The 126246-nt window shown below is 38.3% G+C and overlaps 3 protein-coding genes and 1 long non-coding RNA gene across 8 annotated transcripts in view; 2 read left to right on the plus strand and 2 right to left on the minus strand.

The window, feature by feature from the left end:
- Positions 1–1785: 1785 nt before the first annotated feature.
- Positions 1786–33647, plus strand: mylk4a (myosin light chain kinase family, member 4a). Of its 5 annotated transcripts, none has more exons than XM_062022551.1 (15): positions 1786–2147; positions 13405–13542; positions 13727–13823; positions 21158–21533; positions 21598–21896; positions 26480–26585; positions 27017–27110; positions 27405–27514; positions 29083–29224; positions 29294–29364; positions 29446–29574; positions 31006–31158; positions 31225–31303; positions 31421–31484; positions 31584–33647. In XM_062022551.1, the coding sequence occupies exons 1-14, from the start codon at positions 1989–1991 to the stop codon at positions 31472–31474; spliced, it is 2007 nt and encodes a 668-aa protein (XP_061878535.1). In that variant the 5' UTR covers positions 1786–1988; the 3' UTR covers positions 31475–31484; positions 31584–33647. The 5 variants fall into 5 exon arrangements, with proteins under 5 accessions (XP_061878535.1, XP_061878536.1, XP_061878531.1 ...); XM_062022547.1 differs by lacking the exon at positions 1786–2147 and adding an exon at positions 9381–10129; XM_062022550.1 differs by lacking the exon at positions 1786–2147 and adding an exon at positions 9381–10129 and having other exon boundaries at positions 21428–21533.
- A 20753-nt stretch (positions 33648–54400) lies between these two features.
- Positions 54401–108756, plus strand: tnn (tenascin N). The gene is made up of 18 exons (XM_062022546.1): positions 54401–54536; positions 66263–66442; positions 66521–66712; positions 66781–67155; positions 73586–73719; positions 74278–74407; positions 81304–81486; positions 81558–81647; positions 93530–93793; positions 95721–95984; positions 101061–101324; positions 104341–104471; positions 104909–105047; positions 105124–105275; positions 105349–105445; positions 105668–105832; positions 107405–107568; positions 108217–108756. Exons 2-18 carry the CDS (start codon positions 66265–66267, stop codon positions 108367–108369), a joined length of 3075 nt encoding a protein of 1024 aa, XP_061878530.1. The 5' UTR covers positions 54401–54536; positions 66263–66264; the 3' UTR covers positions 108370–108756.
- LOC133630814 (uncharacterized) lies at positions 103623–121380 on the minus strand. The gene is made up of 4 exons (XR_009821347.1): positions 121314–121380; positions 108202–108283; positions 104944–104997; positions 103623–104443 (listed from the first exon to the last, which is right to left on the minus strand). It is a non-coding gene; the product is annotated as an uncharacterized LOC133630814 (long non-coding RNA).
- A 4821-nt stretch (positions 121381–126201) lies between these two features.
- The window catches only part of LOC133631325 (uncharacterized protein KIAA0040), a 9543-nt gene continuing 9498 nt past the window's right edge, over positions 126202–126246 (minus strand). The window contains exon 2 of the mRNA XM_062023506.1: positions 126202–126246. This exon is cut by the window's right edge and continues 750 nt beyond it. The gene's annotated coding sequence lies outside the window, so the exon portion shown is untranslated.

Here is a 126246-nt window from a genome sequence, read left to right on the forward strand (position 1 = left end):
AAAGGGGCCAACGATCTACAAGCCCATATCGACACTACGAAGCACAAAACAGCTGTGCAGGGCGAGAGCTCGTCTGCTGTTTTTTGTTTAAATTTAATTAACTTGTTTTGAGGCATTATTTATGTTTAGATTATATACAAGAGGTTAGTTAGAATATTTCTACCTCTGCATTTTTTGTCCAAAACTGTGAATGTTACAGAATATAAGTGTGACTTATTTTGTTACTGTCAAGCAGTGTTGGCATTAATGCACTTTTTGTGTCTTTTTAACGCATTGAAATCAGAAAGGACGCAGATTTTAAAAATTTTTTTTTTACCATTTGCGGCCGACAGCTAATGTTTTATAGGCCCACAGCACATTGTAAAAATACTATTAAAATAAATAAAAATATAACAAAAGTGAAATAAAAAAGCTTACAGGTGAAATGTAATTTAGAAAAAGTTGCAATGTTGACTAATAAAACAAAGCTGTTTTTTTTCCTTTCAAACAGTCATTGCTCAAAATCAATGTTATTATGAATTATTGACCTATCAAAGGTTCCGATTACTTTACATCAAATATTCCACTTTGAAAAATATTTTTGGTGGCAGATTTTGCATATTTTGTGTGTTTGCCATAAAAAACATAGTTGTTTGACAAAAAAGGGCGGAAAACAAACAAACAAAAAAACAAACAAACAAAAAAACAACATAAAAAAACTAAAACATTTTGAAATGAGGAATAGATCTGAAGTTGATGTAGACCCCAGAGATTTAAGCGTTAAATATAAAATGTATGTATGCCCAGGCACACCATTGTCATCATTTCATGACCGAAGCAAAACACTATTTACACTTTTATATTGAAATAAATACACCTACAACTTATTAAATAAAAACATAGAAAAAACTACCAGCAGCAGTAAATTTTAGATCCATGAAGGAAAGAAGAAAGTGAATGAATGTTTATAACTGAATACATTTACATATGCATACACATTTGTTTTCTTTTGTATTATTTTTTTAATGAATTAAGTAACGTTTATAACAAACCTTTTCCAAAACACAATATAGAATTAGAGCTATAACAGGATAATGCATACATTTGTCATTTGTTTTCAAGACGCGTACAAAAAAGTGGGACCGGACCCCAAAAATTTACTGTGGGACCCCATTTTTATGACGGGTCCCTGGGACCCCATTTTGAAAATTCCTAGCGCCAACACTGCTGTCAACAGAGGAGAAAAAATGCTTTATTTAAATAAATATATTATTTATAAAGCAAGTTCGAGTATCATTGGCAAATTTTCACCTAGTCCCGGACTTGGCGTGCTGCTCGAGGCACACATATGTGTCCTCTTCTTGGGATTTCAGAATATGGTCAGTCTAATTGTACAGAATATGTACTGCACTGTGTAAACTGTACTATTTCATATAATATATTCTCTTCCTTTGCAATTTACTAATAAAAGTTTCAATCAATCAATCAATCAAAAAGGTGTATGGCTGGGGAATTAGAGAAAAATAAGTAAATTTAGCAAAGAAAGTTAGCACTTTATTGTTAGCATGCTTACGTTTGCATGCTAACAGTATAGCAATTAATCCGAACAGCTGGAGTATACCGCGAAGTCACGTAACCCGGAAATGCCACTTTACGTCAACGCGTTGCGTCACAACCTACGTCATCACGCCCGTCGCTAATACAGAGCGCTTTCTAGTGACGATAAGACGGGTAAGATTATCTTGTCACACACCCTTCGCCGGCACCTGTCACTCTTTTGTCACAGGGACAAACCAGCCGTCATTTGGCTCTAAGTGCTGATAGGAGTGGCTAAATTAACAGGCGGGCTGCCTTGTACGATAGCGGAGCATGAATAAATCGGCCGTCCCATCCCATGCATAAGAGGCTTGCTGTCATCGCCACAACAGCGTCACCTTAAAAACTCCACCCCCCGCAGCATCCTAAAGACAGGCCCTTTGTAGTTTGCAGCAAAGCTAGGTGGTTAAGAGATGAGGGGGGTAGTCAGAGACCTGGGGAACCATAGCAGCATTTGGGACATTTGGCTGGTCAACAGCATGTGTTTGTTTGCATCACACATCTGGCAACGGCTTTGGGATTTACTCTGTTTCTGGAAGAGCCGCAAAGCATCACCTGCACAAGCCTCTCAGGTACACACTTGGAGGATACTTGGGCATTTAGTGTAGTCAATAGCACACAAGTTACGCTATTCATGATTCAAGTGTTTTTCATTTATTTTTTATTTATTTATTTTTTACCCATCTAATTTTATCTGGCAACCATATTTGGCAATGGAGTTAGGCAGTAGCACAGTTTGTCAGCAATAATGAAACATGTAAAATGAAATAGGCTATATTGTAACACAGTTCAATTGTTATTATTTTAAAACAAAGCAATTGAGGGGTAACATTTTGAGTTAAGTACAGGTGTTTTAATAAGTACCTTAAGGTTACTGATTTCCACAAAATATGGTGGGCTTTTTTTAAATTTGCAGTTTGGTAGTTTTTATTTTTTTTAAAATTATTAATCAGTCCAACAACATAATACACAATAATACAATTCCAATTCCAAAACCAAACCAAGCAACATTCAGAATAGCAATTGACAGAGCAATTGAGAGGACACACAAACAATCCACAAGTAGTTGAACAAAAACAAATAATAATATAAACAACATTATTAATATTATTAATAAAAATTCCAACATAGCAGTAATTAGAAATCCCTCATTTACATTATCATCACAGCCAGTTTGGTAGTTTTGAACCACTCTGCATGTGAATTACTGCCATCTACAGGGCTGGAGTGCAACCGCAATTTGACGACTTTTCAATTTAGAATTATTGCAGGTTTGTTTTTATTAAACAATTTTAAACAGCTAAACAATTATACAAATAGAATATGCTTGGTTGTTTCCAACTCTTTGTGTCTTACTAGAGTTTAATAAAGCGGCTATTTTTGTAACAAATGTATAATTGATTTATTATTAAATATAATTATTATTATATTATTATTATTTATTTATTTAATGCTCTTTTTATGCATTTGGATGCTACATTTTGATTCAAATGAATTAACTCCAGTGGGTAGTCCTTTACCTATTATGTGGATGTGATTGTCTCTACTAGCGTCAAAGTTAGTGTATTATACATAGTAACAGGAAGAATAGAACAAAACAGGGCTCGTATACCTGCAGGTGTTTAAGAGTAAGTGTAGTGTTTAAATGATTTTACACTACAGAGCATGCTTTTATTGTCATCTATTGACTCACGTTGCCAGTGCATTGCGGCGTCTAACTCATGATACCTTCTATTAAATTTTGTCTTACGCATAGAACGAGGTGCAACATACTTCGAATGTCATGCATTCGCCGAACATGGTTAATTAAATACACACATTCCGAAGTACTCATTAAGGCCGTCATTAAAGTGCGCCCACCTCAGAGATAAGCCGACGTCCTTCTTGCTCTCTTGTTTCCATTCCTCTTTTGACATTTAGAAGATCCACACTGACATTTACCACAGCAGATCCACCACTATGTAACTAAGCTCTTCCCATGCAACCTTCTGCATTCTGTCATTGACCTCAAATGTCCCCTTGTAGCATCCTCGCTAGTGTATGGATACCATACGATATAATAATAGTGCCGCACGGACGTGTCTTTCAAAGAATCGCTTAACATACACAATGAAAGAGTTGAGTCAAAGTTGAACAGAGGAGTTTAACATTTGCAAAATATAATAATTTGTGTAAAAGCTTTATGGTCGTCTGATGTTATTGCACAATGCCCTTTCTTTGTATGTCCCCAACCAGTCTTTTGTCATCGTGCTTTGCTGATGCTTTTTATGGCTATCGCATGCAACTGTTTGTTCTTACGTAACTTCTACGGTTTCTCTTTTACATATCCAGTGTTGTTGTACAGTAGTTCTGTTTTGTTATTGCCCCTCGTTCTTTTTCTTGGTCCCCTATCAGGTCAATGACTTTTGGATGTTGCTGTTGCTTTTTACTCTCTTTTTGGGCCCGTGCTATTTCCTTTGTGTCTTTTAAGCAAAGTAGAAAGAAGGCCGACACATTTTGTTACTGTCGCCCTTTGTGATTACTATTTGTGATTACTGTCCCCTCTTAAACAACGTACTGGCCAATAGCATTCCAAAATAATTCCATCACAAACTGCAAGAGGAGTCGGGTGACTGTGGAATCAGTTTGATGAGGAAATCAAACAAGGGAAAAACATCATTTAATTAAGAAAATGTTTTTAATAGGTAAAAATAGGAGGAAAATATCTTAAGTGTGTGGTGTATTTATACAAACTAATTTGGATTAAATGATGAATGGAATTATTATTGTGAATATTCATGGATATTAGAGCTACACAAACCCCCAAATAATTTTTCTAATTTGGGAAAAATGCACTTAAAAGGAGCCATATGTAATAATCTTGCCAAAAATGGTACTGCAATCATGGTCAAAATTATGTAGTACCTTCCCCCTCTCCCTGACTGAGGTTGCCAAATAGGCAACCAAATCCAGCTCGATCGACTGGGCTTCTCCAAGGAACTTCAAATGGCAAGCGACGAGTCCTACGCTGTAGGACTGACATATGGTTATTGTCAGTACTATCAGAAAACAAAGACTAAAACGAACTACAACCAACGCTAGCAATGGTTATACTGGTGAAAATAAGTAAAGCATGCCTAATGCACGCCCAAAACTAAAGAGGAGACATTTTATCCAGATATGCCTATAGGTTACTGTTTCAAACGTGGCGTTATTATTGTAAATATATATGGAAATTAGAGCTGCACGATTAATCGACATTGAACCAACATTGAGGTTTTAATTAGTGCGATAACGCTTTTCTCAACATTTGAGTGGCAGACATGTACGGCAATCAGAATTGTTGAGCCCTTGCGTCTTTTACCTCCTGGCCAATCAAAAGTGTTTACATAACAGCAAGTTTGTGTGCGCTGCAGTGGAGGCAGCCAGTACGCTAATAACAAACACCACTTGCACTTTGGAAAAAGTTTTGATGGTGACTAGGCCTAGGCCGATTGACTTATTGACTAACGATAAATGGAATGATAAATGAAAAGGAAGTCGAAATATTTTGCAGACATCGATAAATTGCTATGTCCATGTGTGTGTTTGTTTCTTTATTTATTGCCTCAAACAGGTAGAAAGAGGTCTGAGTCTGTGCATCGCTCTCAGCACCTGATCGCGTTAATTTAACTGTAGAATTAAATGAACGCAGTGAGCCCTCTTTACGGTCATCCACAGTCTTTATCTTGCTGGGCAAAGAGCGGCTCGGCTCGTTTACACACACAGGAAGCACGGACAGAGAGCCTCGGTACTCACTAGTAAGAAGTTTGGCACAGTCACAAAAATTAGTAGGAACAAATTTGATTATTATTATTATTTTATCTTCAACCTGGATGAGCAATATGAGACCATCAACACGGACGAAGCCAGAATTCTGTGATCACGTGATGGCAACAAAAAAAGACAACCCAAACTAATTTTTACCAGTTGGGAAAAATGCACTTAAAAGCAGCCATTTGTAATAATCTCGCTAGAAATGGTACTGCAATCACAGTCAAAATTCTGTAGTCCCTGACTGAGGTTTCCAGATACGCAGACGAATCCAGCTCGATCAACTGGGCTACTCCAAGGAACTTCAAATGGCAAGCGACGAGTCCTACGCTGTCGGACTGACATTGGGATTGTCAGTACAATCAGAAAACAAAGACTAAAACTACAACCAACGCTAGCAATGGTTATACTGGTGAAAATAAGCGCATGCTTAGCAGCCTAATTTACGTACAAAACTAAAGAGGAGATATTTAACCAAAGTATGCCTATAGGCTACTGTTTCAAACGTTTCAGATTGCCATACAACTTGGTACATGTAGTCCACAATATGCAAACACGAATGAGGAATTATTTTACCATGTGATTTGGCTGTCTCCATACGTTTCACATTGCCATGACAGCCGTGCTAATGTTGGAACCATTTCCTCAACGTATCAGCTTTTGAGCGCTTTGAGTATCTAATAATAATAGAAAAGCGCGATATAAAATCTAATCCATTATTATTATTATTGAGAACGAAATAGGCACTGACTACCCATATCCACATAGGTCAAAATATATTTTCGACAAATAAAACCTGTCAGTTCGATTACACATCGACATACAGGCTAACGGGCATATATTTCCCCCGTTAGCCTGTATGTCGATGTGTCATTGACCGGGCTCGCATGCTAAGCATTCGTTGCTAGAACATACTAGCTTTGTTAGACAAGATCATAGACTGTATTGGACAATATAGTTTACATACGAAATGTCCATTTTATAGTTTACATACAAAATGTCCATTTCCATTTATTACAAGTAAGAACAAACGTGAATTTCTTACTTACAAGTATTACGAAAATGTAAATGCCTTACTTCCCTATCTAGGAGGAAATTAGCAAGTTTGGTGTCAGATGAAAAAATCTTGTCCGCCTTCAATCGTCTCCATCTTTCAAAAGGCTTCCCCGATACAAATCCTTGTTTTGTTCTTGGCTTTGTCATGAATAAGTTGAGAATCATAACGATGCCTTTCTTTAGGATAATTAAAGGTTAATTTACCTGCTAATTACAGTACAATGGTAAACCTACAGTAATGAGAAATATGTTTACATCCTTTTAAATGGTTACTTGGATTATTATATATTATGATTACATCACATAAGATCACTAGTTTTTATTGGTTATTTCTTTAGTTTAAGACATGATGTAGACAAAAGTCTGCAATATTTTTGAAAGTAGATAATTGAATATTGTTCTAATGTTTGGCAGGTACCTTGAGACAACAATATGTTGATTGACAGTCTAAAAGTAACTTATCACTTATGTTCGCAGTTATCCATCCATCTATATTCCACCGCTTGTCCCTTTCGGGGTCGCGGGGGGTGCTGGAGCCTATCTCAACAGTTATATGCATCAAAATATAAAAATTGCAAATCAAATAGCAATTTTGGAGAGAAATCTCCAACATTTTCTCAAAATCGTGCAGCCCTAATAAATGTAATTATATATAATTTGTATTCTGTAATTATATACCAAGTATTTTTAAAAAAATATATTATCATTATGTATTGTATTGTTGATAAATAATCTGATTATTATTATTGTTATATCTGAGTGATGGGCAGGGAACTGTAGGCTTTTGCTTCTTAATGCTCCTATTAATATTACTATTGTTTTTTCAGATGACTATATTGTATTGGAGATACTTTATTTGTTTTTTGTGTTTAAAATAAATAAATGAAACATTTGTTTATTCATAAATATTTCCAAAAGGTTTTGAGGCATGATTGGGAGTAAATCTAACAAATTAAATGTCAATTTAGCTGCTTTCATATGCAAAAATGTCAAATATGTTTGCAAGCTGTGCCAACACACAAGATGACGACATAAGAACACTAGGGATTTCGGAGACATCAGCACGGGGAGTTAAGTTTCACAGCTGGCGCACATGCATTTTAAGTGCACAAGTTTCCGAGAGAAAGTACAGCCAGTGCTGGCAGGCACATCGACGTCCGCAAGGCGCACTGGACAGTAGCCATGCAGCTCAGTGTCTCTCTGCCTCTGGGGACATTGTGTACCTTGACAGGGAGGCCACGCTCCATTTTTAATAGCTCACCTTGACCCCTTGCCAAATAGTCTAACACAACTGGAGGTCAAACAGGTCACACTTATGAAAGCAATGGAGCAATGGATGCCCTTGCAAGGTTAATAGGGATGCAAGGACTTTGGAGTAAATATGTAGTTTAGGTAGTCTTTAGGTTGCAGCTCAAAGCACTCTCCACAACACAACTAAACTGCCAGGAATTGTCCTCATCAATAAGGACACACTACAAGATTTATACAAAGGACCTTGTTAGAAACATTTTGGCCATTTTGCAGCCACATAAGATAAAATACATGCACCACCAGACAGGCCGTGGATGCACAGACTTGGCAAGGCAGAGGAAGTGAAAGGCAATGCAATTGTCAGTGAACTTTTACTTTGTTTGGCATTCGTTTTACTGCAAAGTGAGAAACACGGACTCTATATTTGGGCTGTCCTTGTCCAAAGTCTCAACACCCTCAGTGCGCTCTGAAAGCGTACCTAATGTTGCAACACGTACTGGTATACGATTCCATACGTGAAATGGACTGGATTGTTCCATGCACTTGCGACACAAGAAACTTCCATGCCTCTCAATTTGACATACATGCTGCAAATGACTTATGCCGTCTGTCATCTGTTGGCATCCGAGGACAGGTGTGAGCGTCACTACTGTCCCTTTCCAGCGTGATCGATGGCCGCTTTCACTCCCATCTGTTTCCGTCCCTTTTTTGCCAGTCATCTTACATGAGTGCGGCCGGGAAGTGTAAATCAAATGTAAAATCGGTAATGTCCGAAGGGGATACATTTGCTCTTAATTTAATAAGAATAAAGTGTAACTGTATGCTGACTTGAGCTTCTGAACTCAGTCTGCCAAGCCCTGAGCTCAGATTTTGGCTACAACCACTACAGTGTTGCAAGGTTACTCTGGCTCAGTTTGCAGTCTGCGACTCGGGCATTGTCAAGTGTCATCACAGCGCCTCTGGCTGCTCCTGAGCCCCGTTGGAGTTTCAGATCATTTTAATCATTTCGACTATGGCATCTGCGTGTCCTTCTGTGAGGTTTTCCTGATGAAGTCAATATGTGTTTTTTCCCTATGAAGACATGTCAAGTTAGGATACACCGCCATACATTGAGTTTGGATTTATGTCCATATTGCAAGTGCACAGTTAAAATTAGCTCTTTCATGGTGGTTATCAGTGGTCGTGTTTTTTTAGTGAGCTGGCTTATGATAAATCATTCGTGTCAACCATCTCTTCTTTCAACAGACAAGCCAAACCTCTTACTGTACCGTGTGCCTCTCAAAGATGGATGGGGGGGCCCCTTTTATATTCTACCCTGGTACTGTCTGTTTTGCAACATAGACTTCTTTTTATGTTTGGAATATTAAGAAAAAGTAGCGCGCTATTACTAAATACTGTTTGTATTTAGTGGTTGTAAACAGTGCTATCCTGGCCTTCCACTGATATTTACTGCATGTGTTTGCTCTTTCATTAGCAAAATAGCTTTATCACATTCCTGTGCCTATCTAGTAGTGTGTACAGTGACCATTTTGACACAGAGCAGGCGAGTGATGCTGCTGGGCTTAGCACTTGAAGGCTCTCAAATGTCCCATAGCCCAAGCAGTGCCAAGCCCCCTCCCCAAACACTTGACCCTTGCTGACGCAGTCTGTCCATTTGCATTTAGGTCCACTGGCCTGCTGCACTTCCAATAGTGTGGAGAGGGACAGGCACTAGGATTACTGAATAAAGTAGAAGGACTGTAGGTATTGTTTTGGTTCTTTAGGAATCTATTGCCGCCCTGATGGTGTCTGATGATTTTTAATCCTTGAGTGCTTCCACTGGAGTGTTACTCTACTCTGCACAACTGACGGGAGCACTGAAGGGTTGAGCTGGCTCCGATTGTTTTGAAAGTCTTTCCGTCTGTTTCACGGACGTTATTGATCCTGTTCTCGTCTCAAGTCGGTACCTTGACGTGACTTTTCACCCAGAACCATGAGTTACTTGATGAAGACAGCAATGCAAGGCCAGCGAGTTGACAATGCAGGTTTTGACCTCATTCAAAATCGGATCGAGTCATTGAGCGGCAAGATGGACACGCTCATCAACCTTCAAGAAAAGGTCCTCAGTCGGCTGGATGCTGAACCTGTAGGCACTGCAAAGGAGGAGAATCCTAAAGTTAGCAATGAAGAGATCCTTGTCCCACGTGGAGAAGTGGGACAAGAAGTTAAGGAAATATACCAGGAAATGAGCACCATTATGTCAGCGGTCAACCAGCGGTCTGAGATGCAGGCTCTGAAGCTAGAAGGCATGGAGAAACTGGTGCTCAGCATGCAGCAGGTGATCAGCTTCATCGGGGAGACGGTTAAGAGCTCCAGAGTGATGGAGCTCATGTTCAAAGGGCCTGCCACCAGAAAGGGTAACAAAGGAAAGCAAGTTCTGAAGATGAAATCATCAGACACCAAAAAAACTGAGAAGGTGAGAAATAATAAATAATGATAAATGGGTTATACTTGTATAGCGCTTTTCTACCTTCAAGGTACTCAAAGCGCTTTGACAGTATTTCCACATTCACCCATTCACACACACATTCACACACTGATGGCGAATACTGAAAAAACTGAGTACATTTGGTCATTCCAACAATTTGCAAGAGTTGTGTGTCATATGTTGGTCCACTGATGACTGTTGACATCTTTGGGATGATTTTAGTGGTATTGTCCTGTCTTGCAAGAGGATGTGAAATAGATAATTACAGCAGAGCTCTTGCATTGCAAATGTGACTTGGTGTGAATTGAGTTTAATGTGCTGGGGCTTGTATGCATGCTGCACACTTGCTTGGCGCAAGCCAGCGGGACTCCAAGAATGGCACGAGTAAAAACTTTGGGGCGGGGGGCAAGGAGGAAATGGAAGCGGCCCTCTCTAGAAATGCTGTTTTTGGATCTGGGGCACAGTATTTGTGGTCTATAAGGACACATTGGGAATCCGGTGTCAAAAGGATTGTAATGAGTCAACATCTTCTTGCCTTCTCTTGTTCGCTGTCCAGACGCTCCGGCATGCTTAAAGATTATTTAGGTCTCTGCGTTTCCTCGACTTCAGTACTTGGAAAAGCTGTTCAATACTAGCACTTATGTTGATAATTACAGACATTTGCCCCAAAACTGCAATGAAATTTCATAATTTAAGAGCTCCACCAATATTAAACAAAAAAAAAATTGCATTAGAAATCAATGATTTATGTTCACGGATTTCCAATCTGTATCTCCGAACATATTCGATTTGTGCATTATTCCCTGTGAAATTAGAGAAAAAGGAGTGACCTATAACAATCTCAAATTATCTTACAATAATGCTTAAGTTTGTTTCTAGTTTCTCCCAATTATCATGAAAAGGTCATTAAGTGTTTTTTTTGGCATCAAGAAAGGCATTCACTGATACCCTATAATACGATATCTTATCAGTGCTCACTCATCATGGCTTATGTAACCAGAGTCAACAAGAAACAAGCAAGTTGTCACCTACTTGAAAGCATTATGTCACATTTCCTAAAAAGGTCAGTCAATGAATAATGATCATAATAAACAACAACTGAGTGCAATATAGGTCCAACATGACAAACCACCTACTCTATGGTCCAGTGGGACTCACGTTTCAGGGAATTTCTTTTTCCCTTAAGAGCCTCCATCCCCTACCACTACCACGGGTGTGACATTCCAAAATTGATGTAGAGTAATTTCCATTACTGGTGGCAACCCCTGGTCTCCCAATCAGAGATTTGATCTGCAGCAAGTGTCGCTGTTGCCAGGCACACAGAGGACCGGAAATATCCTCTGTGCTGTACCTCACAGCAGCAAATGTGAGAAGCCTGCAGGTTCAAGAAGACTTTTTTCCATGTGAACCTGAGCACACAGTGTTTAGTGAGTTTCCTCAGTCGAGACATTTGGACTGGGGCCTCCGGTCACTTGTAATATTTTCCGCTGAAGGTCAGACCTTGGCGTTGCATTCCGTGGTTGAGTGCAGCAAGTGATAAGCTATAAATTCACTGCCCTGCTGCCTTCTGTCCATCTGCCACAAATAATCAAAGGCATGTCGTGGCACACATCGGAGCGTGCATGAGTGAAGTGCCTGACTGAAACTCGAAAACAATGGAGTTGTTGCCTATTTTTGTGTCATTTTCATGATGAATTGCTTTTCTCTGTCTAATTTCATCTTGTCTATGTGTTATTTTGTGACTCCTGAGTCACGCATACTATTGTCTGTAATAAATAATTGTCCAAGTCAAGGCTAAAAACACTGTATAAGGGTGATGGCAAAAATACCGTATTTTCCGCACTATAAAGGCACACTTAAAATCCTTTTTTTTTCTCAAAACTTGATAGTGTGCCTTATAACCCAGTGTGCCTAATGTAAGGAATCATTTTGGTTGAGCATACCCACCTCCAAGCTATTTTGTTTGGTACATGGTGTAATGATAAGTGTGACCTGTAGATTGGTACATGGTGTATGATAAGTGTGACCTGTAGATGGCAGTCAAACATAAGATACTGTAGACTGCATTATGATGGGTTTCAAGTAAACAACACCAACATTTTAAATGTTTCATTGAAAATATAGAATATTACACATGGCGCTCAAAAATCTATCAATGTTTTACTACGTCTTTGGTAAGGTATGAAGCCGCACCGCTTGATGGATTGTACTGTGCTTCAACATACAAGTATTATTATGGTGTGTGTATAAGGTAGGGCATTATCTGGTGTTTAGTTTCACAATATTATGCTAAAGCAACTTTTCTTACCTTCTGGTACCTGCTGATGTTTATTTGGGATCTGCGTAAATCCTGAAAAATTGCACACGTCCGCCTTTGTAGACCGTGCCGACACCGTAGTCGATAATATTCTTTTTCTCTATCTTCTTGTTATGAGACATTCATCCTCCGCTGTTGCTATTTCTAATAAAAAGTAGTGTAAAGTTCTTACTTATATCTGTCAGTAAACTCGCCATAAAAGCACTAAAACATACTGGTGTAGTGAGTTTACATTGTTCACCCAAGGAACTTTAGTTATTAGAGTTTCGGTCGGACTTTTTTTCATGGGACACATTTCCGGTATGGTTGCTTCCAGATGAGGAGATGCTGCTCCGTTATTGATTTACGTAAAGTCTGAATGTCATTAAAACAGTTCGCTCCATCTTTTGACACTTCTTCCACTCCCGTCCTTGCACGCTACACCGCTACATCAAAGATGACGGGGAGAAGACGCTGCCGAAGGTGAGCCACTTAAATAAGACCGCCCACAAAACGGCGCGTCCGGAAGAGACTGTCAGAAAGCGGCTTGAAGATGATCTGTAAAACATAATCTATGCAACATTTTGACCAAATAACCACCATTACATGTTATGTAGACCACAAGGAAGTGTTTTACATTTAGAAAAAAAAAAGATAATATGACTCCTTTAATGTGCCTTATAATCCGGTGCGCCTAATATATGAAAAAAGATCAAAAATAGACCATTCATCGGCAGTGCGCCTGAAATCCGGTGCACCCTATGGTACGGAAAATACAGTAATATATAAGGTTCATTTTGGATTGACCCAATGACTTATTGATTGGATAATTTTTTACTTTTTGAATGTCAAAAGTGAGATCTCACCAATGAAATATAAATGTCCTGTTTTAAAAAAATGTTTTTTACGTGACTCATCTCATGTTGTCGTAACCCTACTAACCGCTTACATCTTGTCTTTTTACTAGAAAACTACCTCTAACAAAGCCAGTAAAGGAAATCAAGAGATAACTTCTGTTTGTGAGCCTGCTCCTTCACAGCCGTCTCACAGGACAAAGCTCCACGGACCAAAGCATTTCCTGGCTGCTCGCAAATCCGCAACCTTTGTAGGTTAACTCGTGCTCATCCAGCTTTGCTTCTGTGTTTATACAATACAATTAACACTCCTTATTTTCTCACTGTACTTTCTGTTATAAAATCAGTTGTATTATGTTAATGCAGTCAAATAAAATGCATTACAGTATATTGCAATTATGTCTGTGATACTATTTTCAATTGTATGTCTCACAGCTGAAAGATCACAAAGGCAAGGACGGCGCAGAGAAGCCCAGTTTGATTCCCAAAGGTCTGAAAGGCCAAATGAAGATGAAACCTCCGGACACATCAGGTACATAAATCAACATAATATTACTTGTACTATGTATTGGTAAATATTTAGCAAACATATTGTTATATGCAGCACAGTGATGGAAACCAGTCGTCAAATGTTAAGTGAAATTATCATAGCTTTTGTTGTGTTTTTTTTTCTTCTATACTGGTTTACTGTCTTCTGTGTTAAAAAAGAAGACATATTTATGATATTTGTGGCCTTTCACATTTGAATCGATACTGTACCAATTCTTGGTACCTGGGAATCGATACTAGTACTCAACTGTACCAATTTGTTGTACTTTTGTATGTGTTTACATGACGGTTTCCCCTTAATTGATCGTGGCGACCCGCCATGGAAAAATAAAAGCCGCCACACCTTACATTTTTTTATTCCTTTGTTTACATAAAAACAAATTAAAGAATATAATGTATTGTAGCGTCCAGAAGAAGTCACAAAGTCCGACACTCTTTTTAGATTTTATTGCCAATTTTCCTGCTTCACTCCCAGACACACAACACTTCCTCATTTTTCTTAATCCCCTTTCACGCATGGTGTGTTCATAATCATGGGAACTCAACATCAATAACACATGAACATCAATAACACATGAACATAAACATTCATAAACAGTATGAATGATGGCCTATTATTTGCACAGTATTGACGAGTGATGCACAGAAAATTCAGCCGCCCAAAATAGACTTTGAAAAACGAAACAGCACAACCAACACCGTATGTTTTGATTACTTATGCAACACACAAGATTGTCTGGAGCGGAGGCAGCATGTCTGATGTGGACGTACTTTAATATATACAAGATATACCCACGGACAGCGATTTACAAAATGTGCAATGTGCAAATATTAAAAGGACCGTGGCTCTCTTTTAAGGAGAGAGTGCAGTTGGAGCAGCAGAGCAGCTCTCACTGTTCGTCGTGGACATCAAGTGACAGTAATAAAGAGTCTCTAAACACGAGTACAATCTCACCGGAAAAAGATGCTAGATGTGTTGCTATTCGTTAATAATAACAAAAATGTCTCTAAAAAGATTGGAGACGTCTCTAGAAACGACAATATTCTCAACAATGTACATTGTACAATAAGCAGCAACAATTGAAACATTGAGAAAAATGTTACAATAAATAATGAATACTAATACTAAATAATCACACATTTGTTTTTAAATGTGTGTTTTAGATTTTTTTAACCTTTTAAAAAAATATACATCATCATTGCAGATTAGACAATTTTAGGATGATGTCGTGTTGACCACGCCTATAGGCACACCCCCACAGGTGTATCGCAATCTGGGGGAAACCATGCATGTGTTAAATCAGTGGTCCCCAACCACCGGTCCGTGACGCATTTTCTACCAGGACGCACAGAAACATTAAGTAACTCATAACCTAACGCATTTTCTCAGACTTAACGTTCACCTTTTGCACTAAACACACGGATAGCTTGTTAAGAGATGTATATCACAACTCCTGATAGGAAGTCACCATTTGTTATATAGTACATGGGATAATGCACATTAATGAACATATAAAATGTTAATGTACCAGATTATAGCCAAAAGGTAATTTCCATCTGCAGTTCCCAGCTGGGTCATAGTATATTGCAGGGGTTCTTAACCTTTTTGACCTTGGTGCCCAACCTGTGCGCTACGGAGGGGCCCAGGGACCACTCCAATATTAACACTGAATGAGTAACCTTACTCTTGATTTTGATGCTTTCTCCAAAAATTATATCTAACCTACTTACAGTTTACTTATATAAAAGCATGTGTAAAACACAAAGATTACTATTGATTTAACAAATAAACTTTAGGCTCAGTTCAGATTGATTAGAAGAAGTACTAATCAAATAAACCAGTGGTTCTTAACCTTTTTTCAGTGATGTACCCCCTGTGAATTTGTTTTTAATTCAAGTACCCCCTATTCAGAGCAAAGCATTTTTGGTCGAAAAAAGAGAAAGTAAAATACAGCACTATGTCATCAGTTTCTGATTAATTAAATTATAACAGTGCAAAATATTGCTAATTTGTAGTGGTCTTTCTTGAACTATTTGGAAAAAAAGATAGGTTTTTATTTATATTTATAAAGGATTTTTGAATTGTTGCTATTTTTAGAATATTAAAAAAAAATCTCACATACCCCTTGGCATACCTTCAAGTACCCCCAGGGGTACGCGTACCCCCATTTGAGAACCACTGAAATAAACAATACATTTACATACAATAAGTATTATGTTGTGCTAAAATAAACTAAATTAATAATAAATATGTTTCTTAACTTAACTGTCAATAAAATTAAAGTGCAAATTAAAAAAAAGCTTCACCACTTTAGTCATAATGTTTGCACTTAAGACATTTCTCTATGACATTAGCGCCAGACTTTTTCTGTTTGTTTTATATTGTCATTACTGCCACAAGTGGTGGAAAAGTGTATTACAACTAAGTACCGCTGCGGCCTATATGGACCACAGCTGAAAAACAGATATATTACAATTTAAAAGGGGCGCTCACGGGCCAACACTGGTATGGTTAAGAACCACTGGTATATAGTATATGCCATCAACAAAGAAACACGCCCAGGGCTCCCACGACTTAAGCGTTATAGTGAGTTGATTTTTCATGCTTATTTTTTTGCTGTCACATGTGGAAAGCCGGCCTGTGAAAATAATGCATACATCTAACCGATCCCTGGTGGAAAAAAGGTTGGGGACCTCATATTATGGTTATTTCTTTCTACATTTTAAACACTCTCTTGTGGTCTAAATAACATGTGACGGTGGTCAAAATCTTGCATAGACTATGTTTTACAGACCATCTTTAAAACACTTTCTGACTGTCTCTTAAAGATGCACCGTTTTGTGGGTGGTCTTATTTACGTGCCTCCACTTCGACTGCGTCTTCTCCTCGTCAGCCATGTTGTAGTTTTTAGCGCTTCCATATCGATATTATATTACTGAGAGATATAAATTCGAAATATACACTACTTTGTATTAGAAATGGCAACAGTGGACGATGCATGTGCGAGCCAGTCTGCTCCACAACAAGGGGATAGAGAAAAATAAGGAACTTGTTGACTATAACATCGAACTACAATGGCGGACTCACGCAAAGCGCTCTGGATAAAACTTTACCATATTTGGAGACATCCGTTAATGTAACCAATTGGAAAAAGTTGGGCAAATTCCAGCTCGTTTGGAGGAAGTACTAAGGAAGGCAATATTGTTTTACAAATATCTCCGCCATGCTTCTATGATTTGATTTAAACATTTTGGGATTTTTGCAGATCCCAAATACACAAACAGGTACCAATAGATAAGAAAAGTTGGTTTCGTAGGTTCCCATTATTAAATGTTCATTGTGTATATATTTAAAAAAAATCTAACATTCAATACTGAGCTATGCTGTCCAGTTGTCATCTTGTTTTATTGCTTCTGCACTGTAAAGTACTGTACTGTATCATATAGTAGGCTTTGCATGCAGTTGCGATACCAAGATGTTAGATGGCAGTAGAGTATAGATTACGGTGAGTTGCCTAAACCAGGAAGTAGTTTTTGCCATTAAGTTGAATGTGCCAGTCTTTTCTTTGGTTAATCCCAAAAAAATGTTTACACTGTAAGTATTATTGCACATCAGAGATTTGACTGTAATGTGTATCTTAGTTGTAATTTTGATTACCAAATTTGGAGGTGTTGTTCCCCATGTAAAATTGATTATGGTAATCAGTAATATGTCTTTGACAAATTCATGTAAATTAGCATCGAGCTAGTATATTTTGAAAAGTGGATTCTTATTGTACTTTTAATCGCCTTCTTTCTTTGTTGGCATGGAAAATTTGTTCTTGCAGTTTTTAAACCAGTGTGCAACTGGACGTGATGTCACGCGCAACAGATATATCGAAATATGGCACCGTTCAATTTTACGTGAATCGGTACAACCAACAGACTTTGGTTGGTACCTTTAAAAGTACCAAATTCGGCATCCATCCCTATTTGTGGAAATGGTGTTAAAACAGATGACATTTTTTTTATAATACACTCATCCTCAACACATTACCCAAATTCACACTTCAATTATAAGCTTTTTTTTTTAACTGTACGACTCTTAACATTTAAAAGGGGCTGTTTGCAACATTTACACAGATGCCTCGAGGGCGCCAACTTTTTAATGTATTTTACACAGTATATCCCGCCCTCTTACGGCTTCTCGTACGTAATGACGTAATTACGTACGTAACAAATGCACGCGCATTAGCTTAGGGTGTTGTTAGCTAATAGCAATTTGGATAGCTAGCGTTAGCTGTCATTGAATGTATATTCATAACAACAACATGACTGCAAGTTGTTCGTTGCTTCTCTTGGACTATTTTTGTATGTGTCCACGCACTCCCTGTGCGAGAGACCGGGTGATTGACCGCCGTAAACACCAATGGTTTTATTCGGGCCGGTAAAAATCTTTATTGCATACACTTTGTAATTGTGAAAAATATAGACAATTGTCAAACAAATGTGTTCTGTTAAACCACTAATTATAACATAAGCTAGCCGGTGGTGTTCTTGTTATATTTTTTGCTTTGAAAAATGTTACTTTGAGGAAGTTGCATGAGTGAAGTGCCTGACTGAAACTGAAATAATGGAATTGTCGCTTATTTTTTTGTAAATTTTCATGATGAATTGCTTTTCTCTGTCTAACTTCATCTGGTCTATTTGTTGTCATTTTGTGACTCCTGAGTCAAGCATACTATTGTCTGTAATAAATAGTTGTCCAAGTTAAGGCTAAAAACACTGTGTAAGGGTGATCAAATCCAATCAAATCAACTTTATTTATAAAGCACATTTAAAATTTACCACAGGGGTAGCCAAAGTGCTGTACAATGGGCAGGTTAAAAGATAATACGAGAACCGAGCAAACACAACACAACACAAACCGAACATGATCAAAAATAAATAAATACAATAAATAAAACATAAAAACAGGTTCACAGCAGGTGTATTATGGGGCGCCATTGCAGGATGGATATCACTCAGTGTTAAAAGCCATGGATTAAAAGTATGTTTTTAAGAGAGATTTAAAAACAGGAAGAGAGGAGGCTTGTCTAACACTAAGAAGTAGGTCGTTCCAGAGCTTGGGAGCAGCAGCGGCGAAAGCTCTGTCACCTCTAAGCTTCAGCCTTGTGTCTGGGACCGTCAGTAGCAGCTGATCGGCTGATCTTAGGGATGGGGGGGCAGTAAGGCTGAAGGAGGTCGGAGAGATGTTGGCGCGAGGTTGTTTAGACATTTAAAAACAAAAAAAAGGAATTTAAAATTGATTCGGTAACACACAGGGAGCCAGTGAAGGGACGCTAATATAGGGGTGATGTGCTCACGTCTGCGGGTCTGTGTTAGCAGACGAGCAGCAGAGTTCTGCACGAGCTGCAGGCGGGCGAGGGAGGCCTGGCTAATGCCTACATACAGGGCATTGCAGTAGTCAAGACGAGTCGAGATAAAGGCGTGGATTAATTTCTCGAGATCATATCCTGATAGAAGCGGTTTCACTTTCGCTATTTGGCGTAATTGATAAAAGCTTTTTTGAACGACGCTGCTGATTTGTTTTTCGAATTTAAAATCTGAGTCAAACTTTACCCCCAGGTTTGTGACACAGTCGCTGAGATACGGGGTCAGAGTGCCGAGGTCAACGTTGGGGGAGGGAGAGCGACTTGGACCGAACAACATAACTTCTGTTTTGTCTTCATTTAGGCTCAGGAAGTTAGCTGAAAGCCAGGCTTTGATGTCGTGCAGGCAGTCAATAAGACGTTGAACCGTGTTATTTTGTGCCATGGGAAAATAAATCTGGCAATCATCGGCATAAAAATGAAATGCAATATCGTAGGGGGAGAAGGTAAAGCGCAAATAAGATTGGGGCAAGGACTGAGCCCTGGGGAACCCCATGTGGTAAAGGAGCTGTGGAAGACATAAAACTGTCTATTTTTACACAAAAACTCCTGTCGGTTAGGTACGACCGGAACCAGTTGAGGGCGGCGCCCTTAATGCCCACACAGTTCTCAAGACGAGTGATTAAGGTGGCGTGGTCGACAGTGTCGAAAGCAGCAGACAGATCTAAAAGCACCAGGACAACATATTTACCAGAATCAGTTGACAGGAGGATATCGTTAAAAACTTTTAAAAGCGCTGACTCTGTGCTGTGGAGGGCTTTAAAACCGGACTGGAACAGCTCAGTGATACCATTATCCTCTAAGAAGGGCAACAACTGACTGTAGACAGTGATGGCAAAAATACCGTATTTTCCGGACTACAAGGTGCACTTAAAATCCTTTTTTTTCCTCAACTCGACAGTGCGCCTTATAACCCGGTGCGACTAATGTACGAAATCATTTTGGTTGAGCATACCCACCTCAAATCTATTTTATTTGGTACATGGTGTAATAAGTGTGACCAGTGATAGCAGTCACGCATAAGAGATGCGTTTAGACTGCACTATGTTGGGTCTCAAGTAAACACCAACATTTTAAATGTTCCATTGAAAATATAGAACATTACACACGGCGCTCAAATATCTATCAAAATGTTTTACTACGACTTTGGTAAGCTATGAAGTCGCACCGGTTGAAGGATTGTCGGCGCATTAAACACACAAGTATTATTATGGTGTGTGTATAAGGTAAGACATTATCTGGTGTTTTGTTTTGCAATATTATGTAAAAGCAACTTTTCTTACCTTCTGATACTTGCTGATCTGTATTTGGGATCTGCGTAAATCCTGAAAAATTGCACGTCCTCACCGACGCCGTACTCGATAATCTTCTTCTTTTTCTCTTGTTATGGGACATTCATTCTCCACTGTTGTCATTTCTAATATAAAGTAAAGTTCTTACTTATATCGGTCAGTAAACTCGCCATGAAAGCGCTAAAACATACCGGTGGTAGTGAGTTTACATTATTCACCCACGGAACTTTAGTTATTAGAGTTTCGGTCGGATGGTTTTTCACGGGACACATTTTTGGTGTTGTTTCCGGATGAGGAGATGCTGCTCCGTTATTGATTTAAGTAAAGTCTGAATGTCATTAAAACAGTTAGCTCCATCTTTTGACACTTCTTCCACTCCCGTACTTGCACGCTATGTTACTTTGAGGAAGTTGCAAACAGAACCTTTAAAGACCAATTCTTAGAAATAGAGCAACTGAAATAATGTAATTTAAAAAAAATATATTTTTGTGTAAGTGTATAAATTGAAAATATAACTGAAGGTAGGTTAGCAAATACAAATGTAAGCATTTTTGTATTTTTTATTCTTGAAGCTGGGACGCTCAACTAAATACTTATCTTTTAAAATGTCTTAGAGGTAGATGTCTCATTAAAGAAGCAGGCTTTGCTTCCGGAAGAGGTGCAGAAGCTTAACAGAGAGAATGCGGAGAAGTCAGCTCACCAGCTCACCAATGTATATTTGGATCTGGAAACTGGCGTCCCTGCTCAAGAGCAACAGGATCATGGCGTAGAGGACCTTGCAGTTGCATCCCAACAGGAGGCGGCTGGTGCAGAAGAGGATGCGGCTAAGATTTCTGACGGAGATGTTGCTGAAGAAGAGCTCACGTTTGATTTTCATGATGTAGAAGAAGAAGAAGTCCAGAAGATAGAAGCGGAGGAGGAGTCCACAACCGAGGATGCCTCCGAGGGCTCAGAGCTTCCTGAAAATCAGAAAGAACAAACAAATGCAAGGTATGACTCGTGATAAGGAAACAACAATAAAACTAAACAATATTTAAAAGTTTTTTTCTTCTAGTGGCGACTGCGACGTGGCCTCACCGTCTTCAGAAGATGACGTGGACCAGATAGTGGAGCTCAGCATCGCCGAGGAACTGGTAGTGGTAGACGAAACCCCAAAGCCAGACGAGGAGGAAGAGGATAATAAAGAGGCAAAGGAAGAGGATGAGCAGGAGCAGTCTGAGGACTGGGCCGTCTTCCGGGCGGATGGGGTGGAGTTCCAGTTCGACCTGAAGGAGAGGCTGGAGCGAGAGAAGGAAACCAGAGGCGAGAACGAGGGACAGAAGGAGAAGGAGCACGTACAGCAATACCATATTGGTGAGTTGTGGCTAATATTCATCGTGAATGGTACACTTCTCTCTACCACAGGGCAGCTCTGGCTACAAAGGTAGCTTACAACCATCAATGTGTGACTTTGGAGTGAATGAATATTGGCTTTCACTGTTAAGTGCTGAAAATTAGAATCCAAAAAGATGTATAACAACACTTCAGGATGGCCCAGTGCACAAATTATTAGTACCTGTGAATGGGTTTGTCTTAGCACATAAGTTGTAATCAATTCGCTAGCTAGCTATATGTTAGCACGCTAGTATCTAGGCCAGGGCTGTCAAACTCATTTTAGATCGGGGGCCACATGGAGAAAAATCTACTCCCAAGTGGGACGGACAGGTAAAATCATGGCGCGATAACTTAAAAATAAAGACAACTTCAGATTGTTTTCTGTGTTTGAAAATTATTGTGTTTATTTTTACACTTACATGTTGCGGTAAATAGTATTCTATCTTTATTTGTCATTTATACTTTCTGAATAAATGATGTGATAATGTTCATCAGTCAAATCATTGGTGTTAATTTTCGATCTATCAAGATGAAAAAAAAACATCAAAATGAAATTACAGGATGTTATTTATGTAGTTTGATCATTTTCCTCGACTGGTGCACTGACATGTGGTTTATTTTGTACATATATCATACTCACCATTGCGTATTATACTCAATGGTTAACTGGACATCTCTAAGTGCTCGACGCCTCAATCATTGGTATGTTTTCATCTACAAAACCATTCTGGGTATCACTCCATCTTTTCTGTCTTGTCTTTTAACAAAGAAACAAGGAAGTCACAATCTTCGTTCAATGAATGTTCTGCAATTTGTCGTACCCAAAGTAAGAACTGAACTGGGCAAGAAAGCATTTAGGTTTTCAGCAGCGAAGGCTTGGAATAACCTACAATCGAATATTAAACTTCAAACCCTTGTTACGTTGAATGAGTTTAAAGCCTCTGTGAAAGGACTGCAGTCTACCTTGTCTGTATGCACATGTGTTATGTGAGCAAGTTTTAATGTCGTAAATGTGATGTTTTATGTATTTGTTTACTGTTTTTAATGTAACCTTGCTGCTGCCCTCTTGGCCAGGTCTCCCTTGGAAAAGAGATCTTTGATCTCAATGGGATTTTACCTGGTTAAATAAAGGCTAATAAATAAATAAAATATGTAGCATCACCTACAAAGATACAAAGAATTGCTATTGCGACATCTAGTGGACACATTTAGGACAGCAGTTTCATTAAAACATTTTGGCTCATTTTTATACTTAGTAAACTAACCCCGCGAGTCGTATAAAACCTGTTCGCTGGCCTGATCCGGCCCTCGGGCCGTACGTTTGACACCCCTGCTCTAGGCTATATTTGCACATTGTCTACTTTGACACACCCATATTAAAATGGTTAAAGGCATTATTTGGAATTTCCAATTAATTGGGATACTCCCAAAGTTAAAGTTTAGGAGTTTTAAGAGTCCAAGCCCAACACTAAATGCAACATTGGTCATTTGCTTAGGTCAGACCTGGGCTCGGGCTCGCGACCACAAATAAAACAAATGAGAGTTAAGTCCAGCAGCGCTGATACACTATCCACTATCTATTAGCACACAGCCACACAAGTTGGCACAAGCCTGTCATTAATGCCGGTCTAAATGTGGTAAACTTTTGGTGGACTTCCTTTAGGTTTTTTCTTTCAAAGAAGTTTTAAACTCCTGTTTCTCCATGGAGAAAACAAATCGGGGCCGAATCAACAGCGCCTCTGCTGGTTGCAACAAAGTAGTGCCCTTCATTTTGCCTCAGTTTTTTCAAGACTCAATTAATAATCAAATAATGGAAAACTTAACTGGTGCAATGCAACAGCTTTTGAGAGTGGCATTAGGTCCGGTGGTCATAGTTCCTTTATAATACCGTCGTTGCTTGTTTATCGCAGTAATTTCCGCGAATTATAAAAAGTAATATTTTCATAGCTAGGGCATAAAAAATGTTTATGACCTTCTAAATACAATTTTTTACATTATGAGAACACTATAAGCAAGAAATAACAATTTAGTCACCTTTACATTATTTTAATCCAATATAACAGGGGTCTTCAACATTTTCCAGGCCCAGGACCCCTAAACTGGTGGAAATATGAAACGGGACCCCTGTTTATATATCCTGCATAAAATTGTGTTTGGATTTAAACTTGTTGTTGTGCAATACTAAGATATTCAAGTAGTACAGTATAGCGCTGCTACTCGCTAGCAAAAAGCTAGAATTGCTATTTGCTATCTATAAACTCGCGCCACTAATCGCTACTTGGAAAAGAGCACTGCTAATCGCAAGTTGGCAACTTGAGTGCTAATCGCTAGCTATCTGAAATGTTCACCAGAATATAATGAAATATATATGATCATTTATTTATAGTTTTATTGTAAACCTGCAAGGTACAGCAAGTAGGGTGGCCATGCCAATGCTGTTCATGAACTACACTACAGTGTGTTGGATCAATATTAATGTGTATTTTTATTTAACATTTAAATTTCTGGAAAAATTTCAGGACAATATGGAAATAAAAATGCCTAGTCAACCCAAAATTCACGACCCCCGAAGTACCCCCTAAGGCTCACAAGACCCCTTGTTGAAGACCACCGCAATGTAGTGATGGGGCTGAGCCAATCAGTGGCCACCATACTGAACACTGCGCTTTGAGTGGTTTGGTCTTCTCTAGTAACATGTAGTATTGGTACTTTTAGTTAATTTATACATGTTTATGCTGGAAAATGCTTAATCTAGGATGGAAACTGTAGCTGTCATTATTAAAGTTAAAGTACCGTATTTTTCGGACTATAAGTCGTAGTTTTTTTCATAGTTTGGCCGGGGGTGTGACTTATACTCAGGAGCGACTTATGTGTGAAATTATTAACACATTACCGTAAAATATCAAATAATATTATTTAGCTCATTCACGTAAGAGACTAGACGTATAAGATTTAATCGGATTTAGCGATTAGGAGTGACAGATTTTTTGGTAAACGTATAGCATGTTCTAGATGTTATAGTTATTTGAATGACTCTTACCATAATATGTTACGTTAGCATACCAGGCACGTTCTCAGTTGGTTATTTATGCGTCATATACGTACACTTATTCAGCCTGTTGTTCACTATTCTTTATTTATTTTAAATTGCCTTTCAAATGTCTATTCTTGGTGTTGGGTTTTATCAAATACATTTCCCCAAAAAATGCGACTTATACTCCAGTGCGACTTATATATGTTTTTTCCTTCTTTATAATGCATTTTCGGCCGGTGCGACTTATCCTCCGGAGCGACTTATACTCCGAAAAATACGGTACCCATGATTGGGATGTGCAGTGATGTTTTCAAATGACCGTAAGTCTTGAACTATACAAAGTATTTCAATGGTTGGAATCTGTGCTTTTGCATGATATACTAGTTACTATGGTAATCTAAGTCACAGCAGCTCAGACGAGGCACCAAGCAGTGTGGGTGGAGAGCGTTTCCACAGAGTGTTTCCATAGCGGCCAGCCTGAAATGCGGGTGTCAGGGACAGACGCGGAAGGAGATTTTTACAACAAAGTTCTAAAGCTTAGAAATATGTCAGATATATCAGATTGTAGGTGTTTTGTTTTTTTCCCCTTCGCGTTCATATTTTGCTGTTTGTTGCATTTTTGGTTGTAAAATATGTCGATCGAGGGGGGGTGTGACGTTCATATGTTGTCATAGTGTTTTATTGTTCATAGTGTTTTATTGTTCATAGTTAATATTGTAAATCCCACATTCTTTTTTTTCCATGTACATTCTGGGTGTCTCATTCAGTAAAAATATGTTAAATTCCATTCCGCTTTTTAAGGCGATCTGTCACGTTTTTAGCATTCAATCAGACATTATTGTGAGGTTTTATATTAGTGTTTCTAAAAATAGATATACCGGCCCCCAGACACATTTTTTTCTCAAAATTTGGCCCCAGAGTCAAAATAATTGCCCAGGCCTACTCTACATTCCTGGGTCTAAATTGGCCATCATAGTTGACCACTCGGATTATGTCCTCATCCTTCTTATATCAAAGTGAGAGGCATTATTTATGATCTACAATTAACTTTCACCAACTCTAAGGCAAGAAAGCCGCTCACCAGCCGATGATGTCAACTTAGCCACAGAAGCTAGTTAGCTCTCTGATCACAGTGCCGCGATAAATAGTTTGTCTGCGTTAGCACTTATAATAACAATATTACTAATAATTCCATTCTGTTTTTTAAGGCGGTCTGGTGTAACGTTTTTAGCATTCAATCAGACATTATTGTGAAGTTTTGTATTAGTGTTCCTAAAAATCAGATACCGCCCCCCCGAGACATTTTTTTCTCTAAAATTTGGTCCCCTTAATTGCCCAGGCCTGCTGTACGGTATCTAAATCACAACAGTATCAAAGCATCTTAGCATGCACTGATAACCTAATCAATTCAGTATTTCATGTTCTCCTTTACAAAGCTCCGTTGTCGCTGATAGACTCTAACAATCAATTACAATAGAATGTTCTAGCTTAATTTCTTAACACGGATTATGTCTTCATCCCACTTTAGATACAGCTCCTCCTCCGGCAGCGCCGTTTAGTCACCGCATCGTGTCGGCCAAGCCCAACCAGATCAGCAACTTCTACACCATCAACTGGCAGGAGGTTCTCGGCGGGTGAGAGATGTTTTTCAATCTAGTATGATTTTATTAAATGTTTTTAAATATGGTGAATTATGATGATTCGTTTATAAATCACAACTCTGTCGAGGTTCTAGAAGCCTTGTATAACCTCCCACCTCAGACCCTACGCTATCATCCGATGCGGTCTGCTTCATAGCTTTAAGCGTCTATTTTTATTGCCGGACTGAACGGTATGTGAAACTGTATCCCCGGTGCCAGCTGGTTGCTAATCACCAAGTGTTAATCCCCATCTTCAAAGCGGAGGCACAAGCGAGCTCCAATGTAATGAAATAACAGATTAGGTTAATGCGGAAGGAGATCATGTATTTGTATTAACGCATGAGAAACCGATAAACATCACTTGATTAGATCGTATATGTACGGGTATTTTATTATCTGATTTTTTTTTTTGCTTTTCCAAAAAGGGGTCGTTTTGGCCAAGTGCACAAATGTGTTGAAAACTCATCCGGTCTGACGCTGGCTGCCAAGGTCATCAAGGCCAGGGCCCAGAAAGAAAAGGTATAGGCACCTCGTGCACAACACCACCATGATAGATTAGTCCTGCTTGATACACACAGAGAGCTACACCTCGCGATATAAAAAGCAAAAGGCTCATTTACAGTTTTTAGCACACACTAGTATAACAGGAGACACTTGGCAACAGAAGCCATGAGGGGATCTTTACCGGGCGAGGTGAGAAATATTTGACCCAGACGAGATGATGCATTGTGTGGCATCATAGCCAAGTAACGCTGACCTTGTCTTGCTTTTTTGTCATGTTTGTTTTTCAACTTCTCTTGTGTGTTTTACTAGGAGGTGGTGAAGAACGAGATCCAAGTTATGAACAATCTTGACCACGCCAACCTGATCCAACTGTATGCAGCTTATGAGTCGAGGAACGACATCATCCTTGTGCTTGAATAGTACGATCCATCTTTTACATCTCAACATTACACATCTATTTCTCGGCACACCATGCGGTTTGTAAAATTGATGCATGGATTTCATGAACATTTTTAAAATAGAGCTGTAAAGGGGTTCTGATACATAGCAGCTACAATACATTTTCAACAGTCATCTTCACTCTATTTAAATCAATCACAATGTTTATAGGTACTAAATAATACTTACCGTATTTTCCGGACCATAGGGGGCACCGGATTATAAGGCGCACTGCCGATCAATGGTCTATTTTCAATCTTTTTTCATATATAAGGCGCACTGGATTATAAGGTGCATTAAAGGAGTCATAATATTATTATTTTTTTCCTAAATGTAAAACACTTCCTTGTGGTCTACATTACATGTAATGGTGGTTCTTTGGTCAAAGTGTTGCATAGATTATGTTTTACAGATAATCTTCAAGCCACATTCTGACAGTCGCATCAGGATGCGCAGTTTTGTGGGCGGTCTTATTGACGTGGCTCACCTTCGGCAGCGTCTTTTCTCCATCATCTTTGTTAAAGCGGTGTAGCGTGCAAGGACGGGAGTGGAAGAAGTGTCAAAAGATGGCGCTAACTGTTTTGATGACATTCAGACTTTACTTAAATCAATAACGGAGCAGCATCTCCTCATCCGTGGCTCACTAGTGCAATAATGCCGAAAATGTGTCCCGTGAAAAACCGTCCGATCGGAACTCTCTAATACCTAAAGTTCCTTGGGTGAATAATGTAAACTCACTACACCGGTATGTTTTAGCGCTTTCATGGCGAGTTTACTGACAGACATAAGTAAGAACTTTACACTACTTTATATTAGAAATGGCAACAGCAAAGGATGGATGTCCCATAACAAGAAGATAGAGAAAAAGAAGCTTATCGACTACGGCGTCGACACGGACTAGAAAGCCGGATGCGCTCAATTTTTCAGGACTTATGCAGATCCCAAATACAGATCAGCAGGTACCAGAAGGTAAGAAAAGTTGCTTTTGCATAATGCGAAACAAAATGCCGGATAATGTCTTAACTTATACACACACCATAATAATACTTGTATGTTGAAGCACAGTACAATCCATCAAGCGGTGCGGCTTCATAGCTTACCAAAGTCGTACTAAAACATTTTGATAGATTTTTGAGCGCCGTGTGTAATGTGCCATCTACTCGTCACATTTATCATTTCACCATGTAACAAATAAAATAGCTTTGAGGTCAGTAAGCAAAACCAGAATTATTCCGTAAATTAGGTGCACTGGGTTATAGTCCAGAAGATACAGTATTTTACATCTGTTACCTTTTTAAAATATACTTTATAAGAAATGAAACTACTATAGACAAACCTGACATTTAAAAAATGTCCCCCTTTACGTCCCAATAAAATCACGCTCAGGTATTTATCCAAATATTGAACATTTTACCTGTAAAGGTAAAACAATGTAATTTATTTAAAGCTTTAAATGGACAGTTCCCACTTATTTATTTTATTGGTTCCGCATGCACATTTTTTTTTTTTGCATTCTGTGCCCTGAGATCTTTTATTCTTTGTCATGCAGTGTTGGTGGAGGCGAGCTTTTTAACAGAATCATTGATGAAAACTACACTTTGATGGAGCTGGACGCTGTGGTTTTCATCAGGCAGATCTGCGAGGGCCTGCAGCACATGCACAAAATGTACATCCTACATTTGGACTTAAAGGTATTTTGAACAATGCACACACACGTTACAGTATTTTATAATCAATGGACATTTATTCTTAAATTGCAGCCGGAAAACATCCTGTGTGTAAGCAGAGTCACAAATAAAATCAAGATCATCGACTTTGGCCTTGCCAGGATGTGAGTGTTTACATCTGCACTGCAACGTTTGTTGACATTTAGATGCCGGTTCTAATCGTATATATTTATGCTCTCGACTAGATACAAACCAAGGGAGAAGCTGCGAGTAAATTTCGGGACACCGGAATTTCTGGCCCCGGAAGTGATCAACTACGACTTTGTTTCATTTAACACAGACATGTGGAGCCTCGGTGTCATCACCTACATGCTGTAAGTATGCATAATAACATTACAGGCGTTCTTGCCACATCGCATTGCAGATTAAAAAAAAAAAATAAATTACATACATATATATATATATATATATATATATATATATATACACATACACACACACACACACACACACGCATATGTATATATATATATATATATATATATATATATATATATATATATATATATATATATATATATATATATATATATATACACATATATACACTTATATATACACACACACAAACATATATATATATACATATATATATACACATATATATACAGATATATATATATATACACGTATATATATATATACATACATATATATACACACATATATACACACACATATATATATATATATATGTATATATATATATATATATACATATATATATATATATATATACATATATATATATATATATATATATGTATATATATACACATACATATATATATATACACACACATATGTATATATATACACATACATTCATACATACAGTCAAACACACACACATTAGTGTGTGTTTTTATAGAACATTTTAAAATTGTTGGTTCTAAATTAGCATAAAATGGCTAAAAGTGTGTTTGTATACAGTATTTTATAATTTTTAGTTCTAAATTAGCATAAAATGGCAAAAAAACCTAAAAATATCAATTCCACAGTAGTATTGGCCACGAGATGATACCAAAACTAATCAGAGTGCACTGTTCAGTATCGTGGCCACTGATTGGCTCAGCATCAGGCAGCATTTATAAGAGGTTACCCTCCAACAACATCTAAGTTACCTATTATAGACAAACCTGACATTTTAAAAATGTCCCCTTTACAAAAAAAAAACTATTGATCCCCAAGAGGTATTCATTCATGTGTCGAGGGCTCTTTTAATGGGTTAGAAGGTCGTAAACATTTTTTTTTTCGCTCGCAATAAAAATATTTGATATTGTTCCTAAAAATTTTAAAATAAAAAATCATTTTTTACAATTATTTTTATTCATGAATATTTTTTTTTAAATTTTGCAGAAAAATGTAAGAATGAAAGTCTTGCATTTTTCCACAAAATTTTAAAATTTAAAAATCATTTTAAAAGTAATTTAAAATCAAAACAAAGACAATCCCTGAATAAGACAAAAAACTCCCCAAAAAACAACAAAACCCTAAAGACTCTCCGTCCATTTTCTATTTCATTGAACAGAAGGGCACTCTAAGAGCCAGAAGGTGCCCAATAAATTGCATAGTTAGTGTGACTGGTACATGCATTAATATTTTTGTAAAAGCAAAAACAATAACAAAAGGTTGGATTTTATTTTGAGTAAAGTAGTTGTTCGACATTTAAATGCCAATTCAAAACAATAATAAACTACGCAAATAATGAGAAATAAATATGCATGCTTGTGTCTGACTGCTAGTCTCAGCGGCCTCTGTCCTTTCCTGGGCGACGACGACAACGAGACGCTCAACAACATCTTGGCCTGCCAGTGGAATTTGGAGGAGCAGGAGTTTGTGGACACATCTGAAGAGGCCAAAGACTTTATCTCCAGACTACTCGTCGTCAATAAAAGGTATCACCTTCTGCCCTCCGCTCAGCTGAGTCTGACATTCTAAGAACACTGTCCTTATCTCTCCAGTTGGAGGATGGGCGCATCAGAGGCCCTTAGACACCCTTGGCTGTCGGACCCGGTCCTTCATCACAAACTTAATACCAAGGTAGTGTGCACAGTGATATGATGGACTCCAAGCGTCACATGGTTTCTGCATTAAGAGAATGGATATGCAAAATATCCCAGACATTGCCATTATGTATGATAACTCTTTATTTGACAGAAAACCATGTGCCGATCTCGACGTTCATCATGTGTGCCCCCAACAGATAGTTGAGGTAGTGGAGGTATGTGTGCAAATTGTCCACAAGGGGGAGGCATGACTCAAACCTTGCACCTGTAGTTGAAGCCGCTTGTTTTTCTGACACTACTTTGTTCCTCATTAGGGCACCAATGTGGCCACTCGGACCAAGCCTCCTGTAGCTGTACACCCGTCCTGTCAAAACCAGTCGAATTCTGGCTGATGATGTCTTTGTATGAGCCAAAATGTACTAATTGATCGTAAAAAATATCCTAAGTCAGGGGTGTCAAACTCAATTTAGCTCAGGGGCCGCATGGAGGAAAATCTGTGCACACGCGGGCCGGCCTATTAAAATCATGGCATTAAAACTAAAAACTAAAACAACTTCAGATTGTTTTCTTTGTCTTACTTTGGCCCAATATTGAACAAACACATTCTGAAAATATTACAATAAAAATATAGAAAAAAATACCAGCAGCGGTAAAGTTTAGATCCATGAAGAAAAGAAGAAAGTGAATGAATGTTTATTTACATATGCAGAAAACATTTACATATGCATAACAATTAGTTTTCTTTTTTTATTTTATTTTTTTTTATGAATTAAGGGTGTGCCGCCTTCCGCCCGATTGTAGCTGGGATAGGCTCTAGCACCCCCCGCAACCCCGAAGGGAATAAGCGGTAGAAGATGGATGGATGGATGGAATTAAGTAATGTTTATGACAACATTTTTCCAAAACACAATACAGAATGTGAGATATAACAGGATAATGCATACTTTTATCATTTGTTTTCAAAACGCTTACAAAAAAGTGGGACCCCAAAAATGTACTGTGGGACCCCGTTTTTATGACTTGATGGGGACCCCATTTTGAAAATTCCAACACCAACTGTTAGTGCGGGCAAAACATCAGCAAGCAGCTGTGGCCTGTGGGCCGGTTCCAATAATCAAATATCATCCCGGGTGCCATAGATAATTATTTGCGGGCCAGATCCTTGACTTTGACATCCCTGTTTTAAGTCATACCACATGAGGCTGTCACGTGTCATCCTGACCTCTTAAGCCAGTTGCATTAATGCAGTGGTGTTCATTTTTTAAAAATTTTTTTTTAATAAAAGTACCACCTCAGAAAACACTTGGCTCTCCAGGTTCCACCATAGTAGGCCTAAGTATTTATTAAAAACAAGTATATTTAATATTTTTGGCCACTGTAACATTACACAGTTTGAACAGTAACGCTGTTTGAATATAGGCAAATAAAACACTGTCCTTTATTCAAGTACCACTAGCTAGAGCCAGCGTACCACAGTTTGAGAATCACTGCATTAATGTAAGTTTCCACTTTGGGTGGCAGCATTGCTTTGAATACAGAATGTGCATCGATCTTTCTGATCTTGTTCATTTTCAAACATGCATCCTCACTCTGCTGCCTTACATTAATTATACACATATATCTTCACATTGCATTTAGTTTCAGTGTCATTTTTGCCGTCAAATCAGATCAAATTTGTGTATGTAATTTAGTGTCTTCTAGTACGCGCACTTTATGATTGTATTTATTTAAAAGCTACTGTAGGTTCCACTGGCCTTGTGTGGCTGTTTTTTTTTTTGCCATTAAGTAATTTTTACAAAAAAAAAAATGTCTTATCATGTTTTCACTTTAAATCCGTGTCTGCACAAATATGAAGTTATTTTTTTTAAATATTTTTAAATCAATGTACTGTATGCATGAGCTGTCAACCTACACTGGTGCCACTTTTGCTGTGTTAGAGATGCCCCCCACATGATAGATGTCTATCACCTTCTGTGAAGGTTTACAATATAACTAAAAGGAACACACCACCTACCTACTGTTGTGTATGACACTCTTGTTAGCACCACCCTTTTTAATTTTATGATGTTTGTTCAAATGTTTGTCCAAGTTAAACTTGTTACTTTCACTGATTAAGCATGTATTATTTTTTGTCTACACACCCAATAAATTGTGTCTTAAACTCAGGTGGTTTGTTTCTTGACAGCACACATGTTTAATATTGTAGTTTCTTCAAAATAGCCACCCTTTGCTCTGATTACTGCTTTGCACACTCTTGGCATTCTCTCGATGAGCTTCAAGAGGTATCACCTGATATGGATTTCACGTCACAGGTGTCATAGTTTTGATGCCTTCAGTGACAATCTACAATGTAAATAGTCTTGAAAATAAAGTACGCTTTGAAATGAGAAGGTGTGTCCAAACTTGTTATGCATTCCTCTTGGTCCTAATTTGGCAAGTTGGCAGGTAGCGCTATAACATTTTCTAGGGCCAGGAGGCCCCAGAAACCCAAAATGGCCGAAATTGCCCTTTCTCAGCAGGGTCAGGTCTCCCTTTTGTTAGGTCCTTTCACAAAATTGTTTTTTTGTAGATTTTTTTGGCAAGAAACCTTCCAAATCTTTTTTGGGGACCCACAATAACACTTAAGAGGGGTTCTTAAAAGAGTTTTGTTAGACCTTGCTGCAGAGTGTCTTTCTGGATTAGCTCTTTAGGCCAAACTTGGAACATTTTCTAAGGGTTGTTTTTTTTGGACACTGTCATATGTTTACCATTTCCTTCTTTTTTTTAACAATACGGCAACCAATTTTTTGATATGTCTTGCCTCATGTTAGATGCCGCCTCATCTTCAATGTCGGCAAAATAGTATTCACTGAAAACTGCAAGGACTACTCATGTCTGTTTCAACACACTCTTGCAGAGAAAGATACTTCATAAAGATGGGTCATAAACGTGAAGTGTTTTGGTAATCACAGCAGAAGGTCTTCCGGGTCTAGTAAAGTGGGTTTCTCTTATGATCAGCCAAGGGCAGCAGTTACGTAAAACCAATTCAGACCCAACAGATTTATGCATTGCTGCTCTATTCATTGATGCAATTCATACACAATGATGGAGTTAAACTTGAGTCCATCTTATTTTACTATTTAGTGACTAATTGAACAACTGAGTTTAGTGGGTGATTTTTTTTTTTTTTTTAGAGGGGAAAAAAGTGAGTGGAAGGGTAACATCTGTGATTGAACTTACACTCGTAAGGACCACTGGCACTCTTGGTTGTGGGGTCCTCATGTTTGTCCCAAATATTTCCACAATGGCAGTTTTTCATTGTGTTTAAGGAAGGACAGTAGTGTACACTGTAACATGAAGGGTTAACCAGATTTTATCCATGCATCATTATCATAAGAGCATTGTACATTTCCTCTGTTACCAAACAGGAAGTTAGCTGGAACTATGGCTTTGCACAATTGACATGAGCTGTCCGGACCCTGACAATGGCAGGGGTGTATAGCACCACATCCTGGGCCCTCATACACAAGACTCCCAAAGGGCCACCCATCTCACCCCAAACCCAACTTTGCTGCCCCAAAAACACAATTTGAATGTTTACGCACTAAAAAAACTAATTGCATGATTTGGTTGAAACCAGCTCTCAAAAATATATGTACACCTTAATTATGTTTTTGACTTTTTAAAGATGGGATTAACATATCTCAAACCTAAGTAGATAAACTCCCTTAAATAACTTTTTTTTTTTGTCCAAAAATAATAACAGTTTTTTTTTCAAAGTGGCAACAAATTCAATGGCCAGAATATGGATTTAAATAAGTATATAAACCAGGGGTCCCCAAACTTTTTGACTCTGCGGCCGCATTGGGTTAAAAAACATTTGGCCGAGCTGTAATTGTGTGTGTATATATATATATATATATATATATATATATATATATATATATATATATATATATATATATATATATATATATATATATATATATATATATATATATATATATATATATATATATATATATATATATATATATATATATGTCAAGCACGATGATGTCACGTTATCCATGGGAAAAATTCATTTTTAGACAATAGGATTTGCCTAAGTGGCTAGGAGACACAGAGAGTAACAAGCGTCAGAAAATGGATGAGAAAGGACAAAAAAAAATAAAAAAATAAATATATATATATATCTATCTCTCTCTCTATATATATATTTTTAAATATTTTTTCTTACCTTGAGACTTCCCGCAGGCCGGATTTTGGACGCTGGCGGGCCGTAGTTTGGGGACCCCTGATATAAACTGTCATTTTTCACATAAATATGATTATAATTATAACGTTTATAAAGTTTTCCTTAGCTTTAGAGTGTAAAGTAGAGATTACCTGATAAAGGATCATCATCAGTGGGTATTTCAAATCATAATAATACATTGTGGTTGTTGATGAGAGGATTATTAGTGCATCTCCTGGGAGTTATTAAGTATTCCTTGTCTTTGAAGTGTAATAAAAAAATACATCCGTCATCTTGTCTTTCATAATGATTGTGAACGATAGACAACATTTATAAAAAAAAGTGCAGTTCTACTTTAAGTCTCCCCTGTCGTTAAAAACTAGTGACACCTTCTTTTCTAACTTTGAGGGTCTTGGAACGTTCTAGTATACAGTTATAGGCAATGAGATGCAAAAGTGAAACTTGCACATAACTTTCTCCTATGCTGCCACAAATATATTTAATGTTTGTGCTGTGTGTGAATGCTCAAAGGTAAGCTTTGATGATGTTTTGATGTCTGTGTTGAGTGAAGTGTTTGCCACTATTCAAGTGGAACAAACCATCCATCGAGCCATCCTTTTCATATTTTTGAAATGGGTAGTAGTTTTTGATTTAAGCTATTTTATTATTGAACATATATTAACTTTATGTTGTATTCATGACATTTTTTATAACTTATATATTTAAATGGCAGAAAACATACCTTCAAACTTTGCCCAAGGCCAAGGACCCCAGAACCACATTCCCACTTACCCCCTACTTCGATGCCTTTGACCATAACAAACATCGACTGTCTTAAATAAGACCATTATTTTTTTATTTAAAAAAAATAAATACAAATAAATACAAAAATAAGGCCATTATGTTAAACTTAGAACATGCAGTATCGATAACTACAGGTATATGACCAAGGATTTATTGACCCTCTCTGATTTACTTCTTCATTGTTGGAAAACTAAAAATACTAACAAATACTGTACTTTTAGAATTCATCTTCTACCGGCTTTGCTGAACTGTAACTGCAACCAAAGCCATTTTTCTTCCTGTGAGAAGACAAACGTAAACATGTGTAAATTGACGCATCGAGGGAACGGAGCTACAAGCTGGAGCTATTAATGCTGCACAAATAATGTTTTGAATTTCCTAAAAATAATTAGTTAGATCTTTGAAACGGTTACATTTGACTGCATTTTAAGATAAGAGAAATGTTTTCAAAAGTTTTGCATTTTGTTACTTTACTGTACCAAAAATGAACCAAACCGTTAATTTAAAAGCGATGTACCGTATTTCCTGGACTATAAGCCGCACCTAAAATCCTTTTTTTTTCTCAAAGTTTGACAGTGCGGTGTGCCTAATGTAAGGAATAAGTTTGGTTGAGCTAACCCACCTCAAAGCTATTTTATTTGGTACATGGTGTAATGATAAGTGTGACCAGTAGATGGCAGTCAAACATAGGAGATATGTGAAGACTGCAATATGACTCAAGTAAACAACACCAACATTTTATATGTTCCATTGAAAATATAGAACATTACACACGGCGCTCAAAAATCTATGAAAATGTTTTAGTACGACTTTGGTAAGCTATGAAGCCGCACCACTTGAAGGATTGTACTGTGCGTCAACATACAAGTATTGTTATGGTGTGTGTATAAGGTAAGACATTATCTGGCGTTTTGTTTCGCAATATTATGCAAAAGCAACTTTTCTTACCTTCTGGTACCTGCTGATCTGTATTTGGGATCTGCATAAATCCTGAAAAATTGCGTGCGTCCGCGCCGACGCCTTAGTTGTTAAGTTTCTTCTTTTTCTCTATCTTTTTGTTATGGGACATTCATCCTCCGCTGTTGCCATTTCTAATATAAAGTAGTGTAAAGTTCTTACTTATATCTGTCAGTAAACTCGCCATGAAAGCGATAAAACATACCGGTGTAGTGAGTTTACATTATTCACCCAAATAACTTTAGTTATTCGCGTTCCGGTCGGACGGTTTTTCACAGTACACATTTCCGGTGTTGTTGTTTCCAGATTAGGAGATGCTGCTCCGTTATTGATTGAAGTAAAGTCTGAATGTCATTAAAACAGTTAGCTCCATCTTTTCACACTTCTTCCACTCCCGTCCTTGCACGCTACACCGCTACAACAAAGATGACGGGGAGAAAACGCTGCCGAAGGTGAGCCACGTAAATAAGACCGCCCACAAAACAGCGCATCCGGAAGAGACTGTCAGAAAGCGGCTTGAAGATGATCTGTAAAACATAATCTATGCAACATTTTGACCAAAGAACCACCACTACATGTTATGTAGACCACAAGATAGTGTTTTCAATTTCGATTTTTTATTTTATTTTTTTAAAAGACTCATTTAATGCGCCTTATAATCCGGTGCGCCTAATATACGAACATCCATCTATCCATTTTCTACCGCTTATCCCTTTTGGGGTCGCGGGGTGTGCTGGAGCCTATCTCAGCTACAATCGGGCGGAAGGCGGGGTACACCCTGGACAAGTCGCCACCTCATCGCAGGGCCAACACAGATAGACAGACATGAACAAAGATACAAAATAGACCATTCATCGGCAGTGCGCCTTATAATCCGGTGTGCCCTTTGGTTCGGAAAATATAGTATGTACCGAACCGTGATTATAATGTACTGTTACACCTTTGTACAATTTAATATTTGTTTTTGCCTTAAAAAGGTATCATTATTTTTAATATATAAGAAATGTGAGCCCTAATTGTGTTCTATTAATTTGATACTGATGATTGACTGTGCGTTGATGGAAAGACAGCTGAGCACATAAAGGAAAATTCAGCAGAGCAGCCATATGGTCTTGTTTGTCTTTATCTACTCTCCGTCCTCTAATGTGATGGCACACACACTTAAAATGTTTATAAAAAAGCAGCCTTTGAGGCATTCAGCAAATGTAAACATGCAGGATCTTTGCATTTGTTTCCTTTAAATCTAATCAAGTTGTTTCCATGTAAACATGCTGGAAACATGTCAGCCCATTTCTTTCATGTTTACAAAGAATGGAAATAACTGTATATTATAATTATGGTACACAGGCATTTTTGATTTTACTTGAGTAATAACCTTGTCATGTGCTGAGTAGCTGGTGGCAATATTTAGATCATTTTATCATTCTGCTTCATGGCGCATAAACAGATGCCTTATACACAAGGAAGCCTGCAATCAGCCCCAGTAGAAGATGGCACATTTAACAATAGAGTAATTGTAGTGCAGTGTTGTAAATAGTTGAATACAAATGCTTTCTGTTTCTACAATAACTGACTTAAAAGGAATTGCCAATAATTCACAATCAACACGTTTTTCTTTCTTTAATGCATTTTAACTCGTAAATAAATGTAAATAAAAGTAATCTTAGAATGAAGTCAATGGGAGGTCCTCTACTGCGTCTATAATGCCCTCAACATAACCTTTCAAAACCGCCAACAATAAGACATTTACATTTCTTGACCTGAATATGAACCAAGTATAAGTGATATTGTTAATATAAGTGCTAACGTTAAGGACCTATTTTCAGCGGCACATTGTCACAGAGAGCTAACTTCCTTATGTTGCTATATTGATGTCATCAGCTTCCTTCAGAATCAGAATAGTTTTTATTGCCATTGTTTGAGAACGGGTTCACAAACTAGGATTTTTTCTTGGTGCAATCGTACAACATAAAACACATATAACACAGAATAATTCCTTGCCTCGGAGCTCGTAAAAAAGTTTATTCTACATTATAAACCATGCCTTTTACCTAAGTAAAAGTAAAAGGATGAAGACATAATCCAAGAAGTTGGTCAACTTTGACAGCCAATTTAGAACTGGAAATGTCAAAAAAATTACCTCCCAAAAAGCTTGGTTCCACCCCCCCCCCCCCCTCAGCCTTTTTTTGCGAGGATTATGAGTGTCATTCATCTAAACGGGAATACAGTAAATCAACATTCTAACAGTCGGCATACAAGTGAGAGCAGACACTGTACAGCAGCGGTGTCCAAAGTGCGGCCCGGGGGCCATTTGCGGCCCGCAGCTAATCGTTTACCGGCCCCCCACACATTCTGCAAAAATTGCAAAATTGATAGTATTGCAAAAATTAAAAAAAAACATTTAACAAAAGTGGAATGAGGTGAAATCTAATGAGAAAAATTTGCAATGTTGACACAAAAGCTGCCGTGCAGGCTGTTTTTTTTTTTTTTTTCTTTTTTTCTTTTTCTTTTTTTGCCATTTTTGAATAAGGCTGTAACATCACAAAATGTGGGAAAATTAAGCGTTGTGAATACTTTCCGGGTGCACTGTATGTAATCAAGGCAAGGCAAGACAACCTTATTTATGCAGCACGTTTACAACAACCTTCAAATTGGACCAAAGTCCTTTACAGGTTAAAAAGCATAGAGCAAAAAACAAAACAAAGAAAGAACATAAACAATGAATGAGCTAAACAAGATAGTGCAAAAGGGTTCGAATAAAAAGTAAAAATTGCAAAATAATAATACAATTTGTGACAAATTGGGAAAAAACAAACAAACAACTAAAGCGAAGGGGGTGGGGAGGACTAGAAATGGTGGCCTAGTGGGCGGACTTAGCTCAGGTCAAAAGCCAGCGAGAAGAGGTGGGTCTTTGCAGTCTATTCAATTGAATATAGGTTGAAAATATGCTTGTAGTAACAAACATATTCATAATAACGTAATATTTAGATATTTTTCTCATTTTAATCACACGGCGGCGCATCAATTTCACAAACTCATCGCGACATTCACTTTTTCCTTCCAACAGAACCATTTACTACTCACTGCTGACTTCATGAGAGACAACAAACATGATACATCACTTACTGTACAGCAGGGGTGTCCAAACTTTTTCCACTGAGCGCCGCACACGGAAAAATTTAAGCATGCGGGGGCCATTTTGATATTTTTCATTTTCAAACCTTAACAAAATATATGGATTTTTCTTTTTTTTTTAACCTTTAGGGCTCCCGGGGACCATAAAGGGTCTCAGTCTTTAAAATGTAAAAAATAAGTCAAATTATTATTATTTTGTATTTAACGCTTACCTTAAATCTCTATATCAACTTCAGGTTGATATAAAGTTAAAAAAAAAAGGTTTTATGCCTTTTCTGTCAAAGACAACTTTGTTTTTTATAGTAAAACTGAAATATGCAGTATTTAGTCATTAGAGCCCTAAAAGATCAATAATGCAGGACACCATTGATTTTAATTCTTTAATATTTTTGAGTAATCACAGTGAAATGTAAATAAAATCCTACTAAATATATTATGGATCCAAAAGGTCCCCCACTCATAAAGTGATACATTTGTATTAGGTTTTTTTTACTTTTAACACTTAAATTACGAGATCAACTTCAGATATATCTGTCGATTTTACGTTTGAACTATGATTTTGTTTGTATTATGCTCTTTTGTCAAATAAAACTTTGATGTTTTTTTTTATGGCAACCACACAATATATGCAATATTTTTTCCACATAAAACATTTTAAAGTGACATTTTTTAATAATAATTCATTGTAACAGAGATTTTTGTTTGTAGATTTTTGAAGACAAAAATTCAACTATTATAATAGTTGAATTTTTGTCTTCAAAAATCTACAGACAATACTCCATAAAGACAATGTGAAAAGTTGTGTGTTTTTTTTTAAATTGCAAATTTATCAAAAATAAAAAACTAAGAAATCACATACATGCATGCATGCATAAATGCATGCATACATGCATGTATTCACAGCCTTTGCTCAATACTTTGTTGATGAACCTTTGGCAGCAATTACAGACTCAAGTATTTTTGAATATGAAGCCACAAGCTTGACACACCTATCTTTGGGCAGTTTCGCCCATTCCTCTTTGCAACACCTCTCAAGCTCCATCAGGTTGGACGGGAAGTGTTGGTTTTCATCCAGGATGTCTCTGTAGATTGCTGCATTCCTCTTAGTCTAGTCAGGGAGGTGACCAAGGACCCGATGGTCACTCTATCAGAGCTACAGCATTCCTCTGTGGAGAGAGGAGAACCTTTCAGAAGGACAACCATCTCTGCAGCAATCCACCAATCAGGCCTGTACTGCATATGGTATAGTGGCCAGACGGTAAAAAGTTTGCCAAAATACATTTGACAAAGATTTAGATCATGATGAGCAAAATTCTCTGGTCTGATGGGACAAAGATTGGACTTATTGACACGAATGCCAGGCATCATGTTGGGAGGAAACCAGGCACCACTCATCACCAGGACAATACCATCCTTACAGTGAAGCATTGTGGTGGCAGCATCATGCTGTGGGGATGTTTTTTTTAGCAGCAGGAACTGGGAGACCAGTCAGGATAGAGGGAAAGGTGAATGCAGCGATGCACAGAGACATCATGGATGAAAACCAACGCTTCCCATCCAACCTGATGGAGCTCAAGAAATGCAAAGAGGAATGGGCAAAACTGCCCAAAGATAGGCGTGCCAAAAAACTTTTCCCATTCTCATTATGCGGTAATGTCTCTAGAATTTTGAGGACACACATTTTTGTTTTTTAGTTATGGAATAAGGCTGTAACGTAACAAAATGCTAAAAAAGTGAAGCGCAGTGAATACTGTCGGAATGCATTGTGTTTACCGTAAACTCTGGACCAGGGGTCACCAACCTTTTCGAAACCAAGAGCTACTTCTTGGGTACTGATTAATGCGAAGGGCTACCAGTTTGATACACAATTAAATAAATTGCCAGAAATAGCCAATTTGCTCAATTTACCTTTAACTCTGTTATTATTAATAAATAATGATATTTATCTTTGTGGAAACACTGATCATCTTAATGATTTCTCACAATAAATATATATAGAAACAGATACATATCAATATGCAACACTTTATTTTTATATTTTCTCTAAGTGCACATTTTTCAAATTGAACATTTTCAAATGATCACTTCTAAGACAGTCTTGTGAAATCACATTATCCCATTTTAACTAGCTAGCCACTAACATTTTTTAACAAATCATGAATTACTTTGCACCATGTTTGTACAAATAATAACTCATGTAAAATACAAAAGTCAACTCTCAAATTTTTAAATAAATCATGTCACACTTTGAACTGGACACCAAATCTGTTTCTTTGTCGGTTAGTGAAGACCAAGTCTTTAAAATATTTTCTTGGATTTTCAAATTCTATTTGATTTTTGTCTCTCTTGGAATTAAAAATGTCGAGCAAAGCGAGACCAGCTTGCTAGTAAATAAATACAATTTAAAAAATAGAGGCAGCTCACTAGTAAGTGCTGCTATTTGATCTATTTTCAGAACAGGCCAGCGGGCTACTCATCTGGGGCCGTACTTATCAAGCTTCTTAGAGTGCCATTTTACACTTAAGTCCTGAAAATTTGCGAAATTTAGTCCTACTCTCAAACTTAAGAATAAAAGCTTTTTATCAACGTTCTTAAGTCTAAGAATCACTCCTACTCTCCACGATATTTAAGAGACCTTCAGAGGTGTCTTAAGTGGTTAGGAGTTGCCAGCAGGGGATGGCACTGAGGCGAGAGACGTGCGCGAACGTTCATCTTTGTTTGATGACGAGCAGCTGATCAAACGGTATCGTTTAGACAGAGCAGGTATTATTTTTGTCAGATTTGATAATTTTCGATTCCTTGTTGATTTCTGTATGTGGCTGCAGTGGACTAGTATATATAGAGCCACCGACACCAGTTTCAAATTAGTTGCCTAATTAATGAATTGGAAAGAAAATGTTATGAGAGTAGCGTATGTGTGTGGTACACACATACGCTAGGTTACAGCATGTGAGGTGAGTGACGTCAGTGAGTGTGTGGGCGAGAGAAGAGAGGGAGCGGTATTGTGAGTGCGAGCCGGGACTAGTTTGTTTTGTGTTGGATTGGCTGTGTGCAAGCAATCAATAAAGCAAGATTTGCAACTAATCGCCGGACTCATCATTCACTCTAAAGTCGTCCGCTGTGGAGACCCACTGCCGGGTAAAGTGAAGGGTGTTGCCCCGAGCATACATCCTGGAGAAGTGTCTCCCCTGCCTCTTTGTTACGGTCTGGGAGCAGGAAGCAGGAAAGGTACAACAAAAAGGAAACATTTATTTTTGATTCATTGCCAATATTGTTTGTTTGTTTTGTATTATTTTGTAGTTTATTGTCAAAATATACACTCCAATTGTCCACTTAAATATTTCTAAGATGTTTCTTTATTCTTAGACAAGGGATTCCCTTCCGTGATTGGTCATTTCTATGGACACAGAAATGACGTCACCTAAAATTCCGTTTACGGCACATAGTAATGTCGTAATTCAGCTCTGAGTGTGACACTTAAGATTCAGTCCTACACTTCGCTGAAAGTGTGAGTAAGACGCTTGATAACTAACTTTTAAGTGCAGCTTTCAGCGAATAATTTATTTGCTCTTAAGTCAACTCTTAGCAGACTTCTTAGGAGTAATTCTAAGAAGCTTGATAAGTACGGCCCCTGGTCCTTACGGGCTACCTGGTGCCCGCGGGCACCGTGTTGGTGACCCCTGCTCTGGACTATAAGCCACTACTTTTTTTCCCTACCCTTTGAACCCTGCGGTTTACAAGACGATGCGGCTAATTTATGGATTTTTCTTCGCTAAAGCCATAAAAAATAGTAAAAAAAAAACGAAACAAAAAAACCTTGATGGAAGTGTTTTTAAGCGCTTTATAGGCAGAACAGAGTGACTCCCATAGGCTCCATTTTAAGCGGACTTTTGCTCACATTTATTTACGAGTTAAAATGCATAAAAAGACCAAAACACACGTGTGCTTGTCTTAAATAAGTAATGTGAATTATAGGCAAAATTCCCCTCTAAAGGACAATTTTGGTTGATTCTTCCTACTTTGTGCAAGAAGCATGTGCACAAAGCAATTGGACCATTTTCCATGCATGATAGCAGATGTTAGGACCAACGTTCCCTCTAAGGTGCGCGCCTGCGCAATTGGGCACTGCTCATGCGTCCTCTGCGCACAGCAAATTAATGCCGTGCAGAAAATCAAAAATCCCATCTGAACTTTAAACAAAATAAACACATTACAATTTATTCTGTATGATTTTGCAATGCAACTTTGTGAGTGACAGGTGACAATAAGAGTGGCCCCAATGAATAAAACAATCTTTGTCAACACAGTTCAATTATCGTCTGTCGAGACACTTTACGGACAGGAATTCCATCAATCACTTTGAGCAAAACCCCCCGCGACCCCGAAGGGAATAAGCGGTAGAAAATGGATGGATGGATGGATATTGTCACTAGATTTCATAAATGCCAATACAAAGATGTATTTTACAGACAGAAAGTTACAGGAACTAAATGTAATCTCTGAAAGGGGTAACATTTCTTTTAAAGGCAGGACCCACAGCCAGACATACAATACTAGCGCGTAGGTCATGAAAAACATGTTTTTTTGTTATTGTTATTGTAAGGGGGCAAAATCACTTATATCAGAAAATTATTTTAATAAAACATTTATAAATGATAAATGATAAATGGGTTATACTTGTATAGCGCTTTTCTACCTTCAAGGTACTCAAAGCGCTTTGACAGTATTTCCACATTCACCCATTCACGCACACATTCACACACTGATGGAGGGAGCTGCCATGCAAGGCGCTAACCAGCACCCATCAGAGGCAAAGGGTGAAGTGTCTTGCCCAAGGACACAACGGACGTGACTAGGAAGGTAGAAGGTGGGAATTTTTCACTCTACCAACTTCGCCACGCCGTCCCTTAAATTGTTATGATGTCAGGTTTGGAACAGGTGTGACGCCGGTGTGGCCACAGTGTGCACGTGTCTGATGTTGCTCACATGTGCTCCACTGAATGCTCAGGGAGTTTGTGCGTTTGCTCACACGGATGAAAAATTAGAGGGAACATTGGTTAGGACACCTTGCTGCACACTATAGAGATGCTCTGAGCAAACAAACAGCAATAAACAATGCAACTTTTGGCAGGAAAGCTGATTTGTCATGTTAATTATGGCGGAGCACACGGACGGATGCTGAAATTCATCGGGTATAGAGTAGCTGGGTGTTCTCACATATGGTTGTCATAACGAGGTTTATGTGAGGGGCAGCGGCCCCACTGGAGCGATTTACCTTGGCGCGTAGAAGACAAGGGGATGAAACCCAAAGCTTTCCAGCAGGTGTGAAGGCGTGCACGATGAATTACTTCCTCCACTGAGCAAGCACACCAACTCAAATAAAAAAGGGGGCTGAGTCTGACATTAATGTTCATAAATAAAATTACATTTGCATTGCATACCTTTTTTCTATTTCTATTGATCAGTGGAATTAAATGGGTGATAGGCAGAAGAATGCACTGCTAAATGCATTATTTTTAGAATGGCTTTGCCTACTGGATGGAAGGAGTGCAAACATGTATCATTTAGAAGATACGTCACCTTGCTGTGACATGTTCTCTAACAGAGACCAATATGTTTCCTGGAAAGTATCTGCTTGGGGATGAACTCTTTTTCATGAAGCATTCTTATTGTCATCATGCTTTCTGCAGTGGGAATCAACTTGCTCCATCTAAAGTCCTTCAGCCACCCAAACAAATACTAAATGGGGGGAAAAAAATTAAAATAAAATACTTCGAAAAGGATTCCAAATGCCTTTTAGTAATATATACAAGGAGGAAAACTTTAGGGAGCTAGTGTTATGTACAAAACCAGGGAAGTTGGCACGTTGTGTAAATCGTAAATAAAAACAGAATAAAATGATTTGCAAATCTTTTTCAACCTATATTCAATTGAATAGACCGCAAAGACAAGATATTTAACATTTGTTATTTTTTGCAAATACTAGCTCATTTGGAATTTGATGCCTGCAACATGTTTCAAAAAAGCTGGCACAAGTGGCAAAAAAGACTGAGAAAGTTGAGGAATACTCATCAAACACTTATTTGGAATATCCCACAGGTGAAGAGGCTAATTGGGAACAGGTGGGTGCCATGATTGGGTATAAAAGCAGCTTCCATGAAATGCTCAGTCATCCACAAGCAAGGATGGGGCGAGGGTCACCACTTTGTCAACAAATGCGTGAGCAAATTGTCGAACAGTTTAAGAACAACATTTCTCAACCAGCTATTGCAAGGAATTTAGGGATTTCATCATCTATAGTCCGTAATATCATCAAAAGGTTCAGAGAATCTGGAGAAGTCACTGCACGTAAGCGACAAGGCCTGTGACCTTCGATCCCTCGGGCGGTACTGCATCAAAAAGCGACATCAGTGTGTAAAGGATATCACCACATGGGCTCAGGAACACTTTGGAAAACCACTCTCAGTAACTACAGTTGGTCGCTACATCTGTAAGTGCAAGTTTAAACTCTACTATGCAAAGCGAATGCCATTTATCAACAACACCCAGAAAGGCCGCCGGCTTCGCTAGGCCCGAGCTCATCTAAGATAGAATGATCCAAAGTGGAAAAGTGTTCTGTGGTCTGACGAGTTCACATTTCAAATGTTTTTGGAAACTGTGGACGTCGTTTCCTCCAGATCAAAGAGGAAAAGAACCATCTTGATTGTTATAGGCACAAAGTTCAAAAGCCAGCATCTGTGATGGTATGGGGGTGTATTAGTGCCCAAGGCATGGGTAACTTACACATCTGTGAAGGCACCATTAATGCTGAAAAGGTACATACAGGTTTTGGAGCAACATACTGTATGTGCCATCCAAACAACTTCTTTTTCAGGGACGCCCCTGCTTATTTCAGCAAGACAATGCAAAGTCACATTCTGCACATGTTACAACAGCGTGGCTTCGTGGTAAAAGAGTGCGGGTACTAGACTGGCCTGCCTGTAGTCCAGACCTGTCTCCCATTAAAAATGTGTGGCCCATTATGAAGCGTAAAATACGACAATGGAGACCCCGGACTGTTGAACAACTTAAGCAAGCAAGAATGGGAAATAATTCCACCTGATAAGCTTAAAAAATGTGTCTCCTCAGTTTCCAAACATTTACCGAGTGTTGTTAAAAGGAAAGGCCATGTAACACAGTGGTAAAAATGTGTGCCAACTTTGCTGCCATTAAATTCTAAGTTGATTAATTGTAAAAAAAAAAAAATTGTTTCTCAGTTCGAACATTAAATATCTTGTCTTTGCAGTCTATTCAATTGAATATAAATTGAAAGGATTTGCAAATCATGGTATTCTGTTTTTATTTACGATTTACACAACATACCAACTTCACTGGTTTTGGGTTTTTTAAGTGTACAGTACATTCTTGCTAATAATTGTGTCATTATGCAGCATTCGGCTGTCTCAACTAGTTTGTATACATACAGATAGCCCCATAAAGTGGCATTCTTCTAGCGTTATCGTGTATGCATTTACAATACTTTTAATAATGTTGTAATAATGTCCTCACTGCCTTGTCAGACTCCCTGCCATGGTTTTCATCAGCATCCTGTCAGCTGTCACCTGCTAATGTTTGTGATAAAGTTAGCATACGCTACCTGTCAAGAGCCAGCTGGGGACAGAGTGACAGTTCCTGCTCATGAAACAGGTGTTCACTTTAAAATAAGCTGCTCTACCGCTATCTAATATGTGCAATATGATATGTAAATGTTTTTCATCAGCATAATTGATGTTCTTTGTGTTTACCTGTGATTCTATTTGTGACAGCATGCAGGGATAATACTGTTAATGTGGTTTATGGTTAATGGCGAGATTTTATTTCAAACATGCCTACAGTTCCAATATGGTGTGGTGAAATGTGTCCTCTGCATTTGACCCATCCCCTTGTTCACCCCCTGGGAGGTGAGGGGAGCAGTGGGCAGCAGCGGTGCCCCGCCCGGGAATCATTTTTGGTGATTTAACCTCCAATTCCAACCCTTGATGCTGAGTGCCAAGCAGGAAGGTAATGGGTCCCATTTTTATAGTCTTTGGTATGAATCGGCCGGGGTTTGAACTCACAACCTACCGATCTCAGGGCGGACACTCTAACCACTAGGCCACCGAATAGTAATATAAAAAAACATTTTTTTTGGCACTTATTATACATGTTTCAAACTCCAAATGATCACATGTATGATTTGATGTATATTTTTTTGCTGGTAAACCAAAAGTGATCCCACCGTGCCTTGCAGCACTTGATTTTCAACATCTTCATATGAATCCATAACCTAATAAATTGTACATTATATTGTTTAGCTTGTAGAAGGGTTGTATAGTATACCGGTATTAGTATAGTACCGCGATGAATCATTTTTGTTACTATACCGCCTCTGAAAAGTACCGGTCTGCCACCCCGCGCCCACATCGTCGTCACGTCGTGACATTGCTGGTTTACGAGCAGAGTAGCATGTTCGGCAGCGCACAATCACGGAGTACTTACAAGCAGACACGGTGTGTAGACAGAAAAGGGAGAACGGACGCATTTTGGCTTAAAAACTAACGATAAAGGTGAAGTTATAACACTGAAACACCCTCAGGAAGAGGTGCTTTAAGACATGGCTAGCTAGCTAGCTAGCGGCTAAAGTCCAACCCCAGTCGGCAGTTTTTTAGCTACTTCTAAATCACTAATCCTCGCCTCCATGGCGACAAATAAAGTACGTTTCTTACAAGTATCATCCCTGCAGGACGAGGAATAGCTAAACATGCTTCACTACACACCGTAGCTCACCGGCGTCAAAATGTAAACGCCATAGGTGGATCTACACTGTAATGATACCAAGTACAGTAGCGTATCTAGTCGATACTACTATGATTACGTCGATATTTTTTGGCATCACAACATCTTTTGTTTTTTTAAAATGTATATATGTTTATAAACTCAGGAAATATGTCCTTGGACACATGAGGACTTTGCATATGACCAATGTATGATCCTGTAACTACTTGGTATCGGTTTGATACCCAAATTCGTGGTATCATCCAAAAACTAATGTAAAGTATCAAACAACAGAAGAATAAATTATTATTACATTTTAACAAAAGTGTCGATAGAACATGAAAGAAAGTAAGCAGATATTAACAGCAAATGAACAAGTAGATTAGTAATTAATTTTTTACCACTTGTCCTTAATAATTTTGACAAAACAATATAATGGAAAATGACACAATATGTTACTGCATACGTCAGTAGCTAAATTAGGAGCCTTGTTTGCTTACTTACTACTAAAAGACAAGTTGTCTAGTATGTTCAGTATTTTATTTAAAGACAAACTTGCAAAAAGAAACATGTTTAATGTACCGTAAGATTTTTTGTTAAAATAAAGCCAATAATGCCATTTTTTTGTGGTCCCCTTTATTTAGAAAAGTATGTAAATAATTTTGGTACCGGTACCAAATATTGGTATCGGGACAACACTAGTTTGTAGTGTGAAACATGTAACGTGTGGTGCAAGTAGGAACCCAGGGTGCGATGCAGTCGTGTAAAAAAAAGAAAGAAAACGCCTTTATGAAGTCCAACCTGGGACAAAGTACAATCCAAAAATATTGTCCAAACAACTAAAAGGCATAGCACAAGGCCAGAAAAACAGGTACAGTCCAAATAACAAAAGGCATAACTGAGAGAAAGTCCGACAAACAAAATACCTGGCCTAAAGCCAGTAAAATAGGGAATGTCTAAATGAAGACGACCAAAGGAGACACAGAAGATGTCAGAGGAGTCACAAAAACGAAAACCTACTTGCCAAAAACCAAGGGAAGACAATGTTGTCTGCAAGCAGCAGGTAATTCAGTAGCAAAGGAAGGTGACGTAGACGCACTAACCATGTGCTGAAGACACCTCCACGTGCAACTGCTCTCAGCGGTAAACTGCTGCAAGTGTGTCTCCTGGCCCCACCCTTCGTTAGCACTCAGGTAATCTGGGCAGATGGAAAAACAAGGTGACTGCAGAGACTGAGCAATAGAAACTACATAAAAATCATGAATATTTAATGAGCAGTCACTGCTCGCTGAGGACAGTGACTGCTGCTTGCTTTCACCTCAGAGTCTGCAAGACACAAACAAGTCTCCAATCTCACCAGGAAAAGTCATTAGATTTGTCGCAAGTAGCTGTTTACAAAAGAAGTCGCCAAGAGCATTGACAACACTGTCGGTGCCATCCTCGAGCACGTGTTTCGCTCTAAGATGGTATTTTATACTAGATGTGCACTGATGATAAAACTACAATCCCAACAAGTTACCCTAGTTTTATCCAAAGTTTGAAGTAAAAATTGGCTGTCTCGCACAGTGATCACAGACTGTGTGACAAATGCGTGTGTCTTCCGGGTTATGCCTAACCCAAAAGTGATTAATAATAATTCATAATTGATAACCCGATAATTAATTTTTATTGATAACATGCTTTAATGCGTTATGGTTGACAGCCCTAATATACACACTATGTATATATATATATATATATATATATATATATATATATATATATATATATATATATATATATATATATATATATATATATATATATATATATATATATATATATATATATATATATATATATATATATATATCCCATCACTCTATCACAAAAACATAAGAGTTGTAGAATTTTTTGGAAACTCAAGACAGCCATGACATTATGTTCAAGTGTATGTAAACTATTGACCACGACTGTATATATAAACAGATATATATATATTTTATATATATATAAAAATATAAAAATGGGCTGCATGGTCGAGTGGCCAAAAAGTAAAATTTTGGTCTCATCTCTCCAAATTACTTTGTTCCAGAAGTTTTGAGGCTTGTCTCTGTGCTGTTTGGCGTAATGTAAGCGGGATACTTTGTGACATTTGCGCAGAAATGGCTTTCTTCTGGCGACTCGACCGTGCAGCCACACCACAATTTTTCAGAGAGTCGTGTATTTCAGCTGAAGTTATTTGTGGATTTTTCTTTGCATCTCAAACAATTTTCCTGGCTGTTGTGGCTGAAATCTTTGCTGGTCTACCTGAATCCCTCATTTTCCAATTCTTAATCAGCGAATGGCCAAGAAATCATTAATTCTCCCAGGGTATGTAAACTTATGAGCACAACTGTATATACATACATATATATACACAAATATATACATATACACATACAGTATATATATATATATATATATATATATATATATATATATATATATATATATATATATATATATATATATATATATATATATATATATATATATATATATATATATATATATATATATATATGTATATATATATATATATATATATATATATATATATATATATACACATATGTACAGTACATTTATACATATATATATTTACATATATACAGTACATATATACATATATATTTACATATATACAGTACGGCGTGGCGAAGTTGGTAGAGTGGCCGTGCCAGCAATCGGAGGGTTGCTGGTTACTGGGGTTCAATCCCCACCTTCTACCATCCTAGTCACGTCCGTTGTGTCCTTGGGCAAGACACTTCACCCTAGCTCCTGATGGGTGCTGGTAGCGCCTTGCATGGCAGCTCCCTCCATCAAAGTGTGAATGTGTGTGTGAATGGGTGAATGTGGAAATACTGTCAAAGCGCTTTGAGTACCTTGAAGGTAGAAAAGCGCTATACAAGTATAACCCATTTATCATTTATCATTTACATATATATACATATTTACACACATACATATATATATACTGTATATATACACACACACATATATATATATACATATAAACATATATACATATATATATATATATACATATATGTATTGTGTCACGACATCAATGCATAATTACATTTCCGCATTACTTGGATTAATACGCATGCACAGATGCAGGGGGTCGTAAATTCCTATGGGTAGCATGTCTCGCAAGAACACACACTGACGTCAGCTTCGGGAAGTTGAGTTATATATATATATATATATATATATATATATATATATATATATATATATATATATATATATATATATATATATATATATATATATATATATATATATATATACTTATATACACTACCGTTCAAAAGTTTGGGGTCACATTGAAATGCCCTTATTTTTGAAGGGAAAGCACTGTACTTTTCAATGAAGATAACTTTAAACTAGTCTTAACTTTAAAGAAATACACTCTATACATTGCTAATGTGGTAAATGACTATTCTAGCTGCAAATGTCTGGTTTTTGGTGCAATATCTACATAGGTGTATAGAGGCCCATTTCCAGCAACTATCACTCCAGTGTTCTAATGGTACAATGTGTTTGCTCATTGGCTCAGAAGGCTAATTGATGATTAGAAAACCCTTGTGCAATCATGTTCACACATCTGAAAACAGTTTAGCTCGTTACAGAAGCTACAGAACTGACCTTCCTTTGAGCAGATTGAGTTTCTGGAGCATCACATTTGTGGGGTCAATTAAACGCTCAAAATGGTCAGAAAAAGATAACTTTCATCTGAAACTCGACAGTCTATTCTTGTTCTTAGAAATGAAGGCTATTCCACAAAATTGTTTGGGTGACCCCAAACTTTTGAACGGTAGTGTATATACACATATATACACATATATACATACAGTATACACATACAGTATATATACATATTTACACACATATATACACACACACACATATATATATATATATATATATATATATATATATATATATATATATATATATATATATATATATATATATATATATATATATATACATATACAAACATATATACACATATATATACACACACACATATATATACATATATACATACACACATATCTATATATATATATATATATATATATATATATATATATATATATATATATATATATATATATATATATATATATATATATATATATATATATATATATATATACATATATTCATATATACACACATATACACATATATACATACATATATACATATACAAACATATATATATATATATACATACATATATACATACAGATATATATACATACATACATATACACATACAGTATGTATATATACATATATACATATATATATGTATATATATATACATATGCATATATGTATTGTGTCACGATTGTACCCGCGTGTAAAAGCCATGCATAATTACATTTCCGCATTACTTGGATTAATACGCATGCACAGATGCAGGGGTCGTAAATTCCAATGGGTAGCATGTCTCGCCAGAACACACACTGACGTCAGCTTCGGGAAGTTGAGTTACATCCATGCAGACCTCTTGCCATGGCCATTGAAACACGAGTTCAGAACAATTAGAGAGATTCTTCTATTCCATTACGAACAATATAAAATGAGCCAAAATATAGCACTTTTTGTCTTCTTCTACCATAATTTTTATTCTAAAAACAACCCCACCTAACACCTTCCTTTTCCCGCCAGCCCATAGAAATGTGAATCCCCCTAAAATATATTTAGACACATACTTCCTGTCAGTGTAAAGTATAACCAACCTTGACACAAAGGGGTCTTAAGTAAACAGTGAAGGTGTCACAAGCAACATTTGTGCTCATAATGATCTTAAATATAAGCTCCCCCCTTTGACTCTTAGTCCAAATTACTTTTTTCTTGGCTTTCTTTCTTGTATTTATCCAGTCTTATTACCTTTTTTTTCTTTCTGCTGAACACATTATTTTCACCCCCTCTTCCTCTGCTGCCATAAATAACTTACAGAAGACAAATATTATGGAAAGGTAGGGAAAGTGCCGTGATGAAGGAAAGGTGAGTTTGAGCCTGATTACCGTAGGGACATATAGAAAAATACAATAAAAAAACCATTAAAAACGGCTCACAACTCATCTCCTCATTTCCCTCCTTCTCTCCTTGTGGGATTCCAAGAGCAGCAGCAAGGGTACACTCCCAAATAACTGCCCATTGGCCTGAAGGCAATTGGGAAGTGTGTTTAACAAGTGAAGCAGAGAGCGAGAGAGAGAGAGAGAAAGAGAGAGAAAGTCACCAGTGGTGTGGCGCTCTTTGATTCATTGACCCACAGTCGTCAACAGGTGCCAAAGGAGGATTCCTACGACTAAGGGTAAGAAAACAGTTATTGTGAGTTCTATTTACTACTATTACTGAGCATATGAGTTAAAAAAAAAAAATATATATATATGTTGTTTTTTTATGTTTGTATTTAGTAATTTATTTAAATTTCAAATGCAATGAACTATTTTCACAAACATCACAATATATGATGATATAATAAAAGATGTGTATTAACATTGCGTGCAATTCTTTATGATGCTCAGTATTGATTAAGACTCTCAGAAAGTATTATTTTGAAAATATATTGTTTTAGACATGTGTACATTTTTGTGGTTGCAATTGACAGTGGTTGTAGAACTACAAAGCATCCTCCAATATTTTACTCGTCTCATGATGCTAAGAAGTGGTACATGCAAATTTTACCCCACTGTAAAATATACCATGTCATTAAATTCTGTATATTCTGCTGAAAGTTCATGTCAGCACAGTGGACAACATAAAGACAAATACCCTAAAATGTTACTATTTGGACTTGAAAAATCTCATTATTTTGGGAGGGGGGGGGGAGACAAAAAACATCTTAAAAGTCAAACCATGCTCATTCGTGACGTTTGCAAATCTTGTAATACTCCATCTAAAAGTTTGTTTTGCTTTTTCCCTTGTCATGTTTTTTGTGCTGCCACCACAGAAGGTTATAAGTAGGGATGAGAATTTAAAATATCTTTCCGGTTCCGATTCCACTTTCGATTCTGTTTAACTATTCGGTTCTTTTATTGATTCTTATTTGGAAAAACAGAGAGAACAGGTGCATTATTATCAATTTTGTGTAGTTTAGAAGTAACGTGACCTTACAAAGCCAACAGTGAGGTCTTGAAGGGGAACTGCACTTTTTTTGGAATTTTGCCTATCGTTTACAATCATGACGAGGGATGTATTTTATTTCTTTTATGCATTCTAACTCGTAAATAAAAGTCAGCTTACAGCTGAGCCGAAGGGAGGTCCTTTATTCCGCTCATAAAATCCAATTTAAAACAAACTATCAAAAAAGCGCCAACAATACTCCATTTGCATTTCACGACTTGAATATTAACCAAGTATTAGTCATATTGTTATTGTAAGCACTAATGCAGACAAACTATTGATAGCGGCGCCGTGATCACTAGTGTGTGTGAAGATAATTACATCAGGGGTCCCCAAACTTTTTGACTCGGGGGCTGCATTGGGTTAAAACATTTTGGCGGCTAGGAGGAAAAAAAACAAACAAAAAAAAAAAAAAAAAAAAATTAATAAATATATATATATATATATATATATATATATATATATATATATATATATATATATATATATATATATATATATATATATATATGTATATATATATATATATATATATATATAGTGGGTTTTTTTTAAAACTTTTTTTTACTTGGGACTTTCTGCGGGCTGGATTTTGAACGCTGGCGGGCCGTAGTTTGGGCACCCCTGGTTTACATCATCGAGTTGTAGGGTGCATCCTCGTTTCCTTTGCTCGTGAAAGTTTATCGTAGATCATAAATAATGTCTCTCACCTGGATAGTAGAAGATTGAGGATTTAATCTGTCAAAGTTGGTACACTTTGACAGCTAATTTAGAACCGGAAATGGCTAGAACGACACGAAAAGACGCTTGCGTCCACCCCCCTTTTCTTTGCGAGAATTATGAGTACATTTTCATCAAAAACAAGACTATAACAATGTTCTATTAGTCGGTATCCTAATGACAGCAGACATTGTACAGTAAGTGATGTTTTATTAGGTTCGTTGACGCTCATGAAGTCTGCAGTGAGCAGAAATCAGTGATGCAGTGGGAAAAGAAGCGAACGTCGGGATGCATTTTTAAAATTAATGCGCCACGTATGCTTCTAATGATATCGGTAAATATTACATTTTATTGTTAATGTGCCCGTTACTACATTACATATATACTTACAGCATGTATATAAAACCTCAATGGAGGTGTTTGAATGTTTTTTAAGGGCATTTATAGGCAGAATAGAACGACTCTCATAGGCTCCATTGTAAGCAGACTTTTGAACGCATTTGTTTAATAGACAGAATTCATAACGAAAAAATACATTTGTCGTCATGTCTTTCATAATGATTGTTGTTTAGATTTACAAGGTGAAACTAATATATGACATATGCTCAAAAGTGTTAATATACTAATAAACAAAGGCTCACTTTGCATGTAATGCAAATAATCTTGGTTGCTTTGTTGGGTCTGCTCCTGTCTCTGGCCATACTCACCCCCACCGCAGCAGACGATGGCGTGGAGCACCGCAGAGGCCACTACAGTGTGTGTGGGTGTTGAAATTATGTTTTTTTTTGGTTGCTTGTCTATGCATGGTGCAATCGTGTGTGGGCAATGTATATTATTGGTTGATCATTTTTTGTTCTTTTACTTTTGTGGCTGTGTGTAGAAGTGGCACTGCTGGAGTGGCAGCTGGTTGCATCAGCTCTGCTCTTTTAATGTTGTTAATGTTCTTTGATGTTTCCCTCTTACACACATGTTAATGTGTGCTATGGCTATGAGTTGTTTTTTCCTTGGCCTCAGTTTGGACCCCCACTCAGGGCCCTGGCTTAGACTGAATATTTTTTTCTTTTTACCCCCCCACCGTTTACCTGTTTCTCACCATTTTTGTAAGGGGCAACGGAAGTTGGCAGACCCGTCAGCGATCCTGTTCTGTCTCCTTGTAATGTTTGTCTGATCTTGAATGGGATTGTGCTGAAAATCTTAATTTCCCCTCAGGGATTAATAAAGTACTTTTGATTCTGATTCTGATCTGATGAGTTAATATCACATAATAGTTTCACATTTGATGTTGAATTGCTGACATGAATGGACTTTTACAGCATATTCACATTTTTTGAGATTCACCTGTATAATGGGACTGAATGTGAAAACCCGGAGGAAATTATGCAACTTTTCTCTGATTACAGTTGAACATTCACATACCGAAAATCAGGAGCATCTACTCCGGCAAATGTGTGTAAGCTTTTAACCACAGACTTAGTCACTGCTCGGTAACATTAGTATACCCTGGCCTGAGTCACTGTGCGGTGAAATGCGAGACGCGAACTGGCGTGAGAACTGCCAGCCTCGTAGCCAGTCAGAATCGGTCTCTCGTCATGCTCATCTAAATGAGAAGGCGTTCATTTAAGGTTAACAAGTAACAGCAGCTTTGACAATTCAGCAAATGGCCCTAACATTATGGGCGGTGTGAGTTAATAATACCTGTTTTATTTACGCCAGATGACTGGGATAAGATTGGCGTGGTTCAAAAACGCGACATTCTCTTGTAGTTATTGCATTATATGCGTTCAAATGTTTCAGCATATTGCTCGTATTTCCTCCTCTTGATGAAATAGCACATTTGCAATTATTACAAGTAGTGCTGTTGCAATCTTTTCTTGTAAAATGTAGCCAAATTTTGGAATGTTTCCGGCACCTGTCTGACTTCAATATGCACGATGCGTAACAACGTCATTCCCGCCCGGAGGAATAGTTAAGGGAACGATTTGAAAATATGGCAAGCGATTCCAAGGAATGGATACACTGGGAGCCAGTTCTGAACAGGAACTGGTTTTCGATTCCCATATCTACAGTTGTTACAAGTAGAGATGTCCGATAATGGCTTTTTTGCCGATATCCGATATTCCGCTATTGTCCAACTCTTAATTACCGATTCCGATATCAACCGATACCGATATATACAGTCGTGGAATTAACACATTATTATGCCTAATTTTGTTGTGATGCCCCGCTGGATGCATTAAACAATGTAACAAGGTTTTCCAAAATACATCAACTCAAGTTATGGAAAAAAATGCCAACATGGCACTGCCAAGTGCATAATTTTTTTTAGCATGCCTCAAAACAGCAGCTTGGAATTTGGGACATGCTCTCTCTGACAGAGCATGAGGAGGTTGAGGTGGGTGGGGTTGGGGGGGGGGGGCGGGGTTTTTGCTAGGGGGTAGCGGGGGGGGGGTGTATATTGTAGCATCCTGGAAGAGTTAGTGCTGCAAGGGGTTCTGAGTATTTGTTCTGTTGTGTTTATGCTGTGTTACGGTGCGGATGTTCTCCCGAAATGTGTTTGTCATTCTTGTTTGGTGTGGGTTCACAGTGTGGCGCATATTTGTAACAGTGTTAAAGTTGTTTATATTTCCACCCTCAGTGTGACCTGTATGGCTGTTGACCAAGTATGCATTGCATTCTCTTGTGTGTGTGAAAAGCCGTAGATATTATGTGATTGGGCCGGCACGCAAAGGAAGTGCCTTTAAGGATTATTGGCGCTCTGTACATCTCCCTACGTCCGTGTACACAGCGGCGTTTTAAAAAGTCATAAATTTTACATTTTGAAACAGATACCGATAATTTCCGATATTACATTTTAAAGCATTTATCGGCCGATAATATCGGCAGTCCATTATTATTGGACATCCCTAGTTACATGTGATAAAAAATGCGGAAAAGTATGATGATAAACATAAAACTAGACAAGTGACTCAAAAAAAGCTCAGTACAATATAAGCAATATATATAATCAATTACAAGGGCGGATGCTTTTATAAAGTGTATGTAGTTGAAATTTTGAAATATTACTCATACATCAAAGACAGTTATTTAAAAAGTTACCATACAGCTATGATGGACTTTCATTTTTATGTGAAATGAGACTGTTATTTATGATGTGAATATCCAGTTAATAGCCTCATTGTGTCGGAGAAAATCTTTTTAGGCCTGTCAAGACTCATTTCCCTTAAGGTGCTAACACCACAAATGGTAGATATTTCTAGCAACAAAGAGCAGGTTTGATTCACCCGGGACTGCTGAGCCAGTAGATTTACATTTAATGCTACTGTGCATGGCTCAGGGGACCTACAGAAGCCCTGGAAATGACTTCCAGATGTGGGCCCTCAGCCATGCTCAACACTGGTGAGAAGGGGAGACAGAGAGACCCACATCCCTGAGTAGGCGGCTTATAAACGAGATTTTCAGGCCGCATAATGCGGTGGCTTTCATGGAAGCCTGGCATCTGCAGCTCAGGAGCTTTATTTCCCCTTGCTCTTAGGTTTTCACCTGGCCGCCCTGTTGCCCTTGGACGATAAACGTTTTTAAATCGCCTGCTCTGTCTGACGGGCTTGCGGCTGGAGATTCGGGGCCCTGTCATTGGTTTCCACAGTGTACAGCACCCCTGCTGACATCGAGCTTTGAAAGAGGAAGGAAAGGGAACCACTAACATTTCAACATTCGCAGATGCGCATTAAGTGATGTCCTTGCAGTTCACCTTTGTCAAACCACCCTCGTTGAGGTTTGTAGAAAGCTGGCAAAACAGTCAGCCTTTTGTTCCAAAGTCTGACGGATCTCCTGCACGTATTTGTTATTTGTAAGAAACGTCTGCTTTTGTTTGCTTGCCTTTCACTGTTTGTGCGTTCACAGCTTCCAAAGTTGTGAGAGCATACGCACACAAACACACTGGCGTCTGTCACCGCTAATCACGTCTGTAGATCCAGACACTGTGGCCACACACACAATGCAGTAAACATTGTCTTTTTGGGGGCCAGCACACAGCACATGCAGACAACATACATTTCACAGGCCACTTGAGATAGTGCCGCTTTGACACGGAGAAGGAGTTATTGTCAGGAAGGAATTTATAACTACGTTTGAGAACACTTGAGCCAGGTTGAAAGGGCTTTACCGTCTCTCTCCAGTCACTGCCTCTCTCTGCAGGCGTATACTACGGATCCACTTTCAATACCTTGAGCACAGATTAAATTGGTTTCAATTAACTTTTGTGATACAAGTGTTGTGAGTTACAAGTTCTGGCATGGAGCTAGCTAACCGTTCTCGTAAGTTGAGGTACCACTGTAGTATGCCAGCAAGAGTCTTCAATAAAAGATAGAGATATTAAATGTGCATTTATCCATTTAATTGGTGATTGGTTTGTATTTGGCATTGTTTTCTGTATGTTAAACTATAATTATTATTTATTAAACATGGTTTGTGTCTGTGATGGGCAAGCTACTTGGAAATTGTATGAAGCTAAGTTACAAGTTACTCTCGATTAAATGTAGCTAAGCTGCAGGGGAAGCTATGCCCAGTGAATTGTAGCAAGCTACACTACAAGCTACAGGGCAAAAGTAGCTTGCTGCATACATACATATACATATATATATATATATATATATATATATATATATATATATATATATATATATATATATATATATATATATATATATATATATATATATATATATATATATATATTTGACCCCCAGTATGACATGCATTAAGCTAGAGACTGCATTTATATTTATGGGCCCACATGTATAATATCAATGTTAATGTAACTGAGAGTGTACAAATGGACCCAATAAGGGTCCATTACTATTAACTATCTGTCATTTAGCTGGGGACATCCTACAACTACCTGTAAAAGGTCCCCGTACTTCACTGTATGTATTATTTTAGTTTACCTTTTCTTTGGCCCACCACTATAACGTTGTTAATTTTCTCTGCCTACGGTAAATAAACTAAGACAAAAACCCAGCATCTATCTATATCTTGACAAAAAAGCAATGACTTAACAGTTGGTAATAGTTACGTGTAGGAAAACTTTTCATGAAGTGAACTAACCTTGCTGGGTGTCCCCAAATTTGTGTTGAACATCTTAGATGAAGACAGCAGTTATGATTTTGGTGTACAGAGTTAACTAAAAACTAAGGTTTGGAGCACATACACTTGTCTAAATATGGCCAAGAACACGCATTATTGTGGCTTGGACGCTGTCTTCATCAGTAAAGGAAAAATCAGATCTAATTTTCAAATTATTATTATTTTTTGGAGTCGTCAGCTTGAAGCGTCCCTCTGTCTCCGACACCCTCGTCGTCATGTGACATGAGTGCGTGTCTGCTACGGTTTTGCTTCCTGGTTTTAATGACCCGCCTTATCTTGCTTCTATTCAGTCAGTAATGTTTCGCCCTAACCTTAGCCAGTTGTGACTCATACGAACACCAACCAATCATCATGAATTTTCTCTGTATGTACGGATGTTCTCATTCACCCTGGTCATTTCATTTTCCCCGTAATTTTCTTGGCTTGGATTTGCAGTCCTTTTTCTCTCTGTGTAGCTTGTAGCTTTGATGTAAGCTACCTCGTGACAAGGGTTTAATAGTAGCTAAGATACATGTAGCTTGTTATTGCCCATCACTGGTTTGTGTTTATATTTTTTGGGTGAGCAGACTGTTTGGATTTGCATTATTTCTTAATCAATTAAGTCTTCGTCAAAGCCAGGGGTCGGCAACCAAAAACGTTGAACGAGCCATATCGGACCAAAAATACAAAAAACAAATCTGTCTGGAGCCGCAAAAAATGAAAAGCTGTATATACAGTAAATCTTATAATGGAGGCAACACATGACGAAAGTGTCTGTAATAGCTATAATAGCCTACTATCAAAACGACTATGTGTCACAGGCTGAAGCAAATCTTTGTTGACAGAAATGTTGAAATTTAATATTTATTCTACACATTTTTACAACATTAGAAACCATTAGTAAATCAGAGGCTATCAGAAGGTGAGATAACTCCTGGAAATTACCGGCTTTTAATGGCCAAAGGTATAGATGTGTGTGTCCAAGTTAAAGGGAACGGCAGGCGGTCTTCTTTTAATAGATTTATTACAATCTTTGGCAAGCTAAGTAATGTTTGCTGTGGTCTGGAACAACAAAGCACACAAACAACTGAAATGCAGCCAATATTACATACAGATAATGTGTCATGAGACATGCAAAACTAAATGATATACAAAGAGGATAACAGTTAAATATATTAAATTAGCTCAAATATACCTACATATGAGGCATAATGATGCAATATGTACATACAGCTAGCCTAAATAGCATGTTAGCATTGATTAGTTTGCAGTCTTGCACTGACCAAATATGCCTGATTAGCACTCCAACAAGTCAATAACATCAACAAAGCGCACCTTTGTACATTCACGCACAGCATTAAACTTTTGGTGGACAAAATGAGAAAAAGAAGGAGTGGAAGATTTTACATGTAAACAAACTGTTGGTCACGTGGTCCACACTATGGTGAGTTCAAGAACCGCCAAAATTAGTAGGACAAAACGATGTTCACCAAATACTGTCATCAGTGAAGCATACACACAAACATTAAACAGTGGGCTTTCTAACAATTGGAAAGGTTTGTGTCATGTTTGTTCTAAAACAAAAAAAATATTTTTCCCCCATCTTTTTCCATTTTCAATCCATTTTTAAAAAGGCTCCAAGGGAGCCACTAGGGCGGAACTAAAGAGCCGCAGGTTGCTGACCCCCGGTCTAGGCCTTTGGAACAGATTACTAATGAAAACTGAGGTACTACTGTATTTTTTTCATATGACTATATATATTTCCATATTTTCCCCTCTGTATCTCCTCCTCCTCTTTGGAGCCCCATGCTCGAATCAAAATGCCATGGCGTCAAAGGAACAAAGAAAAAGACCTAAAGCAGCAAGCATCAAATAAAACCCTCCACATGCATGGAAGCTATACTGTAGAGCGTCTGTCTATCGTCCACAAACACATCGTTTTTAGTCCACTTACTTCATTTTCCTCACCATCTTTACATGACACACCAACTAAAGTCTATGTGCTGACTGCCACATTGGGTCACGAAAAAGTGATATCATGACTTGGATCACCCCCACAGCCGCCAAGCCTCTTGACCAACTGCAATTACACCAGTGGCTACATGTTACTTGTGTTTGAACGGATCCAGATCTGTTTCCACAAAGCAGTACAGTTCGGTTCACCACAGTATGGTTTGGAAGGGCGAACACCCCCAGGCTTGTGTTTCCACCGCGGGCAGATGGCAATACAGTAGTTGGTGCCAGCTATGTAAATAATGTGACGGTATAACCCGCCAATGAACTGGGACGCGGCATAGTAAACAAAGGATAACAATGGATGCTTGTGAGTAACATCCCTACCTGTGTAAAAAAGAAATGAACCGCGGTATACAAAACTAACAAAACTAGACTAAAAATGTTTACCCTATAATAGAATACATACGATAGATGTGTGGCAGTTTACTATGTTATCGCTACTGCTTACATTTCTGGTTCTATGGTTGTCATATTCAACCATTATCACATTGTTCTCTTTGCTATCACTCGTACCCTTCTGTGACTTATCCAGGGTGTACCCCGCTTTCCGCCCTATTGTAGCTGAGATCGGGGTGGCGGGGGGCGCTGGAGCCTAAGGGAATAAGCGGTAGAAAATGAAAGAATGGATGGTCACAACAAATAAAACAATGAGGACGTCAAACGAGGCGTTTTAAGGAGGAGAATGGGGTACAGTGCATCAATAATCATTTTGTTGAGCAAAACTGATTACTGTCGACTAACTACACCAAAACAACATCAGGAACAAAACTACTATTTAACTAAACTGGTCACTTTCTGTCGTAATCACACCAAAACAAACAAATGATATGTCCCATTGACAGCAGCCGCTCACTCTTTCTAATTTGCATCACACACTTGACTCAGCCAGTGATGCATTCACAGCCACAAAAACAGTCGGACAACACTTCTGTATTATGACACATTCCAGTTCTACTCAGTAATTAGTAATTACTTAGTAATTATTAACATTATTATTAATAACTACTGAGTAACTGAATAATAACCTTTGTTATTAATTACTAATTAGGAGCGCCTGACGAAGGTCAGTTGCTTATTATGATTCGTTGAACGTGGTCTTGTTCGTGGTCAATAGTTTACATACACTTGAACATAATGTCATGGCTGTCTTGAGTTTCCAATAATTTCTACAACTCTTATGTTTTTGTGATAGAGTGATTGGAGCACATACTTGTTGGCCACAAAAAACATTCATGAAGTTTGGTTCTTTTATGAATTTATTATGGGGCTACTGAAAATGTGACCAAATCTGCTGGGTCAAAAGTATACATACAGCAATGTTAATATTTGGTTACTTGTCCCTTGGCAAGTTTCACTGCAATAAGGCACTTTTGGTAGCCATCCACAAGCTTCTGGTTGAATTTTTGACCACTCCTCTTGACAAAATTGGTGCAGTTCAGCTAAATTTGTTTCGTTTTCTGACATGGACTTGTTTCTTCAGCATTGTCCACACGTTTAAGTCAGGACTTTGGGAAGGCCATTCTAAAACCTTAATTCTAGCCTGATTTAGCCATTCCTTTACCACTTTTGACGTGTGTTTGGGGTCATTGTCCTGTTGGAACACCCAACTGCGCCCAAGACCCAACCTCGGGGCTGATTATTTTAGGTTGTCCTGAAGTATTTGGAGGTAATCCTCCTTTTTCATTGTCCCATTTACTCTCTGTAAAGCACCAGTTCCATTGGCAGCAAAACAGGCCTAGAGCATAATACTACTACCACCATGCTTGACGGTAGGCATGGTGTTCCTGGGATTAAAGGCCTCACCCTTTCTCATCCAAACATATTGCTGGGTATTGTGGCCAAACAGCTCAATTTTTGTTTCATCTGACATCACATGGACAAAGATAAGACCTTGTGGAGGAATGTTCTGTGGTCAGCAGAGGAAGTGTTTATCACATTACTTAAGTGTAGCTAGAACTATTTTACAAAAAAAACCTACAACAATACAATAAAAAAACTACAACAGGAAATGATGCAATATGTTACCGCATACACCAGAAGCCAAATTAGGAGGCTTTGTAACCCGTTTTAAAATAGTTATGCCACATATTTAGTGATATAGTTTATATATCACTATGGCAAGAGGCTGCAATATATATAACAATGCAGATTAGACCTTATTGCCTATCCCTAAAAATCCATATAAAATGTGAATTCTTATTATCTTTGTTGTGGATTGCAATATCAAGCATACAGCAAGGCCCAATATAACTAAACATTCAGACATCATATTCAAACGTTTTGTATATCAATAGACTCCACAAATCCAGAACATTCCCCATGTTCTGCCATAAAAAAAGCACTTCTAAAATAATGATGTGATACTGATTTTCCGAGAGCTTGTAATTAGCCTTCTCTTAGAAGCCACAGCAAGGATTTGGGTTCAATGACATCAGTTTGGCTAAAAACTATGACATCATTGAGGAGCGCTGCAGAAGTGAAGATCTGCACTCCTTTGGTGACAAGGCTTCCATTCCCTTTCCTGCCGGTAGGACATCATCTCACACACACGGACAAAGACGGTGTGACTCAATGGTTTTGATTCCATACATCCATCCATTTTCTACCGTTTGTCCCTTTCGGGGTGGTGATGGGGCTGGAGCCTATCCCAGCTGTACTCAGGTGGAAAGCAGGGTGCACCCTGGACAAGTCGTGGTTTTGATTTATTCAGATAATTTAAGAACATTAAGTAATTGTAAATAGCAATTATTTCCTCAGTTGTTTATTAAAAAAAGCGCTACTTCAAAGGACACGACTGTGCAGGTCCAGTCAGATGTGAAGACATACATCTGGAAGACCGCTAACATGTGATTATCTTATACATATACCAGAAAGTAATTGCAATAAAAATTACATACAGATGCAATATTACATTTCTTTATGCATTCTTATCCAATGAAAGAGAGGGTGCATGACTTTACGTTGAATTAATGACACAGTATAGCTGAGTGGTATGGTGATTGCTTGCAAAGTACCTACAACTCTGAAAAAGGAATTTTCTCTCATCTCATCCTTTAGCCATGACCACTAGAGTCCTATGGAGGCCCCTTCTGGCTCTCCTCTGCACCATGTTACACTTCAGCGTCGCCAGCAATGTGGACTCTTTAGCCCCTGAGAGAGAAGTTACCTTCAGCCATGTCTATAACATTGATGTTCCAGGGGGCTCCGGCTGCAAAGTGCCAAACCAGGATGACACAGGTCTAAAAATAAACGCAAACACCACTGCTTCTTAACTCCCCTTTAATGTGTCGAATGGTATTTGGTGATATGCTCTAGGTCTGCAGCTGGAAAGCACAAAGAGCGGAGAGAATGACATCATTTTCAGACACAACATTAAGCTGCAGTCACCAAAATGTGACTGCGGGGAATCGGAGACCTTCAAGTCTCTCTTGTACAGAGTGAACGGCTTGGAGGAGGAAGTCAACTACCTGAAGACACAATGTTCTCAGGGATGCTGTGGCACTGCAGGTAGGACCCAAAATGAATAGCTGAACCAGTATTTTAACAATGAAAGTTCTCGATTGTAACATCTTTAGGTGTGGACACAAGCTGCAGTGGCCACGGGACCTACCAACGTGACGCATGCAGCTGCCTGTGCTATCCAGGATGGGAAGCTCCAGATTGCTCAGTGTCCTCCTGCCCTGATGAGTGCAACGACAACGGCCGCTGCGTGGATGGCAGATGTGTCTGCCATCAGGGTTACACAGGCGACGATTGCGGCCAATTAATGTGCCCTTCCAACTGCAATGACAAGGGCCATTGCAGGGATGGAAAATGTGTGTGCTTCCCGCACTTCACCGGCGAGGACTGCAGTATCCAGAAGTGTCCCAATGACTGCAACGCCAACGGCCGCTGCGTGGATGGTCAATGTGTCTGCGACGCGGCCTTTTACGGCGAGGACTGCTCGTTGGGTAAGCAATTTTGTTGGCCTTTTATTGTTTGTGCAATAATGTATAACTGACCATGTACTTTCTGATTCCCTTTTTACACTATTTCGATTATAGCCACCATTGGCATCATGGGGTGAAAGGTAAAGAGTATTACTGCATTATTGCATCTGATCTTGACATGAAGCGTAGAAAAATTTGGGACAGTTAGAATATAATCACATTTCTGTCATGCCGATCGCACTTAGTCGCATCAGAACATGTCACAACCAAGCATGGTGACTAATCGTGTTCATTGGGATCAACTAAAAAAAATCAGTCTAATTTTTTATACCACAACTTATCAAATCGTTAACAATGTGAACGGGGCATATGATAGCAAACTACTGTAGTTGAAGCTGAATAACAGTGCCAAGTAGTGCAATAATTAATCAACCATAAACTAACAAGCATTACTAGGTTTTCACATGAAAAGTAATCTGTTACCCTAAACCACAAGTTTATTCAGGTCATTGAACTCGTTAAGGTTGCAGAAGCTCTAATTCCCAGCTGTCTTAAAGCAGCAAATTATTTCAGTTCAACCTGCACGCAATGCAACGTGGTGGACTAGTGATGGGATCTGCAGTTCTTTTGACTGTACTGAATCACTAGAATCAGTTCCTTAAATTGATTTGTTCAAAAAATTTGTTCACCAAATCACCCCCCCCCCCAAAAAAAAAAAAAAATTGTGTGTGTGGGGGGGGGGGGGGGTGCGTAGTACAGACAGTACAGTGCAGACATTCGCGGGAGAAGCACTGCGTAGGGACTCGCGTTAATCTAACAACAACAACAGTTGCAGTAGAAGGGATAATAATAATAATAATAATATGAATCAGAATTGATCCCCAAGGAGAAATTTATTTTTGTTACAATAACTGTGTAAATAATAGCCTATGTATGTGTACATACATTAGTTATTATTTTTTATTTTAAATCTTCTCAAAACAGCCTGCCCTTCACTTTACCCTCCGCCCCTCCCCCTCGCGTCGCTGCTGCTCAGCCTGCACGGACTTTCTACTAGTCTACTCTCATAACTTTATGTGTTGAGATAATGGGGACGTGTGTTTGTTTTCATGTGGCTTGAGTCAACATTAGTCGTTAGCTTGGAGAATGAATGGAGAACGGATGCCAATGGCATGAAACATATCCCCGCGACGGGAGGAGAATCACTCGCGGCATTGGGGCAAGCAGAGCAGAGAGCGAGAGCGTTGTCGTTCACTGAGTGATTCATGTCCTTAATCCGCGGTGAACGAATCGTTCGCTCAGTCCCTCCCCCCGCCCTCTCATTGGCTGTGTCGTTCGCCGACGTCGAGGGTTCAGTGAGTCACAGAATGCGCCAGTTCCACTCATACCGGCATGGTCGCGGCGGAGCTCAACTGAACTGAGAAAGGAACGAATCAGTTCATGAAGTGATTCGGTTCAGTACGTTCACTCAAAAGATTCGTTCTTTCGAATGAATCGTTCGCGAACGACACAACACTATGGTGGACCCCAGCATTGTGACCAAATCCTAAACTTTTAATTTCTTGGAAAATATAGTATTTTTTTATCCTTATGTATATATATATATATATACACATACATTATATGATTTAAAGGTGCTATATGTAATAAAGTGTCCAGAAATGGTACTGCAATCACGGTCAAAATTCTGTAGTTCCCTCCCTCTCTCTTTGATTGAGGTTGCCAAATACGCAGCCGAATCAAGCTTGATCGACCGGGCTACTCCAAGGAACTTCAAACTTCCACTGCCTCTTACTAGGGGTTGAGGTGATGGGACTATAATAGCTGAATAGACAAGCGTTTTGTCAATAACAAATCTCTAACCAACACATTTAACACAGACATTAGTCTATTTTTAGGAAGAAGTACGTCATGCCTGCATACAATATCACAACCAATGGCAATCATATGGTTTTTGTCAGTAATATCAGAAAACAAAGACTAAAACAAACTACAACCAACGCTAGCAATGGTTATACTGGTGAAAATAAGTAGAGCATGCTTAGCAGTCTAATGTACGCCCAAAACTAAAGAGACATTTTATCAAGGTATGCCTATAGGCTACACAAATAAGTTATTATTTTATCATGTGATTATGTCACATTGCCACGATGACAGCCGTACTAATGTTGGAACCCATTTCCTTAGCGTATCAGCATATATATGACACTACCCATGTCCACATAGGTTGTATTTGTTGAAAATATATTTTGCCCTGTCAGTTCGAATACACATCGACATACAGGCTAACGGGCATATATTTCCCCCAGTAGCCTATATGCCGATGTGTCATTGACCGGGCTAGCATGATAAGCATTACACTAGGAGCGAAACACCATCACACTAAGCATTCGTTGCACAAACATACTAGCTTTTTTTAGACAAGATCATTGGACAATATAATTTACATACGAAATGTCCATTACCATTTATTACAAGTAATAAGAAAACATAAATGCCTGACTTACCTATCAAGGAGGAAACTAGCAAGTTTGGCGTCAGATGAAAAAATATTCTCCGCCTTAAATCGTCTCCATCTTTCAAAGGCATACCCGATACAAATCTTCGTTTTGTTCCTGGCTTTGTCATGAATAATTTGAGAATCGTAACAACACATTTTAGATTTACTAAGGTCTGACATGTTTAGTAACTTTACCAGTGGCAGTAGCCAGACAAAGAGGGCGGTGCGTAACTGGCAACCTGGATGTGACACACTCACAGACTTTCTAATTGGTCAAACGGTACAGGGCGAGACATTGAAATGAAAACAATAATAACATTTCGGGGCTGTAAATCAAATTTTGAAATGAGCATATCCCGGCTGAACTACTGTAATCGGTTATAGAGGTATTTGAAAAGAACATGATTTATTAATGCCTTTTGACATATCAGGGCCATTTAATGATGACTTGACATGACATTCTTTCATATGGCTCCTTTAATATACTTTTTGGCCAAAGCACATTCACTATGTTTTCGAAGTACAGTGTGTTGATGGTGGACTCACCATATAGGTAACTCTCATCTTAATTGAGAATAGTTTGATTAAGATAGTCTGCTTTTCTTTTATATTCAATGTCAGGTTATGCTTGGATATCTTACATTTAGTTTCTGTCAGCCTTTTTGTGATAATCCTACCCCAAAAGACCACCTTCGGTTTTCAATTATTTTTGAGAACCACACCCTAACCCTGAAAAGTAGGCACTGTTGGCCTGGGTGAAACTAAAACCGTCATGTTCCGTATGTTGAGGGACAATCACATCTTTATGTTTAGGTGTCGTGATATTTTAGGTATATTTTTTATGTCGTTGTGTAGTTTTGCCACCCACCATGCAGCAGAGTGGCCTATACAGTCGTGGTTGATTCAAAATATCTGCCAACCTGCTAACATTTTCAGACAAAAGCAAACCCAAACATGAAGTCATCACGTGTTTACTCATTGTTAAACACATACGTCTTTGGTATGCAAAGAATCCATCCAAGTTATGTTAGATAGCAGCTGATGGGTGCTGGGGGGTCCTTGCAGTGGTCTGACCCCTGACAATTACTTCTAGTACTTTTGGCCTTCAATTGTCACATACTGTAACACCACAGCTAGAAATAATTAAAGTCCATCAGTCTTTTGAGTTTCCGTCAAGCATCACCTTGCACACTGTCGCTGCAAAAATGTGGGGTTCACAAAATTCCTACGACCTCAGGAGTGGAATATAAAATTCCATTTTCTGGCACTTTTAGTCCAGACGAGCAGAAAGGCTAGCAGCTGCCACCGGGCAATAAAAGTTCCATTTATACATACAGTTTGTGGATTCTGGTTGATGAGCGGTAATATTACTTTATCAAAGTGCTCATCTCAAAAGATTAACATCGCAAATATTTTTGCATTTTCTAACACTCAATTCTGCTCTGCATTAATCTCTTATTTTATCCACAATGGCAAATATATTCCATTGAATATTTTAGCTGTTTTTCTATCATTGTATATTACGGAAAAAAAAAGCGATTGTGTTTAGGTGTTATGTTGAAATTATTTTAACTGTAGCACACTATTAGGGAAATAGTATGCAAACCAAGATATTGTGCTAATTCAAATACATAAACATCATTTTTTTGTTTTAATTTAATGTAAAGACATTTTCCTTTTTTTAAACGTAATCCATTAAAATAAATCTATACTTACATTGTAGGGGACCTAAGCGTCAAATCAAAAGGTTCATGCAATTAAGGTGCAAGCTTAGACGCAGTGTTTTGCAGTCATTTTTAAAGAGTGGGCCATTCGTGACATCCCAGATTGATGGGCTTACATATGTGGGCATTTCAGTTTGTTATATGTTGTCGGCCAGCCTCCTCCTCCACTGCTGAGGTGAGAATGTCACCTGCAACCTGGTGTGTCATTCCGACTCGTCTCTTGCCCTCCCGCCTGCTCTGATGTCTATAAAATAAATACTTTCGTGTTTATTTTTCCACAACATTTTCCATGGGCCTGTTTTGTCAACATTGACCATTACAAAGTTGTATTAGCTACAAAACTCAGACAAAAACTACCACGCTGTTGCAACAATAATGCCTGGTTTGAGGAAAGAAAAGAAAAGGTAGGATAAAGTATTATTTTCATCTAATCGTGGCATGCGCACAATAACACCAACGTACGACTTGCAGTGAGATAAATGCTGCTTTCTTGATGCATCACACAAGGTGTACCTAATGTGGTGACTGATGAATCTGTACACTGTTTATGAAGATTGTTTTGGACCGTGTCGGAAAAAAATAGCAAAGATGTTCGTCTTAATAACTATTTAAAAGTGTATATTTTCAAAAGATAAATTCTAGTAATTTTGGTGAGGGGGAGAGTGGAGGGGTTTGTTTGCATTCTAAAAGGAACACCTCCACACACCAACCGTTTGCATACAGACTTCGATAGAATTTATGCAAAATCTCCACCAAAGCATATTCGATACACAGTGTGTTGAATGTAGATTAGAATCATCATAGGTCTACCTTTAAAAAGGACACGAATATACTGGAACTGTGCTGTACACAACAAAGTTGACCAGTGCTTTCTTAAATACTGTACATAATTATAAATCGAAACTTAATTAATCCTGTGAGGAAAATTATTCAACTAAATAGTGTTTTCATTATTTCCAAGTGTTAACCAGTGTGGCCTTTTTATTGTATCTTATTGTAAATTGTGTAGCTAACAAACAGTTATTTAAGAGCACACATATCAAGTTAAAGTTAAAGTTAAAGTACCCATGATTGTCACACACACACTAGGTGTAGCGAAATTATTCTCTGCATTTGACCCATCACCCTTGATCACCCCCTGGGAGGTGAGGGTAACAGTAGGCAGCAGCGGTGGCCGCGCCCAGGAATCATTTTTGGTGATTTAACCCCCAATTCCAACCCTTGATGCTGAGTGCCAAGCAGGGAGGTAATGGCTCCCATTTTTATAGTCTTTGGTATGACTCGGCCGGGGTTTGAACTCACGACCTACCAATCTCAGGGCGGACACTCTAACCAAAATGCCACTGATGAGGTCAGCAAGTTGCTTTAAGCTACTCAAGCCCAAAATCTGATGACAATTATTCTTAACTTTGTCTCATGTCAACTGGACAGCGCTGACATTTTCCTTCAGCAAAATTATCATGTTTCTGCCTGCAAAGCTTTATTTATTTAAATGTATCTATTCACCTACTATTAATGTGCCACAGAGGTTGCCTAATTTGTGGAAAGCCTCACTCTGAAGCGTAGCTGACTGGCCTTCTACTTTGTCTTGGCTGCTGTACAGTACATTGCCATAGTTCCATACCTTCGTCTTCTTCATCATCCTCTCCCCTGATGCCAGTTGTTCCATCACCTCCAATGAAGAGCGCTGTGTTTTAGGTTATCGTCTCAGCCTCTTGAGGATAGGCAGCTTCACCGTTTGCAGCTCAGTTCTAGGAAGAGCTTATTGTTACAATTCAACATTCAACAGCGCCAATTAGGGCTTAGGTGTTTAATTTTAATATAAATAGAATGCCTATCACAGTCACTGTTAAAAATTCCTCCAAACTGAAAAGACAAATCAATAAAAACGTTTTTCTTTAAAATAGTATCTTGTTAGTCACTTACTTTTCACTTAATTCAAATAAAGTATTTTATTTCTGTTATAAGTGTTCATAAGACAGAACTTTCTTACTTTCTTTCAATGGACTGCTTGAGGACCCCCTGTTGCCAACCAAAGTACCTGACTAAATAACTAACAAACACTGCACAAAAACAAAGAATAAGGGGGATTTACTTCAACGATTATGGACAAAATGTCGCTCTATTTCTTTGTATTTCTGTTGTCAACAAAAACAGATACCTCTAGCATATAAAAGCCGTTTGTTGATAAATGCAATGTTTTGGCTTTTTGTGTTTCCTTTTACAGTCCACAGTCCTCAAGGTCTAAGGTTGGTCCAGCAAACCGACGTCTCCCTCCGGGTGGACTGGGTGCCCGTTCCTGGGGCCGAGTATTACGTTTTAAGCTATCATCCTAAAGGTCAAGGGACTGCCTTGAAGAAGGTAAGTTTATTGCAGAGCTGCCAAGCCCCACGCAAGTCTATTATTGTCATGTGTTTGTTGCAAAGCTGTGTAACATTTATTTGCCTCTTCTCTTGGCCACTTGAAAAATAGACTCTTAACGTCAGTCTCAATGTGTGTGCTTGTCAGTCAGTTACAGATTTGTAAATATAAATGTAGCCCCCTAAAGCATTGTTTCTCAAATATTTAAATTTCAAGGTATATCCTTAACTCTGTCCGTGGAACCAAATGGACCCAACACTGTCAGATTTACAGACCTTGCAAGGGTCAATTTAGACTGTCCTAAAAGAACTCAAAGAGTCCCTGGAATCCACTTTGAGAACCACTGTGAAACAGTATTTAATAAAACAGTGACCACAGTGCAGGGAGAGGAGGTGAGGACATCAGTCTTAAGGTATAAATCGATGTTAAACAAGGCCCAAAAAAATTTGAACGCATCATGACACTAAAGTCTCACTCTTGTCTTTTTCCAAAACTTGGCAGCACTGACATTATTGTGATTTTATAGTAACAAGTATTAAAATTTTTTTTTTTTTTTAGTTTCGGGTTCCCAACACAGAAAGCTCCTACCTCATCAGAGGTCTGAAGTCTGGGCTCACTTACATTGTCCAAATCCAGGCTGTCATCAGAGGCATCCAAAGTGAAGCGATAAACATGGAAGCTACAACAGGTAATGTTGCAGGTTGTGCAGTGGTTCACACCCGAGGTGCAGATTCGCATACTGGTTCTAGCTGTTGGGCGGTTTCTGGTTTTATATTTTATTTGTTTTTATTATCTTTTATTATTATTACTATTTTTTCTTTTTTTTTTCACTGTGGCACTTTGAGGTTGTTTGCTCAACGTAAAGTGCTTTCTACAAATAAAATCTATTATTATTATTATTATTACAGACTCAAGTCATGCGGCTTGTTGAGTCAGCTCGAGTCGCAATTTTGATGACTTTGGACTCGACTTGACAATATCATTAAAACAAGACTTGCACTCGACTTGGACTCTGATATCGCTGACTGGTGCAGTGTTTTTCAACTACTGTGCCGCGGTGCCGTGAGATACAGTCTGGTGTGCCGTGGAAGATAATCTAATTTCACCTATTTGGGTTAAAAATATTTTTTGCAAACAAGTTATTATTGTCTGCAAATTATGTGCTGTCTAGAGTGCGGCAGAGTAACCGTGTAATACTCTTCCATATCAGTAGGTGGCAGCGTGCAGGTCAAAAGGTATCTAATGCTTAAACCGAAAATAAACCAAAAGGTGAGTGCCCCTAAGAAAAGGCATTGAAGCTTAGGGAAGGCTATGCAGAACGAAACTGAAACTGAACTGGCTACAAAGTAAACAAAAACAGAATGCTGGACGACAGCAAAGACTTACTGCTGAGCAAAGAAGGCGTCCACAATGTACATCCGAACATGAGATGACAATCAAAGATGTCCCCACAAAGAAGGATACAAACAACTGAAATATTCTTGATTGCTACAATTGAAACGATTGAAACTGCTACAGGAAAATACCAAAAAAAGAGAAAAAAACACCAAAATAGGAGCGCAAGACAAGAACTAAAACACTACACACAGGAAAACAGCAAAAAACTAAAAATAAGTCACGGTGCGATGTGACAGGTGGTGACATTACACCTACTTTGAGACAAAAGCTATATTGATGCATGCTTGGTTATGGTTTAAAGTCATATCCAACAATTGCGACAACGACTTTTTACTGTCAACTGAGTTTCGTTTTTTAATGATTTCTGCTGCTGGTGTGCATTTTTTCAACGCAAAAAATGTGCCTTGGCTCAAAAAAGGTTGAAAAACACTGGACTAGTGACTTGTGGACTTTAGTATTACAACTTCATAAGACTAGAGTTATTAGGTGAGGGTGTTCAGTAGACGTGTTCTCAGCTGTAATAAACAACACTACTTTGGATGACTAAGTCAATATAACCATGAATATTCTGCCCACCTGACAATTTTGCATCGCAACAAAATCGCCTGGTCCCGCATGACCAAGCAGCCACTGTTCAATGTCAAAGATAACATACGACACAAATGTGCAAATACTTCTGACCGTCATTGCGCACTCTCTCCAGTAATACAGTTGTTTTAATTCCCATTTGACATTAGACGTATACATGCATTTGAAAACATAGGATGAATTGACTAATATAACTGTCTAAATGTATGGTCCCACAAAATTATAACACACAAAAAAAGGATAAATAAGTAAGGGAGTAATAAACAGTAAGTTATGAATGTCATAAAACAAAACTTTATACTGTGCACATTGTGACGCAAAGGCCGATGAGAGACCGGAACTTCCCAGATACGTCAGCTATGGGGCGGTCATCTTAGTCAGGGCTACAGTAAAATTCAATGCAATGCATGTGTAATGAAAATAAAACACATGCTCATTTTTCAACTGATTTTCATGCATATTACTTTATTGTCAATGTCAAAAGTTATGTTATTAGTACAAAAAACATTTAATAAAAAAAAAATCTAAGAACTGTTCTTACTGATAACAGCTCTTTGCTATCTTAACGGGAGGGGTGTGTCGGTGCTCGACTGTAGTGTTGCTGGAGTACTTCCTGTTGTGAATAATTGTTAACATGCGCGATCACGCATAATTACTAAAGTTATGTGTTTATTGTTAACAAATATGCTGTTCTTTGTTCCCCTTTATACAAAACCCAAAACCATTGAAGTTGGCACCCTGTGTAAATCGTAAATAAAAACAAAATACAATGATTTGCAAATCCTTCCCAACTTATTTATTTTCCTATTTTAATGATGTTGGATCTGTGTTGTTGTTGTTGTTGGGGACAAGAGTTGTAAATTAGCTTTGGCTACAAACACTATGATGCATACATTGGATAACTGTTTCAGATGTCTATGTTTTTGTATCTGTCACTATTTCAAAAAAACTCTATAATAATAATAATAATAATAATATATTCAACTGAATATATTGCAAAGACAAGATATTTAATGTTCAAACTGAGAAACAACATTTTTTTGCAAATGATCTTTAACTTAGAATTTAATTGCAGCAACACATTGCAAAAAAGTTGGCACCGGGGCATTTTTACCACTGTGTTACATGGTCTTTCCTTTTAACAACACTGAGTAAAGGTTTGGGAACTGAGGAGACTAATTTGTGAAGCTTTTCAGGTGGAATTCTTTCCCATTCTTGCTTGATGCACAGCTTAAGTTGTTCAACAGTCCGGGGTCTCCGTTGTGGTATTTTACGCTTCATAATGCGCCACACATTTTCAATGGGAGACAGGTCTGGACTACAGGCAGGCCAGTCTAGTACCAGCACTCTTTTGCTACTAAGCCACGCTGTTGTAACATGTGCAGAATGTGTCTTGGCATTGTCTTACTGAAATAAGCAGGGGCGTCCATGAAAAAGATGTTGCTTGGATGACAACACATGTTGCTCCATAACCTGTATGTACCTTTCAGCATTAATGGTGCCTTCACAGATGTGTAAGTTACCCATGCCTTGGGCACTAATACACCCCCATACCATGACGGATGCTGGCTTTTGAACTTTGCGCCTATAACATTCCGGATGGTTCTTTTCCTCTTTGGTCCGGAGGACACAATGTCCACAGTTTCCAAAAACAATTTGAAATGTGGACTCTTTTCCATCTTAGATGAGTTGGGCCAAGCGAAGCCAGCAGCATTTCTGGGTGTTGTTAATAAATGGCTCTGGTTTTGCATAGTAGAGTTTTAACTTGCACTTGCAGATGTAGCGACAAACTGTACTTACTGACAGTAGTTTTCTGAAGTGTTCCTGAGCCCATGTGGTGATATCCTTTACACAGCGATGTTGCTTTTTGATGCAGTACCGCCTGAGGGATCAAAAGTCACGGGCCTTGCCGCACGCGCAGTGATTTCTCCAGATCCTCTTAACCTTTTGATTATATTGCAGACCATATATGGTGAAATCCCTAAATTCCTTGCAATAGCTCATTGAGAAATGTTGTTCTTAAAGTGTTCGACAATTTGCTCACGCATTTGTTCACAGAGTGGTGACCCTTGCCCCATCCTTGTTTGTGAATGACTGAGCATTTCATGAAAGCTGCTTTTATTCCCAATCATGGCACCCACCTGTTACCAAATAGCCTGTTCACCTGTGGGATGTTCCAAATAAGTGTTTGATGAGCATTCCTCAACTTTCTCAGTCTTTTTTGCCACTTGTGCCAGCTTTTTTGAAACATGTTGCAGGCATCAAATTCCAAATAAGCTAATACTTGCAAAAAAAACAACAGTTTACCAGTTCGAACGTTAAGACTATTCAATTTAATATAGGTTGAAAAGGATTTGCAAATCATTGTATTCTGTTTTTATTTACGATTTACACAACGTGCCAACTTCACTGGTTTTGAGTTTTGTAGAAATTGTCCTTTTATGAGAGTATTTTGCTTACCTGTGTCGCTCCTTATTATATATGTTAAACAGTCAGCGAGGACAGTCTTGTGTGTAACGACTTTCACGTCTGTGTCTCACTTTAAATATTAGGTTTAAGCAAGAGCATCAAGAATTGTCACTTAAACCTATATCACTCTGGACTAATTATAATTATGAATGTCATATCATTTACATGCATTATCTAGCTCCAGCTATGTTTTAACAGAGTCAATGGCTTGGAAGGACTAAAAAATACCAAGTTGGTAACTTTCAACCTGCCTCTTACTTATTTGAGACTTGACTTGACCTGTCTTGTCTTGACTAGGACTTGGGAATAAAGACTACGGACTTGCAATACATTGACTTACTCCCGCCTCTGGTTCACACAGCTGACTTTTATGCATTTGTCATGGGTAAAATCAACCGACTTAAGTGTCATGTGTTCTTGTATGACAATAAAGTTCCTTGAATCATTCAACATAGCACAGGTATGGAAAGAGGGCCTCCAGTCTTGTTATTATAGGTGGTTGGATGGCTTCCTACAATATTTCCAATTAAATAGTGCATGGAAAGTCCTAACCTGTGTCTGTCAAGCACAACATTCAGAAAGTGTTTAATTAAGATCTGGTTTGTTTAAGTTTAGGTTTAAGGCTCATTACGAGGAAATGAGTGTGTTTAATGTGAATCGGGCGTCCTCACTGATGTGGGGGAAGGCAGATGTGAGCAGAGGGAGAGAGACGTACAGAACAGATTGCGGCGGATTCTCAAGTGTTGTTGCCGTTGTCATGGAAAACCCAAGCTTTGCCACTTAGTCTGGCTCCTGACTGTGCGAGGAAGAGGATACAGCCCAGGGCGGACATTATGGAACTTTGGCCACAAACGTCAAACGATGATCTATTTCAAAAGACTGTTTAAGGAAGACACCCCCCCCCCCCCCACACACATATATTTACATTTGGAAATATTTATTCCTCAATGAATAACAATTATCTGTGTAACAGGGGTGTCAAACTCATTTTAGATCAGGGGCCACACGGAGAAAAATCTACTCCCAAGTGGGACGGACTGGTAAAATCACGACACGATAACTTAAAAATAAAGACAACTTCAGATTGTTTTCTTTGTGTAAAAATAGAACAAGCACATTCTGAAAATGTACAAATCATAATGTTGTTTTTTTTTTTACACTTACATGTTGCGGTTAATAGTATTCTATCTTTATTTGTCGCTATTTATACTTTCTGAATAAATTATGTGATAACGTTCATCAGTCAACTCATTGGTGTTAATTTTCAATCAATCAAGATAAAACAACAATATCAAAATCACATTACAGGATTTTATTTATGTAGTTTGTTCATTTTCCTCGACTGGTGCACTAACATCATGTGTTTTTTTTTTTACATATGTAGCATAATCTACAAAGATACAAAAAATTGCTATTGCGAAATCTAGTGGACGCATTAAGAACAGCGGTTTCTTTCATTAAAAAAAAAAAGCCCTTTTTTTTATACTTAGCCGGATAGAACCTGTTCGCGGGCCTGATTCGGCCCACGGGCCGTACGTTTAACACCCCTGGTGTAGAACTTTGTGTTTCTCTCTCTCTAGACACTTTTGGTGTCTAATATAATATAGCTAACAACAATACTCGGTTCTGATTGTAAAAAGAAATCATTTGACTATTATTAAGATGAGTATCCTGATTAGTCGATTAATCAGTCGACTGTGGGGAGTTGATTGTTGATTAGTCGCGTCTTGAAACAGATGAAAACAAACAGAGTGCACTATTTAGCTTTCACCAGCAACTGTTGATGCAGTTTTTTACTAGCTGTCTGGTCTTAACTATCATTGAGAACACGGAGGTCCTGTCCTTGGTATTTTTTATAGTGACGAAAAGAAGATGATATGACTGACTGCAAATATACTTTGTGTAGTACATTGTCTGTGCTATACATCACCATGCAATAGAGATCATTTTCTCTCAGTATAAGATCTTTGGTCATGCGCAGCCTGCTACAACTGCAGACAACATAACGCGATGAACTCCACTTTTACTTTAAACATCATCCGATCCGAAATGTGCTGTCAACATAATGTTATCATTAAATTATACTGACGTAACTAATGTTCGTTTTACCGAATGAAATTGATGTGAAACGCTGTCTGTATAATATCATTGTGGACAGCCTTTATGTAACTCCACACTAACTAAATTGTCACATGTCATGGACTCATTGGTCCAATGAGTCCATAGAAAGCTAAAAGCCGGAGATTCAAGAAATACACGGCGCACTTACCGTGTAAAAAAATATCCAAGGAGGGGGACCTTAAATGATGGGTTAGTGTGGCTGACACGGTACTTAGGCTAAATAATTATTTGTTCAAGGAGTTATCCGGCTTAATGTAGGCAGGTGATTATTCTGTTCACAGATATTAAAGCCGCCAAGGTCCTAAACGCGGTGAAGAGGTGAGGTTGTAGCAAGGTTTTACATTTTTCGTTCCATTGTTGTTAAAATTGTTAACTATGCTAAACTTCAGCGTATTAATAAAAAAAAAGTGGATAGTTGCAAAATCATGCAGATTGTCAAAGATGTTAGATAATACAGCGGGAGAGTTGTGCCTCAATGAAAGCTTTTGTTCTTCTGGAAATTGCGTTACTTAAGATAATATTATTCATATGATGCTGGGATACCCATGATTTCAGCCTTTCAAAGCTCCCCTTGGACCACATCTTTTTGAACTCAGTATTTGTCAAATCCTGGTTACGGCTCTGAGAACAACATGACGTTGGCGATGGGAGTTGAGCTGTGTCAATGAAGACCTATCCTATGTGCATAAAAATAGGTGTTCAGAACATTTAGAGTTCCTTCCACTACTTTGTTTTTTACATTGTCGATGCTGATATATATATTTTTATTTCAGTGGTGTAGAACTACACTGCATCATACGTATGCAATATATTTACTTCTACAAAAATAGTGTTGCAATATTGTCTCACAATTATGAATTTTCAGAATGTAACTGTACTTTTTGACTCTTGAAAAGTTAGAAAGGTGATGATGGGTCCTAATGTATTAACATGTAGTGTGTACCTTAAAGACCGCATACTGTATGCTCCTTGTTCCACACCCAATCCACACATGACTATCCGCCCTAGGGGTCTCAACAGTCAAAGACATCCAAGTTCTTGACCAGACAGAAGTCTCCATCCAGATTGATTGGAAAAACCCACAATCTGAGGTGGATCACTTCCGACTCACGTACACCGACCCATCGGGACAGGAGGAAGCGATGAGCGTGCAGAGGAGCCAAGAAATGCGAACGAAACACACTATCGTGGGTAAGGTCGCATCAACAGACATTTATAGACGACAAAATGGCAGAATTCTGACTGATACTTTTTTCTTGCAGGTTTGAAGCCAGGAACAGAATACCTGATTGCACTGCAGGCCATCAAGGGAACCACAAAGGGGAACCCTTCGTCTGTCACAGGTTTTACAGGTTGGTGTTAGAACAGTATTACACAAAAACGATACCACTGATTACCATGAAACATTGTGGTTAGTTGAAACGGGTGTATATTATAACAAGAACACTTTAATTTTAGTGCACATTCAATTACAAGTGTGGATAGAGGAGTTCATTTAAAACCTTCACCCCAGAATGCGAAAGGTATCATTCACAAAGGCTCATTCACATTATTCACAATTTCCAAATTATTGTTACATTTTGGTAAGGAGGTGTATAAGAAAGAGAGAATGTTTTAATTTCTTTTGCACAGTTTCACTATTTGGCCATTCACTTTGCTACCCGCAGGGTGGTATGGTCGTATATAATGTAGACTCTATGAGCCCAATTTCCCCGTTTGCGCTTAAGTTAAGTTTCTCTTTTTCGGATCTTCCCATCCAGCTTGTGAACACGCCTACCACACGCAAGTGAGGCAAAGTGCTTAAATTAATAAAGACAAATGAGGCGGACATTGTCAGGACGCATTTTTTTGGTTGTGTGAAATTCATGGAACACAGAATCTTAATAACACTCGTGAATGTCATTGAAATTCAGGAAAAAGATAACACTTTGAATTTTAAAAGGCCAGCCATAATTGTCGTCAATACATGCAGTACTTGTCCTGTTAATGTGTTGTAGCGTGTGTATGCACGCTCAACAGCGTCTTCTTCCTCCTGGATGTAACTTTGTTTACTTGTAATTAAAGCCACTCTAATGTTATCTGTAACGTTCATAGTTTTGTTTAGTACGAGTGTTTGTGAAGCAGTGATGCGTCAAGATCGGTCAACACAGTTTTTTGTGAGTGTTTTTGTGTAAGTCTGCTGACGTGGAGGAGCGTGACATAAACTATCAACAAAATGAATCGAACAAATTGATAGACATTACATTTTATACTGTATGTATTTTCTGTTAAATAAACACTTAGTTTATCGATCACCATCCAGATGAAATAGTTGTATGCGTTGAATGTCCATTCTCAGGATGTCCAATCACGGCAAACATGCGCTGCCCCCTTTTTCTTTTCCACTTAAGCGGACAAGACAATGATGTGCATTTCGATATTTAATTCAGAATGGCATTATAGTCTTTATATTCTCATTTCGGGAGGCTTTATAGTATCTCCAATTGAAGCGATCAGAATTGATTTGATAGCTTTCTGGAAGTTTGTTTTATCATTTTATTAAGTGTGGTGTACACAACTACACTGCATCCAAACTTTGAGTGCAATATAACGTTTTGCCTTCGAGGGGCGCTGGATTTATTGCAAGAACAAAGGTACTTGTGTCGATGAGTGAATATGCATAAACTCAGATTTGACTGGGAACGCCCAGCCCACATTTAAGGATTACTCCACCCAGAGTGTGCATCTTGAATGAAGGCATACAGTGACAGACTGAGGTCGAGGGGGAAAACGCTGTGCGGCCGGAATCTGTGCAAATGCGCAGCTTTTTTTATTCAAGCACACGAGAGAATAAGGCCCTAAGAGCAAAATGAGTAAGGTCAACCCCAACTTGTGTTGCTGCATTAAACACAAACAGGTGCTTTTACGGTTGTGGTACCTGAAATCTCTTTACATTACTTTGCCTTGTGACCTGTCTTTGTTTTCCTGACCTTAATGAAAGCAGATGCAATGTGTTTGTGCTACCAACGGCCATCTGTGAATAGGAAAAACAAGATGAACCGCTTCCGAAACAGAACCAGCAAGGATAAAGTATGTGCTCTCTAAATCAGACCTGGGCATTCTGCAGCCCTTTGTGCATCCCGGTCCGGCCTGCGTGAGGCCAATCATAAATTACAAAATAAATGTTAAAAAGTATCTATGTCGACTGTGCAATACAACGGTGCTGCTTTTGTTTTGAAAAGCGTTATTTGTATTACTTCCGTGTGAACGTATGCGCGTGCGTGATTGTGAGTGAATGTGAACAGCTGCAATCAAAAATTACAAAATAAAGTTGAAAAAACATCTATGTCGTGCGTGCAATACAACTGTGCTGCTTTTATTTTGATAAGTGTTATTTATGGGCGTATGTCCGTGTGTAACCTATGGGTGAAGGTGCACAGCGACAACTGATGCACGGTTTACACCCGAGACGCTAAAAAGAGAAAAGTTGATGACGAATGCCGTGTTTTCAACAAGACATGGACTGCCAAGCAACGTTCCTTCTAAGGCAGTGGTCCCCAACCACCGGTCCGTGGCCCGGTACCGGTCCGTGGCCCGGTACCGGTCCGTGGACCGATTGGTACCGGGCCACGCAAGAAATTAAAAAAATAAAAAATAAATACATTTAAAAAAAAAAATTAAATCAACATAAAAAACACAAAATATATAAATTATATATCAATATGGATCAATACAGTCTGCAGGGATACAGTACGTAAGCACACATGATTGTATTTCTTTATGAAAAAAAAAAAAAAAAAAAAATCCACCCCTCCCGGACAAATTTTCAAGCGTTGACCAAAAGGTTGGGGACCACTGCTCTAAGGTGCGCGCCTGCTAGAGATGCGCAGAGAGGCAATTATTTCATCCGCAACCGCATCACAAAAGTCGTCATCCACCCGCCATCCACCCGAACTAACATTTTATCAAAACCACAACCGCCCAACACCCACCTGTTGTTATATATCTAATATAGACGATGCAAGGCATTAGTGAGGTTAGAAAGCTTTTGCCTGTTAAAGAAAGGAGACTGATCCAATGCAGCAGAGACATTCAATGCGTGCCACGCATTAGAGGCTAAGAGATATTAATGCGTGATAATATTATTTATCATTATTATAATATTATTGTCATTTCCATTAAGAAAGTGTTGACTATTATTGTTATTTTTTTCCCCTGGTCTTTAGTATTCCCTTTTTTAGTTTGTCGCGTACCACGTTTGCTGCCGGCGTTGCCATCTTTTTATTGTTTTCTTCTTCTTCTGTTGTGTTGTGTTGTGGTGTGCTGCGTCACGCCAAATTTCTTCCCCCTACAAAAACCTTCCCCACCCCATTTACTTCTGTGGTCATGTTTCCTCTTACGTCATTGACAGTGATTGATAGCACTTCGGCTTTAACTGCCCGTCGCTGGAAGGATACTTCGACTTTGACAGCTGCTGGAATCTGAAGAAATCGATTATTGTTTTTTTTTGTACAGGCACGAAACAGGACAGTCGCGTGCCGGTTAAGGACCCCCGGCAACTTTGTGATTTTATTGGACGCAGCCCCGGAAGTAAATGGGGGGGGGGGGGGTGTTTGTAGGGGGAAGAAATTTGGCGTGACAGCTGCAGCAGTGCCTGATGAATAATTGCCTGTTTCAAAGAGTGCTGCTCGTTTTTCGTATGTGGGTAACAACATTTAACTAAGTATATATATTTCCGAATTGGTTCAACCGCCACCCGCCCGAATCTATTTAAAATCAATTTTTTTCGTCATGCATCCGCCCGACCCGCGGATTATCCGCGGACTCCGCGGTTGTGTCCGCAAACCGCGCATCTCTAGCGCCTGCGCAATTGCGCACTGCTCAAGCGTCCTCTGCGCACAGCAAATATATGCCGCGCACCAAATCAAATCCCATCTGAATTCTAAACAAAATAAACACATTTATTCTGTGTAATTTTGCAATGCAACTTTGAGTGACAGTGACAACAAGCGGCCCTAACGGTGTTCGTCAACACCGTTCAATTGAACACCGTTCAATTACTGTAACGTCTATCGAGATGCTTCGAGGCCAGGAATTATATTGATCACTTTATTGAGCAAAACTGTTTATATTCGGCCATAACCACACCAAAAACATGAGTAAAACACTTCTATCTCGAAAACCTAGTCATTTTCTGCCGTACAAACCAGGCCAAAACCAACTTGTCATCTGTCACCAACATGCATACCACTAAACCACTGGTGCGCTTATGGCCACACAAAAAGTCGGACAACTCAAACACCACACAAAGTTACACTATGACTCCTCAGTCATAAGTGTGCTTATTTTATTGTCATTTATTATGAATGTTAATTTATTTATATTAATCATGGAATGCTGTTACTGGAGAAAGTTACAGCAATGCACACTTCATCCTATGCTTACATTTCATTGTGCAACATGAGGATGTTTAAGGGGAACTAAATGTGATCTCTGAAAGGGGTACAAATTATTTCCAAAGCAGTGCTTTTGGTATAAAGTTAAGTTAGGTTAAATGAAAGTATTATTATTATTATTAATTCTTATTATTATTATTATTATTATTAATCTTACGTATATATCAAAAATAATATTGAGCAAAATTTAATTTAAATATTGTCGATGTGGCCCTCCAGCAGTGCTCGGGTTGCTCATGCGGCCCCAGGTAAAAATTAATTGCCCACCCCTGTTCTAAATGGTCTACTGCAGACTACGCCTTGTTGCCCTCGTAAAACTTAACAGTCCCAGAAATTAATAGGAAAACCAGAATCATGTTGGGTACGGCGATATATGATAAAACTTTTTACATACGCAGCCAAAGATAACAAAATAATTATTTGATACATTAACGCCATCAAGAGCTGCAATTATGGGTTAATGACGTAAAGGGCTAGCATTTACAAGCTCATGATGTGGACCACTTCTAATGGTGAGGGTGGCCACTAAGGGGAAACATGATATGATTTGGTGTAACGACTACAAGATGCTCATAGATAAATCCATCTGGTGATGTTGGACTGTGAGGTATATTTGTTTAAACTTGCTTCAAGAATGTCAGGAGAAATATTATTTAGTATTTTACAATTGTTCCTGCTAATGAACTCTTGTTCCTTCCTGTCACATCCCCAGTAATGTTTGGTTGTTTTAAAACCTTAGGCAGAAAATGTCATAGTTTTTAGTTGTCAGGTATAGCAGGCTCAAGCCCTGACTTGCCTAAGTCATTCACCTGCTCATATGGTCATTACTTGTGTTTATGAACGTGTGTCAAATCCCTAATCTACAACCAGACTGTCAGAGAAACAGACCTCTGCCCCCTCCAGAGGCGACAATTCTTCATTTTACGCTTTTAAGAGATAATTGAATAGAATCATTCTCAGTTCTGCGCTACGTTGGAATCTTTGGTCTATTAGAAACACTTGGTTATGATAGACATACAGTATATTCTCTTGAGAACCAGCGTTTTCGGCATTTGTTTTTGGTCTATTTTGTCAGAGTTACACATTTCTGAACAAAATGCAAAACACAAATGTCCACTGCAAAGGACACTGGTTCTCAGGTGGATATACACAATTAATAATATTCTTATGTTGTAGGACTAGTTCTTGATTAATTTTTGACTGTTTAATCACACTTTTGAATGTTGATTAATTGTGATTAACTACTGTGAAGTACTTTCTGGTATAATTTAACTTATTTCAAAAAATATAATCATCCATTCATCCATCCATTTACTACCGCTTATTCCCTTTGGGGTCGCAGGGGCCGCTGGAGCCTATCTCAGCTACAATCGGGCGGAAGGCGGTGTACACCCTGGACAAGTTGCCACCTCATCGCAGGGCCAACACAGATAGACAGACAACATTCACACTCACATCCACACACTAAATCAATATTAATTAATTACACATTTTTAAAAAGTTCCCAGTATTTTGACAATGCAATTTTTTTATGTCATATATATTGTTTTTTTAAAAGGAGCCATTTGTAAGAATTGCATGTCAAGTCATCATTAAATGGCCCTGATATGTCAAAAGGCATTGATAAATCATGTTCTTTTCTAATACGTCTAGAACTGATAACAGTAGTTCAGCCGTGATATGCTTATTTCAAAATTTGATTTACAGCCATAAAATCATGTTATTGTTTTCATTTCGATATCATGCCCTCCACCGTTTTAACCAATTAGAAAGTCTGTTGTCACATGTGTGTCACATCCAGGTTGTCAGTTACGCACCGCCATCTTCGTCTAGCTACTGCCACTGGTAAAGTTACTAAACATGTCAGACCTTAGTAAATCTAAAATGCGTCTTTACGATTCTCAAGTTATTCATGACAAAGCCAGGAACAAAACGAGGATTGGTATCGGGGATGCCTTTAAAAGATGGAGACGATTGAAGGCGGAAAATATTTTTTCATCTTATACCAAACTTGCTAATTTCCTCCTTGATAGGTAAGTAAGAAATTCACGTTTGTTCTTACTTGTAATAAATGGTAATGGACATTTTGTATGTAAACTATAAAATGGACATTTTGTATGTAAACTATATTGTCCAATACAGTCTATGATCTTGTCTAACAAAGCTAGTATGTTCGTGCAACGAATGCTTAGCATGCTAGCCCGGTCAATGACACATCGACATACAGGCTAACGGGGGAAATATATGCCCGTTAGCCTGTATGTCAATGTGTCATCCAACTGACAGGGCACAATATATTTTCTACAAATAAAACCTATGTGGATATGGGTAGTGTCAGTGCCTATTTTGTTCTCAATATGCTGATATGCTGAGGAAATGGGTTCCAACATTAGCACGACTGTCATGGCAATGAGAAACGTATGGAGACAGCCAAATCACATAAAAAAATAAAACAATTCCTCATTCGTGTTTGCATATTGTGGACTACATGTACCAAGTTATATGGCAATCTGAAACGTTTGAAACAGTAGCCTATAAGCATACCTTGGTAAAATGTCTCCTCTTTGGTTTTGTGCTTACATTAGGCTGCTAAGCATGCTCTACTTATTTTCAACAGTATAACCATTTCTAGCATTGGTTGTAGTTCGTTTTAGTCTTTGATTTCAGATTGTACTGACAATAACCATATGATTGCCATTTGTTGTGATATTGTATGCATGCATGACATACATCTTCCTGAAAATAGCCTAATTTATGTGTAAAATGTAAATGCATATCTGGCAACCTCAGTCAGGGAGGGGGGGAAGGGACTACATACTTTTGACCGTGATTGCAATACCATTTCTGGCCAGATTCTTACACAAGTCTCCTTTAAACGTGTTCCTTAAATGCACGCATTTATTCGCTCAAAACTTGGTAAAAGTATTATCTCAAAAGGAAACTTTTTTTATGACGTGTGGGACAAGAATGTCTTTCTTTTTTTGTGCATTCTAAATAGTAAAAAAAACTGCCAGTAAGAGGCTGCTAACATTGCAGGTAATAAGGATACACTCTATTCTGCAAAAAATCTCTTCATAAAAACCTCCCAAAGCCTCCAACACCGTTTTATACACATGCTGCAAGTATATATGTAATATGCAGGCAAATTCATGATAACATGTAACAGCAACTTGAGGGTTTAAGGTTTGATTCCAGTTTACACCATCGTAGTCACTGCTACCTGCTCTCAGTGCCACACACACAGGTTTAAATGTGGCTTAAAGATGTAGATAATGGGTTTCACTATTTAAAGTGAGTCCCTAGAGAAAAAGCGCAATAAAAATGCTGTTTTTATGAGGTCAATGGAAGTATTTTAGCTGGAAAATAAACAAGAAAGATATTCATGACAAATATTTGACATATTTTAATTATTTTCTACATAAAAGCAAAGTCATAAGGGTCTTGGTGACTAAATCTACAGCATTTTGGAGCCAGGACATTTACAGGGAGGCACAAGAGCTTGAGAAAAATAAAGGGTAACACTTTAGTATGGGGAACATATTGTAAGTAACAAAGACTTAATTAAGAGTTATTTAGACACTGGGGGAACATATTGTAAGTAACAAAGACTTAATTTAGAGTTATTTGGTTAGGGCTAAGGTTAGAGGGTTAGGGTTGTTGTATAATAAGGCCATACAGAATAAGGCATTAATAAGTACTTAATAATGACTAATTAAGAGCCAATATGTTAATTTGCATGTTAATAAGAAACTAATTAATGGTGAATATGTTCCCCATACTAAAGTGTTACTGTTTGTAGTGAATGGGTATGAAAGATTTTGGACACACAACTTTTTGTCAAAATGTTGAAAAAAAAAAACTCCAAGGAAAAGAGCATATTTTAGAATATTGTTTTTAATATTGCAACACCTTTTGTCACTTGTGTCAAATTTAGCCAAAATATAGTCATTCAGCAAGTAGAATAATCGCAGCAACTTCAAATTTGGCTGGAGTTTGAAATATCTTGGGCTTGACTGTATGACAAGTCAAACCCTTTGGCAATGGCGATGTGGATTTGTCACCAAACCATCACTGATTATTTTGAAATGGAATTGGAATTGTGACTGCTAGAGAGGTGTGTGTCATCTCAGGAGACAGGACGGCCAACTTTGAGGAAAACAGGCTAATCAAAGACACGTGGTGTGAACATATCCAAGCTGCTAACGTGCTAAAAGATATAACGAGGTTTCCTGCTGCAGCTGCTCCTTATTTAGACGTATTGGATTCAGCAGTATGTCTGGTGCAACCAATAGCACATGGATAGATGGAAGAGGAAGCAAATGTTGAGTCTTTGCAATTAAGGGGACACCTTATATCAGGGGTGTCCAAACTGCGGCCCGGGGGCCATTTGCGGCCCACAGCTGTTTTTTTGCGGCCCGTGGCACATTTTAAAAATACTATTACCGAAAAAAAAACATGGAATAAAAGAGCAAACCAGTGTATTGACAAAAGGTTGCAGTATTGACCATAGTAATACAAAGCTGCCATGCAGGCAATTTTTTACTTGAAAACTGTCAAAAAATGATAGTTAATTAAAATTAATGTTAGCAATTATTGACCTATTCAAGGCTCTAATTACTTCATATTAAATATTCCACTTTTGGGGGGAAATATACCATGCTTTTTGTGTTTGCCATATAAATAAAATAAGGTTTAATTTGACAAAAAGGGCATAAAACATAACAAAAACTAAGAATTAGGAAAACAGCTAGAATTGCAGTTGATCTAGAGATTTAAGTGTTGACAGTAAAAATATTATATACACACTATATATATATATATATATATATATATATATATATATATATATATATATATATATATATATATATATATATATATATATATATATATATATATATATATATATATATATATATATATATATATATACATATACAAACCTCGTTTCCATATGAGTTGGGAAATTGTGTTAGATGTAAATATAAACGGAAAACAATGATTTGCAAATCCTTTTCAACCCATATTGTTCAAACTCATTACCTTTATTTTTTTTTTTTTGCAAATAATAATTAACTTAGAATTTCATGGCTGCAACACGTGCCAAAGTAGTTGGGAAAGGGCATGTTCACCACTGTGTTACATCACCTTTTCTTTTAACAACACTCAAACGATTGGGAACTGAGGAAACTAATTGTTGAAGCTTTGAAAGTGGAATTCTTTCCCATTCTTGTTTTATGTAGAGCTTCAGTCGTTCAACAGTCCGGGGTCTCCGCTGTCGTATTTTGCGCTTCATAATGCGTCACACATTTTCGATGGGAGACAGGTCTGGACTGCAGGCGGGCCAGTCTAGTACCCGCACTCTTTTTTTTACTAAGCCACGCTGTTGTAACACGTGCTGAATGTGGCTTGGCATTGTCTTGCTGAAATAAGCAGGGGCGTCCATGAAAAAGACGGGGCTTAGATGGCAGCATATGTTGTTCCAAAACCTGTATGTACCTTTCAGCATTAATGGTGCCTTCACAGATGTGTAAGTTACCCATGCCTTGGGCACTAATGCACCCCAATACCATCACAGATGCTGGCTTTTGAACTTTGCGTCGATAACAGTCTGGATGGTTCGCTTCCCCTTTGGTCCGGATGACACGATGTCGAATATTTCCAAAAACAATTTGAAATGTGGACTCGTCAGACCACGGAACACTTTTCCACTTTGCATGAGTCCATCTTAGATGATCTCGTGCCCAGAGAAGCCGGCGGCGTTTCTGGATGTTGTTGATAAATGGCTTTCGCTTTGCATAGTAGAGCTTTAACTTGCACTTACAGATGTAGCGACAACCTGTATTTAGTGACAGTGGTTTTCTGAAGTGTTCCTGAGCCCATGTGGTGATATCCTTTAGAGATTGATGTCGGTTTTTGATATAGTGCTGTCTGAGGGATCGAAGGTCACGGTCATTTAATGTTGGTTTCCGGCCATGCCGCTTACATGGAGTGATTTCTCCAGATTCTCTGAACCTTTTGATGATGATATGGACTGTAGATGTTGAAAATCCTAAATTTCTTGCAATTGCACTTTGAGAAACGTTGTTCTTAAACTGTTTGACTATTTGCTCACGCAGTTGTGGACAAAGGGGTGTACCTCGCCCCATCCTTTCTTGTGAAAGACTGAGAATTTTTTGGGAAGCTGTTTTTATACCCAATCATGGCACCCACCTGTTCCCAATTAGCCTGCACACCTGTGGGATGTTCCAAATAAGTGTTTGATGAGCATTCCTCAACTTTATCAGTATTTATTGCCACCTTTCCCAACTTCTTTGTCACGTGTTGCTGGCATCAAATTCTAAAGTTAATGATTATTTGCAAAAAAAAAAAGTTTATCAGTTTGAACATCAAATATGTTGTCTTTGTAGCATATTCAACTGAATATGGGTTGAAAACGATTTGCAAATCATTGTATTGCGTTTATATTTACATCTAACACAATTTCCCAACTCATATGGAAACAGGGTTTGTATATACACATTATATACATATATACACACACACACACAGTATACAGGCCAGAGATTTGGACACACCTTCTCATTCAATGCGTTTTCTTTATTTTCATGACTATTTACATTGTAGACTGTCACTGATGGCATCAAAACTATGAATGAACACGTGTGGAGTTACGTACTTAATAAAAAAAAGGTGAAATAACTGAAAACATGTTATGTATTCTAGTTTCTTCAAAACATGTTTTCAGTTATTTCACCATTTTTTTGTACGTAACTCCACGTGTGGAGTTACGTACAAAAGGCATCAAAACATAGTTTTGATGCCTTCAGTGACAATCTACAATGTAAATAGTCATGAAAATAAAGAAAATGCATTGAATGAGGAAAAGGAAAATGCATTGAATGAGGAAAAGGTATGTCCAAACTTTTGGCCTGTACTGATATATATATATATATATATATATATATATATATATATATATATATATATATATATATATATATATATATATATTGTATCTATTTTACAATCTGAGGTGAATATGTCGTGATGTTTATATTCTGGCCACTTTATATTGAGTTTATTTTATTTATTTTTTGGTAAAATTAACCATTTTTATTTGAACAAAATCTAATTATTTTCAGGGTGTTTATCTCGTTATGTTCTACATATATTAATCCCTTCTTTAAAAAGTCAAAAACCTAAATAAAGGTTTTTAAATGTGATTTCAAAGGCTGGTTTCAACCAAATCCACGCAATAATTCGTTTTTAGCGCATGCAAACATAACAAGTGTGTGAGGTGGCTGACTTTTGGTTTAGTGTGGAATGGGAGGCCCTTTAGGGGTCTTGTGTATGGGGGCCCAAAACTTGGTGCGATGTCCCTGTCTGTTTGCATTTCACTTTTCATCTTGATGGTGAACCCAGGAGCGACATGAGCATTTTCCTCAGCTGCAAAGTTGAAACATAGCTAAAGGCCGTGAAATGTGCTTTGGACCATCAAGCAGTGAAATCACAAGGGGGAGAAGGAGAAGAGAAAGAAAGGGTTGGAGTGGAGTTTAGCAGATGGATATCATCCATCAATTTTCATCACTGATGTTCAAGTGCACCACAAAGGATTAAACCCTAATGATGATTCCTTTAACATATCCTTCCACTTCCTGTCTCTGCTGGGTGCTTGTACGCCGTCATCAATCTTCTCCCAAGACAAAGAGACACCCCATCATCGTCATGCAAAGACCGCACAACCAACCTTTTAGAACCGCTCAGAATTTATAAATAAACCTTCCTTACCTCTTCAGATATGGACCCCCCATCAAACCTGATCACCTCCCAGGTAACAGAAGACACAGCTACGGTTTCCTGGGACGGGGTCCAGTCGCAAATTGACGGCTACATGTTGAGCTACACTTCAGACGCGGGCTCCAGCGCGGAGATACCGGTCGGCCGTGACATGACCTCATACAGGCTGGTTGGCTTGAAGCCTGGCGTGGTCTACACCGTCTACATCTGGGCCTACAGGAAAGACAAGGTCAGCAGGAAGAGTTCCACACAGGCCGAGACTGGTAAGCACTATACTGTCCTGTTTTTTAACGTTCAGAAATGAAATTGTATATTTAATACCATGAGGGTCAGTGGTAATGGTAATGGCTTACGTTTATTTCTAAAAATAAACAAAGTACATCACATGTCTGAAAAGGAGTAGGAAGAAGTAGGGCTTTATTAATCTTACCCTTTCTTTGTGTTTCTGCAATTACAAATAGCTTGTTCATTCCCGTGTTTAACGATTCTCTAACAGGGAAAGAAAAGGATAAAAATGTGAATTAGTAAAGTTAAATGAGTTGGTAGATAGGTTTTTCTCTAGTAAAAAAATACAAAAAAAACAGAAATAAATGCATAAACATTGTGCAGTAAAAAAATACAGTGTGCAGTACCTAAAAATACATCATAAGTATAATAGTAAATTATTGTACAGTATGATGAAATGAACACAGCATATTTTGTAATAAAAGCCCCCTATTTTGCCACCAAAAAATTTAATAAAAATCACATTCAAACAAGGTTATTTGATTTCATCTATGTATTTTTTTTAAATTAAAATTCTTAAAATTATTCTTTATTTAATTATTTAGTTTGATATTTAACAAAATGTATGCACTTGATTTATCAATCGACTTTATTCATTTTAAAATGTGTATTATATAAAGTACCAGGAGAGACACTTGAACTTTACTGAAAAAGGCAACTCAGCCTAATTCTTCTGGACACCTTCCTGGAGGGTGATGGTTTTTGTAGAGGGTGCTGAGTTTTACTCAACGATGTTGTGTTGCATGACTCTTTAAGTTCGAATTCTAGACCAGTCAAAGCATCTTCTTGCTAGAAAATGTTGACTGAATTGACTTGTGAGACAACGCCCTCCTTTGGATTCATAGCTGCATCACTCATTTTCCCCAGCAGACAGCGCCATCAAACCACCTTCTATTTAACTTACAATTATTTATAATTTAAAGCAGAGAAAATAAATCCACAAATAGGCAAGTATCCACTGAATTTAGTTTCAGTTTACATTCTTCTAGATTAATTTCCTAAAATGTATATGCTATTAAGTCATACACACTCTTGGAGTGCATAATGATAAAATTGCCTGTAATTCACACATATCTATGTAAATAGGTTACATTTACTTTTGCACTTTTCTACTATCTATATTAACTACATTTTGTCCATTTTTTTAATGTATTATAAATAAAAGTAGTTCATGGTTTTAACACTCTTAGCTATTTTTTATTGCTGTTTTTAAAATGTATTAATGAAATTATAATCATGCCAGCAACATTACAACCATATTAACATGTTGACTTTTCTTGTCAATTAATGCCACTAAACTATATTTTGCTAAATTAAGATTGGATTATATTTTTGTAGTTTGCCCACAAAATAGTAACGTTTGTTTATTTACACTTGTTTTATTCATAGAGTGAAAATGGACCGAAAGATGGCTGAGTACCTCAGCACTTATGTCCGCAAGCTCCTCTACTGTATAACCATGTGATCAAATTCAGGATCAAATCAATTAAATTAAGGTCTTAAATATCCCTTTAAGGAAACAATATATTAGGAGACTTAAAAAAGTAACGAGTCATACCAAAGACTATAAAAATGGGACTCATTACCTCCCTGCTTGGCACTCAGCATCAAGGGTTGGAATTGGGGGTTAAATCCCGAGTGCGGCCACCGCTACTGCTCACTGCTCCTCTCACCTCCCAGGGGGTGGAACAAGGGGATGGGTCAAATGCAGAGGGTAATTTCACCACACCTAGTGTGTGCGTGTGACTATCAGTGGTACTTTAACTTAACTTAACTTAAACTGAATTTACTAAAAACTCCCCATTTGTCCAACTTTGCCGTCTTCTCCATTGCTTCTAAAACTCCACACAATGACCACCAAGATGTCCTTGTGTTTACTAATATTGACCCGTTCCCCTCATGTAGAGCTGGATGCGCCCGCTAACCTCTTAGTCCAGGAAAAGACAGAAACCAGTTTCAAAGTGTCCTGGGATCAGGTCCAGGCAGAAATCGATGGCTACGTCCTCACCTACACTTCTTCTGAGGGCTCTAGTGGACAAATCTCTCTTGGACCGGACGCTGCTTCTTACAGTCTGACTGGTTTGAGGCCAGGTGTTGTGTACACGGTCTACGTCTGGGCTGTCAAGGGAAGCCAAGCCAGCCGGAAGACCTCCACACAAGCAGAGACAGGTCTGTTTGTCCACTACACTTTAGCTTCTAGGCATGGCTCTAGATGCTATTGATACTTTTCCAATTTTCCACACTGCAGTATTATATGTCATAGTCTTGTTCTCCTCCATTGGTTTTAATAATACCTGGGATTTATATATAGCGCTTTTGTAAGTACCCAAAGTCGCTTTACATGCTAAAAACCCATCATTCATTCACACCTGGTGGTGGTAAGCTACTTTCGTAGCCACAGCTGCCCTGGGGTAGACTGACGGAAGTGTGGCTGCCAATTTGCGGCACCGGGGGCAAGGGTGAAGTGTCCTGCCCAAGGACACAATGGCATGGTAAGAGGCGGGGAGCGAACCTGCAACCCTCAGGTTTCTGACACGGGCGCTCTACCCACTACGCCATGCCGCTTTTATTGTGTCTTGTTCAGAAAGATAAGAAAACCAAGCTGCATTGAACTTATCGTCCTGCTGTAGTATTCAAAACCAACTGTAGAAATTGTTACTATAATAATTCACAAAGAACACTACGTCATCTACACCATATTGCCAAAACTATTTGGCCACCCATCCAAATGATCAGAATCAGGTGTCCTAATCACTTGGCCTGGCCACAGGTGTATAAAATCAAGCACTTAGGCATGGAGATTGTTTCTACAAACATTTGTGAAAGGATGGGCCGCTCTCAGGAGCTTAGTGATTTCCAGCGTGGAACTGTTATAGGATGCCACCTGTGAACAAATCCAGTCGTGAAATTTCCTCGCTCCTAAATATTCCAAAGTCAACTGTCGGCTTTATTGTAAGAAAATGGATGAGTTTGGGAACAACAGCAACTCAGCCACAAAGTGGTAGGCCACATAAACTGACAGAGGGGTCAGCGGATGCTGAAGCGCATAGTGCAAAGAGGTCGCCGACTTTCTGCACAGTCAGTAGCTACAGAGCTCCAAACTTCCTGTGACCTTCTATTTAGCCCACGTACAGTACGCAGAGAGCTTCATGGAATGGGTTTCCATGGCCGATCAGCTGCATCTAAGCCATACATCACCAAGTCAAAGTGCAGTGGTGTAAAGCACGTCGCCACTGGACTCTAGAGTAGTGGAGACGCGTTCTCTGGAGTGACGAATCACACTTTTCCATCTGGCCATCTGATGGACGAGTCTGGGTTTGGGGGTTGCCAGGAGAACGGTACATTTCGGACTGCATTGTGCCGAGTGTGGAATTTGGTGACGGAGGAATTATGGGGGGTTGTTTTTTAGGAGTTGGGCTTGGTCCCTTAGTTCCAGTGAAAGGAACTTTGAATGCTACAGGATACCAAAAATTTTTGGACATTCCATGCTCCCAACCTTGTGGGAACAGTTTGGAGCGGGCCCCTTCCTCTTCCAACATGACTGTGCACCAGTGCACAAAGCAAGGTCCATAAAGACATGTATCACAGAGTCTAGTTTTTTGATTGATTGATAGAAACTTTTTAGTAGATTGCACAGTTCGGTACAAATTCTGTACAATTGACCACTAAATGGAAACACCCGATTACGTTTTTCAACTTGTTTAAGTCGGGGTCCACGTAAATCAATTCATGGTGTGGATGAACTTGACAGAGTCCTGACCTGAACCCGATGGAACACTTTTGGGATGAATTAGAACGAAGACTGAGAGCCAGGCCTTCTCGACCAACATCAGTGTGTGACCTCACCAATGCGCTTTTGGAAGAATGATCGAAAATTCCTATAAATACAATCCTCAACCTTGTGGACAGCCTTCCCAGAAGAGTTGAAGCTGTAATAGCTGCAAAAGGTGGACCGACATCATATTGAACCCTATGGGTTAGGAATGGGATGGCACTTCAAGTTCATATGTGAGTCAAGGCAGGTGGCCAAATACATTTGGCAATATGGTGTGTGTTCAAACTATTTTCTATAGCTTTATGACCGCCGTGTACTGTAGATATGTCACATTATTAATACTCCTCTTGCCAGTTATTATTGAGAACCAGCTCCTTACGTAATGAAAATAAACAGAACGACTAGATATAATCCACAAAGTCAAAACCCAGAGTATGCTTGCTCATGCAATACGACTTAGATGTTTCTTTTAGTCAAAGCGATCACACCTCCTTCCAGTTATTAATAATAGTTACCTTGTGTGATGGAAAAAAACAGACTAGAAATAATCCACAAAATTAAAACGCAGAGTTTGTTTGCTCCAACAACATGTGATACAATGTAGAAGTGTCATATAATAAATGCCATCACATCTCCTCTCTGTTATCAATGATAACCAGCACATTGCACAATAGAAATGAAGAGAAAGACTAGATATAATCCACAAAATCAAAATCGACAGTATGCTCAAACACGCAAAACAAACAATCCTACATAGACGTGTCATATAATGAATATGATCGCTCCTCCTGCCTTGTGTAATAGAGAAAAAAACAAAACAGAAAGGCTTTAAATAATACCGTGTTTTCCGGACTTACAGGCGCACTTAAAATCCTTTTTTTCCTCAAAACTCGACAGTGCGCCTTATAACCTAATGTAAGAAATACGTTTGGTTGAGCTTACCCACCTCAAAGCTATTTTTTTGGTACGTGGTGTTATGATAAGTGTGACCAGTAAATGGCAGTCAAACATAAGAGATAAGTGTAGGCTGCACTATGATGGGTCTCAAGTAAACAACACCAACATTTTAAATGTTCCATTGAAAATATAGAACATTACACACAGCGCTCACAAATCTATCAAAATGTTTTAGTACAACTTTGGTAAGCTATGAAGCCGCACCGCTTGAAGGATTGTTGGCGCATTATTATGGTGTGTATGTATAAGGTAAGACATTATCTGGCGTTTTGTTGTGCAATATTATGCAAAAGCAACTTTTCTTACTTTCCGGTATCTGCTGATCTGTATTTGGGATCTGCATGAATCCTGAAAAATTGCACGCGTCCATAGTTGATAAGCTTTTTATTTTTCTCCATCTTCTTGTTATAGGACATTCATCCTCCGCTGTTGCCATTTCTAATATAAAGTAGTGTATAAAGTTCTTACTTATATCTGTCAGTAAACTCGCTATGAAAGCGCTAAAACATACCGGTGTAGTGACTTTATATTATTCACCCAAGGAACTTTAGTTATTAGACCGGAACTCGGACGGTTTTTAATGGAACACATTTCCGGTGCGGTTGTTTCCGGATGAGGAGATGCTGCTCCGTTATTGATTTAAGTAAAGTCTGAATGTCATTAAAACAGTTAGCTCCATCTTTTGACACTTCTTCCTCTTCCGTCCTTGCACGCTACACCGCTACAACAAAGATGACGGGGAGAAGACGCTGTCGAATGTGAGCCACGTAAATAAGACCGCCCACAAAACGGCGCATCCGGAAGCGACTGTCAGAAAGCGGCTTGAAGATGATCTGTAAAACATAATCTATGCAACAGTTTGACCAAAGAACCACCATCACATGTTATGTAGACCACAAGGAAGTGTTTTCAATTTAGAAAAAAATGAAAATAATATGACTCCTTCAATGCGCCCTATAGTCAAGATAAAAAATAGACCATTCATCGGCAGTGCGCCTTATGATCCGGTGCGCCCTATGGTCCGGAAAATACGGTACACAAAATCAAAACCCAGAATACGATTGCTAACGCAACACATGCAATACAATGTAGATATGTCTTATAGTCAATGTGATCACACCTACTGTTAGTTATCAATGATAATAGTCACCTTGCATTATACAAAAAAAGGAAAAACTTGATATAATCTACGAAATCAAACTCCGCAGTACGCTTGCTCAAACAAAACATACAATCCTACATAGACGTGTCATATAATCAATGTGATCGCGCCTCCTGCCTGTTATTAATTAAAAAAAAAAACATCACCTTGTGTAATAGAAACAAAAGAGAAAAGCTATAAATAATACACAAAATCGAAACCCAGAGTACGCTTGCTCATGCAACACATGCAGTGTTTCCCACACATTCATTTATTTGTGGCGGCCCGCCAAGAAATAATTACGTCCGCCACAAATGTAAAAAAAAATAAAAAATAATATATATATATATATATATATATATATATATATATATATATATATATATATATATATATATATATATATATATATATATATATATATATATATATATATATATATATTTTTTTGTCCTGTCCAGCTTATCATATAGTTGATGTAGATGCCCATATAGGCTGTTCAGATTTACTTTACAAAAGAGAAGTGTAGGATACTTCTCTTGTTGCCTTATTTGTATTTGACCACTACTGTTTTCTGTTTATTTGTTACTGACTGTGGCAGGACACCTCTGCATCTGTTTCACTTTATGTTGCTGGTAAATAATATGGTTGTAGTAGTAGGCTAAAGTTAAATTATTTAGTATGCACTAATTAAAGGGGCAGAGATTTAAGAGACATTTTAGCTTTTATATTTTATAAGATATATTTTTTGTAAGAACCACAATTAATAAATATATTGTTCAAATCTGTATATAAATATGTGCATAAAGTGTTGTAATCATATTGTAAAATGGATGGATGGATGGATGGATGGATGGACGTTTAAAACAAAACTGTTATTATTAATTAGTAAGTATACATTTTTTGAGCCTTTTTAGAGAAAATCATATCATTGTAGTAAATTATGCAAATTACTCGATGATGTCATGGTGACCACGCCCATAGCCACGCCCCCACCGCCACAGGTATCTTGGCAGTTTATGGGAAACACTGACATGCGATACAATGTAGATACTGTATGTCTTATAGTCAATGTGATCGCACCTACTGCCAGTTATCAATGATAACCCGCACTTTGCATTTGCACTTAACACAAACAGAAAGACTAAATATAATCTACAAAATCAAACCTTGCAGTACGCTCGCTCACACAAAACATACAATCCTACATGTGATCGCTCATCCTACCAGTTATTAATTAAAACCGGCACATTGTGTAATAGAATAAAACAGTGCACTTTAGTCACTAATCCTCATAGTGGTTGAAACAACACTTCTTGTAGTCATAGCATCAGTAGCTTTAACTGCATCTACCTATAACTTCTTCCTCTAGAACTGGACGCTCCCGCTAACCTCTTAGCCCGAGAGCAAACCGAGACCAGCTTCAAGGTGTCCTGGGAACATGTCCTGGCAGAAATCGACGGCTATGTCCTCACCCACAGCTCCTCTGAGGGCTCTAGTGGGGAGATCCGTGTCGGACCCGAGGTCGATTCTCACAGTCTGACTGGTCTGAGGCCTGGAGTGGTCTACACGGTCTATGTCTGGGCAGTCAAAGGGGCCAGAAGAAGCAGGAAGATCTCAGTACAAGTGGAGACAGGTTGATCCAACACACATAACTGATTTGAATGATTTTTTTTTCTTTTTTCAAATGCAGTAGTGTAGAAGGTTAGTTGAAAACATTAAAACAGCAAACTAAAAGCACAACAAAAAAAGATGATAATAAATTAATAGCGACAGTAAATATCTTTGTAAAAGCAGAAATACTAATTATTGTACTGAATGAAGGTATTTCTTGCAGGTGTACCACTAACATTCCACATTCTTTGGCTTTCTATACACTGCACATATTCATTCATTCCTGGTCAAAGCCACGGAAAATCTTGCAGGGAGTAGCAGAATTTGTTATTTTGGCAGGGAAGCCTTGCGAGAGGTCAACTACAGTATGATGTGTAGCTGAGTGTCAATAGAATCAGCAGCCACATGCTGGAGGACTTGGAACAAACGTAGCTTTGTGTCAAGAACAAGTATGAACTGGCCTTTTTAATTAGCACGTAAAAAACAACAACATTTCTGTCAAACAATCAATCAATCAATGTTTATTTATATAGCCCTAAATCACAAGTGTCTCAAAGGGCTGCACAAGCCACAACGACATCCTCGGTACAGAGCCCACATACGGGCAAGGAAAAACTCACCCCAGTGGGACGTCGGTGAATGACTATGAGAAACCTTGGAGAGGACCACATATGTGGGTAACCCCCCCCCTCTAGGGGAGACCGAAAGCAATGGATGTCGAGTGGGTCTGACATAACATTGTGAAAGTCCAGTCCACAGTGGATCCAACACATCAGCGAGAGTCCAGTCCACAGCGGGGCCAGCAGGAAACCATCCCGAGCGGAGACGGGTCAGCAGCGCAGAGATGTCCCCAAATGATGCACAGGCTAGTGGTCCACCCGGGGTCCCGACTCTGGACAGCCAGCACTTCATCCATGGCCACCGAACTTATGCAACTCCCCCTCGCAAGGGACAGGGGAGAAGAGGAGAGAAGAAAAGAAACGGCCGATCAATTGGTCTAAAAAAGGGGGGTCTATTTAAAGGCTAGATTATACAAATGAGTTTTAAGTTGGGACTTAAATGCTTCTACTGAGGTAGCATCTCTAACTGTTACCGGGAGGGCATTCCAGAGTACTGGAGCCCGAATAGAAAACACTCTATAGCCTGCAGACTTTTTTTTGGCTCTGGGAATCACTAATAAGCCGGAGTTCTTTGAACGCAGATTTCTTGTCGGGACATATGGTACAATACAATCGGCGAGATAGGCTGGAGCTAAACCGTGTAGTATTTTATACGTAAGTAGTAAAACCTTAAAGTCGCATCTTAAGTGCACAGGAAGCCAGTGCAGGTGAGCCAGTATAGGCGTAATATGATCAAACTTTCTTGTTTTTGTAAAAGTCTTGCAGCCGCATTTTGTACCAACTGTAATCTTTTAATGCTAGACATAGGGAGACCCGAAAATAATACGTTACAGTAATCGAGACGAGACGTAACGAACACATCAATAATGATCTCAGCGTCGCTAGTGGACAAGATGGAACGAATTTTAGCGATATTACGGAGATGAAAGAAGGCCGTTTTAGTAACACTCTTAATGTGTGACTCAAACGAGAGAGTTGGGTCGAAGATAATACCCAGATTCTTTACCGAGTCGCCTTGTGTAATTGTTTGGTTGTCAAATGTTAAGGTGGTATTATTAAATATATGTTGGTGTCTAGCAGGACCGATAATCAGCATTTCCGTTTTCTTAGCGTTGAGTTGCAAAAAGTTAGCGGACATCCATTGTTTAATTTCATTAAGACACGCCTCCAGCTGACTACAATCCGGCGTGTTGGTCAGCTTTAGGGGCATGTAGAGTTGGGTGTCATCAGCATAACAGTGAAAGCTAACACCGTACTTGCGTATGATGTCACCCAGCGGCAGCATGTAAATACTAAAGAGTGCAGGGCCAAGAACCGAACCCTGGGGAACTCCGCACGTTACCTTGACATAGTCCGAGGTCACATTGTTATGGGAGACGCACTGCATCCTGTCAGTAAGATAAGAGTTAAACCAAGACAAGGCTAAGTCTGACATCCCAATACGTGTTTTGATACGCTCTAATAAAATATTATGATCGACGGTATCGAAAGCGGCGCTAAGATCAAGAAGCAGCAACATAGATGACGCATCAGAATCCATCGTTAGCAATAGATCATTAGTCATTTTTGCGAGGGCTGTCTCCGTAGAGTGATTTGCCCTGAAACCGGATTGAAAAGGTTCACAGAGATTGTTAGTCACTAAGTGTTCATTTAGCTGCTGTGCAACAATTTTTTCGAGAATTTTGGAAATAAACGGAAGGTGGGAGACCGGTCGGTAGTTTACCATGAGGTCAGGATCGAGGTTAGGTCTTTTGAGCAGAGGATGAATAACCGCTTTTTTGAATGCTAGGGGAACAGTGCCGGAGGAAAGTGATAAGCTGTACTGTGTAATGTCTCGTTTTAGTCTTAGAATATAATATTTTTATTTGAAACATTTTTGGATTAACAAAGTGCCTTATTATACCAATGAAAACATATATAACTATTGGGTATTTTAAGGTAGTAGTCATTATTTTTCAGATTTTCGCATTCTTTGATATATATCATTATGTCTAGTTTTATCCATCAGGGGTCAGACTTAGTAAATAATATTTTCATTTGAGACATTTTTGGACACACCAAGTGGCCCAATATACGCATAAAAGTATTTGTTTTCAAAAGTATGCATTTATTGTTGTTATTTTTAATAATTCATATTATTTAAATGTAATGAAATATACATAAGTATATGCTTTTATATATTATTTTAAACACATTTTAAATGTTTGCCTGATGGTAAATGTTTTCTAGATTGGCTACTAACTGGTTCAGCAACAGAAGGTAACTGAATACTGTTAAGCCAACATGCATGTTAAGTAAAATATAATTATGATAGCAATTTCACGCTTTACGGCACCCACCATCCAAACTACAATGAGGTACAATATTACGTAGCTGCACGAATGATTGATGCGACGTCTGCTGTGATGTATCTGACAGAGATCGACGCTCCCAAGGACCTGCAGGCTTCGGATGTGACCATGGATTCAGCCATGTTGACATGGACTCCTCCTCTGGCTGACATTGAAGGCTATATCCTCACCTTTAGGGATGAGGAGGGCAACATGGAGGTGCGTTGAAGATAATGTTAACAACAATGAAACAAAAACTGTTTGAGATTTTATCAAATGTAAAGTGCGTTACAAATTCATTATTATTATTATTATTATTTTAAAATTGGGTCCCAATGCACACAAACTGTGAGCCTCTTTTCTTATGCACATATCACACTATAACTTCATGAGTATTGTCAGCCTTCAACTTTGCACTGGCCATACTTTTCTGTATAAGGCTGACCTCTTGTGGCAATTAAGTGCAAGCTCCTATTACTGTACTAGGGAGTATCTGTTGCACCTTTAAATACAAAACTAGAATACTCATGACATGGTGAAAGATTAGTTAGCACTGCAGCCTCAATACACCAGTTAAATTCAAGCCCTATTCTGTGCAAAATGTGCACATTTTTCCCAGATTCCTTTCATCATTGTTATGTTTATTTGGTGCTCAGACTGTTGAGATGCAGCTGGGGTCGAGAGAGAGTACCTTTGCCATGTCCAGCCTCCAGATGGGCAAGGGATACATTGTCAGCATCATCGCCTACAGAGGCAACAAGAGGAGCAGAATGGTGGAAACTATTTTCAAAGCAGGTCTGACTGTAGACACCGTGCAAGATGATTTTGACATTTTAACGTATTTTTAAAAATTAAATCTATCATCATGTAGTTGGCATCCAGTACCCCTTCCCTATGGACTGTCTTCAGATCATGAAAAATGGCAACAAGAGGAGCGGCGTCTACACAGTGTATGTCAACAACGAGCGCTCCAAACCAATAGAGGCCTATTGTGACATGGATTCTTACGGAGGCGGATGGCTGGTACACGGTCTCCTTTTTGATGTGGCCATAACATTAGGTACACCTTTGTCAAAAATAAGTGGCGTTCTTTCAGGTACTGCAGCGTCGTACTAGCGGCAAACTGGACTTCATGAAACGCTGGCGACAATACGCGGCTGGCTTTGGCAACATGACGGACGAGTTTTGGATTGGTAAGGTGTAGCGTAATGGAAATGACACTTGTGTATAACTTAAGAGTAGCCAGTGTACAGCTTGACAGTGTCGGCAGCCCCAGACTATCTAACTGGACTGTAGATAAGACAGCTATATGCTTTACAAGCTGTGCACAGGGTACTCTGAAGTACGCCAAAGTTCACTTTCTATTGTCCCTTGAGAAGACGGACTAAAGAAAAATGCACGCTCTGTTCCGCCAGGGCTGGATAAGATCTACGAGCTGACCAACACTCCTACACAGTACGAGCTGAGGTTCGACTTGGGCCGAGGCTCCGAGAGAGCCTACGCCGTCTACGACAGCTTCAAGGTGGCCCCCGCCAAGCAGAAGTTCAAACTCTCCATCGGAAACTACAGAGGGACCGCAGGTTAAACTCTGCATGCACAAAAAAACATTACACCGATATGTTACGATATCACAAATACTTGTATTAGTTTGTAGTATGGAATGTTAAAAAATGTTTTATCAAGAGAAATTACTCAGAGAACACAGGTAGGTACTGTATTAAAACAAACAAAAAAAACACTAATCTATTTATTATTGAACATCTGGAATGGGCTTATACAGTCTTTGAAGTTTGCCGATACCGAGCGGTCACAATGATGCTTTAAGTTAAGCTAATAGTGCAGTAAGTTGAATGATGCGGACACGTTTGTTACTGGACATGTTCTAATACGCTTCTTCCTCTGAGACTTTGGGCCTGATTTACTAAAGGTCTGCGTGTACTAAAACACGTGCAAACTTGATAGCACACGCAAAGCTGATCTACTAAACGTATGCAAAGTGGATTGCGTCTGTTAAGTGATCAGAATAAAGCGTGCAATCCATTTTGCATCTCTGTCTTCATTAATATGCAAAATAAATGTTGATCATCAAAACGCCCACAATACTGGGAGGAGAAGATGCAAATATAATTATTTAGCACGCGCAATGTGATTCATCAACGCTCATCACCGTTTTGCGACCATTATTTAGCACGTGTCAGAAGGACGTGCAAACAGCAGGATCGGTGCTCGCGCTGCCAAGACAGACGATGTACAGTTGAGAATCCTCCGACCTACGCGTTTGGACAGTTAGAAATAAAAAATAGACTTATTGTCCATTCAGCAACATCATTTTATAATTTTATAGCTGCTAGAGGACTTAAGGGGCTGATTAAAACAAATTCAATTGATGCGTTTTGGTGTCCTTAAATTTTTTTCATGACTCTAGATTTTTTTATGTAGTATATATATTATCAAAACATTTCTTATATGAGAAAAAGTTATCGAAGTATGCATTTTTTGCGTCTTGAGCGGAGAAAGTGCAGCCTCTCTCCAATGGGCGTATCTTCAGCGGTATAAAAAAAAGAAGGATTAATTTCAATATATATGCACTTTGGACTGTGTCTAAAATACTCATAAAAAGTGGTACATGGGTCCAGCTTGATTGGAAAAAAAAAAAATGCAGCCGATTGAGCATGATAACATGACTGTGCAGACAATGAGAGTGTCTCTGTGGGGATGCCCCGTACAGTACATGCAAAATCCTCATTTAAATAAGGCGGTCTGCACCACTTTTCTGTTGCACACGCAGTCTTAGTAGATCGCATGCAACACACCCACTAATAGTACACGCTGTTTTTTTTTAGATTACACACGATTCTTGTTTATATTGACAAATGTCATGTTTTAGACTGCAATATTGTTCAGTCAAGGACACTTAGCTTGTGTGCTATTTTGTGCTTAGCTGTTGTGTATCTGCTAGCTAGCTCATAGTAGTCTATAGCCTACCATGTTTACGTTTTGTAAATGACTTCATCTGAATACAATAAAAATACTAACCCTGCGTAGTTTTTTTGCTGATATCGGACCAATATCATATCAGATTGGGACACCTTTAGCATTAATATTTGTTTTATTATTATAATTACTGAAGTCTGTTTTGTTTTGTTGTCCAGGTGATGCCATGACCTACCACCAGGGTCGTCCCTGGACGACGATCGACTCGGACAACGACATCGCCCTGGGGAACTGTGCCCTTACGCACCGTGGCGCCTGGTGGTACAAAAACTGTCACCTGGCCAACCTCAACGGCAAATGGGGAGACAACAGGCACAGCTTGGTGGGTGCACTTCACTTTTTAACCTTTATGCCTTAACAGTTCAAACCTGTGCTTTGCTTTCTCTTTGGCTTTTCATGTTCTTTTTATGATACCACCACCGAAAGGTACCAGTCTTGGCAAATGCACAAAAATGTGATTATCACCATTGAACCACACTTTTACATTATTGTTTCTTAAGATGACATACATTATATATCATAAAAGCCAATACCTATAAGAGGCCACTAGATGACAGTATTGCTCTGCAAACATCTTCCTGTTCCCTCTCCATAAGGTGCCTGTCAGGGGGTGAGTAGTTTTACCTGAATTTAAATGTACTACATAGTGGTCGGGGTGCTGCCAGGAATTGTGGGCCCCAATAGAGGAAATAACATTCAAAATACTCCAACTTATTCATATTTCAAAACATTTATCTCCACTGAAGTGAAGATAAAGTCAATTAGTTTGTTCCTGGGTAATTCAAGTGTTAAAATGTACGTGTGGACCACTTTCCCAGATTATGCACCACTTTCCCCTTTGCCATAACTATAATGATTTTACAAAAAGCCAAAGAAAAAGCCAAATAGAAGTCATCAGAAAGTGGTGGCTCTAATGTATTCTGAACCAGTTTCTCAAATTTTCAAATTTCTGTACCTTCCTGGCTCTTAGGGAATAAACTGGGAACCGTGGACGGGCCACCTGGCGTCCCTGGACTTTACTGAGATGAAGATCAGACCTGTGGGGGCGTTTTCCAGCAGGAAGAGGCGGTCGTTGATGATGGCCAGAGAGAAGACCCAGGAAGAAGAAAAGGAAGCGCATTAAATATTCAGAATTAAGTAGGATTTGGTACAAAAAGTAAATATTGGGAAAGGCTTGGGTTATTGGAAAACGTTGAAAAAAGTGTTGTTGGTGGGGTGGTGCATGCTAACACTCAAACAGTGATGCATTGTTGTATTATATATCCTACTAAATCTGCATTTGCAAATACTTTGCAGTTAGTCAAGTCATTGAATCACTTTCCAAGTTGAGTGTGATCTCGTGCTAACAAGAAAAAAAAGTGCCTTTAAGTCTAATTTAAGTATCTCTACAACAAAAAGTTGTTTAAAATTATTTAGCAAGTGACGGTATTTACCAGGCCAGGTTATTAGTGTGATCGTTCTGTCTTCTATAAGGAATATTTAGGAGTTTTCTCATAATACCATGAATTTAATAAAAACAATGAAGGTAACTTGTGTCTTGAAATGGGACATTTTTGAAAGTTCCACAACATTTTGTCTGATTCAAACTGTTCTAACTTCAAAATATTCAGTCTGTTTGGGAATTGTGTCCTCTACTTCAACAATTCTAAAAAAAATTCTAGAATTTCAGTTCAACTACAGCATTGGAGCATTCACACGCAATTCCTTCAGGAATTGCTTCATCTAGTTAATAATAACATAAAAAATGCTATTGCAACATTTAAAAATGGGCTGAGTATGATAACGGTTTTATTTTTCTTATAACTTGTTTCATTGTCACATTTCTGAGTATCATCTACATTACAGGTATGACACTACACTATGTTTACACTGCAGGTCAAATTGGCCCAAATCAGATTTTTTGGAGATCTGATTTTTTCCAGCTGACTGTTTACATTGCAAGTAACATGTGATTTTTATTAGACTCCAGTGTAAACGCGCACAATTGGGGCCTCGACGTCACTTGCATGCGCACTTCGATAATGTGAAAACAAGTTGACCGGGAGGAAGTTGCTAATACTACAAAATAAAATATAAATCGCAACACCTTAAAAATTAGTGTTTTAACGTGAAAGTAAATGAAAGTAATATAAAGTATGAATGGATGTATATAGTGTAATATTTTGGGAGGGTTCGAATCCTTTTTTGGCTATTAAGTAGAGGAGGCACGGACATCAGCGTTTGTAACAGCGAATAATGTATGAATTTGCCTCTGAATTTCATTATTAATTATCAGAGGTGGGACCAAGTCATTGCTTTGCAAGTCACAAGTAAGTCTCAAGTCTTTGCCCTCAAGTCTCGAGTCAAGTCCCGAGTCAAGACAGGCAAGTCCCGAGTCAAGTCCTAAGTCAAGACTGGAAAGTCTCAAGTCAAGTCACAAGTCCTGCATTTTGAGTTTCAAGTCCTTTCAAGTCCTTTTGACCACAGACTAATATATTTACACAGATTGTGTATGCTTTTAAACCGCTGTATTTATTTATTAAAACAAGTGCATTTGAAATAGCAGGAAAGAAAATAGTACTGACATTGCAATTCATAATAGCACTATTAACCAGTCATTTTAATAGTTTAAACAATTTTAAACATTTAACTCATTCCTTTACAGAATAAACACATTTGCAAAAACAAGGGCAACTGTACTTATTTGTACAAAAGTGTTAACATTGTATTTCCATGGCATATTGAATTGTAACTAGTTCTACATCAGTTTCTATTCTGTTCTTACCTTATCTCATTGATCTCATCTCATACTGTATGTGTGTTGATGTGTGCGTACACATGAAAAACATAACAAATACATGAACATAACAATGAACAGAGTTGTACTTTTTAGATGTCAGGGCCCTATGCAATATGTACACATATTCTTAATATAGTATACATTTTAACTGACCTTTATTTGACTAGGTTTGTCTTTTTGTAGGTGGCTAAAATACGTGGTGCTGCTGACCGCCGTCTAACGTTATGTTACTGTGTGTGATACATTGACTAACGTAACGTTATGTCTAGGTACCTCATGCAACCCTGCTTAAAAAATCACTTGACAAAAAGTATGAATAAGGTAGCAAACTGCAGTGGACGCAACATATTGCCGTGTTTGAAATGACGTTATAACCATAAACATCTTATAAGTAGACGCAATATTGGTTGCTGTGACGCGAGCAAATTGCATCTTGAAGTGGTGATGAGGAGCCGGCGAGCAGCCTAAACTGACAGTTGACAGGTAGAAAACAAAGATGCCGGGCTGGTGTTCAGCGTTTTCCTGCTCAAATGAGCGGACTGTTGAAAATAGGAATCGGGGGATTACTTTTCACAAGTAAGTAGTTAATGTACTATTGGTTGTATTTTATGAAAATAACATTACCACAGAGTTGAGAAGGAGCAAAGATCTTCAATATTTGTATGTGAAAATCACAAATAAATCTTCTGGGGGAGGATGACGCCCTTACAGGGGTTTGGTTTACAAATTTTCAGCCCCACCTAAAACAAAATTCACCAGCCGCCATTGATTGTGATGCATTCTCATTTTAGGCAAAATATAAGACAATACTTTCTTAACAGTATAATTGTAACCAGGAATAAGTCTTCAAGTAACAATATTCAAATACTGACATTGTTGGGTAAAACAGAATTTGGTTTTATTCTGAATCCAGTGAAACAGATTGGTGGTTTTAGCTGATATAAAGACTTTCAGGTGTTTATATATGTTTAAGTATTTGGCAGACGCTTTTATCCAAAGCGACATACATAAAAAATACATATATAACAATCACTGTAAACATGATCATTTAAGGGAAGAATGTAATACAAAATATCAATACAAAGTGTCATGACAGAATAAACTCTCTGCTGCTGCAGCAACAGAGATACAGTCTATAAGATATATAGATATCTAATGTATTCATACATTGTTTATGTAGCATAGTAACGTAATCATATTGTTTCTTCAATTTAAAAATAGCTGACCGTTTTTTCCCCCTTCTCTGGGATTATATTCCCAGTTTTAATCTCGGACGTCTGGTCACTTATAGCGTATAAGAATATTCTATTATTGTTAAGCAAACTATGAATAATAAAACATGTGTCTGTTATCATAGCTACACGTATGACAAAAAAGCGCGTGAAAATGAGTGGTATTCAGTAAGGTAAAATGAATTAAATGCGCTGACAGTCATTGCTCCTGCCAAATGAATTGCACTGAGTGGAGCGGATCACCACTCCAAGATGGCGGCCCCGCGTCTCGTCTGCGCCAGTAGGCAGTAGTGCTCGATGCTGTGTACCCTTATAAGATGTCTATGGTTATGAACTTATGACGTTAGCAGTGAGTTTACAGCCTCACTGATTTAACTACACAGCAAATAAAAGCCATGTTACTTAGCCAATAAACGTTATCTTACATTCAAAACTTACCCTTCTTTGTGCAACTTCAAATGTCGAACGAAGTTGGAAGTTGTTGCGTCTCCGTCTGTAATATTCGAACTGCGTGATTTGCATACGGCAATTCGTTGACCAAGTCGTAGTTTTTATACCCGAACGAAACCAACTTTGGTATAAATCTTTCTCACTGGCGCGTTGTGTGACAACTCTTGTTCATTGGTTGTCCTGCAATTTGATTGGCTGAATGCTGTGTGATGAAAACAATGTAGATCTAATTTGATTGGCTGTTGTACTGAGAGCACACACGCTGACACGCAGCACACACGCTGATAGACAGACACGTACAAAATGAAAGCTACGGAGCGCTCCCAAATAACTTTTTAAGCTTTAGGTTTTGGGGAAAGTAGCAAGTCATGTCAAGTCAAAAGGCTCAAGTCCAAGTGAAATCACAAGTCATTGATGTTAAAGTCTAAGTCGAGTTGCAAGTCTCTTTACATTTTGTCAAGTCGAGTCTAAAGTCATCAAATTCATGACTCGAGTCTGACTCGAGTCCAAGTCATGTGACTCGAGTCCACACCTCTGTTAATTATATAAATGGTTTTAAGTAGACTGTCGATTTTACAGTAAAAACTTTACGTTTAAAAAATTATACTGTAAATTCTACAGCAGTGGAGATGGTAAGCAGCACCAAGTTCCTGGGGTGCAGATAACTGACAATATGACCTGGTCCCTACACACCGGAGCACTTGTAAAAACAGCTCAGCAGCGCATGCACTTTTTGCGTCGGATGAAAAGAGCACAGCTCCCTCCCCCCATTCTCACCACATTCTACAGAGGCACTATAGAGAGCCTACAGACCAACTGCATCTCTGTCTGGGCTGGAGCCTGCAATGCCTCAGACTGGAAGTCTCTGCAGAGAGTGGTGAGGACGGCGGAAAAGATCATCAGGACTCCTCTTCCTCCTTACCAGGAGATCGCAAAAAGCCGCTGCCTGACCAAGGCTCAGAAAATCTGTAGTGACTCCTCCCACCCTCACCAAGGACTGTTTTTACTGCTGGACTCTAGAAAGAGGTTCCGCAGCCTCCTTAGCAGAACCTCCAGGTTCTGTTACAGCTTCTTCCCTCAGGCCATAAGCCTATTGAACGCATCATAATAATCCCCTGAATTCCCCCCCAAAACGGATTAACTCGGTGAAATATAAAGACAATATAACATACATCCATAAACGTGGATGCATATGCAAAAGTGCAATATATTTATCTGCACAGTAATCTATTTATATCTACACCTTATTGCTCTTTTATCCTGCACTACGAGCTAATGTAACAACATTTTGTTCTTATCTGTACTGTAAAGTTCAAATTTGAATGACAATAAACGGAAGTCCAAGTCTAAGTCTAGTGTTTGTTTTTTTTATTTATTTACAACATTTTACGGTAAATGGAAAAATAGTACCACTGTTTTGTGTTTTTTTTGAGGGGGGGGTTACGGAAAAAGCTGGCAGCTTAGTTGTCAGAATTTCATTATTAAATTTACATTGGTTTTCACAACTAACTTCTATTGTTAAACAGTACAAGCTTTTTTTATTCTGGCAACTTGGCTGCCAGTTTTTCTACTGTAAAAACAAATGTATCGTTTTTCTATTCACAGTAATACACCGTTAAAAACAAGATTTTACAGTAAAAATATGGCAGCTCAGTCAACAGAATTTTAACGCAAAAATATTTTAGTTTTTTTCAATTTACAGTAATATGCTGTAAAGAACACCGTAAAATGTATAGTGATTTTTATTAATTTGATGGGTAGTTTGCTTTAAAATCATAAATCAAGCAGATATTTAAGCATTTATTTTTATTTAGACAAAAAACGTTTGGAAAGTATGATAATATACTGTAATATTTGTTGCAATATTGGATAGTATTAAAGTGTAAAAGATATGCCATTTCAAGCAGTACATATATTTTTTCAGTCAAAAGGAAAAAAAAACAATTACATTTAGTGAGAAAATAATAAGTATGCAGGATTTGTCTAATGGTACGCCAAAGAATCATTTAAAATATTCAAACACAGTGTGTATCAATCAATCAATCAATCAATCAATGTTTATTTATACAGCCCTAAATCACAAGTGTCTCAAAGGGCTGTACAAGCCACAACGACATCCTCGGTACAGAGCCCACATACGGGCAAGGAAAACTCACCCCAGTGGGACGTCAATGTGAATGACTATGAGAAACCTTGGAGAGGACCGCATATGTGGGTAACCCCCCCCCCCCCCCCCCCCCCCCCCCCCACCCCTCTAGGGGAGACCGAAAGCAATGGATGTCGAGTGGGTCTGACATAATAATTGTGAAAGTCCAACACATCAGCGAAAGTCCAGTCCATGCATAGTGGGGCCAGCAGGAACCATCCCGAGCGGAGACAGGTCAGCAGTGTAGAGATGTCCCCATCTGATGAGCAGGCTAGCGGTCCACCCCGGAGCAGAGTAGAAAAGAAAAGAAAAGAAACGGCAGATCAACTGGTCTAAAAAGGGAGTCTATTTAAAGGCTAGAGTATACAAATGAGTTTTACGATGAGACTTAAATGCTTCTACTGAGGTAGCATCTCTAACTTTTACCGGGAGGGCATTCCATAGTATTGGAGCCCGAATAGAAAACGCTCTATAGCCCGCAGACTTTTTTTGGGCTCTGGGAATCACTAATAAGCCGGAGTTCTTTGAACGCAGATTTCTTGTCGGGACATATGGTACAATACAATCGTCAAGATAGGCAGGAGCTTGACCGTGTAGTATTTTATACGTAAGTAGTAAAACCTTAAAGTCGCATCTTAGGTGCACAGGAAGCCAGTGCAGGTGAGCCAGTATAGGCGTAATATGATCAAACTTTCTTGTTTTTGTCAAAAGTCTAGCAGCCGCATTTTGTACCATCTGTAATCTTTTAATGCTAGACATAGGGAGGCCCGAAAACAAAACGTTACAGTAATCGAGACGAGATGTAACGAACGCATGGATAATGATCTCAGCATCGCTTGTGGACAAAATGGAACGAATTTTAGCGATATTACGGAGATGAAAGAAGGCCGTTTTAGTAACACTCTTAATGTGTGACTCAAACGAGAGAGTTGGGTCGAAGATAATACCCAGATTCTTTACAGAGTCGCCTTGTTTAATTGTTTGGTTGTCAAATGTTAAGGTGGTATTATTAAATAGATGTCGGTGTTGAGCAGGACCGATAATCAGCATTTCCGTTTTCTTAGCGTTGAGTTGCAAAAAGTTAGCGGACATCCATTGTTTAATTTCATTAAGACACGCCTCCAGCTGACTACAATCCGGCGTGTTGGTCAGCTTTAGGGGCATGTAGAGTTGGGTGTCATCAGCATAACAGTGAAAGCTAACACCGTATTTGCGTATGATGTCACCTAGCGGCAGCATGTAAATACTAAAGAGTGCAGGGCCAAGAACCGAACCCTGGGGAACTCTGCACGTTACCTTAACATAGTCCGAGGTCACATTGTTATGGGAGACACACTGCATCCTGTCAGTAAGATAAGAGTTAAACCAAGACAAGGCTAAGTCTGTCATCCCAATACGCGTTTTGATACGCTCTAATAAAATATTATGATCAACAGTATCGAAAGCGGCGCTAAGATCAAGAAGCAGCAACATAGATGACGCATCAGAATCCATCGTTAGCAATAGATCATTAGTCATTTTTGCGAGGGCTGTCTCCGTAGAGTGATTTGCCCTGAAACCGGATTGAAGAGGTTCACAGAGATTGTTAGACGCTAAGTGTTCATTTAGCTGCTGTGCTACAATTTTTTCGAGGATTTTCGAGATAAACGGAAGGTGGGACACCGGCCCGTAGTTTACCAGGAGATCACGATCGAGGTTAGGTCTTTTGAGTAGAGGATGAATAACCGCTTTTTTGAATGCTAGGGGAACAGTGCCAGAGGAAAGTGATAAGTTTATAATATTTAACACTGATGGACCTAATAATACAAAAAGCTCCTTGATAAGTTTCCCAGGAATTGGGTCAAGTAAACATGTTGTTTGTTTTGTCCCATTTACACATTTTGACAATTCCTCCAATGTTATTTCATCAAAGAGAGAGAAACTATTTTGGAGGGCGGTATCCGTCGTATATACAGTCGTATTTGTGTTAATAGAACCCAGTTGTAGCTGAGATGCATTGTCTTTAATCTCTTTTCTAATGACTTCAATTTTCTTATTAAAGAAATTCATAAAGTCATCTGCTGAGTGGGTGGAGCTACTGGGAGGAGTCCCTTGTTGGGTTAGCGATGCTACTGTACTAAACAGAAATTTAGGATCATTTTTGTTGAGGTGGATGAGATTTGAGTAATATTTAGCTTTAGCTGAGGTAAGCATGCGTTTATAAGTTATTAAACTATCACACCATGCTTGATGGAAAACCTCAAGTTTAGCCGCACGCCATTTGCGTTCCAGCTTTCTACATGATAATTTCTGGGCTTTAGTTTCTTCTGTAAACCATGGGGTACGCCTTTTAGGGGCCCTTTTTAGCTTTAGCGGTGCTACACTATCAATGGTGTCGCGCAGGGCGTCATTAAAGTTGTTAGTGAGGTTATCAATAGAGCCCACATAATTTGGGAATGGTGCCATTACCGAAGGCAGTAGGTCAGTAAGAGTCGTCGTTGTGGCAGCATTAATGTTGCGGCTGCTATAGTAGTTATTATTATTATTATTAGTTTGTTGACAATGAGTCAGAACTTCGAATTTTATAAGGTAATGATCGGACATTACTTTAGTGTACGGGAGTATCGTAACTTTAGAGGTGGTGACACCCCTGCCAAGCACTAGATCTATCGTATTACCGTTGCGATGCGTGGGTTCATTTATTATTTGTGTAAGACCACAGCTATCAATTATAGTCTGGAGTGCCACGCATGGAGGGTCAGATGGGGTATTCATATGGATATTAAAGTCCCCCATTATGATTATATTGTCGGCATGCGTCACTAGATCAGCAACAAACTCTGAGAATTCACTGATGAAGTCCGAATAGGGCCCAGGGGGGCGGTAGATAACAGCCAGGTGGAGAGGCAGCGGTGTGACAAACCTCAAAGTGAGCACCTCAAACGAGTTATATTTATTATTTAGATTAGGTGTAAGATTATAGTTTTCATTGTATATTAGTGCGACACCCCCTCCCCTTTTAAGAGGTCGGGCAACATGTGTATTGGTATAGTTAGGAGGAGATGCCTCATTTAGCGCAAAAAAAATCGTCTGGTTTGAGCCAGGTCTCGGCGAGACCAACGACGTCAAGTTTGTTGTCTCTAATGACTTCATTAACTAATAACGTTTTGGAAGATAATGATCTTATGTTTAAAAAGCCCATATTATAGGTAGTGGGCTGTTTTGAGGATTTTTTGTTGAAATTATCCGAAGCAGCAATATTAATAATGTTGCGTTTATTATGCGTAGTGCACTTTAAATAGTTTCGACCATATCTAGGAATTGATACGACGGGGATATTCAGATTGTTTGCTTGATGTTGCGATAAACTGAACGCATCATAGTTAGCTACCTCAGTACAATGTATGTCTGCCTCTGACACGGTCACAAAAGAAAAAACATTATGCGAGTTGTGTTTTATTCTAAGAGAATTGCTATGTGTGCAGGGATTATCCAGCCTGGCGCCGGCTAGTTCTAGTTTAAATGGCTTCTTACCCGGAGACTCCATGCTTCTTAGGTTAGCTTTTCTCTTTGTTGTTAGCCCCCCTCGGCATCCCCGCTTCTGCTTCCGCTCGCACCGCTTATGTCGTCTCCATTGGCGGTCACCGCTAGCAGTTGACTCCGCTGCTACAAAGGCCGCTCGATGTAGCCCGCGAAGTATTCCCATGCTAGCGAGGAGGTCCACCGTACATGCATCTTTCAGTCTATAACGACCCGATCCATCCACATCCAGAATTGTCTGTCGGTCGTATGTGATCACAGAGTGTTCACGCTTTGAGCCAGCCATGAAATTGACAGAAATTACGGGTGTTTTTTGCCAAATCGCTTTACACTCCCAAGAGCGTTAGCATAGCCGCAGCATAGCCATAGCCATGCGCCGCCATTTTTTATTTTAACTGTAATGTTACAGTGGCCAAAAGTATGACACATATTGTTAAGCAAAACCTCTTCCTTGTTTTTAATGAATACCTACTACGCTACTGTATTTTAATGTTGGTCAATGGTCAACATGGTGGTACTTGGAGAGCCAAGTGTTTTACGAGGTGGTACTTGGTAAAATCAAGTTTGAGAACCACTTAGTTAAGCAGAGTATGCGCTCTGTGCTGCTGTAGTACCGTATTTTCCAGACCATAGGGCGTACCGGATTATAAGGCGCACTGCCGATGAATGCTCTATTTTTTTTAAAATCTGTTTTCATATATAAGGCGCACTGGATTGTAGGGCGCATTAAAGGAGTCATATTATTATTTTTTTCTAAATTGAAAACACTTCCTTGTGGGGGGTTTGGTGGTAGCGGGGGTGTATAATCTAGACCGGAAGAGTTAGGGCTGCATGGGATTCTGGGTATTGGTTGTGTTGTGTTTATGTTGTGTTACGGTGCAGATGTTCTCCAGAAATGTGTTTTTCATTCTTTTTTGGTGTGGGTTCACAGTGTGGCGCATATTTGTAACGTAACAGTGTTAAAGTTGTTTTATACGGCTACCGTCAGTGTAAGCTGTGTGGCTGATGACTAAGTATGCTTTGCTGTCTCCTACGTGTGAAAGTAAAAGCTACGTACAACATGTGGCCGGGCTGGCACGCTGTTTGTAAATGCTATAGAGGACAATTACTGCAGTGCAATTAGGGCACGCCCTTAATTTATTCATTAGAGTGAAAATAGGATTATATTTGCCCTGGGAGTTTTCTAGGAGAGGCACTGAGATCCATAAGTCTCCTGGGAAAATCGGGGGGGTCGGCAAGTATGCAGCTGAGCCGCATCAGAGTGGTCAAAGAGCCGAATGCGGCTCCGGAGCCGCGGGTTGCCGACCCCTGGCCTAGACTAATGTCTTAACAAGGTGCTACGCTTCGTACTGCCTCTGCCAGTACGTCTCTGCAGCACCCAGCATTGTCCCACCCACAGAACCTTCTGATTGGTTACACGCAGACCGGTAACAGCCAATCAGCAGTGCGTATTGAGAGCGCATGGAGTCAGTGTTCCTGCGGTGGGGTGAGCAGATAGTTGTTTAGCAGGTAAGCATAAGGCAGCGGTCTCTCCCTAAATTATAATAAACACCTCCCAGTCCCCTACAACTCAACTACTAGTAACATTACTATGAGCCCGTTGACGTTTTTGAAACATAAGCGGCAGGACAGCTCGCTCGTAGTCCTTGAGGTGAAGGCTAATTAGCTTTTAGCGTAACGTTAGCTCACTGTGCGGTGTGTGTGTATGCGTGCGTGCGTGCGTGGGTGTGCGCCCCACATTAAACGGACAGCAAAGCCCTGTCTGTCTGAGAGAAAGACAAGCATTAATGACCTACATTTAACAACTAAGTTATTTCACTTTACCTTTTTCTGTGTTGATTGTGCTGTGTTGAAGCAGCAAAGAAGGACATTATGTTAAAAGAAGAGTTTCCTGAAGCTGTCTCTGATAGTTGATATAATAATGTAACTGCATCATAAAGCCTACATGAACTCCATGGTGTTCAGGGATGAATAGTCTCTCCTATTGCTATTGTACTATTTTTTCAGCTATAGTTACATTAAACATTAGTAATGTAGCAGCCTAGTTTTAAATGGCAGGGACCCTGCGATCACATGTTGATAAAAATATAACATTTACACAATAAAAATCTACTACAGGCTTCCCAGATTCTGTAATACATTAAGCATGATGAGATGAGCATATGTCAGCATGTGGCCGCACTTTTAACTCTTTTTTTCAAATGCTTATTGCAAACGCTTACTTAGAGTAAGTCATTAATTTGACTTATTAAGTCATTATTTTGACTTAGTAAGTAATTATTTTGTCATTATTTTGACTTAGTAAATTAGTAAGTGAAAATATTGACTTACTAAGTCATAATAATGACATACTTAGTATCTCAGGTAACTAGGACTGTTTTGTGTATTGTTTTTACTTTACGAAAAAAATATTGAGATATATATAGTATATCAGCATTTAGCATATGGAGCAGAAAACACAACCACAAATTGTAGGCTTAATAATGCAACGAAGCCGGTTTACTTCACCACAGTCTGTAGTATATTGCCCATGATGTGGTATGCTTTGGATCCTAGGCCTTCAGTGATGTCCGACTTCAACGATTACCTCTCAAAATACCATAATTGATGTCACCACATGACAATTGCTGGAGAAATGCTATGCAGAAACACATTTAAGCACTATTGGGCATTGTACAAAACGGGTTATTGTACGGACGGCCGCATTGTTGATTCTGAAGGCCTCAGGCAGATTTCGTACAGCATGGCAACATAAGATAGCTGAATTCTGATGGGATAAAAACGCTATAACTTAAAAGCAACAGTGCTGGAAGGAGCATAATATGAAGATAATATGAATATGTTTAGATATTTAGGGAAAGTAAATTAAAAAATACTTTTATCTTTAATTCTAATCATGATTTCTGGTTATGTTGCCTGACGGCACACCACTGTTTGGATCATGAGCTTTTCAGATAGTTAATACATTTTTGCAGGTTTTCTATTAAATTTAAATTAATTCTTAAGAGAAATTAATCGGACCTTTTACAAAATAGTCTCTCCTAATTCAACATTTTTAATTTACGACGTTGAATGAAAAAGGTCACTTTTTTAACCGACGTTCCATTCAAATTAACTCGAGGAACAGCTCAACAGGAAGTTATGTTTAAAAACAGATTCCCCAATTCAAAATAGCCTAGTCGTCTGGAATGGACGAGGGCTATTTTTACAACAGAGGGTCATACGATGCAAAAAAAAAAACCCAACTACTAACGACATGGTGCATTACCAAGCAGATTCATTAGTGTTTTTTTTTTACAAGGTATTATGAAGAAAATATGACTTGAAAATGACGTGAAAGCTTATTCCTGGCCACATTCAAACAATAATGACTCTAAGGGGACTTCTCATAATAGCCTCCACCCTATTGTTTTAGACTTGTGTGTGTGTGAGTGCGTTCATGAGTGTGTGTGTGTGTGTGTGTATGACACATAGACACCAGCATGGGCTCGGCCTGAGCTATTTTTTCCATGAGAGTTTTGCCTCTAATAAGGCAGTGTTTGTTTTGACTGCTGGAGTCTGAGCACTCCGTGGAAAGCACACGGCAGTCAGAGAGCATTATGAGAAGAAAAGGAAAAAAAGCATGTCTGCAAAACTGAAACCAATTACTCACCAACTGAAATGATCTCTAATGACTTGCCGGGGAATTTTCTGGCGTTCGTGTGCTCAAGTTAAGGAGACAATGAGAACAATTTCCAGCACCAGGTCAAGTCAATATGTTACTCCCTCCGAGGTCTTAATCAGGGCTCGAGTCGGTCGTTTTGCTTACATATATTTATTTTAGCCGCGTCTTCTTCACGTTACCAACGATGCCAAATATAAAGCCGTCAGAACTAATAAAATAAGCAAACAGAACTGACAAAAACACATTGATTTCACATACATATCAGAAATAATTATACCTCATTGGCCTCATGAACTCCAAGGGAACGAAGTTTATTTTCAATGGAGCAGTTCGAAGTTGTCTTCTGCGCATGTCCAATTTATCGAGGTCAAAGTTCGTGAGGGATAAAACAAAGCCAAGCGACTCCATACTTTTTTTTAAAGTAAATTTCGTCAGTTCGTGGTTTGTTTTTACTCTTTAGTGTGAATAGTAGTAGATATATTTCTGAATTATTATTTATTTCGCGTCGTGTGTATGTTTCAATATGCTGAGACTCCATTAACGTCATCCACATCAAACATTTTTTTGTATTTTGTATTTTTGTTTAATTTAATTGAACAACAAACATACATTTATAATTCACTCAACAGTCGATGCACTTTCAACAACAAGGAAAGACAACAAAAGCAACTACAGATAGATAATTAAATAATAAATAAATACATGCAAATAAAAACAAAACAAAAATGGCTACCTACATCACTTTAAATGTTTTTACCAAAGATATCAATTTAAGGGCTTTTGTACTCTTAATCATTTCCCAAGATTTGATTGATACTTGTAACCCATTAAGCCATTTAGAAAATGTAGGCCTTACTTTCATGAATCGACATTTATGTAGAAAACATTTTGCCTGGAGCATAGTAATGTTGACAAACATTTCTATGTTACAGTTGTTTATAAAAATACCAAATTTGATCTCTTCTATAAGTTAAGTTAAAGTGCCAATGATTGTCACACACACACTAGGTGTGGCAAAAATATTCTCTGCATTTGACCTATCACCCTTGATCACCCCCTGGGAGGTGAGGGGAGCAGTGAGCAGCAGCGGTGGCCGCGCCCGGGAATCATTTTGGCGATTTAACCCCCAATTCCAACACTTCCAAGCAGGGAGGTAATGGGTCCCATTTTTATAGTCTTTGGTATGACTCAGCCGGGGTTTGAACTCACAACCTACCGATCTCAGGGCGGACACTCTAACCACGAGGCTAGTGAATGGGATTAGAGATATATATAGAGAGGCTGCTGATGGTGTGTTTGACTGAGAAGCAGCTGGAAGGCGAAAGCATTGAAATCCACTCCCCAAGTTAAGTTCTGTACATTATTATTACATTACTTCATAAAACTACTGCAGTTGTTAGTAGTACATTGTATTGTATTGTTTTTATACAATGTTTCTTATCGAGAAGTTCATTTGTCTTTTTAAAAGCCATGTTACATTTTAAAATTGTGCTGTTTTGGGGGCGGAGCACCAAATAAATTGATTTCAATTGATTTAAACTTGCAACGTTGATTTGATAAACAATTGTTTTGAGTGAAGAGCTTCATCACAGAACCAATGTGTAAGTTGAGGTACTACTGTATAGGGTTTATTTGTTATTAGTTATAGTAAACTCTGCTGCGATGGTACATTTAGTGCATTTCACACCTAGGCCTTCAGTGATGTCCAACTTAGTCCGACCTCTCATAATACCTCTTATAATAGCATAGTTGATGTCACCACATGACCACGGCGGGAGAAACTTTATACAGGAACACACTTGTGCACTACTGTATATTGAATCACCTCAACAGTGTACAAAACAGGCTATATTCTGCCCATTTCCTTATTAACGCAACCTTCACCACACATTTTGTCTCTTCTTTCCACAAAAAAATAAAATAAAATAGTCTGAAGCCGCAAAATCTGAACACGACTTAATACATTGTAGTCTTTTCTTATTTTTTAGCGGCACAAGAATCCATCCATGCACAATTAAACTGTTTATTTTCTTTTTTCTGTAGTATTTATTATTAGTTTACCGTGGGGTTTGCACACACAATAAGCCGGCGTCTCTTCTCACTGGCACTGGTCTTCTCACAGCATTTACATTTCAAAATGTGTGAAATCTCGTGTGAAGATGGGGAAAAACAAGGGAATATTCTCCACAAATTGCTGTTAAAACAATAAAATATACTGGTACATGTGTATATATGTATGTATATGTATATGTATATGTATGTGTATATATATATATATATATATATTAGGGCTGTGAATCTTTGGGTGTCCCACGATACGATTCAATATCGATTCTTGGGGTCACGATTCGATTCAAAATCGATTTTTTTTCAATTCAACACAATTCTCGATTCAAAAACGATTTTTTTCCCGATTCAAAACGATTCTCTATTCATTCAATACATAGGATTTCAGCAGGATCTACCCCAGTCTGCTGACATGCAAGCAGAGTAGTAGATTTTTGTAAAAAGCTTTTATAATTGTAAAGGACAATGTTTTATCAACTGGTTGCAATAATGTAAATTTGTTTTAACTATTAAATGAACCAAAAATATGACTTATTTTATCTTTGTGAAAATATTGGACACAGTGTGTTGTCAAGTTTATGAGATGCGATGCAAGTGTAAGCCACTGTGACACTATTGTTCTTTTATTTTTATTTTTATAAATGTCTAATGATAATGTCGATGAGGGATTTTTAATCACTGCTATGTTGAAATTGTAACTAATATTGATACCGTTGTTGATAATATTCATTTTTGTTTCACTACTTTTGGTTTGTTCTGTGTCGTGTTTGTGTCTCCTCTCAATTGCTCTGTTTATTGCAGTTCTGAGTGTTGCTGGGTCGGGTTCGGTTTTGAAATTGGATTGCATTGTAATGGTATTGCTGTGTATTGTTTTGTTGGATTGATTAATTAAAAAATAAAATAAAATAAAATAAAATTAAATAAATAAATTTAAATAAATAAAAACATTTATTTTTTAAAAATGAGAATCGATTCTGGATCGCACAACGTGAGAATCGCGATTCGAATTCGAATCGATTTTTTCCCACACCCCTAATATACATATATATATATATATATATATATATATATATATATATATATATATATATACCCCGAAGGGAATAAGCGGTAGACAATGGATGGATGGATGGATATATATATATATATATATATATATATATATATATATATATATATATATATATATATATATATATATATATATATATATATATATATATATGTATATGTATATATATATATATATATATATATATATATATATATATATATATATATATATATATATATATATATATATATATATATGTATATATATATATATATATATATATATATATATATATATATATTATATATATATATATATATATATATATATATATATATATATATATATATATATATATATATATATTCATGGCCTGGACTTGAACCCTAGGGAGTGCCAGTTGGGACATAAAAAAAAAAAAAAAAAAAAAAAAATACAAATAAGATATTGACCAGCACTCCTTTGCCTCTCTGGTCGAAGGATTCAACAGACAAGGAAGTGTCAGATAACCAATCAGATGTTAGCCCGCCCACTGGCTGAGTTTGAGGGATACAATGAATTCATGAAGCGCTGACGAGGGCCAAATGACACACTAAAAATAAGTAAAACAATAACAAAAAGTAAAAAAGAATTACCCAAATGTGTCATTATAAAATTAACCAAAATAAATAATTATTTAAATCATGAAATAATCAAATCAATAATTAAATAGTGAAATAACCTAATCATGAAATGGTTAATCAGATCATGAAATAATGAAATCCAAAATTATGTGATTAAATGTAATTTTACATGTATACATTTATGACACATTTATGTATTTAACTCCAATTAAAAGTAATTATTCACACATTTAAGTAATTATTCAAAGTTTTATTTGTTCATTTAATTTTGTCCCATTTGGCAAACAAATAAGGGAAAAACTGTCACGGCCCGTGCAGACCTGCGTTCCGGGCCAGAACGTAATCTTCTGTTGGAGAACCCAGTCTGCCTTCATTCCCGTGTTGACGAGCTGTGCGTCTCGTCATTTCCTTGTTCCTTTGCTTCCCGGACTGCCTCTTGGATCTCGACCTCCCGCTTGGACACAAACCTTTTGACACCTCGCTATTGCCCTGACTACCTGCCTGCTCACAGACATACTAGCCTGCCCAGCCCCTTTTGGACTTGCCTCTTGCTCAAACACTCTGGTAACACTCAGCAATTAATTCCTACACATAGTCTTACACCATATTGGATCTAGTCACACTCCATACCCTTGTTTAGTTTATATTATTATTGGTTGTAATGTTATATATATATATATATATATATATATATATATATATATATATATATATATATATATATATATATATATATATATATATATATATATATATATAAAATAAATCATAGAGCTTAACTACGCCCTCTTGTGGTCTGTGCCGTCTACTCCCTCCTAAACATAACAAAAACCGGGACTAGTAGCGCCAGGAAAGAAGGACAAAAATAGGGTTTCTCGGCAAAAAGGTTAGAGAAAGCTGACATGTATGGTTGGGACACATTCACGTTCTCAAAGACAGTCGGAAATTATAAAATAATTTTGAAAAATCCAAATTTCATCTACTCTTGTGCTAAAAGATATCCTCCAAAACAAGGACAGCCAAAAACAGAGGCTAAAGAGTCATGGGTTGCCAAACCCTGCTGTGGACATATGGGGCAGTGGCCATAATACTTTTGGATTTTAATAGTTTTTCTTTCTTCCAGTAGACATGTGGACATATTCAACACAGCAATGTTGGTCAAACCATGCGTTGAATTTCTAATTCACAATTTAAAAGAAAGAAGAGTTCTGTTTTTTATAAAAAATTTTATTGAAAAAAGTGAGCCATCATCATGCGATATATTGCTTGCGACAAGTACGCAGTCGCAGTCACAGCCAGGTTTAAAACGGGCTTTCCCCCCTGAATGCAGACAATATATTTCACATGGAAGCTTCAACAACACACACACACACACACACACACACACACACACACACACACACACACACACACACACACACACACACACACACACACACACACACACACACACACACACACTCACA

This window comes from Entelurus aequoreus, linkage group LG16, assembly GCF_033978785.1.
Source record: "Entelurus aequoreus isolate RoL-2023_Sb linkage group LG16, RoL_Eaeq_v1.1, whole genome shotgun sequence".
Taxonomy (NCBI): Eukaryota; Metazoa; Chordata; class Actinopteri; order Syngnathiformes; family Syngnathidae; genus Entelurus; species Entelurus aequoreus.

Coding starts and splice junctions, on each gene's coding strand:
- mylk4a (XM_062022547.1), top strand. CDS start 9,647: ATGAGTTACTTGATGAAGACAGCAATGCAAGGCCAGCGAGTTGACAAT. Junction 29,365..29,445: donor GACTTTGGCCTTGCCAGGAT/GTGAGTGTTTAC, acceptor GCTCTCGACTAG/ATACAAACCAAGGGAGAAGC. Junction 31,304..31,420: donor ATCACAAACTTAATACCAAG/GTAGTGTGCACA, acceptor TTTATTTGACAG/AAAACCATGTGCCGATCTCG.
- tnn (XM_062022546.1), top strand. CDS start 66,265: ATGACCACTAGAGTCCTATGGAGGCCCCTTCTGGCTCTCCTCTGCACC. Junction 81,487..81,557: donor AACGAAACACACTATCGTGG/GTAAGGTCGCAT, acceptor TTTTTCTTGCAG/GTTTGAAGCCAGGAACAGAA. Junction 93,794..95,720: donor TTCCACACAGGCCGAGACTG/GTAAGCACTATA, acceptor CCCCTCATGTAG/AGCTGGATGCGCCCGCTAAC.